The sequence below is a fragment of the Hydra viridissima genome, unplaced genomic scaffold (genome assembly GCF_058129835.1).
Source record: "Hydra viridissima isolate aposymbiotic clone 2 unplaced genomic scaffold, HvirCarnegie_v1 scaffold_1, whole genome shotgun sequence".
Taxonomy (NCBI): Eukaryota; Metazoa; Cnidaria; class Hydrozoa; order Anthoathecata; family Hydridae; genus Hydra; species Hydra viridissima.
The window spans coordinates 40,449,384-40,593,562 of record NW_028324300.1 but is presented as its reverse complement, the minus strand read 5'-3'; the positions used below and the strand labels follow the sequence as shown (position 1 = coordinate 40,593,562).

At 30.6% G+C, this 144,179-nt stretch overlaps 4 protein-coding genes, 2 long non-coding RNA genes and 12 pseudogenes across 12 annotated transcripts in view; 7 read left to right on the top strand and 11 right to left on the bottom strand.

The window, feature by feature from the left end:
* Window positions 1-3,296, top strand: part of LOC149894998 (uncharacterized) — a 3,356-nt gene extending 60 nt beyond the window's left edge. Inside the window, exon 1 of the mRNA XM_090074158.1 lies at window positions 1-3,296. This exon is cut by the window's left edge and continues 60 nt beyond it. Coding sequence (XP_089930284.1) covers window positions 1-2,037 — 2,037 coding nt within the window. The 3' untranslated portion in view covers window positions 2,038-3,296.
* Window positions 3,297-12,251: 8,955 nt separating this feature from the next.
* Window positions 12,252-12,826, top strand: LOC149894997 (uncharacterized). Its single transcript, XR_016448097.1, has 2 exons — window positions 12,252-12,410; window positions 12,482-12,826. It is a non-coding gene; the product is annotated as an uncharacterized LOC149894997 (long non-coding RNA).
* A 495-nt stretch (window positions 12,827-13,321) lies between these two features.
* Window positions 13,322-16,656, bottom strand: LOC149894996 (uncharacterized). Of its 2 annotated transcripts, none has more exons than XM_090074142.1 (3): window positions 16,020-16,656; window positions 15,801-15,864; window positions 13,322-15,710 (listed from the first exon to the last, which is right to left on the bottom strand). In XM_090074142.1, the coding sequence occupies exons 1-3, from the start codon at window positions 16,460-16,462 to the stop codon at window positions 13,875-13,877; spliced, it is 2,343 nt and encodes a 780-aa protein (XP_089930268.1). In that variant the 5' UTR covers window positions 16,463-16,656; the 3' UTR covers window positions 13,322-13,874. The 2 variants fall into 2 exon arrangements, with proteins under 2 accessions (XP_089930268.1, XP_089930276.1); XM_090074150.1 differs by having other exon boundaries at window positions 16,253-16,378.
* A 16,523-nt stretch (window positions 16,657-33,179) lies between these two features.
* LOC149894995 (uncharacterized) lies at window positions 33,180-37,406 on the bottom strand (annotated as a pseudogene). Its single transcript, XR_016447982.1, has one exon. The product of XR_016447982.1 is annotated as an uncharacterized LOC149894995 (transcript).
* On the bottom strand, window positions 35,982-37,316 carry LOC145187148 (uncharacterized). Its single transcript, XM_090074190.1, has one exon. The coding sequence runs from the start codon at window positions 37,314-37,316 to the stop codon at window positions 35,982-35,984; it is 1,335 nt and encodes a 444-aa protein (XP_089930316.1).
* A 10,453-nt stretch (window positions 37,407-47,859) lies between the features above and the next one.
* LOC149894994 (uncharacterized) lies at window positions 47,860-48,821 on the top strand (annotated as a pseudogene).
* Window positions 48,822-49,847: 1,026 nt separating this feature from the next.
* LOC149894987 (uncharacterized) lies at window positions 49,848-115,710 on the top strand (annotated as a pseudogene).
* On the bottom strand, window positions 51,606-53,809 carry LOC149894993 (uncharacterized; annotated as a pseudogene).
* Window positions 65,101-66,816, bottom strand: LOC149894992 (uncharacterized; annotated as a pseudogene).
* On the bottom strand, window positions 81,580-82,629 carry LOC149894991 (uncharacterized; annotated as a pseudogene).
* Window positions 88,829-90,093, bottom strand: LOC149894990 (uncharacterized; annotated as a pseudogene).
* On the bottom strand, window positions 91,158-92,592 carry LOC149894989 (uncharacterized; annotated as a pseudogene).
* On the top strand, window positions 97,615-98,151 carry LOC149894988 (uncharacterized). Its single transcript, XR_016448133.1, has 3 exons — window positions 97,615-97,752; window positions 97,911-97,930; window positions 98,033-98,151. It is a non-coding gene; the product is annotated as an uncharacterized LOC149894988 (long non-coding RNA).
* A 2,881-nt stretch (window positions 115,711-118,591) lies between the features above and the next one.
* On the top strand, window positions 118,592-120,434 carry LOC149894986 (uncharacterized; annotated as a pseudogene).
* A 2,991-nt stretch (window positions 120,435-123,425) lies between these two features.
* Window positions 123,426-124,516, top strand: LOC149894985 (uncharacterized; annotated as a pseudogene).
* Window positions 124,506-125,524, bottom strand: LOC145185133 (uncharacterized; annotated as a pseudogene). Its single transcript, XR_016448057.1, has 2 exons — window positions 125,483-125,524; window positions 124,506-125,317 (listed from the first exon to the last, which is right to left on the bottom strand). The product of XR_016448057.1 is annotated as an uncharacterized LOC145185133 (transcript).
* An 11,700-nt stretch (window positions 125,525-137,224) lies between these two features.
* Window positions 137,225-140,444, bottom strand: LOC145194026 (uncharacterized; annotated as a pseudogene). Its single transcript, XR_016448049.1, has 3 exons — window positions 139,527-140,444; window positions 138,660-138,887; window positions 137,225-138,412 (listed from the first exon to the last, which is right to left on the bottom strand). The product of XR_016448049.1 is annotated as an uncharacterized LOC145194026 (transcript).
* A 1,039-nt stretch (window positions 140,445-141,483) lies between these two features.
* LOC149894983 (NACHT, LRR and PYD domains-containing protein 12-like) overlaps window positions 141,484-144,179 on the bottom strand; it is a 23,401-nt gene continuing 20,705 nt past the window's right edge. For all 3 annotated transcript variants that reach the window (XR_016447981.1, XM_090074105.1, XM_090074095.1), the window contains exon 10: window positions 141,484-142,098. Coding sequence is in view for 2 of the 3 variants with exons in the window: in XM_090074105.1 (XP_089930231.1) it covers window positions 141,545-142,098 (554 nt within the window). In the remaining variant the exon portion in view is untranslated. The remainder of the gene's footprint in view (window positions 142,099-144,179) is intronic.

The following is a 144,179-nucleotide window of genomic DNA, read 5'->3' as shown; positions in this document are numbered from 1 at the left end:
TCAACCTGGACAAAAAGAAGGAAAGTTTTAGCTGAAATAAATATAGTGAAGAATGAAATACGCGAGCAGTTGAATCCCACAAATAATATAATGAAACAATTTATAGAAACAAATGAAAGTGAATTATGTTTAAATAACTTTCAGAATACTTCTTTGAGTTTGCCAGATGTTAGTTCACCATGCAACAATTTCTTCACAAGTGTACTTGATGATAAAAATAAAAAAGTAGAACATTTTTTCGAAACTGAATCAAATTTGCAATCTGATGAAGAAAGCAGCTATTGTGGTTCTTATCTGGATGACGAAGAAATGTTTTTTAAAAATGAATCAGCTATACCTGATATTATTTCAAGTCTCCGTGAGTGGCATACTCAATTTAGCATAACTGATGCTGCGACTTCTGATTTATTAAGTCGACTTAAATTATTTCATCCTGATTTACCTTTAAGCATTAATGGTCTACTTGGTAAAAAAGTTCCTTATTTTATAGACAATATTGGAAATGATAATTTGTATTACCATTTTCACATTAAAGATCATGTAGTTGAATTAATTAAAGCTGGACTGACAAATAATTTTTTATTGTTACAGCTAAGTTTTGATGGACTTCAACTATTTAAATCAAGTTCAGATGAGTTTTGGCCAATTTTAGGATTTTTTCATGAGGTTGAAACATCACCATTTCTTATTGGACTTGCTTATTGTAAAAATGGAAAACCTAATGTGAATAATTTTTTAGATAAGCTTGTTAAAGAGTGTAAAATGTTTGAAGACGGGCTTATAATTGAAAAGAGAAAGATAGTAATTAAAATTCATGCAGTTGTATGTGATACGCCAGCTAAAGCATTTATCAAGTGCACCAAAGGCCACAGTGGTTATTATTCATGTTTTATGTGTAACATCAAAGGAGAACATTTTAATAAAATGACTTTTTCTGGCAGTGATAATCAATTAAGGAGTGATTACTTATTTAGAAAAAAGGCTAATATTGAACATCACACAGGAAGTTCTCCCCTTTTAGAATTAAAAATAGATATGGTTAAGGATTTCCCTGCTGACTATATGCATTTAGTTTGTTTAGGTGTTGTCAGAAGACTCTTGAAGATGTGGAAAGATGGGTTTGGAGATCGACGGACAACCGTTGGATCAGTTTCAATATCTCTTATAACGGCTCGATTAGAAAGTATGTACAATTATATACCTAAAGTGTTTGCTAGAAAAACAAGATCTTTTTCTTTTTTAGATAGATTTAAGGCAACAGAGTTTAGGCTATTTCTGTTATATGTTGGCGCTGTTGCTATTGTTGATATAGTACCAGAAGAATACTACAAAAATTTTCTTCTTTTACAATGTGGAATGACCATTCTTTTGAGTCCTTCTTTGTTTAAAAACAATTTATTACAAGCTTCAAATTTGTTGAATGCTTTTGTTGATCACTACACATCATTATATGGTAAGAAAAATGTTGTTCATAATGTACATAGTTTACGTCATCTATCATATGATGCAGAGAGGTTTGGTTGCCTTGACAATGTTTCAGCATTTGTTTTTGAAAATTATTTAAAATCTTTACGCAGTATGGTAAGAAAACCAAAACAAGTACTTCAGCAAGTTGTCAATCGTTGGTATGAGTCTGAAAGTCATGTCACTTTTCAGTCTTTCAATGGGCCTCTTTTGCCAGAGTTAAAAACAAAAAAACAGTTTTCAATCATTATTAAAGATGGACTTACTGTTGCAACAAAAGAAAGAGATGCTTTTATTAAAATTTCTTCAGATGTTGCAAAAGTGTGTAATATTGTAGAGGAACATGATGGCAAAGTAACTGTTGTATATAAAAAATATAGAACAATTCAGGATTTTTTTAAGTATCCAATGCCATCATCTGATCTTAATATTTTTAGAGTTTCTAATCTTTCCTCTAACCTATACAAAGCAGATGTATCAGAAATATTATTGAAGTTTGTTCGGCTGCCATATAAAAAAGAATTCAATTTATATGCCATGAAATTCGGTTTCCGAATTTGCACATTACAGTAGCTAATGTAGAAATTAGGCAAATTTTATGAGATGCATAAACATTTTTTAAAAAATCAACAAGCGTTTTTTTTTAACGCTCAAGCTTCAATGTTCAACTGAAATCCACGTCTATTTTTTATTATAAACACTTTTGTTTTAGAAAACATTTCCAATTATTTGAAAGATGATAGTAAATATAGAATAAACATAACTTAAAAATGGTTTTCATTTATAACTAGGTAATCTCAACTTGGGTTACCTTTATTACTGTTCTAAGATTCTTGATATTAAGTTACAGTAATTTTGAAATACTCCTTATTATTTTGTTTTATCTCCGGTTTTAAATGTTGGGAGAAAATGAATTGTTTATTTTAGTTAGCAATAATAACTTTTAAAAAACGCTTTATTTTATACATTTTTTTCTAAATAATTTGCTTAAACAAATTATCTAAAGCATAAGTTTTTTGTTTTTTTTAAATTACAGCTAAAACTTTAAACAATTTTTACTTTAAGAAAAAATCAAAAACTTTCTCCCAACGTTTAAACTTGGAGATAGAACAAAATAATTCTAACCTCGCGAATTGTTTAACACAAAACTTTAAAAAATAAGAAATACCTTTCTATCACTTACTCTTCACAGTCTTCTTCGGTCACATATGCCTTATGATATCTCCTAAAGGCTATTTAAACGTTTTCAAGGAGTCAATTTCGCGTTTTTAAAATGAGAATTAAAGTAAATCGGAAACATTTTGAAAAGAATGAAGTCAAATTCCAGTGATGGATAGAAACCAACTTCTAAGTTTACCGACTTATTAAGCAGATGAATTATTAAATTAACGACTTTTAAACTTCATAACAACTTTTTAACAGTAAAAGGTTACTCGAAAGGTATTAGAATCTTTGTTTGCTTTTCTTTTGTTAACCCGTTCTTAATTTATTTACTTCTACTTAATTGTTCTTAAATCCAATTTCCACTCTCAATCTTAATTAGGCTAAAAATCTGATTTCACTTCCTCAAACTGTTATGCAAAATATCACTAGTTAAATTTAAGTTTTCTGGTTCGGAAACTAAGTGTTACTAACAACTGCCTCATTTTTAATATCGCGAATATTATTCCTTTGTGAGCTTTTTTAAAAGTGTTGTTAATCTTCAATTGTATCTTTGAGAAGTCATTTGATATCTCAATTTAAAATTCTTTCTTGAACTTTACTAGTTAGTTAACTGTTACAAGAATCAACAGTTTAGAAAATCTTGAAGCAAGTAATAAAAGATGATAATTTACCCACAACATTTTTACTACTCAAAAATATATAATACTGTATTCATTTCTTATAGATGACTTTAAGTCTGCGAAGTTCTTTACCTTTTAGTAAAATTGCGGAGCAGCCATAAATTAACTCTTCTTGTCATTCATAATTATGAGGCAGACTCTTATTTCAGTTTCTGAAATAAAAGCGTTTTATATTTTTTAATTACGAACAGCCTCCCTTTTAATTGCCGTATTTCGTGTTTTGATAATGTAAAAAATACCTCTGATAGATTTCGATGTTTGTTTTTGCACATATAATCTACTGTTTATTACTTCACTTTGAAAATATATTTTATTCCCCTTGAATTGAAATTGATTAGGAAAGTTTCATATTATTTTTTGCAAAAAAGTCAATTGAAGTCGTTCCCAGCTGTCTTTAGTTCGATGCCTTCTAACTAACTAGTCAATTAGATAGCTGTTCCTACTTCAAAAACATACCTTTTTAAAAACCTTAATAGTTGCATCTTTTTTAGTTCGTTGTAAATTATCTAGTCACAGTTATGTAAGTACAAATAGAAAAACGCACACAATATTTCAATTGTTTAACAGTTGATTTATACATAATCGTAACACTTTGCAACTTGTAATCTAATCATTGGTTACAGAAGTATAACAATTTCTCTCGCTGCGTATGTTTACGAGTGAACGCCGACTACTAAAACTCATAAGTTATTGTCAAAAAACTATTCTTCTTAAAACCCTTAGATATTTGTCGAATTGATTGGTCTTCGTTAATTCTACCGAAAATCGAAATAGGTTTTTTCCATAATTTGTAACAAGTTATTAGGTTTCATCAATAGTAACTCGTTCTTTCGAGAAATGTTTCTTATTAATCACAAGAATTACAGATGACGAATGAAATTTTTTGGCGTTTCTCTCCTTGTAAAAAAACTGCTGCTCAAGTTGAACTCGGCACTGATATTGGGTCACACTTTGAAACTATATTTTTAAACAAATGCAAATAAAAATCAAATAGCACGAGAAGTTTGGAAACCCATGGAAAATACTGAAGGTTGTAATTCACTGTTTTAAGTTTGGCAAATTAGCAAATTCGAGTTCACGTTGAGCACACGAACACTGAGAACAAACTTTTTTTGTAAAGGTTTTTAGTTCATTACAAAAGCTGTAAAAAGTTTCATTTTAGTAATTAAATTTATCTTTAATTTAATTTTTTAATATGAACTAGAAATATAAAAGTTCTTGGAATCTTTTCCATTTTACATTTTTAGTTTTAAAAAAAGATTGAAGGTATTGATATTCTATAGAAGGTATTGATATTCTACTGTAGAAGCGCGACACGAAAAGGCATAGTTGCTTATACAGAAGCAAATAAAATCCTGGAATTGATAGTAAGCTTTTTCTATACATAAATAAAAACTTCCGTAAGAGGAAATTAGCTTCCCGTAAAAATAAAAATTTAATAAATCTGGAAATCTCTATGTGCGAAAGCCGCTGTAATCAATTCTGATGGAATATTGATAAAAATTTAGCATAGTTAAATGTATAAAAGCGTTCACTTAAACTATTACGGCTACAAACAAAACAAAACTTAAGTTTTTTGTTGTGAAAAGTAAAACTTAAATATAAAAAACTCATTTATCATAAAAATGTGACCTATGGAAATTACTGAAGGTTACATTCACTGTTTTAAGTTTGGCAAATTAGCAAATTCAAATTCACGTTGAGTGCACGAGCACTGAGAACAAACTATTTTTGTAAAGATTTTTAGTTCATTATAAAAGCTGTAAAAAGTTTCATTTTAGTAATTAAATTTATCTGTAATTTAATTTTTTAATATGAATTAGGAATATAAAAGTTCTTGGAATGTTTTCCATTTTATATTTTTAGTTTTAAAAAAGTTAACTCGACTTAGATGTTTTTTTTATGACAGCGCTAAAAAAGTTGACGCAAGCGCCTTATAAGTATTGTTGTGGCTATTTTTGTTTAAGTTGTTCCTATTGTTAGTATTACTGTTTCTAAAATTTATTAATATTAATTTGTTATTATTATTTTTATTACTTTTATTGTTTTTATTATTATTAGTATTATTATTATTATTGGTATTATTATCATTATTATTATTATTATTATTATTATTATTATTATTATTATTATTATTATTATTATTATTATTATTATTATTACTATTATTATTATTTATTATTATTATTGTTATTATTATTATTATTATTATTATTATTATTATTATTATTATTATTACTACTATTATTATTATTATTGGTATTATTATTATTATTATTATTATTATTATTATTATTAATATTATTATTATTATTATTACATTTATTATCAGCGTTATAACATAGCATAATACTCATAACAAAACAACATTAATTTGTTAATGACGTTTTAGTGATTTAATTTACCTAAGAGTTTTGTTAAGTTTATTGTAAACTCTGGAAAACTTAAATTTTTTAGCTATAAGAAATATGGAAGCATTAAATTAAATTTTTTTCCTTCTTTTTTTGAAGCTTAGCATGGTTTTGAGTCCATTTTAGGGAGTGTATTACAGATACCGTTATTTTTTTCTCCCAATGTCTTTTCGAAAGATAATATTGAAGTTAGCATTCATAAGTAACAATTTCCAGGTAGCTGTTTCCCAATTCTTTTTCCTTGAACTTGACATTGTAACTATGGATTTTAATTAAACTTCTCTATTACGGAGATGTTTAATAACTACGTGATTTTCCATATATTCATAATTATTATTTTTCGTGTGAACTCTATATTTCGCGTGAACTCTATTTTCGTGTGAACTCTATGTTTCGCAATTCAGCTTATCATTTACACTCTAATTTTTTGATTGTTTTAAAACACGGGGGCAGGTTGGGAGAAAATGAAAGCATTACTTAAATAATAATACTCATAGAAGTTGGAGCGCGACAAGAAAAGACATAGTTGCTTATACAGAAGCAAATAAAATCCTGGAATTGATAGTTAGCTTTTTCTATATATAAGTAAAAACTTCTGTAAGAGGAAATTAGCTTCTCGTAAAAATAAAATTTTAATAAATCTGGAAATCTCCATGTGCGGAAGCCGCTGTAATCAATTCTGATGGAATATTGAAAAAAATTTAGCATAGCTAAATGTACAAAAGTATTCATTTAAACTATTACGGCTACAAACAAAACAAAACTTAGTTTTTTTTATTGTGAAAAGTAAAATTTAAATATAAAAAACTCATTTATCATAAATATGCGACGTTTCTGGGTTTGTTCATTTGAACACGCAATTTATTGTTTTTTCTTTATTAGAATAGATTTTTTTTTATAATGCAGCTGCTACTACATTGTAATTCAAATCTATTCAAAATGTATTCAACTAAAAAACTGAAATACTATCCCTTATGAAATAATTTCTGAAAATAAGTTTTCCATGCTTCACTAAATTGTCTAGAACGCTTTTTTTCTCTAGAATATTTTTTACCGAGGTATAATTCCAATATATATTTAGTAACATTTATGTATTGAATACTAAGTGCAACAGTTGCGCCCTAAGTATTGCAAATTTCTGAAACAGGTTGACCAACATCTTCATGATTAAGTTTAAAATTTTTTTTTCGCATTAAAGAATACTTTTGTGTAATTCTCGTCACTTGTTTTTGAAAATTATAAATTGTCCTTTCTTATTGGAAATTATAGATTTTTTAACTTGACTTATAAGAAAAGTTTTCGTTTGAAATTTGTCGGGATTTTGTTTCGTTATAGACTTTCTACATTTGGAGTCTAAAAACACTTTCTGCACATATTTGTACCAATTTAAATTAAATAATATTTGCAAACGGATATTATTTTTAAAAAAAGACGCCGTTTATAACTTGACATTCTCTATATAGTTCACCGAAATCACACTATTTTTTGTATATAATAATAAATTAACGAAATAGCCTTTTCTTTGTCATCTGTAATTGCATTACTGAAATTCAGTATCATCTTTAATTGCATCATTGTACATCAGTGCCCAGATTACTACTAAAAAAATAAACTATACTCTTCTAAAAAAATACAGATTAATAATGAAAATTGGAACATAAATATCTTATCGGAACAAATTATTACAAAAGTGTTTCAATAAAACTTCAGAAGATAATTTCATTCTTATAAAGTTTTTTTTTTTTTGAAATCTCATTATGATTAAGTTTCCTTCCTTTACAATAACAACGATATTTTTTTTATTAGTTATTTTTTTAAGTAGCTAGCTACTTTAGAGTGGAATTTTATAAAATGTTTCACAGTTTGAAAATTTTTAGAACACCATTAAAAAATAGAACAGTTAAATAAATCCCATCATCATTATAAATATAATTAACAGTAAAAAGTTTTCAAAAATTTAAATTGTGAGCATATTTCTAATACCATTATATTAGCTATACCATTATGTTACTTATTGCTATACTGTTTAAATAAAAACCAATGCAAGTTTTATTTTAATCACTATCCATTAATAATCCCATTCTGAACAACTTTTTAAAATGAAATTAAGGACATTGTTTGAATATAACTAGTAAGTCTGAATACATTTCGGATCCACCATTTATCTAATCAGATTAGCCTTAGCTCTGATTCAGTTTTCCACATAAAACCTAGCATATGAAAATGTCTTTGTTTTCGATGAGTTTTTCATGTAGTTTTGTTTCGTTTGTTAATATGCGTGATTCTTTAAATTTACATTGATTTTATCATTTCTTATTTAAAGTCAGCTAAGAAATTATTTCGATTATCGCTGTAGGATATTACAAACTCATTTGGTGTAGCCCTTATCTGCAACTTAAAACACTCAAAATATATATGCAATTTAAGGACGAGTCGCTTTAAAATTTTATTTATATTGTGTGACGTTAATCTCCAATTTCAATTGCTCAAAAGTGTATATGCCTTTGAAGACAACACCGTGTAAAAATTTACAAAATTCGTGTAGACCTTATCTCTATTTTTAAGTACTCGAAAGTATATATGCAGTTTTAGGCGACACGCTGTAAAATATTGTTAGTTCCGTGTAGATCTAATCTCCAATTTTAAACATTATTTTTTTATTGTATTATATTCGGATTGTATATCTTTATTTCATTAGTAATTATAATATATAGCATTTGGTATATTTATTTACATCTAACTTAATCCATAAAATATGCTTGCTTATATATATAGTATATTTATTATATATTTCTATATTAGATTTTTAATTGAGTTTTCCTTATACTTATTTATCATTTATTATATTTGCATTTATTATACTTTATTTATTACACATTATATAGGGTGGCCATCTGGGAGTATTGTGAGGTGGGGCTTTTTATAATTTACTTATGGGTATATTTCAGGGAATGGGGATGGGGTTTTGGTATTTCGCATAGGTTAGGAGGTTCGGGTTAAAAATGTGTGGGGGTATGGGGAAGCCTCCTGGTTCTATGTAGCATTCTGACTTATTCTTGTTAACACGCGTACTTTTCTTTACGTGCAAACTTTTGTTTTAACTCTAATAATAACAGTCCTTTTTCTTTAATATACCGTAATCGTTATTGAAATCTCTACACTTTAACATTATATAAATACTAATTCTTCTAAACTCCTTTTATAAAATCAATTCTCCGGTCTACTTATATTCCGAAGAACCTAAAACTTTGTACCATCTCTTTTCTTCGTAATTCTTGAAGTTGAATCTTGTATCCCCTCCTTTCGTATCTCTTAACTAACTCCTGACTGACCACTGACTGACTCTCATTTACCGACTAAATCCAACTAATTCTTCTCTGATTCCTACTCCAACTTATTCTTCTGTTTTGTATCTCCCTTTTTATATTGGTTCCAATGCTTCGGGTGTTGGCGTCTTTTCATTTTTTATTCGTTATTGTGTAAAATATTAATTAATGGCTATAGGTGGTTTTATTTTTATTAACGACATCTTGTTTTACTTAGAATTAGCTTCCTCACAGTATTTAGCCAGGACAGTCTCGTAATTTTACAAAATGTCCCGTGTCCTTTATTTGACCACATTTGTCCCGCATTTTTGAATTATTTAGTACAAACTTCACTTTTGATTTTTTAATGAAACTTTTAACGTTTTTTTTTTAAACAATTTGCAAATAATGATGTCGTCGAATATTTCTATTTGAAAAACTAAATTTGTCATTTTATTTTTAAATATTAAATCAAAATCTTGTTTTATAAATTAAACTTCTTTTGTCTTACTAAAAAAATGTTTTCATCAAATAAATTAGTCAAGGAACAGTTTTGATGTTGTATCAAAGTATCAAATGTAAAAATCGACTTGATATTAGACAATTGATTAATTGACAACAATTAATTACAAACCTAACTTAAAATGCTTACATTTTCATAATCTAATTAAGGAAAATGTTTCCTTCCTTAATAATGTTATTTCAAAAGAAAAATATTTAAAGTAAAAGTAAATTTATTTTTTAAAACTTGATTTATTTGAAAAAATATCTCACAGTTATTATTGAGTTTCTCAGCCATTAAATTAAATTTTGAATTAAACAAAAAAACATTTTTTGCAGCACAATAACGTTGTACTTGAGATTGCATTCTAAACTTTTTTTACTTAAACGCACTTTTGTCATTCATTAAGAAATAAATCATATCTGAAAATTATGAGGAACTTTTTAAAAATAACTACAAAATTTAAAACATTTTAAAAAACAAATCAAAAACTACTTTTTGCTTCAATATATTTACAATAAATTTTTTTTAGCCAATATCCCGTATTTTTAGCAAAAATCCCGTATTTTTGCCAATTTTCCCGTTTTTTTGAAAAAAATCGAAGGCCACCCTAACTTTATATATTGTTTATTGTATTTTATTTATACTTTATCTTTTATTTCTTTCGAATAATTACTTGAAAATATATAAGTTGTTCAATTGATTTCGTGTAGACCTAATCTGCAATATTAGATACTCGAAAGTATATATGCAGTTTAAGGCGACACGCTTTAAAATGTATAAAATTCGTGTAGACCTTATCTCCGTTTTTAAGTACTCGAAAGTATATATGCAGTTTAAGGCGACACGCTGTAAAATATTGTTAGTTCCGTGTAGACCTAATCTTCAATTTTAAACTTTTTTTTTTTAAATTGTTTTATGTTCGTAATATACTTTTTTATTTAACTTGTGTCTATAATATATAGCATATAGTATATTTATTTGCTTCTAATTTAATTCACAAAAATATACTTTTTTATATGGTACATTTATTGTATACTCCTATATAATACTATTTTTCTTTGAGTTTTTATCATATTTTTTTATCATTTACTTTATTTATCATTTGTTATATGTATTTATCATACTTTATTTATTACACTTTATTTATCGTTTATTGTATTTTATTTATACTTTTTCTTTTGTTTCTTTCAAATAATTACTTGAAAGTATGTAAGTTGTTCAAATGATTTCGTGTAGACCTAATCTGCAATATTAGATACTCAAAAGTATATATGCAGTTTAAGGCGACACGCTGTAAAATGTATAAAACTCGTGTAGACCTTATCTCCATTTTTAAGTACTCGAAAGTATATATGCAGTTTAAGGCGACACGCTGTAAAATATTGTTAGTTCCGTATAGACCTAATCTCCAATTTTAAACATTTTTTTTTTAATTGTTTTATATTCGTAATATATATTTATTTGATTTGTATTGACGATATACATCATGTATTCATTATGATTTGCATACATATATCGTATTTTATAAATTTATACTTCTTACCATTTTGCATACTGTGCATTTATTTTGATATAGTATATTCAATATATTTATTCTATATTTATTTTTTATTCCTATTGTAATTTATCTATTATTCATCATGTTTTATTTATGTATTACTTTTCATTCATCAAAAATTTCGACTATCTAATCGAATGTATATTAGTAGCCTATTCTCAAATTTGAAGTATTCGATATTATATGCAGTTTAAGGCGATATCATTGCAAAATATTATCGATATCGCAGCTTTATATTCCTATTGAAATACAATAGAACAAATATGTAGCATTGGATGAAGTTATTGCATTAGTTTGTTGAGAAATAACAGATTGGTGTTAACTTAAACACAGTTTTGTACGTATACAAGGAAGTGTCCGTTGCAAGCATCATTTCTTGTGAAGCGCGGTAAAAATTTAAAGAAACTATGATGATGTGGATAGATTTATATAGAAACCTTGATATTTATTAAATTAGTATAACTAATATTGTTTACATTGATATAACATAATATTGTTTAAAAAAACTAATTTAAAAAAGATTTTCATTACTTAAAAATCTACGCATTACTTTTAAATTATAAAATGACGTAACTTCGATTCCGTGCCAAATTGAATTTTTTTTGGCGTAAGAAAATGTATATCTTGTTTATTTCGATAAACACTCGTTTTCAAGACAAAACAAAATATTTTTTAAATAAGTATTCTAAAAGTCTTTATTAAACAGTTTTTATATTTTTGATATAGACTTAAATAACATAAATAATTGTTAAAAATATTCGTGTAGGCCTAATCTTCACTTTTACGGATTTGTACGATATACATGCTTAATAATAAAACACTGATTTTTAGCGAAATTTTAAATAAAAAACAAAAATGTTAAATGGAAACTCTATAAATTATCAAAGAAAACCACACGGGTTGTGAAAAAAGTATCAGCTAAAAAAAATTAGTCAGAAAAATTATGCTTGAATTAAGGTCTACACGAAATATGTCGCCCTTAGTTATATGTAGACCTAATATAGCAAACTTTCACATTTCGTGTAGACGTAAACTGCTCTTATATATATATATATATATATATATATATATATATATATATATATATATATATATATATATATATATATATATATATATATATATGTAATCATATAAATATTATAATTTTATATTAGTCAAGGGTGCTTGGTGTAATTGGTGGGAGCAATTTGAAATCAATAACATACAACGTTATGAGTCAACTAGTATGTCATGAACTACCACTAAAAATGAATTGGATGGATAAATATAAAAAAAAACATGCATTCGGAAAGTTAAAAAAAATTCCTGGCATAGTCAACAGTAAGGAAAATAATATTTATTTATTTGTGGTAATTAAGTGGATCACATATAACTTGTTTTAAATTTAATAGTTGCAGTTCAAAAGCATGAAAAAGGTGCTAGTAATGCAGATGTTGAGAAGTGCATTAAAAGATGGCTGATGCAAGCTCCTGATAGAAATGGTGGTCGTGCAAAGCGTGCATTAAAAACTTTAACTCAGAACTCTTGATGATTGTAAAAACTTTTTTTTATATTTTATATTTTACAATGGTTTTCTTTCATTACGGTATAATTTTTTTATAGTATAATACTCATTTTTATAGTTTACTATACCTGCCTACATACATACAATAGTAATATTTTCAGTGCCAGATTAAGGTTTAGACTTAATTTGTTTTGAAATTTTGAGTTTTGAAATTTATTTTTTTGGTTAATGCTTTATCAGGGATTTTAGTTAAAGGTTTTTCTTCATTTTAAATATTTTTCTTTGAAACCACTGGTTTAAGTTTTTGACCAGTGTATTTGTATGTATTTATGTTTTTTGTGTATGTATTTATATTTTATTTGTATGTATTTATATTTTAAACTATATCTAAAATATATATTTATTGAAATAAACTTTTTGTTAAATATTTTTTTGTTTTGCCATTTAGATTTTATATTAAAGCTACGTAATCATAAGATACTTTAGATAGAAAATAAGCGAAAGAGATAGTATATTCCAGTCATTTATAAAAGTTTAATACAATTTTTTCTAATTATTGTTAGTTCATAGTTAATGCTTACTTATTGTACTAAATAATTTATTTTTATTTTTAAGTGCAATACAAATGTTCAAAATTTGCCATGAAATCGTGGATGTAAACAATGACTTTTTCCTTTATATGTAAAAATATTTAGATTTGAATAGATAGTTGAACATTAAGCCACTACCAAAATGTACTTTTTTTCTCAGATCATATTGGCTCACTTTGGGATTTGTTGTACATATTATTCTAAGACAATCCTGAAAATTTAAGACCTATTGGATAAAGAGCAATTTTGGGAAATAGTTTTAAAGTTTTTAAGTATTCTCTTGTTTTCAATGAATTATTCATTTTTATGGCATTTTTAATATTTATTATACTTCAGTACAAACTTTGATACAAATATTCATTCCATTAGAATATTTGAATATTATGGAATGAATATTCACCACATAATCTTAAACACTGAGATAGAAACAGAGGGCTGAGGGGCAAGAGTCCCCCCCCCCCTCCTTAAAACTTTATTTTTTTATTTAAATTTTGTTTCTGGCTGCCTTAGCCCCCGCTTATTTCTGAAATTACTGCGTTCAACATGTTTTTTTGCACAGGGGTGATTTCAAAGTTAAGTTTAAGAGAGGTTTGCTATTTTTAAAAAAATTATTCTTGACAGTAGTCAAGTCAAGGATGCCCTCTGACTTTGGTATGTGATCTAAATTAAATTGAAAAAAAAAACATTTTCTCATGAAAAAGGTATAAAGTAATCAGTTTTAGATAAATTACATTTATTTTCTGCTCTGCTTTGGTTTTTAGTTAGAATAAAATTATGTCTCTTTACTTGACCATAAACTATCTTTGATGCCTCTGATACTAGCTTCACGGACCTTTCCACTGACTGTGAATTGTTGGGTAAATCTGTAAGAATAGGTTTTTTAGAAGTCTGCAAAGCGTTCTCTAATTCAAATGATGGAATTAGGATAGAAGTTGGAGGTTCAACCTCAATTAAAGAAACATCAACTAAACTACTCCATGTATAAGCGTTAAAGTTAATAGGCATAATTAATTTTGCTTTGATTTTTGGTTTGACTTCAGGACTTACTTCTCTTAATTGCCTTATGTGCAAAACTTGCTTAATAGCTTGAGCCCTTATATCTTTTTCATCATCTTGCAACATAGAATATAAAAAGTTTTCTTGAAGACAGCAATAAGAGTTTCCTTGAAGATTTTGAAAAACAATTTGCTGTATATTATCTGCCTGATTTTTAACAAGCTCTATTGTCTTATGAAGAAGTCTAGGAACATCTTTATAAAGTCCAGACCTTTTATGGGCAAACCACATGGGGCAATATACTTGGACTATATACTTTGTAATTGTACACAACTCATCTGTAGGATTCTTCGATCTTGCATAAACCATCATTATTCTTAAAGCTAGAGTTAACCATCTGGCATGGTAAACAGGTCCTGGTTTTTTTATTGAATATTTTGGAGATATAAAGCCTTTAGATATTCCAATACAGTACTCGTAAAGTTTACGTTGATCTGTACTAAGATCAGATAAAATATTAGAGCTTACATAGGAATCAATCTCTGAATGAATTGGAACAAAATCAATTATTGGTAAATCATGCAAATCACTTGCAGAAGCTTTTTGACCAATAGGGCCCTTATATTTCTTTGGATCGTTAGTTTTACCATCTACTTCAGCTATGACATGGCGAAGTGGTAACTCATTTTGGTGAAGTACACATCCTATTAAATGGATTCGTCGGTTTAAAAGCTTTTCTAATGTCACAACTAAGCCATTATCTGCACCAGTATTAGCAGAAGTATTATCAAGAACAATGGCTTCCAAACTACTAATGCTGTTGTATTTTTTGAGTATTTTTAGAGTCTCAGTTGCCATTGTAATTCCTGTTCCATTTTTTATTTCAATATGAGTTAAATATTTCTTAGAAAAAGGTCCACTTTCTGCAATAAAAGTTAAGTGATGTTCATCTTTTACTGTTCTTTTAATAATAGGTTCTGCATATTGATCATATCCTAATATATGTGCTAATGTATTTTTGTCTTTTTTACTATCTACTCCAATGACTTTTAAATGAAAAACTTCTGAACTATGTTTTTCACTAATCATGGTTGAAACACGCTTTTTAGTATCAAATATCTTTTTTTCAGTGATAATTTGTGATCTGTCATTTTGAGTTATAATTTGATAGTCTATCAAGGTAGCAGTTGCTATGGCAGATGTTGCAGCGTCACTAACTTCGAACCTGATAGCAGCTTTGGCAATGTTAGTTAAATCTGTGTAATTTTTTTTACACAGTGTTTTTGCAAAAAACTCATGGTTTTGATTTTTATAATCATCATTATTATCTATTTCTACATCATAAGTTTCACTGATACAATCATTATCTGAATGAAGTGCCATGTCACTTGTTAAATAAATTTTCTCCTTACTTTTTTTTCTTGCGATCTTGGCTGTCTCTTTCTTATCAATTTGGCCTATCTGCCAAGTTCCAAAGGGCCCTCGCTTAACTTTTTGATCCTTTAAATACTCTCGTTCTAGAACTGGAACCTTAAGTTAAAAAAAAAAATTTTATAGCTTAGAGAAAGTATTTAAATAATAAAAAGCATAAAAAATAATTATACAAAAAAAAAAAGTCACCTGTTTGCTTTCTTCACAGAGACATACATAGTGCTTGTTAGTGCAACCCTTGCATCGAACATTTCTAAAGGGTAATATGTATAATAAAATATAATGCCATAATTTGAGAAGAAATAAAAAAACTTTACAGCTGTAAAATTTGTTGACAGTTTAGTCACAAATTTGTGTGAACAAACATATTGTTTAATATTGTGGTTTTTTGAAAATGTAACTTCAAACCTGTCATCGCAATTTAAAAGAGGAAGTTCACATCTGCATGTTGATATATCAAACAACTTTAAAAGGTTATTTTCCAACCAACGAACACTGTTTTTATGTTTTGAAGCTTTAGATCGTTCAGCTGCAATTACTTTTTGAAATGTTCTTTGTAACTTATTTCTTAGAGGTTTTTCCTTCATAAGTGGAAGATTTGGATTCACTTTTTTCCAAATTTTTAAAATTTCTTCACTTACTTTTAAAACTATGGCAGGAGAATCAATTTTTTTAGTTGTAATCATTTCTTTTTCGACCTTATAAGCATATTGAATAGTCTGTTTATATGTTGGAAGGTCACTAACAGGTAGTTCGTTTGGTTGCCCAGCATATCTTTCACTTTCATGTCTAGTTATAATATTATGCGTTCTTTTTCTTGTTGGTTTCCCAGATCCACATTTTGCATTCATTTTTTAATATTTAAATTCAGTCTGAAAAAGATTTTTTATATACTTGTTGTGTAAGATAATATAATATGATAATACCATAAATACAAAAGCAAAATATATGGCTAATATAAATACTTTATCCGTATTAGATTTTAATTATTATTTTATATTATAAAACATCGCAAAAAGTATCCTTTTCCAAACACATTTAAAAATGGCAAACTTGTTGTTATTATACAAATTTAAGACGCGAAAATAACATTTTAAGCGAGGTTCTGTCCTATTTCGCAATACTTAAATGGAACCATGAAAATGTAATTGGTTTTATTTTTCCCAAAATAATGACTAAGTTTTAAAATTTTTTAAATTGCAAATAATTTTATTGAATATAAATAGTACATTTCCCAAAGTGAGCCAAGTGTTGACTTTAACTTGGTAGTGGCTTATTGAACATGCCTACCCATTTTAAGTATTTATGTAACCAAACTTTTTTAATTTAGGCTATCACAAGAAATATTGAGAAACATATGTACTCCAAATGTGTGTAGGTTTTTCGGGTTTTTTAAATAATGATTTGTTATTTTATGACTTTTTGAAATGTAACTTTTATTTTAATTGAATTTATTAATAAAATGATTTAAATGAATTAAAAAGCCCGATAAATAATTTAGATATGGCAACTTATTCAACTGGAAGTTATTTTCATTTACATAATGTGGCAAATTATTTTTTAGAAACTAGTCAAGTTTTTGATAATAATGATGTTGATGATGAACTGAAAAAAATAAATGTGGAATGACATGTATAAAACTAAACCTTTATTTGGAAAGTTCAAAGTTCCAGTCATCATCGACACTAAGTACAATTTTTTTGGTGACAATTAAGTGAATAGCTTTTAAATAAATTTTTTATCAATTTAACAGTCACACTTTGAAAGCATGAGAAAGGTGGATATGAAGCAAATGTCGAATGGCGCATCAAACGCTGGTTAACGCAAACTCTTGACAGATGGTAGTTTTACAAAACTTGTAGTTTTTGTCTTGAATTTGATTGAATTTGTTTTATTTGTTATTTTTATTATAGTTTGTTTTATGTGTTATTTTAAACTTTTTTTACTTAAAGACTACATTTCTTACATTTTATTACAGTTTTGAAGCTTATTTAACATTTTTTTCACTTTCAGCTGTTTAGCAGCTTTTGATTGTAATCATATGTAAAACAAAGTGTATCGTCATCGTCAAGTGTAGATGTAATTTTTTAGGTGTAAATGTCTTATATTACGAACGATCAATTGTTTTACTTTTGATTTATCAGGAGCAGTTTGACATGCGAGAAAGATTGCAGTAAAATGTGAAGTCGAAGAGTATCGATAGTTAGCACCATATGGTCGAATAAATGGCGGCCGAAGAAATGATGGCTAAGCTTTTGCTAATCTTACATGAAACCTTTACATGAATTTGAATTGAATTTTAACTAACTTTTATTGAAATGTAAAATATTTATCAATATAAAGCGTATTGCAAAAACGGTGGACTTAATTTTCTACATTCCATTTTATAATATTTTGAAATATTTCATCAATTATATGTTTTCGCGTATACCTTTTTTGAGTTAAGAAAACATTGAGTTATTTTCATATTTTTCCTCCAGCAATTTATTACGTCTTAGAACAAAGGAAGAACGAGGAATTCCTCTTAATTTAAATTCTCTTATGTGCTAAGTATTAGTTTTAAAAAAAAGTAACAAAATAATAATAAAGCAAAAATAACATAAAAATGAGCAATGACAAAGCAAAAGCAACGTATAAACGCCGGTTTAAAGTAGTTAAAAAAAAAACGAACTATAAATAACAAAAATAAGCATTGGTGAAGCAACGGCTAAACGCTGATCGAAAAACGGCTGCCATGCATGGACCATGCATTAAACGGTGAGCAACACTTGGCTTGGGCCATGCTTGTCGGCCGATGGTGGGCCAGTCATGGTACCGATGGTGGGCCATGCATGGAGCAAGCATGGCGAGTTTGCTGGGAAATCATTACTTGAAATAAATGCAATGGCTCAAAAGGCTGTTTCTTTTTTTGGCCTGTTAGGTTGTATTTTCGTGCAAGAGAGAATAAATACTTCATGTTTCTTCTTACAAAATCTGTTAGATATGCTCCGCCATTATTTACAAGAACCTGAACCTGATAACAAAAAGTATTACTAATTATCTATTTCTATAATATAATTGCTACAGAAATGTTTCATGTTTAACGTCGTTTCGTCATTAGTTACAAGGCTTTGAAAGAGCGAGTTCTCTAAATGCACGCAATAATTGCTGAAAGATCTCTTGAACGAGTTAAAACTTTTTTCCTTTTGGAATTTAATTATTAGTTTAGATATATTACATAAAGAATCATATTAAGATAAATAATCATCGTTAAGATCCTATTATAATTGAAGTAAGTATATGAAATAGTTATATATACATATTTATTAGATAAAGAAGAATGCATTTAAATTTTTATTAGATAAAGTAGAAAGGATTTAAAGTAGAAAGGATTTTAATTTTTTAAATCGTTTATAATTTGTTTGTTTTAGTTTTTCTTTCAGCAGTTTTATTTGACTTACTTTATTTTTTTAGAAGTAAAATAGGAGTATGTATGTTATTTACAGTTATACTAATGCTATTTCCATAAAATGGTTATTACTACTTCGAAATTTCTAAGATGCTATTAACTATTTTAGTTCTTTTTTAGAAAATTTAGAAAAATAAATTAAACTTTTGTGCCAACACTAACATGGCATGTCTCATGTTATTGTATGTAAAGGTTAAATTTTGTTATGAGGATTACAGTTCTTATGAAAAAAAAAGAAGAAAGTAAAGAGTATTGTTTGTGAATACATATTCTGTTTACTTTGAATCTTTTTAAATTTTCTCGTGTCATTTTTAAAATTTTTGTTTGCACACGTTTATTGTTTGCATTTATGCTTTTTTGATATGTATGTGTATTGGTAATAAGTACTTTATAGTTGTTTTATCAATGTGTTTTTATAATAATGTAAAGTGTTTTTTTATTCTTTGTGTATGTGTTAATATGTGTTAATGGAACATGAAGAATGGGGAAGGAAATTGTTTTAAAAAAGTGTTTAAATATGTATATAAGGTATATATTTAACCTTATATACTTATTTAAACTCATTTATTGTGTTTATAGTTGGTACACGTGTTTATATTATGTTCTTTCCGTGTTTTTAAAGTGCTGTGATTTGGTAAACGTGTAGAGCAAGATTTGTCAACTTTGCCAGCCAAGTGATGTACTTTTAAAAGAGGGTTACACGATATTGTTTAGTGTCAAATTGTTACTGCTTTAGGTCTTGCTGTTTTCGAGCTTTTATTATTAAAAATTATTCTAAAAATACATGATAATGAATTTTAATAACATTTTGCGTAATGTTGTTACTAATGTTTTGTTATATATGAATGTTATCTTACTTAAGTTATATTATATACATATTATATTAACTTATGGCGTGTGCTATTATTGTGTACTGTTGCTGTGATGTTTTTTTGTTATCTTTTGAGTTAATAGACATGTGGTTTATCTTCATGTTGGTGTCTATTGTTAAAAATGGTAAATAGGCAGTTTTGTTAAAAAAACTGCTTTTAATCATTCACTAAAAGCCAACACAAATTATTTTGCCATATATACAGTTTGTTTTATCTCAATTTATTTTTTTGTCTTTACCACTGTTTACTACATGATTTTGCTAAAAATATTTTGGAATTATGATGTTCCAGCATAAATTATTTTGTAAAAGCTAACATGAAATAATATTTTACAACTACTGCTCTGGTAAATCCCAACCGCTTTTCTCTATAAGGTACATTGATTTTCATTTTTGTTATATAATGTTTTTCTTATTTATTTACTTGTTAGTATAGTTAAATAAATGAAGCATTTATATCTGTGCCTCAAAAGTCCAAGGTCGGTTTTCGCATTTTAGAAATTGTCCAGGAGAGAGAAAATAGTAAAATAATTAGTCTTTATTGGCTTATTCTTGATGGTTAAATTTGTGTTATTTTTTTTTTTTTGTGTTTTATTTAATTTATCTTGAGACATATGAAATATAATTTTGACGAAAATAAAAAGTAAAAAGTTAAATAAAAAAAGTGAAAAGTCTTTTCTGGACAACATACGTTTTTCGTTTGAACATTGTGGGGACACCAGACCCTTTATAGTGACCTAATTTGGTTTCACATTGTCGTAGGATAACAGTCTTTATACCTCTGTAGATACTGAAAAACTAAAAAGGTCTCATAGATGACTCATTTTCACAAAAACTGGACAACCGACCTTTGTCTTCTGAGGTACAGATATTAAGATTTAAAGTTTATTTAAGTTTATAGTTAATCTTAGTTTACTTTTTGTTAGTTTTAGCTTCAGTTATCTTTTTTCTTACTTTAGACAACTTTTCGGAGGATATGAGGAAAATAGGTAAAAAAAAATTATAATTATGTATTTATTTATATGTAAATATTGTTTTATCAATTATTCTGAGGTACATCTTTTGTCTTTAGTGTCTGTTAGAAGCATAACTGGTAGGGCTGTGTTTTAAATTTGATATATTTTTTATGGAAAAATATGTGCAATAGGTGATTTTACTCATATTTTTATTGAAATTAAATTTTTCACATCTTCAACCCTTTTTAATTAATTCTCGTTTTTTTTTGTTTTTGTTTTTTTAATATTTCTAGCATCCTCTTCATCCTGTGAAAATGGTGAGGTTATGCTTTACATTTTGATTTATATTATGAAGTATATCAAGCTACTGATAATGGTTTCATGTGTATAGAACATGAAGAATAGAGAAGGAAATTGAAGACCGTATTTTTCAAAAGGGATATAAGTCACATTTAAAATATTTTGAGAAAACTAAAAAAAATCAATAATCTATTTAAATTTTCAACAAATATAAATTTTTATTTTTGTAAGCGGTAGTTTATTGTGACTTTCATTAAAAAAATTTCACTTTTAAAATATTTTCTTTTTTTGAAGAATACTTATAACGGGTTAAAATGTAAGATGTATTTCAAAAAGGGCTTAAGTCCACATTTGTTTATAGAAAATTAAGTTTTCGTGACAAAATTACGTTTCAAATTGTTTGCGAATTTGGATGAACTTATAAAATTGTAACATTTTGACCACCTCATCCTTGTTACATGATTAGTGAAGAACCTCTCTGTTATTTCTCTTTTTTTTGTAAAAATTTAAGATTCATACATACGCTGTTTAAAAAATTAAAAACTGTTGTTTGATGTCAGAAATCCATTTAATGGAGATGTGAAAGGCGAAAATATTTTAAACCTTTTTTCCATGGTTTTCAGCTATACCAGTTCAAAGCATGCTGCTGATCAAATTTTTTATTCTCATAAAAATGCTCAATTGAGTTAATAAAACATTGGTTAAAGAGTTTTTAAGGAATTAAAGATGCCTGTGATATAATTAAATTGTTTAATCAAAAATTTTTGTCTTCATTCAAAATTTTACCTATAATTAGCATCTGAATTAATTTACAGATACTCCTACCCCATTTAACAGAGACGTCATTAATGTATGACCCAATAATGTTTGGGACAAAAGTTTATTTGAATGGATTTAGTATTTAATTTTTTTAGTACATATTTTTAGACAATTGCATTTTAAGACAACTATAGAGAACATTTTATTATACCAAAAAAAGACAAAAGTTTAGTAGAATTTTTTAATTAAGTTTAAACAAATGGTTCATTTTCATCTAAAATCATCAACATCATTCTGCATTACTCTCTCAATACCATCAAGTTTTATTTTATAAGATTATGCAACCTTTTTATTCCCACACATGTTATGGAAAGAAATGTTTTTTTACAAACTGGAACTGTTTTACAACTCCAGTCAGCAATACTGTAGTTTATTGAATGTTTTCTTAAACAAAAATATTTATTCCTTGGCCTGTGTCTTTTGACTTGAGTTAATTTAACAAACTTTAGAAGAAAATCATCCTGTTTAACTTTTAGTTTTTCATAGTACAGCTTATGGATGAAACCTGAAAAAAATTTTGGTATGTCAAGATTGGTATCATAAAAAAGTATTTGTATTTTAAATTCATAGTATAGGCTGAAACTCATAGCTAAAAATAATAATTCTGAACAAACTAAAGTGGCTAGTGTAGTATAACTGAGCTCACCAATAATATCCAGGTTGCTAAGATTACCTGCTTTAAAACTTTTGTTGAGGTGCCTACAAGCTTTAACAGGTATTTTTCCGAGAGATGAATATCGCAGGCGTTTTTTCTCTTCTGTTTTGCTTATTTTCAATCTTATCCGACCATGTGCAGGGCTTAAAGAGTAAGAAAACATCTCCAGTTCTGAATCTATTATTTGTCTAGAAACCATTTTTAGATAAAATTTGTTACGAAAGTTGCTACTGCGCAAGCGTTAACTTAGGTTTTTGCTACACTTTTTTTAATACTGGGATTTATGCCTTCTTGAAAAAACTTGATGATTTATTTATTGAAAGTCAAGCGGATGAATAGTTTTCTATCCATGTTATTAAAGTTAGATTTGTGCCATTTACACTATAAAATCCAGAAGTAAAAAAAATTCAATATTGTCAAAAATGGACTTATATCCCTCTTGAAAAAACGCTCTTCAATTAGCAAACACTATCGTTACCAACATGTTTTTCAACAATGAGCAACAGTCATCATCAAAATCTAACTTATAATAGATTTGGCCATCTGGTCTATACTGAATGGCACGTAAATCCGTTACAGTTGGATCACCAACTTTATAGCCTGTACAAATTGATGTGAAATATCGGAAATTTGAAAAGTCTTTAAAGAAAACATATCCCAGATACTAAACTTCATAAGGTTTAGGTTATGTTCTCGCTCTTTTTAATGCAGACAAAAAGCAAGCAGGTATGTACATGTCCCTATTTCGAATGCTTCTTTCAATAGCCGGATGCATGCTGTCGCATTCCACTTGTGTGTGTCCGGATACCAAAAATTTTTGGGTGATACCAATGTTTTTTTTATCTGCGATAGATGCAATAGAGAATTTGCAAGCAGTGAATTACAAATTTGATAGTTGCATCCATCACTATATAAAATTACTTCTTCACCAGGGAACACATTTGCTTTGGTTTCAAGGAAACTATACAAAATAGAAGCAAATTCATTGGATGTAACTCCACCTTGCCAGCTAACACAAAACGTTCAAGTACGTTCAAAGAACGTTGGAAACGTACTCAGAACGTTCTTAGAACGTGCCCAACCGTTTCTAACGTTCTTAGAACGTTTCTTGAACGTTTTGTGTTAGTTGGGTTCTCTTTCGTGCCACAAATGACAATAGCCATCTTTGGTTTTTAAATCGAAGATAGTGTAATTATGAACTATTAGCTTTTTCTTATAATAAAGAGTCGATGCTTTCAGTATTGGACTAAGCAATATCGTTTTCAGATCTAGGATATATACATGTTCAGCGTGATTCTTGTCGACCTGTTTTTCTTCTCGTGCTCTTATTTTGCTTTGAATGTGTGAAGTATACGCTTCCTCGGAAGTATTGCCACACTTATATCGTATACACAAATCATACTGATCTTTCTTAGGGTGAAAAAGACTCAAATTATTGTTATCAAATTCTTCATAAAACACTTTGACAGATAATATATGTAGGTCACTGTCCTTGCGATACTTGGCATTTTCTTTGTGTAATGCCGATTAGTGATCGACCGAAACCGAAATTTGAGCCGAAACCGAAAGTACCGAAATTTCGGTTCAGTAAAGCCGTTGTTGCGTTAAAAAAGTTAGTCGTTAAAAAAGTTTATTAAATGTGAAATCTGCGCATGCGCGAAATAATTGCAACTTTTTTAACGCCTTACGGCGTTAAAAAAGTTTGCCCGTTATAAAAGTATTCAAAATGGTACCGTCAACCGGGTTAACTTTGGTCGCCGGGGTAACTTTGATCAATAGTTGATTTTTTTTTAAATTCCTAAAATTTAACATGTTTTATTTTTGTTAGAGATACAAACAATAAATATCGACTATTATATCAACAATTTTGGTACATCAACAATTTTTGTGAATATAGAACAGATACTTCGTAGACTACATTGAGTTTATTTTGGCATTTTTTGACACTTCTGATACATTTATTGTACCATTTGAGTTTTTAGCCGGTGAAAATGCCGAGGAAATATAAGCGAAAGCGTGGTTCAAGAGCATATGCAACTTCATACAGTCAAGAAACGTTGTCCAATGCTATGAAAGAATGTTTAACTGGAAGAATGAGCATAAGAAAGGCTAGTCGACAGTTCGGAATATACGCTTCCCATTTGCTTCAACCGCTGGACGTTGCTGTTTTCCGTCCGCTAAAGATAGAAACGTGCATCAAAGAATCAATACCAAAAAATCAGTTCCTCGGTCTTCTTGCTCTACTGCAACGTCAATTGAAAAGCGATAATTTGAGATCTGACTTCAAGGCTAGTGGAATATTTCCCTCCGATAAAGAAATGGTCATAAAGTGTTTGCCACAGGGTTACAAAGACATTGGAGGAGGTACCGGTGGTACTGTTAAGGAAGTATTCAATGAAGATATAGCAGGTCTATTAGTGAAACATTATGGACAGGATGGGAAAGCAAATCGCACCAGACGAAAAAAGATCACACCTGGCAAAGCGATAACACCGCAAGATCTGGTGAATAACACAACTCCTACCACATCAAAGAATAACAATAACACCAAGAATAACAAGAAAAGGGCAAGAGTTGAACAAGTGTCATCATCCTCAGATGACGATAATGACCTACTAGAAAATGACTTTTGCACAATAACAGGGAGCTAGTTGCAAAATTTTTGTCTATTTAAATGTTTTTTTCATGTTTCTCTAAGTGTTTAAGGACTGATGATTTTTTAAAACTCCAAAAAGTGACCAATGTTACCCCATAGCAGGGGTATTATTGATCAAACATGATAAAACCTGGGGGTAATATTGGTCATTTTTCGGCGTTTAAAAATATATACTTGTAATAGAAAAATTAAAAAAATTAATATAGAGGCCTATAGCGAAGACCTATAATGTTATTACCACAAGAGGAAACTGTAAAAAATTGATAAGACTCAGAGATGTTTAAGAAAAACTGTCAAAACTGACCAAAAATACCCCAGCTGACGATACTTTTATTTGCGCAACCCTCAAATCCACAACAGAATATGCTTTGAAATTTTGATTAAGGCATAGGGAGGCATTCTTTTTTAATTTTTGAGCAAAAGCTCTCAAAGAGAGTTTCAATTATTTTTTCCAATTTTTTTTTCCCCGTAATTTTCTAATTCTACAAAGTTATACAATTTTCATGACATTTTTTTTTTTCATCTGATTTCCTCAGAGTATCAAAGCTTTTAAACTCCTAAATAAATTATATTTCATGAAAAAATAGAACACAGATACTCCTAAAAGAATTATACTAATTATAATAATATATACAAAATCAAATATTTTTAGTTTCTGATATTATAGTTCAGAAATGTTAACATTTCACTATGAAGTCCTGTTAAGCTTTTTCTCTTTGCAGTATATACATTTCCACCAATACTAAAAAGTCTTTCACTCTCCAAAGAAGATGGTGGGCAGCTTAAATAATTTAAAGCAAGCTTTGCTAATAGTTGCATTATGGTTTTCTGTGATTTCCACCACAACAAAAGATTGCTTTCTTTGTCAATAAGGTGTTCATTTGAGTAGAGTTGAATTTTGTTTAATAAAGTTTCATTTGAAATTAAAGTTTGTGGTTGGCAGATTTGTTTAGAATTAAATCCTACAAGTTCTTAAAAGCAATTGTCAAAACCCATTTCTACTATATCTTTGTATTCATTTAGTACTGTACGATTATTTTCATATGCTGAGTCAATATTTTCAATATCACAAGCTGCAGACCAATCATTTTCAGTAACTTTGATTTTTTTTATATTTTCATGGGTTTTAATAAGTTGAATGGTTATGTTTTCACTACTTGTTTTGTTAGCTGAAAAGGCGTTTTCATTTTTGAACATTTTTAATTTGAATCTGGGATCAAGAAATGTTGACAAGATGATGTTATAGTTATCAGTATATTGTTTGAAACTATTCTCCATTGAATTAGTTATCAATTCTCCATTGAATTAGTCATCAATTAAAGCTTTATTAATGAAACTAGCAAAAAGCAACCCGTAATACGGGTTATGGTCGGTCTGTTACTTAATTTATAGTGGCTGTTTTCCACAATTTTTAAGTTGCAACACCTTAACTAATACCCTTTTAGGGTATTAGTTAAGGTTTTGCCCTTTAAATTGTAAAGATTAAACCATCTGTAAAAAGAAAATAAGTTTGCGGAGGTAAAATAATTTACCAATTATTTAACATTATTTTCGTAATTTACATGAGATGAGTCATATCAGAGTAGGGCAAAACCATTTTCCTCTACATTACTTAATTCAACATATTGCGTTTTTAGTTACTAACACAAAATAATAACGCATCAACATGCTTTAAATTGACGAAAAAATAAATCGGAAATATTGTTATATTTTTATATCATGTAGTTTATTTGATCACATTAACGTAAAACGAACGTAATTTATACTTGATTTATTAATTATTTAGTAGCTACTTGTTACATGTTTCTTTAACAAAGGAAATTGACTTTAAAACGTTAAATACACATTACTTAATAAATTTATAAAAAATAACTAAGCCATTGAGTACAAATACGTTTTAAACAAAAAAAAGTTAATTTACAATCAAACATGTGTATAAAAAATTTAAAAATATGTAAACTTTCATCTTTTATATTGCATTAATGCGTCATACGATAAGCCTAAATAAAAAATTGTAAAATATAAGTAGACATAAAATGAAGAGAGAGGGAGAGAAAGAAAAAAAAAACCAAACAAACTGAAAGACAATATACCTGAGTTTCGGTAACCTGTTGTTGTACTTAAGCTACTGTCATGCAGCTTGTCGGTGTTGTTTTATGACGTTATTTCATGTTGGCTTTTAGTAGTATTTAGTTTAATTTAAAAGACATTACAATAGATTTAAAATACTAACTAAAAAACAAAATAACTAATGCTTCAAATAACCTAACAATAAATCGATAAAAAAAGATAAAATTAAATTGAGATATAAATAAATTGCATTTATATAGCAAAACACATTGTCTTGGCTTATAGAAAATTTTAAAAGCAGAGAGTTCAATAAATTAAACTACCAATGAATTATTTTTAACAAAATATTGTTATATTATGAAAAATGTTACATTATAAAGAATGTGATTTTATGATATAATGTTATGCTGATTGAGTAATGGTTCAAGTTAACTATATCTAAGTTTAATTAATAAGTTTAATTGGTAAAAATAAAATTTTAATTAAAAAAGACAAAAACAAACCATATAAACAAAATATTTTATTAAAGAAAATTAATAAAAAATTACAATAATAAAAAAAAAGTGAAAAAAGCGGCAACAAAAAGGTTATAAATATCTTCGCTGATAGAAGACATTTACAACCTTTTGGTTGCTGTTTTTTCTTCGGTGTCTCCCAACACCCCGGTATGGATGGGCCCTCCATTTAAAGGATGGCTCATCTATACCGCCATTGGTACGCCACTTATTAAAGGACCTCTCCGAGAGAGGCCCTGGGTGTTGGGAGCGATATCTTTTGTATTGCTCAAAAGTTAACGGAACTAAAATTACAAATAGAAGGATATAATAAAAATTAAAAATATTTGCAATTTTATATAATCAAAATATAAAGCATATCCTCACCATTTTCACAGGATGAAGAGGATGCTAAAATGTTTAAAAAATAAAAAAGAATAAAAAAATAAAAGAGTTAAACTGGTAAAAAATTTAATCTTAATAAAAATGAGTAAAATGCGAAGTTTAAAGATGTCATATTTGAGTTTATCTTAATAATATTAATAAATTAAATAATTCTTTCCCCTATAACACATATTTCTCCAGAAAAAATACTTAAAATTTAAAACACAGTCCTACCAATTGTACTTTTACCAGACACTAATGATAAAAAATATACCTCAAAATAATTGATAAAATAATATTTACATTAATATATAATTTTTTTTACCTAATCCTTTCATTTCCTCCATAAAGTTGTCTAAAGTAAGAAAAAAGACAACTGAAGCTAAAACAAACAAAAACTGAACCAAAATTGACTATAAACTAAACCAAAAGTATAAACTAAAATAAACTTTAAATCTTAGTATCTGTACCTCAGAAGACAAAGGTTGATTGTTCCGAAATGGTTTTTCACTTTTTTTAATTTTTTATTTTTAATTTTTTTCAAAAATATATTTAATGTGCCTCAAGAAAAATTAAATAAAACACGAAAAAATAACAAATTTAACCATCAAGAATAAGGCAATAAAGACTAATTATTTTACTATTTTTTCTCTCCTGGACAATTTCTACAGTGTGAAAACTGATCTTGGCCTTTTGAGGTACAGATATAAATACTTCATTTACTTAACTATACTAATCATAATCATGTAATTTATACTTAGTTTTTTTTCCAACTCTCCTAAAAGAAAAAATAAAGCTTAAGTACTTGAAGTTTTAAAATTCCAGTTACAGTACAAATAAACAAATTCCTGTTAACAAATATCTAATAGCAAAAAACACTGACTTAATTCTTCCTTGACTTCGGTATCTAAATAATCAAAGCACTTAAATGTATAGACGGTAAAATATCTACTTAACTTTTTAAAAATAAACTAATTTAACTAATGCAATTAATACCATTATTAGCTCTTTCTTTATCAACTAAAGAAAATAAATCTTAATTAAACTTACTTGATATAATATAATAAAAAGCTTTCTTATTGAGAATTTTAAATTTCTTCTCTTTATTACTGACAATTTTAAGTAGGACCTAAGTTCTTGGGCTTATTGTAAAAATTATAAAAACCTACTATTTTACTTTAAAGTCAACAACGTTTTTTTAAAAAACATTTTAGTTACTTTTTAAAAAAATAAATCCTTTAAAACATACTTTCTCTCTCTACATTGTTGCCAACTAAACAGAAAAACAAACAATTGATAGTGAATTTTCACTATGGTAGTAGGTTAAGTAGATTAAATCGATCTTTGATCTATTCAATCTGCTCTAACTGTTTACAACCTTATCATTAAACTATAACAATTTTCTACAACCTGGTGTAATTTAACATAGATATTTTTTAATTATAAAATATTTAAGATTATAAGATTTTAAAAATTTAACATAGATATTTTTTAATTATAAAATATTTAAGAATATAAGATTTTAAAAACCTGAAATTTTAAACCTACTTCAAAAAAAAAAACACATTAAAAAGTTTTTTTTTTCCTTTTTAAAACTTACTTTCTTCAATTATACTGTTGTCATCTAAACAGAAAAGCAAACAAATATTGAATTCGATTCTTTCTTAAACCTCTTTAATTACTTCAATATTAAAATAATTATTTAATCTTTCTGGATTGAATTAATTTACATAGATTTTCGTCTAAACCAATTTATTATTGTAAAGTTAATTTAAATCAACAAACATAAAAGAACTGCAATTTGTAACATTTCATTATAACAAAAGGGAACAAAACTTACTTCTTAGTAATTCAGCGACTAAAAATAAACATATCTTTAAGAACTAACTACCTAACATGATACGAATCAGTAACATGACACACATCAAAATAAATACAAACCTTCATCGACGATTTGGGACATTCTATCAATTCGATATAAAAATAAAAAGAAGTATAAGAAACAAATTTAATATAAAAATAGACATATTAAGATATAAAAAAAAAATGTAAACGATTTAAGTGATAAAAGAGTATGTAAAATCAAGATGACCGTGTTGTCATAACAATAACAATTTATAAAATTCTCTCCTTTCTTCTCAGCTTTTACAATTTATATATGTTTTCCAAATTCATTGTGTACAATGAATATTCATTGTGTACAATGAAAACTCATTGTGTACAATGAATTTCTTTACAATAAATATATGACGCACGCACAACGCTCCTTCTGATGCGCGATACAATAATGCAATTTTTACGCTAATTACAACACAGAATATAACCTACTTGAAAGATATGATAAGATGTAATAGAACAGATATAATAGAAACGTGCTTTTTTAAATAACTGGAAATTCCAATCTCAAAATTCCAGAACAGAAGAAAAACTAACAGCGCACAAACAAAACCTGTCCTTCACTAAGCGTAACAAAACAACCAAGAGTAACTAAAAAGTAATAGCGCATTTAACTTTAGCATTACATTATTACAAATTACATTACGATTAGCATATTCAATTAATTACATTGTGTTTAGCAATTATAATCAATGCCTAAAAAACTCATGAATGCGTCTAACTCATTACGCAAATAATTAGTTTATTTACTAATATGTGCAGTAAACATATCTGGACATGAGAGCCAATTTGTCTTAACTCCATTTTTTGTGAATGAGTAAAATACAAATTTGATATTTATGTCGCATATTCCGTCTGGGCCATATTGCTTTCTAATCGCTGTTTATTGCGGTTTAATAGGAAACCACAATCGATTAAGTCTTAAATCCCTTTTATGAGCCAAAAAATCTTAAAATAGTATTTTTACTGTACTATCACATTTAGCTTCCAAAAATGTTTCAAATTGGCTTTAAAGGTTACGTAACGTAGCCTTTAAAGCCAATTTAAAACATTTTTGGAAGCTAAATGTGATAGAACAGTAAAAATAGTTTTTAACCTGACATACTTTCATGTCTGTTAACCAAGCTGACCGCACCCGGGTCTTGTTAAGTCTGTTCAACAGACCATTTTTATATTGTGGCCTCTTTGTTTCAATAGTTTTTGGTAAACGGTAATTTGCTACCATTTACTAAAAATTCCTTTTGTTACTCGAAATTTAATTCTCTTAAATATTTTGACACTAATAAAGGACCTCCCTTCCCCGTTTTTGCTTTAATGGTGACCAGGAGAATAGTTATTTTTATTAAGAGAAATCAAGTTTTTGATGAAGACCTTTTACCAAAATAATAAAATGTAAAACAATGATTTCCATGTAAAAGAGTTTTTCTTTTTAATATATATAAAAATTTAGTATATATAAGAATTTAACATATATAAGAATTTTTTCTTTCCTCAAAAGTGTTGCAAATGCAAACTAAGCTAATTAATTAGTTAAACAACTTATAAAATTTAAGTAACTCGATATTTGACAAATGCGCAAAACTACCATATTCATGTTTTTAAAGGTTTTTAGTTGCGACCCCCCGTTTAAAAGGATCCCCTGAATTAGGTACAACAAATTATTAGAGATAAAATAGAGAAAACTTTAAAATAATTGAACTTATTGCATATATTTATATCATTTTAACTGACAAAAGTTTACAATAAAAAGAAATCAGCGTCAATCGTAAATCTTAAAGAAAAAAAAAAAAAGGAATTATGATACCATAATTACACAAAAAAAAAAAACACCACATAAAAACTGAAAATCAATTTACCTATTTATAGCAACCTATTTTGAAATAACAGTTCATTTTAAACATGAAAATGTAACTATAAAATCTGTTTCGAAGTGCAAAGGATTAACAATACTAAAATAAATTTAAAAGAAAAAAAATCAAATTAAGATATAAACTGCATTTTTAGCATAATGCTGGCTTTTAGTAAATAAATAAAAGCAGTAAGTTCCAATAATGAAACTACCCATTATTCATTTTTAACAATAGACACCAACGTGAAGGTAAGCCAAGTAGTCTATCAACACAAAACAGCACAACAATAACACATAACAATAGAATATTTACACCCTTAATCCTAAAATCCAGCGAAAATAACAAACCAAATTAAAATATGAAAGGCAAAATTAGAAAACCAATTTAAAGTTAACTATATATTTATCTTTTTACTCAACATATAACTACATAAAAGTATATTTGTTTTTACGTTCAATATTAGTTATTCAATTACTTCAAATTTAGGACATTAAAACACCCTAGATTTAAAGATCAAGGTTGCATACTCTCTCATACACATTACGCTAAACATTAACAGACATTATTATGTGTTTCCAGAATAATTAAAAAAGGCTAGACAACACCTAGCTCTAAAGCAGTAACACCGCCTGGCACTAAATGCTGCCAAGTCACACCTCTGCTATAAGTACATCGCTTGGCTGGCAAGGTTATCAATCTTGCTCAACATAATGCCAAATGACACCACTTTGAAAACATGGAAACAACATAATTTAAACATATATACGACTATAAACAAATATGGTGGTATATAACACATATAAACACATTTTATAACAATATTAAATGACAGATATATTTATCAAAAACAATGAAAAAAAATATTAAAATAATAAATAAAGTTATACATACAAAATATGCTCACAACCTACAAACAGTAAATTTTCGAAATGAAAATCTAAAGACTATAAATTAAGAACATTAGAAAATATAACATTATTTGTGTAACACTTTTCACCTACCATACCTTGAATGAGATGTTTATCAATTTTGAAAAACAAATTATTAAATGCCCTAGAGTTCTTGAACATGCAGCATATAGTTGACCATGAGAGAAACACGGTTTTTTGAGATATACCCCAACTCTATCAAATGTTTGACCTTGACTTTTGAAAATTGTCATTGAATAAGCCAATCTGACAGGAAACTGACGACGTTTTAGAACAAAAGGTAAATTAGAATCTGATGGAGCCAATTGAATTCGAGGAACAAAAACCCGTTTACCACCAGAAACACCTGTCAAAACCTCTGCATCAATATAATTATTTTGAAGAGCACAAACGTTCATTCGAGTACCATTGCATAACCAAGCTTTGAGATCTAAATTTCTAAGTAGCATAATTACACAACCAATTTTCAATTTTAAACAATGAGGTGGCATACCTGAAGGAGTTAAGCTGTTCAAAAACTCAACAGGAAAGTTATTTCTTTCATTAGGGTCATCAGTATCAATTTGATCAGCACTTTAATAAATTTTGACCTCAACCGGCAGACATTCAAGCACTTCTTCATTGATTGATAATGAATCAAAATTGGTTGGTGTTAAAATCACGCGTTTAGAATAATCATTTTGATCAGCATCTCCAAAAATCTTTTCAACAATCGATTCATTTTCTCTAATAATGCACTGATTTGGTATTTCAATGCATCCTTTGAAAGGATCCTCTTCTTTGACAGGTATTGTTCCATTCCCAAGTTTTAATAGCCATTGGGAAAATTCACCTTCCCCATCTTGTACTCTCATATTTTCAGTTAATGCAAACTTCTGCACCCATTGCCAATGCAAAGAACATTTTATACACGATTCCACTATTTCAGCTGGTTGTCCTCTTTTCACAACAGGCAGAATTTGCCTAAAGTCACCACCAAAAAGAATGATTTTTCCTCCGAACGGATAGTTTTTGTTGCAAATATCTTTTAACAACCTATCAATTGCATTTAAGGCATGCTTAGGTATCATGGATGTTTCATTAAGCAAAAACAAACTAACTTGTCTTAAAAAATCCCCTTGCATAGAGTTAGGAGTTACATTACATGTGCTATTATCTAATATTGGAACAGGAAGTTTGAATAAGCCATGCAATGTAGATCCATTTGAAAGAAGAGTGCTGCTATGCCAGTCCATGCAGCTGTAGCAGATTTAAAGCCCCTACTTATGGTTTCAGCAATCAAATAATTATAAGTAAAGGTTTTTCCACTACCAGCTGGTCCATCCATGAAAAACAATCTAGAATGTTGATTTTCTACACTTGGTTGCTCATTCAGTGCAGCAAGAATAGCATTACATACATTTAATTGATTGACATTAAGCAACAGTCTCATTCGATTGGCTTCGTCAATAGATTTTTGAACATTTTCATTAAAATTTTCTAGATTTAAGCCTATAAACTCATCAATAACAGGCAGATTGTAATCAGCCAGCGTTTTACCACTTTGATTAATAATCTTCTCAATTTGATGAAGAGTAGCTTGTTCAGCTATTAGAAGTGGGACTGAGCGGTGAATGAAATCTTCCATCATAAAAGCTTTGTATGTATTCCAGAGATGTAAAGGATTGTCAGGTTCACAAAAGGTCAAATTAATTGAAAACAACTGTCTAATTTGCTTTGGCATATGTGTTAAAACCGCCTCAGAAAGAGTATTCTGCCATTCAGTGTCATCTTGCAACAAACCTTTCAAAACACATGCTTCACGAAACGTTTCAAGGACAATACCATTAACAGTACGCACATCCTCCCAAGATGTTGCTCCTTTTACTTGCAAAAGTAACAGTCTAAGAAAAAACAATTCTCCAGTTGGATTAACTTTATACATTCTTACTATCACCTTATTACCACCCCTTTGTCTAATCTTCCATTTACAATGTTTATCATCAAATATAAAGTGATAAGGAATGTCTACATACGAATAGCAATGTGCTCTTTCATTTTCAGTATTTAACTTAAACCATGCTGTTAGGTGCGTATCACGTTGAGCTGCACGATCTAAAGCTATTTGTTCTGCTCCTTCTCTAAAATACACTAACTGATTTTCAGGTAGATGAACTTTAAGGCGTATAATAGTGTGTGACATATGACTTATTGGATACTCAAAAATTCGCCACAATGCTTCAGGTGCACTAGCATAACGACAATCTGAAAAAGTGTTTACTTCATCATGATTAATTTGTTCACTTATTAAAATATTGGCACAGTCGTGACCCTTGTATATGTATTTGTACAAATATTTAACAGCCTTAACAGACATGCAAGCTTCAACATTAATGTGAGCTTGATATTTCTTTGATAACCATGGATTGTAAGGTACCACCCAGCGGTTATCTACATTGTTACCTTTAATATTTATAACCAAACCATTATCACAACGTCTATATCGCGGATAACCATTATGAACTGCTACTGTGTTAGCATTAAATTCTTTAGGATATTTTTTGCTGCACACCCCATCTTTCATGCAGGGAGAATTTGGATTCAGTATGCCACGTGGACCGTGAATCATGCAAGTTTTAACAACGTCATAAAGGTCTCGATTAACAATCGGATCTGGAATTTCAGCAGATATTAAATTATTGATATCATGCGCTGTTTCAAGCTTATCATCATTTGCAAAGTGAAATAAAATATGAACATGTGGCAAACCACGCTTTTGAAACTCAATAACCTGAACATGTGTTACAACCTTCCCTAATACACCATGCTTAAAAATGTCATTAAGAAGGTTATTTAATTTGAGTTTAAATACTCGAATAACCAAGTCAGGTCTATCATTTGCTGTCTGACCTGGATATAAATTTTCAGTTATCTCGCGCCATTTTGGGTTGCAAGTGAAAGTAATAAAAAGATCTGGTTTACCATACTTTTTAATTATAGCCATAGCATCTTTAAAGTTTTCTTTTAAAGCTCTAGGACTTCCTACATAAGTTGATGGCAAAACTACAACACGCCCTGGTCTAACATTATGATCATGTTTTGGTTATTTCTGATGAAAGTAAGGCGCTTGCCTTCATATTTAACATACGCATCAACAGCATATTGCTGAAACAGTTTTTTGCCATAAAAGAGTGAAGAAAAAAATTGTCTAACTGAAAGTTTATAATTGTAATACTGAGATAATGTAACATGATTTCTAACCAATGTAGCACGCTCAGGGTTGTGAACCAATTGATTATGCCAACCAGCATCACCCCTCGGAAAAAATAGAGGATAAACCATAGGATCTAAGTTGCCAGACAAACTTGATATAGTTTTAAGAGGATGACCTCTTGGGTAAATAACAACTTCCCTGGAAGCAGGTGGTGCACCATCTTCACCAACAAATAAAACTGAAACTTCGTTATGTGAAGGGAGATTATAGCGACGTCTATCTTGCCCTTCAAGTAAAGACATTTTTACAACTGACACTGAGCGCCCTTCTAGAGCTGCTCGACGAACTTCTTCATCTTCCACTTCAGCCATGTTTTTAAATGCAAGAGCAAATGGGTTCTCTTCACTAATAATAGTTTGCAATCGCAACATTAAATCATTTAAGCAAAGATCATTACCACGTTGTTGCATTCTAAAATTTACTGCTGCAAGTGGATCATAGATGTATAGTTGACAATATGTTGGCAGAACATCTTGATTTGGTCTTAGATTACCTATACGATGAAAAACTTGACCACATATTCTAAAACATGGCGGCCCATGGTTCATGGGTTGAACTACATTAGCTTCAAATGAAGCAAAAAAAAGACAGGCATTATAATTTCTAATATATTTTAAAAAATTCAGATTGGCATTTCTATCTGCATAGTTTCCTTTAAATAAATCTTCTAAATCTTGTGGAAATGATGAAGGTTGCGACAAAACTACCTTTCCATTATGGCAACATAAAAAATGTGTTTCATCAGGAAGTTTCTTAGCACCACAATGCTGACAAACATAATTCATTTCTCCTAAATAATTATAATCTGGAATAGTATTGCTTCTTGCTATACAATACATTCTTTCGTATCTAGCAGCATTTCTAGCATTTTGTCGATTATTAATTTCATCTCGCCTAAGCCTATTTCTTTCATTTCTGTGACGATTATTTTCAATTTGCCTAATTAAGCTCTCCTCATTTGGGTTTGAATTATTTGCTGCTTGCCGAGCAGCATTTCTAGCATTTTGTCGATTATTAATTTCATCTCGCCTGAGCCTATCTCTTTCATTTCTGCGACAATTAACTTGCCTATTAACATTTCCATTTTCTAAACTAATATCTGCTTCTAGCCTAATATCATCCATTTAAACTTCACTTTCAATTGAAAGTTATACGAATCAGAAAAGAAACGAATCCTGAAGATCGCGATCTTTCCTATATAATTTCCTTTCTACTTTAAATAGCACACACAAATAATTTTTAAATATAACAGACTGTCATTTAAATTAAATTATACAATAATCTTATGACTATAAAAAAATATATATCAGCTGGGAGATGTTTGAAAAAAATTAGCTTAGCAAATAATTAAAAAAATTATTAAAAACATGCAATTCTCATAATAAACATACTGCTAACAAAGAAAAATTAAAAAAAACAAAAAAAACATTGTAAACCCTTTTTTGCAAATTTAAACATTATTTCTTCAAAAAAAATTATTAGCAAACATTTTTTAAAAATTCACAAAACTCTACAATATTTTGTTCTTCTATACCACATAAATACATCATCTGATAAATCTAAAATAAAAAAAATGTAATGAATAAGTAAATAAATAAGAAAAACATTACATACAAAAAATGAAAATCCATGAACCTTATAGAGAAAAGCTGTAATGATTTACCAGAGGAATTGTAAAATATTAATATTTTATGTTAGCTTTAACAAAATAATTCATGCTGGAACATCATGATTCCAGAATATTTATAGCAAAATCATGTAGTAAACAGCGCTAAAGACAAAAAATCAAATTGAGATAAATCAAATTGTATATATGGCAAAATAGTTTGTATTGACTTTTACATTATTGATTTTTAATAAAACTACCTATCCATTTTTAACAATAGACACCAACATGAAGATAAGCCAAATGTCTACTAACTCAAAAGATAACAAAAAAACATCACAGCAACAGCACACAACAATAGCACACACCATAAGTTAATATAATATATGTAGATAATAACTTAAGTATGATAACATTCATATAAAACAAAACATAAGTAACAACATTACGCAAAATGTTATTAAAATACATTATTATGTATTTTTAGAATAATCTTTAATAATAAAGGCTTGAAAACAGCTAGACCTAAAGCAGTAACAGTTTGACACTAAACACCATTGTGTAACCCTCTGTTAAATGTACATCACTTGGCTGGCAAAGTTGACAAATCTTGCTCTACACGTTTACCAAGTAACAGCACTTTGAAAACACGGAAACAACATAATATAAACATATGTACCAACTATAAACACAATAAATATGTTTAGATATGTATATAAGGTTAAATATATATATACCTCATATACATATTTAAACACATTTTTAAAACAATCATATAACACATATCAACACATACACAAACAATAAAAAAAACACTTTACATTATTATAAAAACACATTGATAAAACAGCTATAAGTGTGCAAATAAAAATTTTAAAAATGATGCCAGAAAATTTAAAAAGATACAAAATATATATTTACAAACAATACTCTTTACCTTCTTTTTTTTTCATAAGAACTGTAATCCTCACAACAAAATTTAACCTTTACATACAGTAACATGTGACATGCCATGTCAGTGTTGGCACAAAATTTTAATTTACTTTTCTAAATTTTCTAAAAAAGAACAATAATAGTTAATAGCATCACAGAAATTTCAAAGTAGTAATGATTTCAAAGTAGTAATAACCATTTTATGGAAATAGCATTAGTATGACTTTAAATAACATCCATACCCTTATTTTCCTTCTAAAAAATAAAATATCAAAAATAAAACTGCTAAAAGAAAAGCTAAAACAAACAAAATACAAACGATTTAAAAGATTAAAATCCTTTCTACTTTTTCTGATAAAAATTTAAATCCTTTCTACTTTATCTAATAAAAATGTATATATAACTATTTTATATACTTACTTCAATTATAATATGATCTTAACGATTATCATTTATCTTAATATGATTCTTTATGTAATATATCTAAACTAATAATTAAATTCCAAAAGGAAAAAAGTTTCAACTCGCTTAAGATATCTTTCTCCGATGGCCGCGTGCATTTAGAGAACGCGCTTTTTCAAAGCCTAGTAACTAATGACAAAACGACGTTAAACATTAAACGTTTCTGTGCTAATTATATTAAGATGTTTCAAAATCTGTATCTGTGGTATAATATCCGAGACAATAGAATTTCTTTCACTCAAGCAAACTCTTGTTTTGTGGAAATCTTTTAGCAAAACACAAAACTGTCCAATAATCATCCATTTGTTTAATAAAGGAAGCTTACCATTTTCAAGTGCATATATGGTTAGAGGTTTCCTTTGTTCATAAATTCGTTCTAACATATGACAGGTACTATTCCACCTTGTTGGAACATTTTGAATAACTTTGTGCTTAGGAACATTGTTTGCTTCTTGAAGAGCTTTAAGTTTAGGGCAAGCTTGGGGAGAATGGCTGAAATGCCCAACAATTGAATGGTAGTTTTCAATGACATTCTTGACAACTGTTTGTTCAAAAATACACTCATTAATTACTAGTTGCAGTGTGTGTAAAAACAAGCCATACTATTATATGGGCTATCTTAATAATAGCCTTAACAATATTTGTACCATTATCTCTAGCTATTAAATGAATTTTTTAAGGTGATATTTTAAATTCAGCCATAATATCTTCAATCAATTCAGCAATATTCCCTGCTGAATGCCTCTCATGAAATGGAGCTACTCTATGTACAACAGTTTTCTGATTAAATGTATTATCTAAACAGTGACCTGTCAGGCTCATGAAGCTTTCATTTGAACTACTGGTCCATATATCAAAAGTAAAGCTTATGAATTTAGCAACTGAGTAAACATGGACAGCCCTTTTTAATATAAAGTATAAAATAATTTCATTAACTGAGTAAACATGACAGCCATTTTTAATTTAAAGTATAAACTAATTTTTAATATTTTACATACCCTAATGAAACGATGCAACTTTTTTAACGCCAAATTTCATTCCCTAACGAACGCTTTTTAACCATACTGCGCACGCGTAACGCATGCGCAGAACTATTTATTAACTTTTTTAACGACTAACTTTTTTAACGCAACACCGTAATCGAAGCCGAAACTGAAATTTCAGCCGAAATTTCGGCCGAAGCCGAAACCGAAACAGCCGAAATTTGAAAAAAAAAATGTTAAAAATCCCTGAACCTTTTATGATCACCAAGTTTAAGCAAAAAAACTATTTTACGTATATCTAAGCCATCACCTTGTAACATAATTTAATAAAAACTATAATATGTCAAAAAAAAAGTAGAATATGTCTAGACATTTTCATAATTAAAGTTAACAATTGAAATATTTTTTCTACAGAATAAAATTTTTTCCATGTTTTATGGCAAAAGTCTGTTTCTTTCATTTGAAAGAATGTCTCCAGCAGTTGAAAACAACCTTTCAACTTCGGTAGATGTTGGTGGAGGTGTAAGGAATCTCTTTGCCACTTTTACCAAACCAAACTTTGCTTTTAATGTTGTTTTCTCTTCATACTCTTTCCAAAACTCTAAACAGCATGAAGATGTTGGGCTTTCTAAGTACTCGTTTAATACTTCCTTTGCCAATTTGGAAGTTGGATTTTTGGACGTTGTATTTTGTGACTCTGCAATGATATTTTGCATCATTGAAGAAAACCCAATGTTCTCAATAGACTTTGTTTTCATCACAGGAGTAATTTCATTTTGGCTCAAAATGAAACTGTCTAATTCCAAAAAAACTTTTTTTTTTTAGTAACTTGAAAGGCTTTTTGGGATCTAAAGAAGTGGTGCTTGAGTCTGGGATCAAGAAATGTTGCTATTGCAAAATGATCAATAATTTCTAAGTCAAAAAGACGTGCCTCCATTGCTTTCTTTAAAGTATTTTTCATGCCCATCACTTCTTCGTCATCAGAGGGAACTTTAAATGATTTCAGGATAGTTGTCACAGTTGGAATACATGCACTGATGCAAGCATCCTTTCCAGAGAGCAATTTGGTGGCTTCTTCAAAAATTGGTAAGATGTTTACCAGCTTTTCACACAGGTTCTAATCATGTAGAGTGAACTGAATGCCGCTGGAAGGACGGATCAGCAGTGTGGTTGCAATTGCTAATTTCAAGCACAGAATTCTTTTAAACATGTAGTAAGTTGAATTCCAGCGTGTTTATATATCATTTTTGAGCCCGAGCCTGTCAAAATTGTTCATTTGAAGCTCTTGATGTTTGTAAAGCTCAGCAAAGAAGGAGTTTGAAAAAGAAGCATAGGTGCAAAGCTTTCGACAATATTCTATCAAGTTTACACCACTCTGGAGTGAAAAAAGTTCTTTTTTAATCACTAGTTGAAGTGAATGATTTAGACACCCAGCAGACTTGTAAACACTATGTGGTTCTTTGAAAGCTGCTTTTATATTTGCTGCATTGTCTCTTAAGCAGACTTTGATCTTGTCCTTTAGCTCCCACTCTTTCACTTAAATGTTAATTTACTTAAAGAATGATTTGAGAATAGTAACTTGAATCAATTATGTAAACGTGATTTCAATTAAAATTTCTACAATTGTTATAATTAAAAATTGATTTACCAACAAACGATTACAATTAGGAAATCGTCATGATCCCACTCTAAATTAAAAAAAATTATCTAGACTTTAAAAATAATCTTATAAAAGTTTCGGTTCATTTCGGTTGTGGTTTGAACCGAAATTTCGGCCGAAACAGAAAAAGTAAAAAAATTGTTGAAGCAGAAATTTCGGTTTCGGTCTAAATTTCGGCCGAAGCCGAAAGTTTCCGTTCACTAATGCCGATTAAGATTACCAGATAGGCTCTAGATATACTTTACTTGAAGATGCTCGAAAATAGTGGGACTCCATTTTTGGAAAAAAGGAAAAAAATTGTTCTAAACTTTTTTTTTTCATTGCATTTTTTTTTTCATTTGTTATTAATACTTTTGTCTGGCTTTGTTGGTCTTACGTCTGCTTTATGCATAGCCCAGTTATGTAAGGTCCATGTAGTGTCCAAGGTTATGTAGTGTCCATGTAATGTCCAAGGTTATGTAGTGTTTACTTATACATAGCATACTTATAAACATTTTTGTACACACTCGAACTCAAACGGCGTCTCTTTTAAGGAAACAAAAGAACGTATTAGAACAGCGTGGTGTTTCATAAACTTGACTCTTTATGTTTTTTGGGGCAACACTATCGACTAAATTAGCTACGTAAGTTCTTCTCCGAGACCAGTTAAATTCTTTCCAGAAATGGTTAAAAATTTTTAATCTATCGTCTTCTGTAATTTTTCAGCACTTTTTTTTTGGAGTTTTTGCACTTTGCTTACAGTTGCTAAAGGGTTTTAACTTTCTTGCTTCTCTTTTCTAATAAATTACCCAATCTCCTTCTGCGTTTTTTTTAATCCATATTATTCCTGACCCTTTTCTCTTTTACTTTTGTTTTTTTCTTTTCCCTAATCTTTCTTATCTATCCTACGTTTTCTTTTCCTTGCGTTATTTAGTCTTTCTTTATCAACTTGTCCTTCATCTTTTTCTTCAGTACACTCCTTGTTAGTATCACTAGGAATAACACTACTACTCGGCAAGTCATTTTCATTATCTGGTCTATAATAACCGTTATCAACAAAATTTTCTGTATCCACAGTATTTGTTTTATTTAAACAAATTTCAGTGGTAATTTCAGCACAGGAAACCACCTGAATTTTATCAACAGAATCAAGACTTTCTGCTGGTACAAAAGAACTACAGTTGTCCTAATCCAAATTTTCCTTGTCTTGAAAGTACTGTGATAGAGATTCATTTACACTAAAATCTTCAGTGTTCGAAAAAGTATTTTCTGCACAGTCTACAGCTGCGGAACGGAAAAAATTATCATTGTCATTTATATCTGAATTTTTTGAATTTCTTAAAGTAATAACAGCTAATTCTATTTTGTTATTAAGGTTTTCTATACAGTCAGTCTCATGATTTAGTCTATCAGTTACGATATTGTTGCTATTAATATCAATTATCGACAAAATACGACGAGATCTGGAGTTGGGATAGATAAACTGAAAATTAAAATGGAATGTGTAAGCAATTTTTTAATAGAAAATGAATTATCAAACTAATTTAGTACTTTAAGTAATTCAAAACATAATTCTGATTAAAACTTCTGTCTCTTTTAAAATAAATAAATTAATACTCAAAAGCTTCTATATCTCGTTTAAGTTATATAAAGATTAATATTGCAATTAATAACTATAACTAGTTTAAAAATTTAATAAAAATACATACTTACGTCCATTTTGGTAGAGTTATCCATTTTGTACTTTAAAATCACAGCCAACACACTCAAAATACAATAAATTTGCATGAGCTAACTTTCTAATCTATGATTTTGACATATATTTTAGACAGGAGCTTATAAGTAAAACAACTGTGTCTGTGGGTAAGAAGGTTTCTACCATAAACAATAGGTGGCAGTTTAATATATTTCCGAGGCAATTAGATTTATGCGGTTTTGCATAGAGCTGCGCATAAAGAAAACTAACCAATTTAAGTCAAAACCTCAAAAATGAAAAAATCGGATTTAAGTGGTTTTGATAGTAAGCCGACGAATTGTTATGGAAAGCATTTGTAAAATGAATTTCTTGGAATCACTGTTTAACTATTTAAAAAATAAAATAAATTATCTAAAAAATCCAATTCAAAGATGCTTGCTGTTATAGTCAACGACACATTTCAGTAACTGGCCTCTATATCAATGTGATCAGGGTTTCTTTTGTACCTAGCCCATATAGCACTGAAGATCGAATGCAGGGCTTCAGTTAATTGCTCGTTAAAAATTCCCGATTCTGTATCCTTTACACCAATAAACTCAGGAACCTGTTAAAACACTACATGGGCTTTTGTGGTGGCTGAAATTGGGAGTTGAAGATGTGAGTTCCTAAACTCTTTAATATGTTGAACATACGCAGCCTTTAATGTCATTCCAAAACACGAGCTAATAACGCTCTTAAAATATTGGAATGTTTTCACTAAAGCAAGCATATGGTCTTCCTTTTCTCTTTTAAGAATTCTTTGTGAAGCATCCATATTCTTCAAATGCTTATATCAATTATATCTAACAAACCCTCCTGGGGTCACTACTATAAAACTCATTCCGATCGGAATTCACGACCATTTCATCTGAAACCCGCTGAAATGAGCGGATTGTTTCTATAAACATATTTTTTCGTAATTTCCGCTAATTTCAGCGTAAAAACCCAATTAAATTTTACGCAACCTTTGTGTAGCGGATATCGTAAATCCGATAATTTGAGCTAGCTTTTTTTTTTTTTTTTTTAACCAGTTTCTTGTTTTGAAAACAAAAACAGAAATCAAACTCAATTTCTAACATTTCTCATTGACAAAATTAGAATAATAAGTTCTACATTTCATTTTTCACTGTCCACCTCGACAACAGATAATCAACAATGGGTAAGAAATATAAAATATGATTTTGGGCACGAATAAATTTCATACTTTTTTCAGACCAAACTCTATTTTCATATGAATTTCTCCACAAATATCAAACACCAAGGTTATCATTAAATATTATTTGCAAGAAAAGAGACTATTAAGGTTAGTGTCACTAATAATGAAAGAAACTGCTTTGCCAATTACAAATACTTTTATCTAGATTTCTTTATATTACAGTAGAACACACTGAATTTGAATGTAAAAACTCAGAACTTATTTGACTCCACATACTACTTTTGTTACAATCTGTCACCTTCTTTGTAGTCACTTATTTGATGTTGTCCCAGAAGCCCTACATAGTTAAATAACATAATTTTAAGTTTGTAATATTTTACAACAATGATTACATCCTATACTATGATATTGCATTATTGCAGTATTTTGCACCGTCTAGGAACCATTTACACCTTGGGCAACAGGTCACTTTTACTATATTAAAATATTGTCAGGTAACTAAAACTGATGCCTGGCAATTTTTATTTTAGTAAAAATGATACAAATTTTCCAACATACAAAATATGTAAATGGCATCTAAGGGTCAGCATAGGCAGGTGATACTAAAGCAATACTTTTTATTAAGTAAAATTATCAAGGATTTGATAACCACTGACTTTCACTAAATAATTAAAAAGAGAATTAAACTTTTCAGGAGAAAACAAATAAAGTTTTCGATTGGTCAGAGCAACCTTGATTATTACTTTAATTTCTCCTAAAAAAAATTTTAAATAAATGGAATCGAATTGTTCAATTTTAGTTTGCTAGAACAACTTTTAGGATATCTTTTTATGCTTTTTAAAGGTATTTATTGTTATTTATAGTGTAGTAGAAGTGGCGAAGGCTTCCTTTTAAGGGCTTATAATAAGTTGCATTTAGGACCAATACATTTTGTCTGGTCAAAATGGATCCTGCTTCTAACAAACCAAACTAACATCTAATGTGAATAAAACTTGGTAATCTAATTTTAAACTAGGTTTAGAATACTTTTGGAAATGTAAGAAATTATTAAATGTCTTAGGTAGTAGATGTTAGGAATGGGGAGTCCATTTCCTACTGCTTTAGAATAGATAACCTCAGATGCCCAGTTTTTTTTCAAGATTGGTAACCTTTGGTGTTTTTGAACCATCTGTGACTTTTCACCAAATTTTCTAATTAAAACATCTTAGAATTGTTTAATCCTGTCTGCAAAATTTTTGTGACAAACTCAATGACACTCGAGCTATGTAGGCGTCTTTTTTCTGTCCCCTTGGATAAAAAACATTAAAGCACATTAAATATAATGAACTAAGTGTAAGAATAGTATTATGTATAGAGTCAACACAAACAGGCAACAATAACAATAAAGAATAACTTTGATGTAATGTGATGAAAATTATTTAACATGACATAATAATTTCACTAATCTTCATCACAGTGGTGAGCTTCGAACATTTGGCTCCATTCGTTCTGATTTTGAAGGCTTCCAAGCAGCCGGTGCCCAAACAAAAAAGGCAAGGGACTTTCAAAATGTTGTTCACCAGCCAATAATAAGACTTTCTGATGATACTCTTGTCCTAGATTTTATTCCTCCTATGGAACTTCACCTTCTTATTGGTGTTGTGAACCACCTCTTTAAGAACCTCTGTCAGGTTTGGCAAAATGCAGATGAGTGGCCAAAGATGATCAACATTCAACAACAACCTTTTCATGGAGGACAATTTGCTGGCAATGAGTGTAGAAAGCTTTTGAGAAATGTTGACTCACCTCAAAAACTTGCAGAGAAGCATGCTTGCTTTTTGGCATTTCCATTTATTGAAACCCTCAGAAAATTTGATGCTGTTGTTCATGCCTGCTTTGGGAATACACTCCAACAGAACTACTGTGAGCTTATTGAAGAGTTTAAAGCTTCCTATCTCAACCTTCCAAACACAAGTGTTACCCCCAAAGCACATGCTGCTTTCTTCCATGTGACACAGTTTATTGATCGCCACAACCACTCTCTGGGCATCTTTTCTGAGCAACCCACAGAGTCACTTCACCACAACTTCAGTCTTCATTGGCAACGTTTCAAGAGGCCAGCCATCCATCGGGATTATCCCAGGAATCTTCGAAACTGTTTGATCGAGTATATTAGTAAACATTTATTTTGATTTCTATTTGTGGAAGAGACATTTACAGTTATTAATTACATATGCTATGTAAGAGTTTAATAAAGGCTTGCTTCTTAATCAATTGAGTAGAATAATTTTGTATAAGTATCTAGAATCATTAATATTTTTTACAGCTTGAATTTCAAAGCTGAAAGTAGAAAACTGTTTGTCTTTCAAGAATAGTTTGTATGTATTTTTTTTTTGTTTTTGCTTTGTTTAGAGTTGCAAACACATTATATGTTGAAGAAATTTATATGTTATAATAGAGAACAAGATTTTTTTAAAGAAATTATTTTTTTGTAAAATTTTTATTCTGAGCAATAAAATTAAAAACTTTAAACTGATTTTTCTTTCTCGGACGATGATGAAAGATTTCAAAACCAACTCTAGTGTTATTCTACACATGTGTACTCTCAAACCTCCAAAGGGTTTTCTCGGGAGAAGAGGTTTGAATTAAAAGTCATTTCGTGACACAGTGATTGGCGTAATGCACATTAATGACCAAGAAGAACATTATTTTGAATAGTGTTAAGTAAATTTCTGTATGAGTCTATTAAGCAATAGCGTGATTGATGTACAGCTTGCAAAGGATCCTTATGCCTTGTATCTGCACCAATGGCTTTTACATTTAAAGTATTCTACCAAACATTAATTTTATTAATAAATGCAGCGGCATCTTTAACTTTGCTTAGAATTATGTCCGGTATTGGAGCAATAGAATTTTTATTCAGATCAGATAACTTGAGAAGACTTCTAGATTCTGCATTCTAAAGCTGCTTCAAATGAGTCCTTTTTGCAATTCTGGTCACTCCGTTACCACCAAACATTATATATTGAATTTTTTCAGTTAATCAAAGATTAAGGGAATATTTTTTGATATGTACTTTTTGCTTATCTAGAAGAGAATTAAATATTGAATATATAAATTTGCTTTCATTAATATTTGCAATTTTTGAAGTAATGCGAGTGAGTGTTGAAACAGATGGCAGTTGATAATCATTTCTTAAATGCTCTTGATGTTGAAAAATATACAAAAGAGCTTATAGCTTTGTCTGGAGTATAATTTTCATCACCAATTATTTTTGAAATACGTTGCACGACTTTTTCTTTTTTATTGTCCGCTTTCATGAAGCTTAAAAATTGAAGTATCTAATCAATCATAGACCAGGTGTCATCAGTTATCTTCGATTCATTGCTAAACTAGAAACATTGCACTTAACTTCATTATGAAATGTTTCAAAGCGAAGATTTTCTAAAACAAAGATATCTGATTTTAAAAAATTCAAGATTGTGTAATAATATATATCTTTGAGTTAGACCGACGGTTCGAATCTGAGATAAAGTACTCTCAACCAAACAAATGGAGCATTTTTAGGTCGTCGTTTTCCTCTTTGCAATGTAACTGTTTCAAAACTAGGCAGAAGTGAATAATTTATATATCTGTGTTAGTGAGTTAGTAAACTGTGAACATAGAGATATTGAAATTACTCCGTTTAGTTCTAAATCTGAAGAAATGGTAAAAAAAGATAAAAGTTTTTGCTTTAAAAAATTCATAAAGAAAAAATCAAGAGGTGATGTAATGTTTGAACAAATACATGCTACTGTTAACATATTTATGATCTCTCAGGCTGATATAGATCGTAAAACTTTAGAAAGTCTTCTAGAAAATATCAAACAAGAAAAATCATATGTTATATTAAAAAATTGTCAAGTTGAAGATTTATATTATATTGAAATAAAACTTTCATTGTCAGATTTGACAACAGAAAAACTTACTTGCGCAATAAAAGAGGTGATGCATCTTTCATGATTACCATGTTACCAAATGCACTAGTTCAAAATGATAAGCACGTTAAACGTCTTAAAAGCGGGACTGAGATAGAGTTTTTAATTACGATTTACAAAATGCGAAGTAATTTTTTTGTTTTGTTATATTTTCCATAAAATAATATAAACTATACCTTTTAAAACAATGTTTGAAAAAAATCATTTACAACTAAACAGTTGTAAAGTAATGTTTTTTTATGAAAATTCTTTTAAACTCCGCTTTACTCTCAAGTTCAATGCAACTGCAGTTTAGTATAGGGTTTGCTAAGTCAAGTTCTGTTTGTTCAATCCATTTATTTAAATAGTTTTGATTTGTCAAAGTACAGAAACTATGTAGTATACAATATTTTGTAACAATATTGAAATTTTGTTCAACTGTTGTATCTAATCTTTTTAAAAGACAGTCAAATCAACTTTTTGCTCTTCCAAATGTATTCTCCACCACCACACGATATTTACTAAGAGAAAAGTTTAACTTTGCTTCTATTATACTAAGATTTTCATAATCTGAGTAAGGTATCATAAGCCAATTTTCACTGGAATATACTGAATCACGAAGAGTAAGAGGACCAATTTCACTGTTGTCGAAAATAGGGATATTGACCTTCAAGCTGACCCGAGAATGAGACCCATATGGGATGATAGTGGACCACTCCCAGAGTCCAGAAATTCAAACTTTGAAATCTGGTTACAATATCCGCCAGAGAAAATTGAATTTTCATATTTTGGGTAAAAATTGACCAGCGCCCAAAGCTAATACCCACATAAGTCTAAAACCAATAAAGCTGGAGAGCTGAAATTTGGTACAAAGTTAGCAGTGGTATATTTCTGTACTCACACAAAAAATCAATAAATTTCTATGATTGGTTCAAATTTTATTAAGATTTGAATTATAAGAAAATCTTTATACCAAAATTTCTCACAAAAAAGCTTACACAAAAGGTGTCATAAGAAGTGATATTCAATTAAAAACCTATCAGTTTATATATACTAGATTTTAAAATCCATTTTATTGTAAACTTTGATGTACATAGATATTTTAAAGGTTTATCAATTATCCATAAAATTTATATATTTGCATATGTGTGTAAACAATGCAAGGCAAATATTTTTGATATCACATGTTTTCATCAGTGCAAGAAAACTATCTCATTTTTTCGGGAAAACTCATTATTTTAGCTCAAGCTACAAGTGAAAAAGCATTAAAACTTTGAAGGTAAGCTAAAATTCTTTGTTAGTAAAAATAAAATTAAGTTAAAGCTTAACAATCAATAATTTGAACCCATACTTCACATAAAACGTTTTTGACAGGTTATCTATCACAATGCCATATAAAGCTAGAAACCATGAAGAAAACCGGAAAGTGGTCTGTTTGACATGCATGAAAAAGGCAACTCGTCAAATCAGTGCCTACCAAGCTGATAGAATTTCAAAAATATATCAAACCATCTTTGATTTTTCTGATGGACGAGTCCCTCAAGGCCTTTGTGAAGCCCGTCGCACAACATTCAAGAGGAAAGATGAGGGGAAAGATGTTGCTCTGCCACAAGTGTTTGACTTCAAAAGTATTGAAATCAAACCAGAAACTCGTGGGCAAGAGTGCACATGTCTTATTTGCAGAATAGCTCGGTTGAAGAATAATGAGAAGAGCCCTCTTGCAGAAGCGGGTAAGATTTTTATTTAAATCACTGATTGCAACTATAACAAGTACTATTACAATTTAATCTTATTTATTGTTATCCCTTAAAAATAACATAACATTACATGACTATGTTTAAATAAAAAATTCTTTGCACTTAAATGTTTTTAGAAGAATAAAAAGAAGGAAATTCTCAGGCTGTTCGATGTTTAACCTGCTTAAGCCCACTTGGACGGGGTTTGCCCCACAAATGCACTCAGTCCACGTTCAGAGAAAGCATGAGGAGCCTTGCAGCACAAGATCCTCAGGTTGCAGAGCATATAGCTTCCAATGTTGTCTCCAATAAAGACTCTTCACCTCATGGGACCATTCGGCTTTCAAGAGAAACTGGTGGACATCCAGTTCCAGTTACCCCAGGTAAAAGATCTACTTGTTAATTCCATCCAAGTGGTTTATGAGTCTCTATTGAAAGTTAGTCAAACAAGATTTAGGTGATAAATAATTAAAAGCCCTAAAGCCAATATATAGATAATAAAGAAGCAATTTTTTGGTCAATGAGCCTACTATTCTATAATGAGGCAATGATGTTGATGCAACATCAATTATTTTTTATTTTTCTACAGGTCCAAGTGACAAGTCACAATCTTTTGTGCCAGCTCTGAAGACAAACGATCTTGTCAACCTACAACAAAATGCAGGACTCTCAAACTTGGGAATGAAGAAGCTTGTCCAAACTGTGAACCAGGTGAAATAATGATTAATTAAATGGGCAAAAATTTCCTACTTAATATAGTTAACAAACAAACCTAATATAGCTAGTTATTCAAAGGTGGTCTTACCGGGAAGTTAGTATTTTGGTGCAATTGAAATGTTTTGCGTGCATGCATTTACTTTTACGCTTTAAATATTGTCCAAACTTTGAAGTTATACATTTTTAAGAAATAACTAAACTAAATAAAAAGTAAATAACTTTAATCTAAATTATTAATATGTATGATTTAATGACTGATGAAATTAATACTCTCCGTATAACAACAACATCAACAACAGATAATCATTTTCATTTACAATCATTACATTAAATAAGATATTTAAAATATATGTAAGATATTTTTGCAAATGTTAAAAAAACATAAACACCCAAACAAAAATTAACATATTAATAGTCTAGGGAGTTAGTGGGGTAGGTTGGGAATGAATGTTAAATTAAATAGTTTGGTTGAATTTTAAATATGTATTTATATTTAATATTGTAAAGTATTTTAAATTTTAACCACACTGTTGTGCAAAAATATCATATTTTCACCATTTACGTTATATGAACTAAGTGGCTGATAATTAATAATAGCTCCTGGTGTATAAACAATCCATTCATCACTCTTTTCATTAATGTAAGCATCAAGATGTGGGTTATAAGTCAAAGAAAAATGGAGAATACAACATATAACCCATAGGCCATGCAAATATAAAATGAATTCAATTTCGGCAAACAGTGGAACGCATTCTTCATCAATTACATTATAGACAACAAAGGTTTTTACACGTGATAACGTTCCATTACATTGCAAGCGATTGACAGACAGTATATTCTTTTGATTACTACTTATCTCAATTCCATATATTTGTTTAATTTTTATGCAAAGACTGGTTGGAAAAATTGAATAAGGAAGAAATTGCTGTAAACCGAGAATAACTGGAGAGCTCTTAATCCGTTCATTTGCTGGTGACAAAAGACCACACTTAGCCATATGGTGTCTCTCAGCAAGAGTTTTAGTAATGTTTCTAAAATTTTTCACACGAAGAGCAATTTGTTTAAAATATTGATGTTTTGCTTCAAATCTTAGGCACCAAAGTAATCTAAGAGGACCAAATTGGGAAATCATTCGTGGATAATGAACAAGAAAATGTATCTTGGGTGTAAATGATTTTGGATTTAATCGTGCTAATAACTCATGGCGCCTTGCTATAAGGTGGGTGAGTACAGGAATCCACTCTATATCAATAACTGGTGAAAGAATAATTTGGCATATTTTTCTGCATAACAAATGTAGCAACCAATATTCGTTTTCATATGGTACAACTTTTCCAATATATAACGGAAGATGATAAAATAATGACCACCTCTCCACAGCCTTTCCACTGATATGCTTGTTACTTGATACTAAATTAAGTGGAACGTTTGAAGGCAATGGTTTATTACAGCGTTCAGTAATCCCATATTTAAAATTTTTTAGTATATTTCTGAGCTCACAGACTGTCAAAAACTTATCTTTAACAAGGCCTTTTATAACAACACTAAAATTAACACTCATCAGTCCTTCCAATATGTCATGTAATATGTCCTGGGGCATGGAATAAATTGGGTGAAAATAATTAAGATAGAAAATGGGCATTCTTTTTTAACTCCATACACAGGCATCAGAGTTGGATCAATTAACACAGAGTTAACATGATAATCATGACTGGTTTTAGTTCTTAAAATAAATTGACTTTCAGTTTTAATATTACGAATGTTAATATGTGGTACCATGCAATTTCGACAAATACGGCCAGACGAGAAACATGCAGAGAACCCACCAATTGTATGTGCAGACAAATTATCACCAGATAATGTAACAATGGAGCCTTTAAGATTGTGTGTTATACCTTCAACATTAATGTTAATACCTTCATTTTGAAGTATCATTAAATCATTCAACAAAGGTTGTAGAATTAGTGCGTAGCCGTGTTCTTTAATTATTCTATACTTTGAAATCAGTGCTAAATGAATGTGGTTCAATGATGACCAATATTTACTCTCAATATTGCCAACAATAAAGTAAAAAACACTTATTTTATGAGTTCCTTTTCGACTTCCTAGCGGGTTGCATATTTCAAGTTCATCACTATAGAAATGTAGTCTGATAAAAGAGTCACAGCAAAAATTTTTTATTCGTGACTGCCATACCAAACCATCGGTATAGTCATGTAGATAATCACTAACCTGTTTTTTATGCTGAAAACTACTCCAAACATCTTCACGTTTTAGATAACTTTTCAAAGTTGCCAATAAAGGAACATAGTGAAATTTAGTATTAGCTTGATTTTTATTTTCTAACGTAACAATAAATCTATTGTCAATTGGTGAGATATTATATTCAATTGGAGGAACATAGTCAAGGTTTAACTTCATATATGATTCCTTTAGATGGTCGGTGGATGTTGATTTTGAAATACGTTCATAGAAAGAATCTTCTTCAAGAATTTGTCTATACACATAATCTAGTTTCCAATCAATTCCACAATGTTTAAGTTTAGCCCGAATTATTGAAGAAATACTGTTTTGATACAAGTCAAACAATGTTTGAACTTGCTCGAAAATTTGCTTTGTTACTGATTTTGGAAGCATAAATTTTTCTCTACAATATAGTTTAGTGTGACACAATTGTCTAGAGAAGCATTCACTAAAATCCATAAAATCATGCATTAAGGACTCGTCAATATTTAAAAACAGATTTTCTTGACTCTCCCTTCACTCATCATATTCCTCTGTTTTCTGACTGTCCAATATTTCGGAGTCTGTATTTTTGAGTAAAGATTCATCAACAGCTATTTTATGGCATTTATTAATGTGCCATTTAAAAGTATTAGCTGTATTATACAAGTATTTACATTCACCAATGCCACAATCTAAATTCATGAATTTATCTTCAGAATGCGAAAGAAGCATATGATTAACTAGATTACGACATGAGAAAAAGTGTTTTCGACAATAAATGACTTTACACATATATATAGACATCTGAATTATTTTTTGACTAAAATTACAAAAGAATAAAAGTATATATATATATATATATATATATATATATATATATATATATATATATATATATATATATATATATATATATATATATATATATATATATATTTTATTGAACCCAGTTTTAAGCCAAAACGTCAGTTAAAAAAATGTACATTTTTTGTTTATGTTAATACATTGAGTTTAATATCAAAGCTATAGCAGTTATACATGAAAACAATTTAGTGATATGTTGCCAAATAAAAAAGTTTTTTCATAAAATGTTTAAAAAATAGTATATTTAGTGGTTTAAATAAAAAAGAGAGATACAATAAAAATATTACTTGAAAAAGAGTATAATAATTTAAAAAAGAGTACGTCTGGTCACCCTAATATATATAATATATAGCATACTTCTTTCCTTGCCACCTAAGAATCCTACCATTTTGTCGTGCTTTTTTGCTTTGCAAGGGTAGAAAATGTTAAGGTAGATATTTTCTCTAGCCGAGGTAGAATTTTCTACCTTAGTTTGCTAATAAAAGGTTTGCCGTTTATTTTTAGATTTGCGTTTAGGGTGTTTTTTCAAAACCCTATTACAAAGTAGCGAAATTCATACCCTTAGGCAGAAAAATCTACCTCAATTTCAATATTAGGATTAAGCAGCGGTAAATATACCTTAGGGTATATAAAAACACCCCGTTTTACCTTTATTTCTTAGTGTGTAGCAACTTGATTTTCCAAGTTCGAACACAAACAAAACAAAACGGTGAAACTTAGCCTTGTCATCTTTATGATTCCTGGATTACGATTCAATTATATTGAAACAAAACTTTATTGTTAATAACACTTATCAAAAAATTAAATTCTCTTTCAGTAGCCAACTTTTTTTCAAAAGCATCGAACTTTTCAAGCGAATGACACTTGCTAATAAAAAGCGAAGAACTTTCTGGGTCAGTTCTCCGTCCTAACATTTCCAGCGCAGCAAGAGTTTCTTCTTGGATTGACTTAACTTCTGCCATCTCCATAAAAAATGCATATTGCGAACCTAAAAGTAACAACGAAATTCGTGATGCCAGCTACTTTTTATTAGTTTACATACCAAATGTTAAATGGACGGTAGTGGCAATTGCAGTGCATTTAACATTACAAGTCCTAACCCCAAAATATTGATATGAACTTAGTAAGTGCAAAAAAAAAAAAAAGATGTAGTTTTCACGCCGCCCATGACAGCGACTATGATTAACGCCCTTATTTGTAAACTTACCTATATTATATTTGTAAAGGATTTTTTATTTTAAGGTGCATTATTGTTTATTATTATTTAAAGTATAAAAAAAAAAATTCAATTCTCCCAGCCTAAATATTGATAAAAATAAATATTTCTAAAACAATGCTGTAATTTGGAGTCTAGAAATAGTAGACACAATCGCTATTCAGTATTGACAAGTATAGCAATTTTTTCATCGTTTGACTAGTCGGTGCTAAGACATCAATAAATGTATCGTTATTAATTCTCGGAAGAAAGTCTTTTTCACAAGACATCAGCATGAATGACTATGAACTTGACTGGCTCATCAAATTTCTTAGTCTGTTCCAAATTTATTTCAATTTCGAAAATGACCTTTCACAAGCAACTTGTGATGAGGATAATGTCAGCACAAATTTGCATGTCAGCAATAAATTTGAATACGCAAGACTATGCAAGTTAAACTTCTGGAGGACAAAGTAACAACAAACAATACATTTTGTGCAAGATTTGCATTTATTTCTGTGGCTGTCACTGTTTTCCACTTCTGGGATTGTAAAGACAGTTTCAGATTCTTCGGATTTATATTGTTGCATGTTGTCCGAGACAGAGTCAGATACTTCCGTGTCAAATATCAAATTATATTCATCTTCTAGAGTTATTTCGAAACTTTCCCATTTCCTTGCAAAGTCCGATAATTTCGTTTGAAGCTGATCTTTTGTTACACAAGCATCAAACTTTCTGAGCAACCCACTCAGATGCTGCAATGCAGCACTAGGCATTTTTTTCAAAATTTCTGCAAAATTTCTTGGATTTAAACAAGATAAGTCAGCATATAGAATAATATGCTCTGAGAATCTCTGTTTTAAACTACTGGTTACTCGATCCATTACCATGTTGTGAACATTGATACGAAATTTATCTTTTGCACTTTCAAACAGTTGATTTGCTCTAATTCTTTTCTCTTTCAAACCAGTCCGAACTTCAATGTCGAGATTCCTTTTCCCCAGTTCACTGTTCGCAAGTTCTAAAAAATGTGTAGCTGCTTGAAAAGTGGAATCAAAATTTCTATCTACTTTTCTTAACTCATTAATACTGTCTTGAACCATATTATAGGCTCGTCGTATATCCATTCCAGTTGTTTGTAAATATTCAGATAATGGCGTTGTGTGCTCAAATACTTTTAAAAACAATTGTGTCATCAAAATAAATTCAAAACTTGTCAATGAATCTAAAAGAGCTTTCGCCCTGTAACGGACGTCATTATTGGATTTGATTGATGTAGAAATATCATAAAATGTTTGTAATATGTCAATGTACAAAAAATCAATAATTTGTGTTTCTTGATCGGAGGTTTTGAAGAAGAAATTTCCGAATACCTTAGTAAGAGCTTTGTCTTTCCCCCACCAACGAGTTTCACCGATTACAGATATATATTTCAATTTGCTAAATTCACGCCAAACATTGAAGCGTAAATATGATTCCCGTAAAAATACTGCACGTGTTCAAAACACCAAATAAGGTAGCAGCTTCAACAGCTTTTTTAGTAACATCACCCATTACCAAATTTTAAACATGGGCATAACACCAAATATTAATCTGACCTGGGGAAACTGTATTTAACCAGATATTGAATCCATTGCACAGTGGGCGGAATTTCAAAAAACCTGGCCAAAAGTCAAAAAATGATTATTATTAATGGAAAATTTCTGTAAAGCATTTTTTTGAATCCCCAACTTTGAATTTGACATAAGTGTACCAAAATTCAATAATGGTAGATCCAAAATGGCGGTGTTTTAAAAACATTAATCATTAGAAATGCCTTTGGGCTTTCGTATTTAACCAATTAGTTCTAATTCGACATTTAAGTTCAATAGACTAATGTATTATTTACATTACATATATAAACATTATATATAATACCGATATATAATGTATTATGACTGTATTATTATGCCGCAATGTTAAAAAAAATAAATTGAAAAATTCATTATTTATTCTACTTATTTATTTGTTCAAGGAAAACAAGGAAAACTTTTATTTGCATCATTTATCATAATTGTTTCATTTATATTACTTTAAAATAAATCACCACTGTCATCTGAATCATTTATTGTTGAAATATTGTTGATAAACTCAATCACAGACGAATGAGTTTCAGAGTTTTCGTTAATCTCCGGACCTGAACCTATTCAGAATTTTTGACCACAATTGAACTAGGATACCTGTTTCATGATGACTCATTATATCTTTCAATCCTGCGGCTTCAAGTCGTGTTTCTGGCTTTTGGGACATATCTTGACACATGATATCCAGTGTAGACTTCACTTGCGTATAGCCAACCTGGAGGGAGTGTACAGCATCATAATGTGCTGACCATCTGGTATCAGATAACCTTTTTAAGGTAGGCATATTAAGTGGCTTTAAAACTGCCATCAAACGATTCCAACGAGAGGTGGAGGCAGAAAAAAATACAAACAGCTTATTTACAAAGTCAAAAAACGTAACAGCCTCAGAACAACATCCTACAGCACAACATCCTACAGCACATTGACCAACAAGGTTAAGCGAATGAGCACAACATGGTATGTATTCAGCTAAGTTATTATGTTCTTTTATTTTTGCTTGCATGCCATTGAAACGGCCACTCATGTTGGCAGCATTATCGTAGGATTAACCTCGGCAGTCTTTAATTGAAATGCCAGTATTTTCCATAAAATCAAGTAACTTTGTTGCTAATCCTTCCCCAGTGTGCTCTTCTATAGGGATAAATGTCACAAAACGTTCAACTGGTCCTTTAGAAGTCATGTAACGGAATATAATGGTAAGCTGATCTACATGTGAAATATCTGGTGTTGAGTCAACACTAACTGCAAAGTATTTTGCTTCTTTAATCTCAGTTAAAATGTGGTCCAAAACGTCACGACTTAACACATGAATAAATTCATCACATATAGTTGATGACAGATATGACACATGACCTCGGCCTTTGTTCGCTCTTTTCTGAATATGTTCTGCAAGCAATGGGTCAAACTCAGCCACTAGCTCTAAGCAACCTAAATAATTGCTATTGTGGACAGAACCCACAATTTCGTTACTGCCACGGAATGGCAACCCACGCGATGCTAACATTTTGATTACGGTAAGAATACGCAACAGTATGTCATTCCAGTACTTTTTCTCTGATTCAAATTGCTCTGTGAGCCTCTTACTAATGTGCTCTCCAGCTTTCCTACGTGTTAAAAGGGCTTCAATTGATTGAATGTGGGTTTCACTTGTTTCATGGCGAGCTAAGTCTCTTGCAGCGTGTTTCCAATCATCATATCCTGATGACATCAAAGCAGATGTACTTACCTTGATTGAAAAAAAAGTCCCTGGCTGTTCTTTAAATCTCTTAAGATCTGTGTAACATATGCCCTTCCTCAATATTTCATTCCAACTGTGTTCCAATTTCTCAAACAGTGGTTCAGTTGGACCTAATGTTTTTGTCCTTTCAGTAATAGAATTGCAAAAATGCTAAAAAATTTAAAATAAAGTTGACAAATCTTGATTTTAATACTTTTTAATTTTGTTTTGGCTCTTGCATAAAATATCAATAAAAAAAAATTATACCATCCCATAGCTTTTCCCCTGCATTTCTCTAGTTGGGTAAAAACACCATTTAACCATCTAGTGTTTGTGGCAGTTCTATCAAATAACAGAAATTCAACCATGTCAAATAAATCCCATTCTTCAAGGATTTTTTGAATTGATTTTGCTTGCGTGCTTGCTTTACCATTGTCAGCAGGAACAATGTCAATAAGTTGAGCATCAGGAATACCTGAACAGGTTATGATAACAGCTACTCTCTCAAATTTTTTAGACATTATCTTTGAATCAAAATGTAGAGTAAGATATTTATTTTTAACAAGATTTTTAAACTGTTTTTTGATTTTTTGAGCATTTTCGTTACCTTTTTGCTTTTTCTGCCTCTGCAAACTGCCTCTGCAAACTGTGATATTGAGAAATCATCAATACGACCTCCGATATTATTTATGATAATAGCCTGTGTTGCTACTGCTGCAGTTGAAGAGATTCCAAACCTTGACAAAATAACTCCTATGTCCTTCCCAATTACTTTTGGAATAAGAAGCGGCATAAAATCAGATCTTTTGCTTTTTTTCTCCAGGAATAGCAAAATCTTGATTTGTTTCCTCAATCAGATTAGCATATTCAAAATTGTTATCAGCATTAATACAGCTTATTTTCTCCAACTTCTCATTTTTTTCTGGACCTCCTCTTTTCTCTTTCCTTCTTCTTCTAATTCCATACTTTTTTGAAGCCAATTATATTTTGCTTTGAACTTAGTGTCTTTGCAAAAAATTGTTTGGATTCTTGATCCTCTTTGATCTTGAAGAAAAACTAGATCTTCTTGTCGTACTTTTATATCCTTGCTGCTATCTTTCAAAATTTGCTCATCAAAATCCTTACGAGCATTATCAAATAATTCATTTAACTTGTTTGTAAACTCCTCCCTCTTTTTAATTACTTTTGCACCAATGTGATGCTTTGATTTTTCCAGTTTCTTTCCTTCAGCTTCTAAAACCACTATTTTTGTCCTAAACAAATGATACTATATATCTAAATGGTTTACTAAGTTCGTTATATATTCACACAGCACAAGTTTCTTAAACCATATATAAGCTGTTTGTATGTATCATTTTATATTCATTATGAAAATATTAATTAGGTACCTAGTTGCTTGATCTTGGATAAGGAAAGGATTTCCTGCTCTCAACCAGATTTTCTTCACTTATGAGAAGCCTGTAATGGTAATACTTTAAAACACTTCTATTAGTTGGAAGTTTAATGTAAGCTAACACCTCTGTTCTTCCTCCTACAAGAAACACCTCTCTTTTCGACATTTTTTAAATTAAAACTTCAAGCTAAAAATAACAAGTTATAAAAAATGACAAGCATACTAAACACAACCGTCATCAGCAGCACCCGCCAAGCCGGCAAAAAACTTTATCGAAAAGTTGCGTAAAGGTTGCGCGCGCTAACGTTACAATTCAACGTTTTAAAAACGTTGATACATTTTTAGTTTACTAACCATAGTTAGTTTTTAAAAAAATTACAGTAGCTGCTGAAATTACAGCAGATCTATTGAATCATTTATGATTCAATTATCATATATGATTGCTTTAAAGCATGATATCTCCATAGAATAAATGCATTTTATTTTTTTTAGCTTTTTTACTTTTCTGTATTATAAATATTATTAATTGGATAATAAGTTTATAAATGGGTTATGAAATTATAAATGGAAGTTTTTTTGCCATAAGTTTACATAAATGTAAACAAGTCTGTATACAAGTTTACAAAATTCAACTATTTGATACTATTTTTTGAATGTTGTTCTCAGAAGCCCCACTTATTACAAGTACCCCCTGTTGGCGGTATATGTATGTTATCTTTTTGCATTAGATGTCTCGACGAAATTATTTCAAAACTTATCGCAGAATAAGCAAACAAGTGAAAAGGCTTATAAATGAAACAGAAAGTGATCATGATCACAATAAAGTGTTAATTAAAGACCACTCAACTACATTAAGCCTCAGTGATGTAGCTGATTTAAGTTCAGAGTTTGATATTGACACAGACATTAGTACAGAAAATGAGCTTGAGCTTGAAAACAATATTGATGTCCTAAAAAGAAATGAAAACCTGCAGACTGAGTTAGCTAGTTGGCTTGTAGATATTCAATTTAGCAGAGAGCATGCAGATAGTTTGCTCAGTATTTTAAAAAAGCATGGTTTAAATTTGCCAAAAGATAGTCGCACTCTTCGTCAAGTGACTCCTTCAAGTATACCATGTTTAAACAAATGTGGAGGAAGTTACTATTACTTTGGTCTAAAAAATACAATAGTGCAGTTTCTAAAAAAAAATCCAGCATTTGCTAATGACCAACATGTAATTGAACTAAAGATTAAATTTGATGGGTTACCATTAATAAAGTCATCAGCTGATAATTTCTAGCCAATTTTGTGCTGTGTTAAAAACTTTAGGCCTTTTGTGGTATGTGTATTTTAGGGAAAAGGTAAACCATATTCTGTTCAAGAATTTTTATCAGATTTTATTTCTGAATACAAAAAGCTGAAGTCAGATAACATTTGCTATATTAATAAGATATTTTCTGTGTAGATACTAGCATTTATTTGTGACGCACCAGCTCAGTCTTATTTAAAATGTATAAAGGGCCATAGTGGTTTCACTGTCTATAGAAAACGAACAGATGAAAAATTTATAAAATACGTTTATAAGGATATTCACCAGAATAATATTTCACCCTTAATGGAACTGTCATTTCCCTGTGTGACAGGTTTTATTTCAGACTAAATGCATACTGTTTGCCTTGGTGTGCTAAAAAGAATGTTAAAGTTTTGGAAAGAGGGTCCTGCATGCTGCAAAATTTCTAATATTCAGCTGAATCAGATATCTGAACTACTGATCAACATGAGATGCTATATACCGTCAGAATTTGCACGAAAGCCAAGGTCATTAGCAGAAGTTAACAGAGGGAAAGCCACGGAACTAAGACAATACCTTCTATATACTGGTCCAGTTATTTTAAAAGATGTAATTAATCGAAATATTTACCATCATTTTCTTGCATTGTCTATTTCAATGACTATATATTTAACTGATAATATAGAAAAGAGAGTGCCTCTTTAACAGTATGCAGAGGAACTTATGCATAGTTTTGTTAGTAAGTCAGGTCAGTTATATGGACAATCTGTTAGATCTTGGTGATGATGTTTGACACTTTCAACGTAGTTTAAACCAATTGTCTTCTTTCCATTTGAAAATTTCTAACAATCATTAAAAAGGCTAGTTCGCAGTAGATCTAACCCGCCAGTAGGGGAACCCGGGGTAAGACGGGATTATTAAGCAAATCAGTCAGATTAGGACTCGAAGATACCTATATGTTTCCCCCTATTTTACTGATCAAAAAGCCATACGTATATCCTGTATGATTTCTTAGTAAACATAGTAATATATCATCCACCATGATGGCTAGCTTCAATATGGCAAAGGTTCTGAAAATCCCATCTTGTCCCAGGTATAGGGGTTAGATGGGATACCCATCCCATATTAGCCCAATCACCAGGGCACAATTGAGTGACACAGAAATCCCATGAATTGCATGCTTTCTAACAACACTAAACATTTGAACACCAATAAACAGTTATGACTCATGTATATTATTCAACCTGAATATCAAAAGCTTTTACAAAGTTTTTTCGTAATGGAATTAACGCAAATTTACATACCCTGATAAATCAACGGGGAAAGTTTTATGTTCAGCAGCTCTTACTGTTCTACCATGCGATGCTGGAACTGGTAATTTTCTAACAACATCATCTAACTCTAACTCATATTCACTGTCACTGTCATTCTGGAATCTGAACTGAAAACTGCTCATTTTTTCTCGCTTCATATGTCTGATGGAACCAGTTGCATGTTCTGAAGGAACCACGGAAAGTTGACCAACATAGTAGACTATTGATTTCTTGCTGGAACACTGAATCAAGACAAAATCATTTTCCTTTAATGGTGACGATACTAGGTCTACTTGTTGATTTTCTGTTGATGAATTGTATTCAACTTTACCTTCATTTGTCTTCAATTTCCTCATTTTCTTCATTTTTCGCAGTTCTAACTCAATTTCAGAATCATCATCAGAAGAAGAAATAGCCAAGGATCTTTTAACTTTCTTCCTTTTTATAGGAACCTTCTTGATATTACAATTTTTATTCTTTGACCTTCGTTTCTAACCTATTGTACAATCTGCCTTGCCTTTCTTTCTGTTAATTTTGTTTGTCAGCAATTCACTTTCGTAAGGGCTACAAGTGATGATAGCAGCTTTCCCCACACTGTGACGTCGCTTTCTTGCTTGCATTGGAGCTTTCGGTGGCGGTGTTATCTGAAATGGACCAACCATTTCTGCACACTTTTTGGTTGACTGTGGAACGACGATTTCTTACTGAACATTACTGATAACTTCATTGATGACGACTTCCATTTGAACATTATTGACAACTTGATCGGCAATGACTTCCGACTGAACCAGTCCCTGTTTGTGTAGTAACATGGATGACCCTGAAGTTGATGCCTGGTGATCAATATTCACTGGAAAAAAATAAATAACAAAAAATCTATTTAGAAGAATAACAGAATAACTGCAGATTATCTGAATCAAGGTATCTACACAATTAAAATAAAATTCAAAATAAAATCTAAACAATATTTAATTATTTATTAGTCAACCTGCTTCTGATTCTGCAACATTTTTATCCTGATTTGTCACTGCACTTGGTGCAAAGTCATGATCCTCAAAGATGTTCCGACTACATGGGAATATTCCAGTTTTTAGAAATCCATTCAATGCTGTTGTTGGAGTTGAAGCTCTTAGAAAGGCATCTCCTAACAACTTTCCCAGTTGGAACATTGTGATGACCCTTCCTGGGTGGTGTCGTAAAAAATTTTCACAGGCTTGATTGTAGTAAGTACTCAACGGTTTCATGTAAGATACATCCAAAGGTTGCAGTCTATGCGTACAATGCGGAGGGAATACAAGTAAAGTTATCCCATTTTAACGAGCCAAATCAATTACCTCGATGCTTTTGGTATGAGTAGCATGACCGTCTAACAGCAGCAAACACTGGTTTGTTTTGGATGCTCCACTGTACTTGATGAAATGCTTCATCCACTTAGTGAATATATCCATCTGCATCCAGCCACTGGGATGGCATTCATATGTAGAACAAGGTGGGGTTCCATCCATGAGCTCTATTTTCATGCGTTTACGCGGAAACAAACATATGAGGGATGTACTGTCCAGCTGCCTACATGCATATTTCAACAGTACACAGCTGACCTCGTTCAGTCGAAATAAGCGTCCTGACTTGTTTACGTCCTCGCATTGCAACAATTTTACTTGATTTGCCCTGGACTGTAGTCATGCCTGTCTCTTCAACGTTGAAGATTCTGTCAGGCGTGAAATGTTTTTCATCTTGAATGGATTCTAGTAGATCAAAGAATTTTCCAACACTGACTTTATCAAAAGCTCGAGCTCGAGCAGCTGATATGGCTTCTGGTGTTCTAATGGACAGTGTTGGATGGTGACCTAGAAAGCCCTTAACCCAATCAGAACCTGCTTCTCTTTTTTCTATGTTTAAGGTATGTTTCAGTCCATTACTTTCGGCAATTTGAAAAGCCATTTTTTGTAAATCTCGCAATATTAAGGGAGAAACCCCCTCTAATTTTAAAATCAATTTTTAGAAAAAAAAAATTTGTCAGATCAATAGCATATATAAAAAAATAAGAAAAAAATACCAAAAAAAAAAAAAAAAAGGTAACATGTTGCTATGGAAACCATAAAAAATTACCAAAAAACAGCAAAAACAGGTTTCACGCCGGCCAATATTGAGGGCAGGAAGCAAAATAACCCAAGTTGAAATTTTTATATGGTGTTTATATAGAGTAAAAGAGTGTTTTAAGTTGAACAGAATTTTTTTTTACAAATATAAAATTAGGTATTTTGAAGTCAAAGTCCAATATTCAATAATATGGTACTAAAACAGCATAAACAGCAGGTGTACAAAAAAAAAGCAAAAAAAAACTATTAACTTAAAACACTCTATACCAGTTAATAAACAACCACTGAAAATTTTAGAAACGGCTCTTGAATGGTTAGCGAGCAATGTTGGCCGGCGTCTTAAATACTTCATACTGAGAAAAAAGCAAATTAACAATTTTTTTATTAAATAACACGAAAAAATGTATAAAAAAGCAATCATTAACCTCATTAAATCTAAAAAACAGTATTTAAAATCCTCCTGGTTCATAAGTTATGCCGTCTTTTTCCAAATTATTGTCATTTTTTAAAATTTTTTTTGCTCTATTTAACTGTCGCCTCAACTTATTCTTTTCATTCATTCTATAATTAGATTGTTTTATTCTTTTATTGTTTATTTTATTGGAACCTTTAACCATGAAAGCACCTGGTAACATATTTGATTGTTCAAAAACACTGAAGCTTTCATACCAATAATAAAATTTGCTACCGCATCATATACACCAAATTTCAAATTAGCGAGTGACACATATCTGGTCTTCGGTAATCGGTCCCAAATCATACTGTTGAACGATTCATTTGCGTTTTGAGTTTTCCCATGTAAACATTTTTTTAGTTCTGAATCTTTGCTAAGATCCTCAAAAATAGGTCTAATTTTCAAAATTATATTCATTGGAAGATCTGGACCCGGTTTGTAAGTGTTGGTTTTATTTGCTTTATCAAAGTTGAACTTGCACCAACTATTGATGCCGGTAGGACAGTGAGGAAAGTGCAAGTTATTTGTTTTGGAAGATGCAACATGAAATAATGTAGCCAATACGCTTGCCTTCATACCTGCTAAGTTTCCAGCATTTTGCCTAATAGCAACGCCAAAGAAATTTTGCAGACGATCGATTACTGCATCTGTAAGACAACCACGCCCACCGAGACCTTTTTCTCTTTTTTTAAAATTTCGTAGTCGTGTACCAACACGTTTTTGATAGTGTCCCACACATTCTAACTTATTAACTTGAATGCCAGGGTAAGTATCTATGACATTAATGAAACTTTTACTCTCCCCGTCTCCTAAAAAATTCACATATCGCAGTTTGTACTTGTCAATAGATCTTGAAAACACACGTTTTGCACCAGTGGTCTCCATACTGCTTGCAGATCCTTTGTAATTGTTTTTACAAATGTGAGAGTTCCTCCATTGGGCATAGGCTGTAGGGTTTGTTTTTAAAAGATCTTTCTTTAAAAAGCAACCTTTGCAGAACCTGCACATTGGTTCGACATCCAAAACCTTTCCAGTGTCCATTGATAATGCAGAAAAGACACTGTTTAATAATGAAAAGCCTCTTCTCTGCCAAGTACCATCACACGACACACCAATATCAAAAACATCATCATTAGCAACATGTTTACGCAATTCTGCTACTGCATCAAACATGGTATCTTCAGCAACTTTTTGTGTGACAGCACCTATTTTCACAGCTAACTTATCATAATTATTTTGAGTCATTGGTTGTGGCATATTCATTAAAGTGGTGAATGTTTTTATACCAGAATATCCCTGTCCAAGTGCACGCATTGCGTATACTGTTCTACAATTAATATTACATCCTCTGTTACATTGTTTTGAAGTATAAAACTCATTTTCATATTTGCAGTTAAAGCACTTGATAAGCAACTTAGAGGCAAGTCCTTTTTTGTCTTGCATTTTTTCGGACAATGACAAGGATGAACACTCGCCACATCGAGGGCATGCTAAAGCACTAAATATATCAGATAATATAGAGCAATCTATAATCCTATATCCAGATATTTTCATTCTTGTAAAAGCTCTGGAACATTCAATTGGCTTTAGCTTCTTCGCAGATACAGATGTAGAAAATAAATTTAATCCAGATTCGTTATTTACAGAGTTATTATTGACAGTTGTATTATTTGAATCAATCAAAATTGTTACAGAAGGATTATCATTTAACTCCATTTCAATATTTTCTTTTTCAAGACTGTTAAATTTCTTCCCTAAGAAACCTCTCCTCCTTTTTTTAATTATTGTTCTTGATTTTATTCTACACGCTTTACCCATTTTTTAAAAAAATTAAGAAAATTGACAACTTTAAAAGCTTCAGAATAACAGAAAACTGTAATCTGACTTGATAAACCAGACTTTTTTTGCTAGGTGGATAAGTAAAGAAACCAAACCAAGCATTTTACTGCAGCTATTTAAAAATACACATAAGTTATTAGGATTTTTAATGAGGTGCTACATCGTTGCTATGGGCGTTGCTATGGTATAAATTTTAAGGTACCTTAAAAAAATGCTAAACTTAAAGGATTTTATAATTAAAATCAGTAAATAAACAAATAATTTTGAATTCTGCATACATTAAAATGAATAAATAAATAAAAATATTTTTTATAAAATTTGGGTAAATTTAGAGGGGATTTCCCCCTTAGGCCGAATAATATTTCTTCCATTTGTAATATATAAGTCAACAGTTCATCTTCCATAGTAAAAGGCAGTACAGTTTTTTTGCCTCCGACACTTGACTGCATCCGTAGCTTCTGTATTCTTTCCCTTGACTCGTCTTTCAAGCGTGGTCTTTGGAACCCCAAATGTCATGCTGGCCAACTTATATCCCATTTCGTTTTCTTTGACCGCTTTAACTGCTGTTAACATGGCTTCTTGTTGCCACGATTGTCTCTCTGTTTTCCTTACGTATCTGCGCATCATTCTAAAATAAATTGAAATAAAATAAGTTAAATAAAAATGATGCTAAATTACATTAAATTAATAAAAGTGAAAAAAATTGAAATGAGTGCCAAATTTAATCTCTAATGGCATATAAAAGTATGCTACATATGGGCATATTGCTTTAACCTTTTGCCCAGAAGGCAGAAAGTATTTATTTATTTAGCATATGCAAATGAAAAAAGCACAGAAAGTGAATTTCAGAAAGTGGTAAACTATGTATATATGTAGTGCATGGGGTAAGTTGGGATACACTTATACCATCTTGCCCCAAAGACCTTATACCATCTTGCCCCAACTGGTGCGATGATAAGTTAGCAATGTTTTCAGTAACAAATGCCGTGTAAGCTCGATTAATTTATCACAAAATCAGTCATCAAAAATATCACAAAATAAGTCAGCATTAAAGTAACGAGTTGCAGGTTCAGCGAAAACTTACTTCTTCATATTTTATATATTTTTATCAGTTTCATCGCATTTTACATCAAACATCTAAAAATTAAACTTTTTCTAATATTTTTTCAATGCGTTTAAAACTTTCATTCTCGTTGTAGTCAAAACATCACGTGATCAAAATTTCATAGTCTACTACCTTGTCTTTTCCAAAACATGCAGCTGATGTAGCGCGAATTCATAATCCCGTCTTGCCCCAGTATCCCGTCTTACCCCGGGTTCCTCACAAGTTGTAAAAAGACAAGAAGAAACAAAGTTAAAAAGGAAGAAAAAAAGAAAGTAATCAAAATGAAATAAAAATAACAGCAAAATTGCATTTATCAAGTGATTCATGTATTTTACTTAAGCATGGTAACTTTGCTGTTGTACAAGAAGTTGTTGAAGATGGCTTTATTTGTAATATTTATGCAATAGGCCGAAGAAAAGAGTTTTATTCTAGGCCATGTAGCTCAACATTACTAAATGTTTTACATTTTAAAGCAGCAGATACTCTAATTGGAATTTTTGTCAGAAAGTGTGATGTCAAATGTAAGGCTATTTGTACGCCAATAGCTGATGGATATGTTATGATGCCAGTCAGAAATGGAAGAGAAAGTTGTCTTTAATCATTCAAGATTTGTTAAAAGTTCAACTACAATAGTTTTTTCATCAATATGTATTAAATTGCTTCAAAGTTAAATATTCACTAAGTGCTGTTTTGGAACTGGGGTAACTTGGTTTTTGAATTAATATGTTTTTTAATTAATATAATTAACAGTTATAATGCTTTTTAATTATTACTCCTTTACTCTATTCAAAAATTTTGTTATACAGAGTTTTTGTTTATTTTTTCTAAAATTTAGGGTTGTTTAATCAATCTTGTTTTACTTATGAGATTATTGAGTTGTGCCTGAAAAAATTTTTTTAGTATAATTTACTAAAATTTTATTTTTTAATTTCTTGATAGATTGCTACTTGATATAATGGTTGCGTTGTTTGCTTTTTGAATTTTTTTTAATAGCATGCTTTTTTATCTCTCTCTAAGAGTTTTTGTTTATCAAAGCATTTTGTTGTCAAAGAATTATTTGAATAGCAATTTATAGATATAGTGTTAAACAAAATAAAAAGTGTAATATAAAATTATTCTCTTTCTCTAGTAGGTAAATTAACAATATGTTGAGGCTTTTACAAGTATCACATTATTTATTCCTTTATAAACATGCATGTAATAGAGGCATGGTAGATACAATAGTGGTATTTTTTCCCTTCCTAAAAATGTTTAGGCGCAACTTAATTGTGCCAAAACATTTTGCTTTTATGTATTATTTAACTAATTTAGTGTTTATATCTCAACAGAAAAATAAAAACTAATTTTTTAGAATGAGTCAATCATATGTTAATAAATACTTACGGTTAGTATGGTTAGAAAATGGTGAAGAATAAGATGGTACTGTACCTGTTAACTGGATTTCTGAAGACTATAAATATATGTTTTGGCCATCAAGAAGCAATGTTCAACAGCAGATAAAGAATGGTACTAAACCAAATGAACAGTGAAAGAAGTTTCAAATTAAGAAAATAATGTTATGGAATGGTTTGTTTTTCTTAAAGTATTTATCATACAGTTATCATAGTGCTCGTTATAGTTATTACTTTATCATTTATATTATTTATATTTTTTGTGTTTATTATTGTATTTTAAAAATCTTCTTAAAAGTAAACTTATTTACTGTTGTGGTTTTATCAACAAAAAATTCAGTTTTTAGATAATTAAAAATATTTAAGCATTTAAGATAAAAAACTACATAGGACTTTAGTCTACATGCAATTCGTTGTTTTAGACAGTTATAAGGCTTGCAATGAATATGAAGCCACAACCACCCCGAGGTTAGTGATCATCTTGATTGGCCGACTCCAACACTTAGCAAAAAATTTAGGGTAAATGTTTACTAAAAGTTTAACAAGGATGCATAAAAAATGTCGTTATATAAATAAAATATAAAGCAATGATAATTTCAATATATATGGTCATGCCTGTATAAGAGTAAACTGTTAGATTTTGTAAGTTTATAAAGTATAACTGGTTATTAAAATTTATAAGAGTACTTCAGTTAGTCACAGCCAGAATGAACATCCAGAACCATCCACATTTAAAAGACAAGCTGGATATGATGAAGAGCCTGATGAAGAAAGAGAAAGTGTTATGATGATGAAGTCTTGGCTTCTACATCTCAGGCAAACATAAATCAATCATTTTTATTGGCACAAGAGAGTGAGCGTATTGTTCTCTTTTTATGAATATTAGCAAAAAGCAACCCGTAATACGGGTTATGGTCGGTCTGTTAATTTATGGTGGCTGTTTTCCACAATTTAAAGTTGCGAAACCATTACTAATACCCTTTTAGAAAAACACCTTCAAATTTAAAAAATTAAACCATTTTTAAAATTAAAATAAAAAGTATGGAGGTAAAATAATTTACCAATTATTTAATATTATTTGAGAACTTTAAAACTGACATATGTCATATCAGTGTAAGGCAGAACCATTTTCCTCAACATTACTAAGTTCAAAACAATACGTTTTTAGTTACTGACAGAAAATAATAGCACTTCATCATGCTTTAAATTGACGAAAAAAGCTAAATTTTTGTTATATTTTTTATAACATGAACTTTATTTAATAAGAGTAATATTAAGCGAATGTTAATTATACATTAACTACTAATTTTTTGGTATCCCCTTGATACATGTTTCTTTATAAAAGGAAATTGTCTTTAAAACGTTAAATGCACACAACTAAATAAATTAAAATTAACTGAACATTTGACCATTACTATTTATGGCACTAATCTGACCATTTTTATAAATGGCCTCTTTGTTTCAACAGTTTTTAAGAAACGGTAGTTTGCTGCCATTTACTAAAAATACCTTTTGTTACTCGAAAATTAATTCTCTTAAATATTTTGACACTAATAAAGGACCTCCCTTCCCCGTTTTTGCCTTAATGGTGGTCAGGAGAATAGAGTTATTTTTACTAAGAGTTATCAAGTTTTTGATGAAGACCTTTTACCAGAATAATAAAATGTGAAACAATGATTTAAGAATTTAAGATATATAAGAATTTTTCTTTCCTCAAAGTTAAGCTAATTAATTAGTTAAACACCTTATAAAAATTAAGTAACTCGATATTTGACAAATGCGCAAAACTACAATATTCACCCCCCGTTTAAAAAGATCCCTTACAATATTCCCCCCCCCCCCCCCCCCCGTTTAAAAAGATCCCGTACAACAAATATTATTAAGCATAAAATAGAGAAAATAAAAAAAAATTGAACTAATTGAATATATTTATATCATTTTAACTGACAAAAATTTACAATAAAAGGTAATCAGGTTTTCTGTTTATAAATCGTATAAATGCGTCAATCGTAAATCTTAAAGAAAAAAAAAGAAAAAAACCACATAAAAACTGAAAATCGATTTACCTATTTATAATAACCTATTTTGAAATGGCAGTTAAAATAAACATTTATCGAAAATGTAACTATAAAATCTATTTCGAAGCGCAAAGGATTACCAATACTAAAATAAATTTAAAAAAAAAAAAAAAATCAAGTTAAGATATAAATTGCATTTTTAGCATAATGTTGGCTTTTAGTAAATAAATAAAAGCACTAAGTTCCAATAATGAAACTACCTATTACTCATTTTTAACAATAGACACCAACGTGAAGGTAAGCCAAGCAGTCTATCAATACAAAACATCACAACAGTAACACATAACAATAGAATATTTATACCCTTGATCCTAAAATCCAGCGAAAATAACAAACCAAATTAAAATATGAAAGGCAAAATTAGAAAACCAATTTAATGTTCACTATATATTTATCTTTTTACTAAACATATAACTACATAAAAGTATATTTGTTTTTATATTCAATATTAGTTATTCAATTACTTCAAATTTAGGACATTAAAACACCCTAGATTTAAAGATCAAGGTTGCATACTCTCCCATACACATTACGCTAAACATTAACAGACATTGTGTTTCCAGAATAACCAACAAAGGCTAGACAACACAACCTAGCTCTAAAGCAGTAAAACCGCCTGACACTAAATGCTGCCAAGTCACACCTCTGCTATAAGTACACCGCTTGGCTGGCAAGGTTATCAATCTTGCTCAATATAATGCCAACTCACACCACTTTGAAAACATGGAAATAACATAATTTAAACATATATACAGCTATAAACAAATATGGTTTCATATAACACATATAAACATATTAAATGACAGGTATATTTATCAAAAACTATGAAAAAAATATTAAAGTAATAAAAAAAATATAACATTATTTGTGTAATACTTTTCATCTACAATACCTTGATTGAGATGTTTATCAATTTTGAAAAACAAACTATTAAATGCCCTAGAGTTCTTGAACATGCAGCATATAGTTGACCATGAGAGAAACACGGTTTTTTGAGATATACCCCAACTCTATCAAATGTTTGACCTTGACTTTTGAAAATTGTCATTGAATAAGCCAATCTGACAGGAAACTGACGACGTTTCAGAACAAAAGGTAAATTAGAATCTGATGGAGCCAACTGAATTCGAGGAACAAAAACCCATTTACCACCAGAAACACCTGTCAAAACCTCTGCATCAATATAATTATTTTGAAGAGCACAAACTTTCATTCGAGCACCATTACATAACCCAGCTTTGAGATCTAAATTTCTAAGTAGCAAAAATACACAACCAATTTTCAATTTTTAACAATGAGGTAGAGTACCTGAAGGAGTAAAGCTGTTCAAAAACTCAACAGGAAAATTATTTCTTTCATTAAGGTCATCAGTATCAATTTGATCAGCACTTAAATAAATTTTGACCTCACCCGGCAGACATTCAAGCACTTCTTCAATAATAGTGAATCAACATTAGTTGGTGTTAAAATCACGCGTTTAGAATAATCATTTTGATCAGCATCTCCAAAAATCTTTTCAACAATCGATTCATTTTCTCTAATAATGCACTGATTTGGTATTTTAATGCATCCTTTAAAAGGATCCTCCTCTTTGACAGGTATTGTTCCATTCCCAAGTTTTAGTAGCCATTGGGAAAATTCACCTTCCCCATCTTGTACTCTCATATTTTCAGTTAATGCAAACTTCTGCACCCATTGCCAATTCAAAGAACATTTTATACACAATTCTACTATTTCAGCTGGTTGTGTTTATACACATTTCTACTATTTCAGTTGTTGAACATTTTCATCAAATTTTTCTAGATTTAAGCCAATAAACTTATCAATAACAGGCAGATTGTAATCAGTCTGCATTTTACCACTTTGATTAATTATCTTTTCAATTTGATGAAGAGTAGCTTGTTCAGCTATTAGAAGTGGGATTGAGCGGTGAATGAAATCTTCCATCATAAAAGCTTTGCATGTATTCCAGAGATGTAAAGGATTGTCAGATTCACAAAAGGTCAAAATAATTGAAAACAACTGTCTAATTTGCTTTGGCGCACTTGTTAAAATCGCCTCAGAATGAGTATTCTGCCATTCAGTGTCATCTTACAACAATTCTTTCAAAACACATGCTTCACGAAACGTTTCAAGGACAATACCATTCACAGTACGCTCATCCTCCCAAGATGTTGCTCCTTTTGCTTGCAAAAGTAAGAGTTTAAGAAAAAACAATTCTCCAGTTGGATTAACTTTATACATTCTTACTATCACTTTATTACCACCCCTTTGTCTAACCTTTCATTTACCATGTTTATCATCAAATATAAAGTGATAAGGAATGTCTACATAAGAATAGCAATGTGCTCTTTTGTTTTCAGTATTTAACTTAAACCATGCCGTTAGGTGCGTATCACGTTGAGCTGCACAATATAAAGCCATTTGTTCTGCTCCTTCTCTAAAATACAATAATTGATTTTCAGGTAGATGTTTACCAACTCACAGCACTTTGAAAACATAGAAACAACATAATATAAACATATGTACCAACTATAAACACAATAAATGTGTTTAAATATGTATATAAGGTTAAATATATTCTTTATATACATATTTAAACACACTTATAAAACAATTATATAACACATATAATACATACACAAACAATAAAAACACTTTACATTATTATAAAAACACATTGATAAAACAACTATAAAGCACTTATTACCACATACACATACATATCAAAAAAGCATATATGCAAACAATACTCTTTACCTTCTTTTTTTCTTCATAAGAACTGTAATCCTCATTACAAAATTTAACCTTTTCATACAATAACATGTGACATGCCATGTCAGTGTTGGCATAAAAGTTTAATTTACTTTTCTAAATTTTCTAAAAAAGAACAAAAATAGTTAATAGCATCACAGAAATTTCAATGTAGTAATAACCATTTTATGGAAATAGCATTAGTATAACTTTAAATAACATACATACCCCTATTTTCCTTCTAAAAAATAAGAACTGCAAAATGAAAAACTAAAACAAACAAAATATAAACGATTTAAAAAATTAAAATCCTTTCTACTTTATCTGATAAATCCTTTCTAATTTATCTAATAAAAATTTAAATCCTTTCTACTTTATCTAATAAAAATGTATATATAACTATTTTATATACTTACTTCAATTATAAGATGATCTTAACGATTATTATTTATCTTCATATGATTCCTTATGTAATATATCTAAACTAATAATTAAATTCCAAAAGGAAGAAAGTTTTAACTCGCTTCATGGATCTTTCTCCAATGGCCGCATGGATTTTAAGAACGCGCTCTTTCAAAGCCTAGTTACTAATGACGAAACGACGACATTAAACATTAAATATTAAACATTAATTTCTGTAGGAATTATATTATGATGATTCTTTATGTAATATATCTAAACTAATAATTAAATTCCAAAAGGAAGAAAGTTTCAACTCGCTTCATGGATCTTTCTCCAATGGCCGCGTGCATTTTAAGAACGCGCTTTTTCAAAGCCTAGTAACTAATGACGAAACGACGACATTAAACATTAAACATTAAGCATTAATTTCTGTAGGAAAGGAATTATATTATAATGCATTAGACCTAGTGGTATGCTGAAAATTGTTGATTACTTAATTGAATGCTGTAATAATACGTACAGTATCGGACAAAACATGGTGGACAAACTCAAATTTAGAACAAAAGTTGATCAAAAACTAAAAAAAACTAGTAAAACAATTGTACATATTACTTTTTATGTAGTTTATTATGTTCTTAACAAAATTTAAAACGTTTGAATCATACTAAGAATCACAAAAAAAATTTATAACACATTTTTTTCAACAAACTACATTTTTCCTTGGACAAAACAAGGTGGACAAATCAAAACGAAGCTTTTTTTATAAGATTTCATTGTCTTTATTCAATTTACCGCATTCTTTTGTTTTCACTTTTATCCTAACATTACTCTAAAATAATAAAATAGATTTTGGAACGTCTGGCCAATTATTTTTTCAATTAAACTAAAAATAGATTTAACTCGTGATATATGGGGTAAATTGCAACTTAAAATGGCTTACGACAAATTAGGAAGTGTTTTACGTGAAAATATTATTAAAGATTTTAAAAGCGGAAAACGTCAAGCTGAAATTTGTAGAAAATATAATATAGCTAAATCGACTGTAAGCAAAACTGTCAAATCATTTGGATCTTGTGACTGCTATAAAACAAACCATCGGGGCGGACGTCCAAGAAAAACAACACAAAGACTAGATCGAATAATTGTTAAACAGCTTAAAAAAGATCCATTTTTGTCATCCACAAAATTAACCGAAAAACTTGAACTACAAATCTCTAATTGCACTGTGCGACGAAGAGCTAACGAAGCAAAATTGTTTTCTCGAATGCCTGCCAAGAAACCGCTAACTTCCTTTAAAAATAGAAAGCTAAGAGTTGCGTTTGCCAGAGCACACCAAAATTGGACTGTAGACCAGTGGAAAAACATACTTTTTAGTGATGAATCAAAATATAACGTTTTTGGAAGCGACGGCAAGAAGCGAGTCTGGAGACCAAAGAACACCAGATTCAATACTAAATATACCAAGAAGAGTGTTAAGCACGGAACGTCTACTATAGTTTGGGGTTGTTTCTCAGCACTAGGAACTGGTCCTATTCACAAAATTAATGGAATTACGGACCGCTTTGTTTACAAAGATACAATGAAAGATATTATGTTACCACATGCTGAATGGGAGATGCCCCTAAAATGGATTTTTCAACAGGATAATGATCCCAAATATACGTCAAAAATTATAAAACAATGGTTCAAGGACAAGAATATCACCATAATGGTGTGGCCTGCACAAAGCCCTGACTTGAATCCCATAGAAAATTTGTGGGAAATAATTGACAATAAGATTGAGCGTGCAAATGTGAAGACCAGTGAGGAATTATTTGAACAAATCGAGAAGGCCTGGCGAGAGATTGATATGAGAATTGTTGACTCAATAATTGCGTCTATGCCCCGAAGAATGAAAGAAGTAATTAAAAGTAAAGGAGGTCCTACCAAATATTAAGTTAACTTTTGAAGTTTTTTGAAAAATAATAAGTTAATTTTTGAATTTTTTTGAATTTTCAGTCGATTTTTTGAATGTCCACCTTGTTTTGTCCAAAGAAAAATGTAGTTTGTTAGGGAAAATGTGTTTTAAAACTTTTTTAGTGATTTTTAGTATGATTCAAAACTTTTAAGTTTTGTTAACAACATAATAAACTACATAAAAAATAATATGTTCAATTGTTTTACTAGTTTTTTTTAGTTTTTGATCAACTTTTGTTCTAAATTTGAGTTTGTCCACCATGTTTTGTCCGATACTGTAGAATTTCAAAAGCGGGTTTTACACCTGCTGATGGAAATAAAAGAACTTCTAAAAAGATCCCATAATCCTAAGGAAGTAACTTTGGTGCAATCAACACAATTAGAGGAATTTTATGCCTTTGATAAGACCTGAAGTGAAAAGGCTGTTCGATTTAAAGTGGTTAGTAATAATATTGAACATATAATCATTTTATTAGTTATTGATTGCAGCTTAAGTTGAGTATATGATGTTTCAATGGTACTTTTAGGGGCCGTCCATAAAGTACGTACGCTAGGGGGGAGGGGGGATCTTCAAAAAGCATACGAAAGTGTATGGGGGGAGGGGGAGGGGTTGAATATAAAATTACGTACGCACTAATTTAAAATTAATTTTTCTTAGTTAATTCTTATATTTATACCTTATCACCACCAACAAATACTTATCTATAACTAGATGTTTTTGAATAAATTACTAGATATTTTGGAATAAATTACTAGATATTTTTGAATAAATTACTAGATATTTTTGAATGTAATAACAAATGTATAACTTTTTCTAAATAATAAAACCATGACCGTCACTATGAAATGACAGTTGGGGAGGGAGGGAAGTATACTTTCCCTTAAAGAAGATCTAATTACAATTTTTTTTTGGAAACTTTAGAGTTCTTTTTACTAAAGGAACTTAAAAATCAGTAAGAGAAACTTACATTTAACAATACAAACGTATTAAGTTTTTATGGGGTTGGTTAAAATGTTGTGGGTTTTTAGTTTAAAATAAACGGGCAGGAACGTTTATTTGGCACCTTATAGTTATTGTTTGAAGCGTTTTATAAATGTAACACCTCACATGCTTGGTTACGTTTATTAGTAATTAAGGAATAGGCAAAGTTTTAATGATAATGCACAATTATTGTATTTTCATGCAATATTCAAAAGGATTTGCTTGCGATTGTTTTGACCATCGCAAGCCTAGAAATATTTTTTCAAAATTTTGATATTTTTAGATACCCTTCGCCTATGTTGCTTTATCGCAATTAAAGTAGGAAATTAATTACCGCGAGGAAAACACATTTGTGCTCAATCTTATATAAATACAAAAATTCTTTGTGTATGAAAACATAGTTATTATTTCTTAAATATAAAAAATGTCATGTAACAAAATTGCATCATCTTATCTCGGGTAATTTTTTTTATAAATATAATAAACTAAGAAGCTTGAGAAAATTGGAAGTTATAAATTTTGAAAAGTATTTCAGCTAAAAAAATGCAAGCAATCAATTTAGTGTTAGAAAATTTTTAACTCTGAACACCAAGGTGGCAGTAAAGTATATTACTTTGTCATCACTTAAAAGATCATTTTCACAAAGTAAAACAATAAAGACTTGTTGAAAGATTTACGTAGTTGATCTTTAAGCTGGGAAACAGGAAACTTTTAAAATCAACAAACTGGTGTGAATGTTTGTTTGGTACCTTTAAAGTATAGGTTGTGTTTAAAGGCAGGGTAATAATTTTTTTTTAAGTAATCACAAATTTAAAAAAACTGTTGTCTTTATAGGTTTCAAAACATCATTTTAATATTTTATTAACAAAATTGTTAATATAGTATTCATTAATCAACTAATTTAAATTGTTGGGGATCTATCTAAATCAAAGAGTGATTTCATCCAATCAAATATGTTTTCGATGGCATGAATTTGATCAGAATTACTTTCATTTACTGTTAAACGAGTATCATTGTATTCATCGTCATTTTTATTTTTCTCAGAGGTAGTGTTGATTATGTTTCCAAACACGCATTGTGACGCTTAATACTTGCTTTAGAAGCGTGATAAATTTTGCAGGTTTTGCAAGTTCTTTGATCAAATTTTTGTTGTGAAATTGATGAGCAGTACAAGTCAAAGGAAGCTTCCATCAAAATTTTTGAACCTATGTATCCCAAGCGCTGCGCTAAAGAAGAAAAATAAGGTTTAGGAATATTTCGTGCTACCTTTGGCACAGGAATAAAAATTCCTTCAGCACCATAAGACATTATAACTGGACCTGGTAAAAAACGTCGAGGAAAATATTTTTTTCCAGGAACTTTGCTAAAGTTTACAGCAATTCGGAACATCACACCTAACAATCATTAAAAAATATTGAGTTTGTCTTACGTGATTTTCAATTCATTTTGAATCTTGCTCAGGTATTGGTGACAGTTGGGAAGGTTCAACATATTCAGCATAAACAGAATAGTTATCAATTATTATATCCGACCATACCTCAGCTAGAGTTTCTGCAGCTTTAGCAAATTTTTTTTTCCTAAATCAACGTCGATTATTTTTCCAGATTTCAGAGGAATTGTCTTAATGTGACGTATTCCCTCAAGTACGTTTGATCGCTTAGGCATCAGCCTTAAATATGTTGCAGATCGCGATAAACAATAACCCAGTGTTAGTAGGCTTTTATTTAAGTCATCAAGTGTCTTACTTGAACGTAACTCCAACGATCTTCGTCGATCGCTAGCAGCGGCTCCTATTGATGCAATATTAACGATGGCATTAAGAAGATCTGGCTGATCTTCAATTACAGTTGGTCTAAAAATTTTTTTTTTTTTGAATTTAGAAAGTTTTGATTTTAAGTAGGGCATGTCATTAACAAAATCATTAAGTGTTCGTTTCAAACTTGCTCTGCGTTGTCTTTGACGGATTGCCCCGCGTTTCATTTTTTTAAGACGAGGTTCTATTTTTATTTGCTTTTCTACAAAAATCGATTTTATTTTAAGTTCGTCAGTTATCAATCCTGCACGGCGCACATTTACCAATATTAAAAGCTGCTCTTTTAACTGCAAAATTTCAGTTTGAATTTTCTGTGGAGTATGAGATTTTGTCGGCTGATCAATTGGTACTTTCGTTTGTGATTTTTGACTTTTTTGAATATCAAATTTAGAAGAACTAGCTTGTGTTTTATCGATTACAAAATCTATTTTGACTGCTTCATCGGATGTTAACAAAGCTTCTGGTCCCTCATCTGATACTTCGTTTATGAGAGGAAGTTTCACTGCAATAGATTGATTATTTGATGTTTTAACATTAGACCAAAAAGACATCAACTGACCTTTACTTCCCATCGTTTTTCGTGTGAGTTCTTTTAAAACTGATTCATACGTCAATTCTTTATGATTAACTTTATACCAAAACTTATCAGCTTCTTTCTGTTGCTCCTGTTTACTTTTTTGTGGCATAGCTTTTGGTACTTGTTGGTAAATAATTTTGTACTTTTCACTATTATCCATTTTAATAATTCCGCCTTCAAAATAACTTTTAACTTACTATTTTAAAGCACAACTAAAATTTACAATAAATGCAAACGGGGGTTGTTTGTTTAGTTTTGAAATAACTTACAGTATCTTATTTTTATTAAAAAACATTTTTTACAAAATGAATTTTAAAAAATTGTAAAAAAATAAGATTTACATAACAATTTTAAAAATTTATATTTAAAGTTTAACAGTTCTTTAAAACTTTAACTTTTAAACTTGTTACCCTTCGCAAGACTGTTATCGCGCTAATTTATTAAAAATTGAAATATCAAGAAATTCCAAAATTCTTTTTATATTTCATATTAAAAAGTATTGAGCAATTATTTTAATCAAATGGAACGTTTTGAAATATAAAGAATATCACCCTTTTTGATGACTTACTATTTTTACTCATGCCCAGCGTACGTTATGGACGATCCCTAATATTTAAATTTCTTAAATAATATTTTTTTTTTATAAAAATTAACTTTTCAACTCATGAAGAGAAAAGAGAAGGGAGGGGGGTACTTCAAAAGCGTACGTACTTTTCAAAGGGGAGAGGAGACTAAAAAGTACGCGTGGCAACAGGGGGGAGGGTGGTCAATATTTCAAAATTTTTGGCGTACGTAATTTATGGACAACCCCTTAATGCATTACTAATTATAAAAATTACTTTTATTAAAGTGTTTATTTGTATGCAAATGTATTTGCATATAATAGTTATAGCAGCTTTCACGTGTTCGTGGTAATGATGCAGATGCAATGGTATTTGCAATGATGAAGCGGTATGGATATTAAATTCAGGAAGTTATTACTATGTTATTGTGTTTATTATTGTACAAAATGTTATTACATTAACTATCATATCATAATTCTTTAAAGTTTGATAAATTATAATTTCTAGATTATTGAGTAATTGGGTAATGAGCTAGCTGTGTGTCAAAGGAAAAACAAAGAATAAAATCACTTTCCAAGAAATGGCAGTCTTTCCTGTTCTTATTAGACACCAGATAATCGGTATCGTGTAAGTCGATACCGAGAAGGAAGGTCTCGCATCGTGTGGGATCGCTTATGTTCCAATGTCGATACTATCAGTATCGCTTCGATACCAAACGATACCGATAATAAAAAGAATCGTATAGTATCGCATGGTCTCGAATCGAGACTCTCAATAAAACAAAAAAACAAAAAATTAAAACATGACTTATTGAATTTTTTATTGACAAAATACAAGTACAATTGCTTTTTAGTGATTTATTTATAGTTTTTTAATAATCTACAATACTTTGGCTATCGTCCATTCGTTGTTTTTTCCTTTGCCGTACTTTCGTTGGTATTTTAGGGTTTTCTTCTATTAATATTGACAAATATAAGTCTGATTCATGTCCTATATCACTATCATTTTCTTGTTCGATGGGCCATTTTTTAATGTAATTTTCAAGAGCGGAATAGTTCTGCATTATAAATACAAGCTTATCTGCCTTGTCACTATCGAGATTGTATCTACGATCAGTGATGACAAGGCCAGAAGCAGAAAATGCTCTTTCAGATGATGCAGAGGTTGGTGGAGTTGCCGACCAAGATCTTGCATCACCCGAAAGGATAGGATGTTACGCTGCATGCTGGTTCCACCATGCTAAGGTGTCAGTTTTTCCTGCATTTTTGGATCTTATTGTTTTTTGGTATTTTTCCATTTCAAGTTTAATAGGATGGTTTTCGTGTAAATGGTTTGAATTAGTATCTTCCTTATACTTTGCTAAAATAATATTGTACTCATTTTCCTCCCAACCTTGTGCATTATCAGCAACGGAATCGTTACTGCCGTTGTTATTACTGGAGCTTGAGACAGACAATGAAGAATTCTCAAAGTATTCTTTGGTTATGGGATGGTTTTCAACCAGTTTTTGAATATTTCCATCGTCAACATCAAGAAGATGTCCATGAAAAAATGGATGAAGGTAATGTCCTAGTGCAAATGCGGGTAATTTACGACCTTTGTCTGGGAATCTCTTATTTAGTTCTAATAATAAGTCCTCCAAGACCTTTTCTGCTAATTTGTTGTTTCCTTGAGTAACATAATTATTTTTTTCTCGATGAAGTTGATGAGTGCTGTTACTTTCCACAGTGACATTTTAATTCGGATCTCCTGTGTCAGAAGATAAAAAAAACTGATATTCTTTAACAGATTTAAGCACTGGAACAATAGCTTCAAAGAGTAGGAACTGCTCATCTGTAGATACGGTTTTCTTCCAATCATCACCTTCTGTATCGCGAAAGTATTTGAGTGGAACCTTCAGTCGAAGCATGACATGCAGCATATCGTAATGGCTGTTCCATCTCGTGGTTACTGTGGAGGGTATTTTGAGATAACTCACATCTAACCTAGAACCAGCATCTTTCAACGAAGCATTGAAGGCTGTCGGTTTATGAAGCCTGGTAGTAAGTGAACTGGCTTTAAGAAAAACATCTTTCAGTTCCGGGAGACCCTCAACTGTTCTTTGCAGTGCAGTGTTGAGTTTGTGATCACTGCATGTAACAGAACCTTCTTCTTTAGTTAAGTTATTATATGTAACAATAATACGGCCGGTAATTAATTTTAGAATTATTTCCCGACAATTACCTTTTGAGATAAAGTATAATGTGCCGGCAATTACCTTTTGAGATAAAGTATAAAAAATACTTAGTAAGTAGTGCTTAGCTATATTTTTTTGAATGGTTATAAATTTTTTTAATTTTTTCTTATTTTTTAATTTTGTCAATAATATTTTGAAGTTTGACGTTTCTTAGGTAGGGGAAGGGGGTAGTTACCCCGAATACCACCTCCTCTCCCTTACCTTCTTGTCCGCCCTTACACATCGTTTAACATAATTTAATAATTTGTAAAAATATAATCCAGAAATAAATGTTGAAAAAATTTTTTCTTTCCTTTTAATCACAGTAGAAAAAATTGTAATAAGGATAACAGATGAGAAATTGAAATACAGAAGTGGTACCACACAATTATTTAAATTAAAACAAAGATACCAGATGCGTAATTAAATGATAAACATGATGTCATACCATCAGCTTGGAGAACTTTTTTTTTTTTATAATAAATGAGCCATATATATCTGATTAACTATACGAATTTGCTATTTCAAATTACAAATTGTTTATAAAAACAACATGAAAGTTCTCATGATGACCCGAGTTGCAATACCAAATGATAATATCCGTACCAAACAGTACCAACATAACCGATAACTTTTGATACTAGTATCGATATCGATACCGTAAGGTATCGCACCGAGACCAAACGATACCAACATAAACGATACTTTCGATACCGGTATCGCATGATCTCGATACCGATACTGTATGGTATCGCAGCGATACCAAACGATACCAACATAACCGATACTTTTGATACCAGTATCGCGTGATTCCGAAGTCGATACTGTAAAGTATCGCATCGAGACCAAACGATACCGAACGGTACCAACATTAACGATACTTTCGATACCAGTATTGCGTGATTTCGATACCGATACTGTAAGGTATCACACCGATACCAGACGAGAAATCGAGACTCGAGACCAATTATCTAGTGTTTAGTTTTTATAGGTATAATAATGTTTTGTTTGCATATAAAGAAGTTTGTTATTACTTAAATTTCCAAATTAACTAATATGTGTATTTTTTATTTTACACTGTTTTTAAATGAGACTATTTGCTATGTGCACAATTTTAAAAAGTTGTTTGTTTTATGTTTCTGTTACAGAGTTTACTCTTTTTTTTAAAATAATAGTTTATCTTTTGATAAGTATAAGTACTTTATATATGTTTTCAGCCGCTGTTCAAAACACTTTTAAAGAGACTAACGAAAATCAAATAAGAAATGCAATGGAGAGGTGTCTAAAACATGCTCCGTATAGACCAGGTGAGCCTAAATGTTAAACTGTCCAAACAACATCATCATCTAACTCTAACAAATCGATATAGCAAACCAAATCATTTTGTGAAGATAACTTTTCATAGCAATAATTTTCTAAAATAAATCTTTCTTATGTGCGAGTTTAAATTTTAATTGGTTAATGTAGCTAAATGCACCCTAGTTTATGCGTTCGTCTTTTAAAGCAAGACAATTTAAGAGGCTAAGAAGCTCGAAAACTTTCTATATTTACAAATGTATGTGTGTGTGTGTACATACATACATAAATACATACATACAGACAGACAGACAGACAGACAGACAGACAGACAGACAGACAGACAGACAGACAGACACACACACACATACATACATACATACATATACATACATACATACAAATACATGCATACATACATATCGTATTCATAATATAAAAGTAAAAAATGTTTCCGAATACGACCTTAAATAAAATTGAGGTTTCATCGCAACAAATTCGTTGTTGAAAAACGTTTTTAGATGTAACCTATGCAACCAATCCATAACGTTTTCGCAACGTTTTTGATTGGTTGCATAGGTTACACCTATGCAACCAATCCATAAAGTTGCGAAAATTTTTTTTGGATATAAAAAACCAATTTGAGGAAAGTTTTTTTTAGTAGATGGGGTTTCTATAAGTCCGAAGTGGAGGGCCCAGTAGTGTACCTAAGAGTCTGAGATTTTTCATAGGTCTTACCATGGCCTACTGTAATTACACGGCCTGATTTGTTGCATTTTCCGGAAAAAATTAAGAGGCCAGTTTTCTTACGGCTTATTTTAAATTTTCAACTATGTATGAAAGGTTTTATTAACAACAACAACAATAACAATATATTTACCAGTGAATATTATACAAAGGTGTTGAATAAAATATTGAATTATAATATTTTAACAATTACTATATAAATATTTGTTTGCATGCATCGGTTTATGCTTTTATAGTTATTTAATATGTAATATATTCTGAACTGATTAATATGTGAATGTATTCTGACTGATTGCCTGTTTCATTCTATTCCATTAGAGAGTGGAATAATGAAATAGACACACAGACAGTCTATTATTATTACTGTATATAGTCGAACTGCTTTTTTATGCGATGTTGTTTAAGTGGAGATAATTCCAATAATAAATGTAAGTGAACTTTATATTTAAAAATAACTGTTACACTTTTTTGATTCGTTTTAGTAATAAAATGGTTAATAAATGTGTTGTTACAAACTGCAAAACTGGTTACTCTAATGGTCCGAAAAAGTCAACATTTCATTTTCCTGAAGAATCTGATTTGCGAAAACGATGGATATACTTTGTTAATAGAAAAGATTGGGTTCCATCAAAATATTCAGCTATTTGTGTTAATCATTTTGATGACAAATTTATTAATTATGGAAAAAGATGCACCTTAAAATGGAATCTTCTTCCAGTTCCAACTATTCAAACTGATGAAATAAGTGGATCATCAACTCTAAGGGTTCCAAAGTTGCCCCGAAAAAAACCAACTTTGAGATATTTAGGAAAAGATGAGTTTGAAGATTTTCAAAGTGTTGATAAAGTAATTAATCTTGATTCTTTGACAGAACAACATTCTCCACCAGGCTTTACATTTAAAAAAATGCATGATAGTGTTGTTTATTATAAACTATGTTTTGATGAAAAATCAGGCATACCAATTGTTTTTGAGTCAATAACTGTAAATAAAGATCTTTATGTTTCATTGTCATATAAAGGCTATCATATTTCTTTACCTGAATGGTTTCGTAGTGGTCATAATTGCAAATTAACAAACTGTAGTATGTTAGAAAATTTTCCTGTCTATATTAGAAATAAAGCCAATGATATGAATTCAATTTTGACAGAGTTAAATGAAATTAGATACTATTCAAGGCAGACCTCCATATTCTGCATCCATTATACGCTATGCACTAATTTTACGTCACACTTCAGCACAGTCTTATAAGTTATTGTTAGAACAACTACCTTTACCATCTTTTAGTTTACTTAGAAAAATCCAAAGTGGTGATATAAATGCGTATAAAGCTATAACAGTTTAGTTACAAAAAGATTGTGTATCAAGTGATTGTGTGCTTCTTGTGGATGAAATGTATCTGCAGAAAGCAGCCCAATATCAAAGTGGGAAATATATTGGTGAAGATTCAGAAAGTAATCTTTATAAAGGTGTTGTTGTTTTTATGATTGTAGGGCTTCAAAAAGCTATTCCTTATGTTGTGAGATCATCACCTGAAGTTTGCACAACAGGACCATGGTTGAAAAAAAAAATTGATGAGTGCATTACCTCATTGCACCAATCAGGTTTTAAAGTAAGAGCTATTGTTACAGATAATCATTCTACCAACGTTAATGCATTTTCAGAGTTACAGAAATCTTATACTGGAGATGGAAAACTATTTATTTATCATCCAGCTTATAATGGAGTTTTAAAAACATATCTATTATATGATATAATCCATTTAATAAAAAATGTTAGGAATAACTTGTTGAATAGAAAAAAATTTGTTTTTCCTTCTTTTTCGTTTGATTTCTTCCGAGACAAAGTTGAAGTTCCAGCTGGTTTTATTACTTGGGATTTATTTCATAAAGTTTATGAAAAAGACCAATTATTAAATGGAAACTTGAAAAAAGCGAGGAAAATCAATTATCAGGTCACTCATCCTGGAAACAATAAACAAGATGTTAACCTTGCATTAGCAATTCTTGATGAAACAACTACAGCTGCAATACTAAGTTATTTTCCTGAAAGAAATGATGCAGCACAATTTTTGTCATTGTTTCATAAGTTATTTATCACACTTAATTCAAAGCAGGTGTTTAATACATCCAATCAGCTCGGCAATGCTGCTGTAAAAGGAGATAAAAAACCCACATTTTATAGAGAAATTGCAAATTGGATTGAAATTTGGTCAACATGTGAATATTTTACTTTAACCAAACAAACTTCTCATGCTCTTATCACAACATTACGTGCAACTGCATCTCTTATTGATGATTTGCTTGAAGAAAGCTACACATTTGTTCTTACTTCCAGGTTACAAAGTGATCCTTTGGAGCCACGCTTTAGTAAGTATAGACAAATGAGCGGTGGTCGATTTCTTGTAAGTCTTTTAGAAGTTTGCAACAGTGAAAAAATTTTGGCAGTAAGAAGTCTTCTAAAGGAAGATATTAATTTCTGGGATGAAAATATTTATCAAACATTTGAATACTCTACTTTAGAAAAGATTATGCAAGATATTGCATTGTTGTCTTCAGAGATATTAGAGTGTCAGCTTTCTGAAGATAGCATGGAAGTTGCTGTTACTATAGCAGGCTACATTGCTAAAAAATTGAAAAAAAGATTTAAATGTCTATCTTGTGGTCAAAAAATGGTTTCTACAGACCAAGATGTTCTTAATAACGAATATCTGAAAATATTATCCAGAGGTGGACTTATATGTCCAAGTCAATCCTTGTCTGATTTTATTTGTCATCTTTTTAGTATTCTAGATATTATTTCTCCTATTCTAATCAAACATTGCAGTTATTCTTTATCAATTAAAAGTTTTGCAGAACAAATTTTTAAGATTTATTATAGCAGTGTTGATTTTACATGCGAGAAACACCAAGAATGGGGAATTAAATATGGATCTCGAATTGTCATTAATATTTTTTATAATAATTTACAAAAAGAAACTACAGATTCTGTAAGAAAAGATCAAGTAAAAGAGTTTAAAAAAAGACAAAGAACTGATAGCTAGTGCTAATAAGATTTTTTCTCAAATCCTTAATATATATAAAATTACAAACCTTTGTTTTTATTTCCTCATAAGAGTTGTAAGTAGTCTTTGCAATATGTAAGTTTAATTTAGTAGCATTTTGATACATAGCTATTTGAAAGCCTATTTCAGTATTTCATATGTTATCGGAATATACTGAAACAGGGAATCAGTTAGCGAAAAATATTGTATAGCATATTGTAATTACATGATGATAATCTTAAGTTTTCCTCGACCATTTTAATAAAATAAACATTTGCCGTAAAAAAACTGGCCTCTTAATTTTTTCCGGAAAATGCAACAAATCAGGCCGTATAATTACAGTAGGCCATGGTCTTACTAACACCTAAATATATCATTTAAAATACCATGCTATTTTTGCAACAGGTTTCGGACCTTTTTTTCGAACCCCTGATCACAACGCCACCATATCTTATATAAAAATGTGACTTTCAAACCTAAAGTGCAGGGCTTAGCAGTGCACCTATGAGTGTGAAATTTTCCAGGGGTCTTACTAATACTTAAATTCATAATAAAAGAAACCATGGTATGTTCAAAGATGACTTTCGTTTTTTTTTGACGGACCCTATTGTGCGCTCTGTCATGCCTTATTAATTCTCGTTTTATAATTGAAAACTCACGGTCACAGGGCAAAAAGTTGTGCCCTCTGATTGGGAAAAATTGATTGACCTTTTTAATCCACTTATAGTCAGTAAGGGCCATAAATAGCTTTGAAAAGTGATGTTTTTTCTTTTGTCCCTCCCCTCTCCCCCTCCCCCCCCACGCTAGTGAAGAAAAAAATTAAATGTTTTGCCCCCCGGCTAGGGGCAAAACATTTAATTTTTTTCTTCCCTAGCGTCTTGTACATCTTCTTTTATCGCTTGGTAAAATTTCCTTGCTCCTCTGTCATGTACTGCCGAGTCAGTTACTGCTGCTTGCTTAGCAACTTCATTGAGGTGAGGTGACTTTATCTTTAGCTTTAACTCTTCGCATATGCAACATGTGCCGACTTGATGTTGCCGGAAACGTAAATGAAATTGTTCATTGCAGTAGTTATAATAGGACTTGTAACCGAACTATACCCCTTCATTTTTTTTTAAGAATAGTTCATACATTTATTTCATATTCAAATCTTCACTCAAAAAATTCCTTTTTTGGAAAGGAGTCTATGTGAGCGTATACCATAGCTGGTATATCATGACTGGTAATGTTAGTCCTATATACTCCTCTCAAATTTTTAACTGCTTTTCCATACATTTTTAAACCCCCTACTCTCCGAACCCTATTTTCTGACACAGAAAATGTTGATAAGAATGCCACAACACATACCTGTACTCATTCATCTCCGATCAAAACATGGTATTTAAATTCCTTTTTATTTCCACCGTTACTTTTTCTTTTTTGTACAGTATCTTCATTGGCATCACGACTATTTCCTTTGCTATCTCATGAACCAGGCCTCTTCCTCACAATATCTGTAATGTCAATCAAGCCGTGTAATAATGAATCCTGCTCATTTTTTGTATGGAACTGGCTGTAGAGATTTATAAATGCATCATCGAGGTTGTCTTTGCCAATAGATTCAAAACACTTTCTTGAACAACTGAAAAAAAAACATTATGATGTAATTTTACTTTATAAAAAAAGTTATAGTTTTCTATTCTAGGAAACAAAATAGAATTTAAGCCTAGTCTAGGAAACAAAATAGAATTTAATGTCATTCTATTGTCTTCGGCCTGCAAATATTTACGACCTAAATAAGCAATCAACAATCTAGGTCTATAGGCCAACTATTAATTACAGAGCCTGAATCTGACTAACTTTTAGACGAATTAAATTTGAAATACAATATGGCATAAACCTGTCATGATATTAAAAATTATTGTATATTATCTCTTACCTGCGTGAATCTCCGATTGACTTTGCATCAACTTTTGTTCCCTGTGGTTTTCATATGCAACACCAGTAAGCCTAGATTTCTTAATCTTGTTCCTTTTATAGTCATCTGGGTTTCCTATTTTTTTTTTGTAACTTGTATGAACGGACTCACTACCAATATCACCAATTTAAAAAAGCAGTTAATCAATTTAAGTCACTATTAAAATGATCAAACGTAATAAATCAACTTTATTTACCACGCTGTTGTACAATCAAAACAACAAAGTGAGGTTACGTTTGGTCTGCTTTCTTCAACGCAAAGTTTCTTGTTTTTCGTATAAAGGGGTGAAATCAACAAAAAACCTAAACTTTTAGAGGCTAGAGAAAACTTTTGAAAGACACCTTTTTAACACAAAATGATGGAGTTATTCTTTGAATATACAACTTTGCAAAAAGGTAAATTTTGTAAAACATGTGACTTCCGCCCTTCTAAGATTCACCGATTCAATCGTTCTAATTTTACAATTAAGAAAAGAAATTTTTGAAAGTGATACAACATTGATTTTTATGACTTTTAACAAAAAAGTCATCCTGTCCCATTTTTTTTTTTGAGGACACTGTAGATTTATGTTAAAACATGTTTATTTAAAACAGAGTTTAGAGTGAACTGGGTGAAGGTTAGAGTTAAGAATATCTTTTATCCACTTTTCACGCTTAACGTTATTACTTGAAAATCCATATACTGATACTTTACCAGCTTAAGTCAATATATTTTTTTCACTTTGAGAATTAATTTGACAAGCATACATACAACATTTTTGTGGCATGATACATAGATTTAATCTGAAATTAAAAAATACATTATTTGCTTTAATTTAGTTCTCAAATTCCACCTTTAAATCATAAGTGTACGTCATCGCATATAACAATAGTTTGGAATATAAGATATACGACATTACATTTTCTCATTTTAAAACTAATTTGAACATGAAGAAATAATTCCCTCTAGCCGTACAAAAATAGGCCCCCTCAAAAAAATCCGGTTGCGCGATGAATAGGACTGTAACAGATAACGCCATTAATTTAACACTTAAAAAAATTCAAACCTTAAAAGAAATCAATGGTTCGAAACTGAATACATACGAAATATCGATTTATACAATAGATAAGACCATGCGTAAGACTAAAATACGCTCATAATGATTACTACACTTGGAAATGTAAAGTTACATTACACCTTGAGTTCAAAGGACTAAGAAATGTGGAATATGGAATGTATTTTTGGAATGCATTCTAAAAAATATTTCTTTATATCTTCCCATTGTTAGAGGACTTTTTTAAGTGTAGTAGAAGCCATCTAGTACTGATAAAGCGAAGAAACAAACTTTCATCTGTAATAAAAATGGGCTTTGCTAACATTTTGAAGTCTTCAATTTTGTCAGGTGCATTCTTAAATTAATAAGATAGTCATACTAATATTTATAGATTTTAACCAGGGACGGAAAGTCCCAAGAAATACTCTAGGGTTTAAAGTCAATAATTCCCTAATTTTACCTTGACTCTAGAGTAAGAGTGTAAAAAAATGGCTCCGAAAATGATAGGAACTTTTGAACTCCATAGAGAAAAAAAAAAGTTTTTATCTGTCCCGGAATCTATCATTTTTGAACCTCGAGTTCCTAGTTACAATAAGACATAAAAGTTATGATTGTATAAAAAGGGAAATAAAATTATTATTAACAATAAAATCCTTACCTTAAACCAAGCATGTAGATCGAATAGTATCTGCTCTACATCCTCACCTAAAACCATAATTGCTTTTCGAAATGAATTGTGCACTTAGTGCCAAGTACGACTTACAAATTGTAACAAACCATTTAAATAATTGTTACAAAGCTCCTCCTTCAACAATTTCCAAAAAGCTTTGTTGAAGTTAGGACCATCTGTTAAAATATCAAAAAAACGATCCCATGATAAGTTTTATTTTTTAATGCGGCATAAAGATGCCAGCATTTTTATTATATCTTCAGCTGTTGCTCTCCCAAAGAGAAATAAGGTTAAATATATTGTGACAACTTGGTTTTCCTCTTCTAACCAAAAGCGACCAAAATATCAATTTGTTTTCAGCGGTATGTGGTAGTTGCTTCATCAAATATCAATGTAAAAGTTTAAGCAAACATCAAGTAAGTTTGAGGTTAAACTGGCACAAAGTCATTTTTCTAATAATGGTCCAAGACCATATTGAAAATATGAAGCTTTTTGGAAACTCATGGTAAAATCCTGACAAATCTTACCATCTGAAAATATCCTTTGAAATACTACTGATGCATTATCACATTGCCTTCAGGCAAGGTCATTCTTAGCAACAATTAACAGCCACATGCCTTCTGCAGCTGAACTTTATCCTTAGTAGAATTTTCTAACTACGATTTTTTTCCTCCAACAGAGTTTGTTTTTTAATCTAGTTTTAAATGGCGAGCTGTGTTTAAAAACTAATATCAGACACTGATTTATGTTTTGGTTTAGAAGAATGCTAAAAAAAGAGCTTGGAAACCAACTGAGCTGTATTTTAATTCACTTGAACATAGTTAACAAACAGTATTTTTTGAGTTCTTTTTCGCAGCCCATAATATGATTTTGACTTAATTCATATTTTAGTTTTCCAGCCACACATCAGCCCATTTAACCATTATTTATGAGTTTTATACAAAAAATTACAGTTTTAAATCAGTAACTTTACTAAAACTTTGCACCTACTGCTTTCTGGTTTACTTAAAAAACCTTTTTTTCACTTTTATTTCTAGACAAATAAACTTAATATTAACATGAAAGTAGAATTTCAGAAAACAAAGAACACAATCGTAATATCTAAAAGAATATCATGCCACCTAATGATATTGATTATCTAACACAAAAAAAATTTTTTAAATTAGGGTCATGGCACCCCCTACCGCGACTTTAAGAAAACTTTTAACTTCAAAACTTCTGAACTCCAAAGCCATAACAGATTTTTATTTAGGATTTTCGAATTGATATTTTATACCCAATTCAATTAGCTAAATTATATAGTTCGAATTTGAGTAAATGTTATTTTTAATTTTTTGTATGAGCCAGTACGTTTCTTCACCTACCGTGATAAAGCACCACCTACCTTAATCGATTTTTCACCTACCGTGTATGAAAAAAATCGTATATTTTAATTTTAGTTTTATATTGAAATCAAGAAATAAATACATAAATTTAACATGGTTACAAAACAAAGAAGACATTGATTTTAAAATTATCCACCAAAGCTTTTTTCTGAATTTAAACTTTTTTTCTTTTTAAATTCTTTTTTTAAATGTTTTTTTTTTGCCTTTTATTTTCATTTTCTTTTGTTACAGCTTGTTTTCTTCTTGTTTTTCTTTTTCTTTCAAGTCTTTTTTTTCAGTAGCTTTATTTTTATGTTCAATTTCTTTGATATCTTCTTCTTCCTTTGCATTTTCTTTAGTTATTTGAATCTCTGACAATTTGGATGAAGTTACAACGCTCGGTAATCGTTTAACTTGTTTAAGCCTTTTTTTCATGATTGGTTGTTTTGGTCATAAAAGAAAATCGTGTAATAGATTTACATCTTTCATTATTTGTTTATTTGAATCTGTTGGATCTGTTGCTGATTTACTTTCGCCTCATTCATTAATATTTATGCTTTTTCCGAATTCGCTAACATTACTAGATACGATTTCATTTTGCCTACTGCTAATATCTAAATACAATTCTTTATCGATTTCATTATTCGATACATTATAATTGGTTTCTATTAAAATTATGGTTTGTTTGGAGCTATCGCTAAATTTAAGATTTTTTCTAAAAATTTAAATGATTCTCTGGAGTCAGTTTTTCCTCCCCATTCTTTATTTCCAATTTTTTCAAACTGGAGCAATACTTCAAGTGCAACGTTTTTTTCAAATATGTTTCCCATAATATTATGGCTTGAAAGATTCGTTTCATTTCTATCAATTGTAGAATTTAATTTAACATGTTGAATTAAATTTTTATAATGAACATTGTTCGCATTAAATGGGAATATTCCTATCGACCTAAATCCGTTAATAATACTTTTTTTCATATTTGGATCTATAACAAAATTATTCAACAACATTGGTACATTTTCTCTGCAAATTTCATTAAAATCGTTATCCAATTCAAATTGCTGACAAATGTTCTGCCATTTTTTTTTCATTGGTCCGAAAACTGACACATCTAAAGGTTGTAAGATGTGTGTAGATTTAGGAAATAACGAAATCAAATAAATTCTTTCCGAAGAACAATACATCCTTAGCTCTTTAGACATATGCAAGCGATGTCCATCCATGAACATATATATTGGTAATTGTGTATTAATAGATTTCAAATAAGGTACTAACACATTTATGAAGGACTCATAAAAGAATTCGGCAGTCATCCAGCCGTTGTCACTTTTACCGAGACCCCAACCTAGTGGTGCAGTAGCAGCAATAGTTTTTGGCATTAGAGCATATTTGCACAATGTTAATGATGGTGCAAATTCACCATTTGCATTTAATTAAGAGTTTTTTTTAAATAGAGTTGCAAGGTTATCGCTGTTGTTGCATTCTTCATAAACATTTCTTCCTCTAATACCAATTACTTTTCCAGTTTTTGGTGCTAAGTCAAAACCAGTTTCGTCTAAGTTAAAAACACGAGTTGGATCATTAAGGTATTGCGCATCATCGCCTAATAATTCATGCACCTCATTAAACCATTTTCTTATCGATGCTTCAGTTATAAGACCTCTAGCTCTACTAATATGCTCTGCTCTTTTTTTTTATTGATAGATATTATTACATTAGTAAAAAAACACGATAATTCCTAATGACGGCGCAATAATTTGTAAAACCAGTTTTTGCTTTGGATATCATCTTTACATGGTGTTTTTATACCTCGCCCTTTAACTATTTTTTGTACTGCCTTAATTAACAACTTTTTTGTTATCGCAAATCTCATGTTAGCGCACTGCATAATATAGCAACCAATTCATTCTCTATTTCTTCTCCAAGATGATTTAATGCCAGAGTTTTGCCGTTTGGGTTGGCTTTTACCAGATAACTTGTCGCGTAAGGTACTTTCAGGAACATTAAACTTTTTGCTGAAACATAAAATTATATCAAATAAATACTCCCTAGGGTTAAATTATCTTTAACTGGTAATTTAGTTTAACTTAATGGTTTTTTAGAGAGAAAACTTCACAAAACAAAGCACGTCCGAAAAAATATTTTTATGAAAGGTAAGTGCTAACTATTATAATTTTCGTAATCACCTACCGTGTAAATGATTAAACGATGTTATAAAAAAATACTAATATTTTCTGATAAGATTTAACATATTCAATGTTTTTACAACTATTTTAAACTTTTATCGAAAATATTATATAAATTTTAAGCCATAACAAAACTACACAAACTTTTTTTTACTGTTAAAGATTTTCTTAAGAAAGCAATAGAAAATCATTTGCGGTTTAAAAAACATCTCAAATCTTTAAAAATATATCTTTTTAAAAACATATTGTTAGTGAAATAAGTTAGTTTTGTATAAAACAATACTAAAAAAATAGATTTAAAAAAAAAAATTTACTGATTTTTTCAAAAACCATGGTTGGTGCTTCTTCATGGTAGGGAGTGCCATGACCTTAGTAAACAAAGTACGCAATTCCGTAATTTATTATATTTAAATGAAATACATCTTTATTAGAAATTCTAATACTGAACTCTTTTTGAAAATTATCTCAAAAATCAGGAAAGCTAAAACTCTTAAAGGTATTAAATAAATGTTAAAAATAATATTAAGTTAAATTGAAAAAATTGAAAAAAATGAAAAAAAAAAAAAAAAAAAATGACATAACAAAAAAAATGACAACTTGACAGCCTGTAAACCTCATACAGTCAGTACCAAGCTTAAAAGAGTATTCTTTAGACAAAACCTGAGGTGCGCGCCTAGATTTTTTTAAGCTGGTCTTTATGAGTCACTGGGTTCCAATTGAAGTCGTTTTTTATCGGTAATAATAGCTATATTTTTGCATATAGCTATGCATGGTTGCTTTCAAGATGTCTACCTTCGCACCTGGCTATACGAAAAGTGTCGCTGACGTTGTTTATCACAGCGGAGTGGTTGAGGTTGGAGTCCGGCCCTTCTCAAACGGATTGTAGAAAACTATGCTAGCGTCAAGGAGTGAGCTGCGGTTTGACATGCGAGACGCTGGGAAGTTGATCGGCTACTTGATGTTCGGTAAGTTTGCTTGGCAGATAATAGTCAATGAGAAATAGGTCCTTGTCAACCTAGCTAGAAGCTAGGCAATTGAAAAATCGATGCGAGACTCACAGCGCTTGCGAGCATGGTGGCAGCTATTGGGATGGCTATATTCAGCGTCATTGCCAGCGCGGCAGCTTTCACTGGCACCCAAGGCGCAGTACAAAAACACGGTATCAGCGACACAATAAATCCATGGAGGCTCTCAGTAATGCGCAGCAAGACTACGAAAAGAAGGTCGCCGAGAACCTCGATAAAATCAAAGCTCGCCTCGCAGCATCCAAGTCTCGACTCGACGACTATGTGATGGCGAGCTATCTCTATCGCGAGGTGGTGAGTGCCAGAAGAGAGGAGCCCGACCAAAACATTTTCAGTCTTCCTAAAAAGAGCCGATTTTTCAGATTATTGCAAGGGTGGAGTTTTTAATTATCTCTATTAACTATTTAATTTACTTTTTTTTTGTTATTTAGTTAATGAAAGTAAGCGGTAGGGGAAGGAGAAGGTTTAGGGTTGTTGGATTAGGTAAATGGATGTTGGGATCAAGAGTAACGCAATAAGGACATTAAAAACTTTAGATTACATCATTCAAGAAAATGCTTAAGAGAATCGAATATGAGAGACATTTTTAAAAGGTTCTTATGAACATCAGATCCATTTCTCTCGACCATCTGGAAATTGCCCTAGAGACCGGCAAAGTCTTTACATCAAGAAGCTATAAAACTGTTAAAACAACCTGAAGTCACCAGACAAGAGACAAGGAACGATTCCGATTTAGATAAAAGTTGTTCAACATCAGATTCCTAATCGAATGATTCGAATATTGATGAATATGACATACGTGATTTTTGTTACTAGAAATAATATGACATACGTGATTTTTGTTACTAATAATAATAATGTTATTATTATTATTATTATTATTTATTATTTTTATTATTATTATTATTATTATTATTATTATTATTATTATTATTATTATTATTATTATTATTATTATTATTATTATTATTATTATTATTAGTATTATTATTATTATTATTATTTATTATTATTATTATTATTATTATTATTATTATAATTATTATTTTTATTATTATTACTAGTATTATTATTATTATTATTAGTATTATTATCATTATTATTAGTATTATTATTATTACTATTATTATTATTATTATTATTATTTTTATTATTTTTATTATTATTATTATTATTATTATTATTAGTATTATTATTATTATTATTATTATTATTATTATTATTATTATTATTATTATTATTATTATTATTATTATTATTATTATTATTATTATCTATAATATAATTACTACAGAAATGATTAACGTTTAACGTCGTTTCGTCATTAGTTACTAGGCTTTGAATTAGTTACTAGGCTTTGAAAGAGCGCGTTTTTCAAATGCACGCGGCCATTGGAGAAAGATCTTTTGAGCAAGTTAAAACTTTTTTCCTTTTGGAATTTAATTATTAGTTTAGATATATTACATAAAGAATCATCTTAATCAATTATATATCATATTATAATTGAAGTAAGTATATGAAATAGTTATATACACATTTTTATTAGATAAAGTAGAAAGGATTTAAATTTTTATTAGATAAAGTAGAAAGGATTTTAATTTTTTAAATCGTGTATATTTTGTTTGTTTTAGTTTTTTTTTTAGTAGTTTTGTTTTTATTATTTTAGTTATCAGAAGGAAAATAGGGGTATGGATGTTATTTAAAGTTATACTAATGCTGTTTCCATAAAATTATTAATTTTACTTTGAAATTTCTGTGATGCTATTAACTATTTTTGTTATTTTTAAGAAAATTTAGAAAAAAAAAATTAAAATTTTGTGCCAACACTGACAACGCATGTCACATGTTTTGTATGTAAAGGTTAAATGTTGTTATGAAGATTACAGTTCTTATGAGAAATAAAAAAGGTAAAGAGAATTGTTTGTAAATATATATTTTGAATCTTTTTAAATTTTCTTGCGTCATTTTTAGAATTTTTGTTTGCACACGTTTATTGTTTGCATATATGCTTTTTTGATATGTATGTGTGTGTGGTAATAAGTGCTTTATAGTTGTTTTATCAATGTGTTTTTATAATAATGTAAAGTGTTTTTTTACTATTTGTGTATGTGATAATATGTGTTACATAATTGTTTTAAAAATGTGTTTAAATATGTATATAAGGTATTTATTTATTTTAGTATATATTTAACTTTATATACATATTTAAACACATTTATTTTGCTTATAGTTTGTACATATGTTTATATTATGTTCTTTCTGTGTTTTTAAAGTGCTCTGACTTGGTAAACATCTACCTGAAAATCAATTATTGTATTTTAGAAAAGGAGCAGAACAAATGGCTTAAGATCATGCAGCTCAACGTGATACACACCTAACGGCATAGTTTAAGTTAAATACTGAAAATAAAAGAGCACATTGCATTTCTTATGTAGACATTCCTTATCACTTTATATTTGATGATAAACATTGTAAATGGAAGGTTAGACAAAGGGGTGGTAATAAGGTGATAATAAGAATGTATAAAGTTAATCCAACTGGAGAATTGTTTTTTCTTAGACTGTTACTTTTGCAAGCAAAAGGAGCAACATCTTGGGAGGATGTGCATACTGTTAATGGTATTGTCCTTGAAACGTTTCGTGAAGCATGTGTTTTGAAAGGTCTGTTGCAAGATGACACTGAATGGCAGAATACTCTTTCTAAGGCGGTTTTAACACATATGCCAAAGAAAATTAGACAGTTGTTTTCAATTATTTTTACCTTTTGTGAACCTGACAATCCTTTACATCTCTGGAATACATACAAATTTTTTATGATGGAAGATTTCATTCACCACTCAGTCCCACTTCTAATTGCTGAACAAGCTATTCTTCATCAAATTGAAAAGATTATTAATCAAATGTGTTATATAAAACCATATTTGTTTATAGTTGTATATATGTTTAAATTATATTGTTTCCATGTTTTCAAAGTGGTGTGATTTGGCATTATGTTGAGCAAGATTGATAACCTTGCTAGCCAAGCGATGTACTTATAGCAGAGTTGTGACTTGGCAGCATTTAGTGCCAGGCGGAGTTACTGCTTTGGAGCTAGGTTGTGTTGTCTAGCCTTTTTTAATTATTCTCAAAATAAAAATATAATAATGTCCGTTAATGTTTAGCGTAATGTGTATGAGAGGATGCAACCTTGATCTTTAAATGTAGGGTGTTTTCATGTCCTAAATTTGAAGTAATTGAATAACTAATATTGAACATAAAAACAAATCTAATTTTATGTGTTAATATGTTTAGTAAAAAGATAAATATAGTTAACTTTAAATTGGTTTTCTAATTTTGCCTTTCATATTTTAATTTGGTTTGTTATCTTCACTGGATTTTAGGATCAAGGATGTAAATTTTCTATTGTTATGTGTTATTGTTGTGATGTTTTGTGTTGGTATTCATTTTTAACAATAGACACCTTCATGTGGGTGACTATTGTAAAAAATGAATAATAGGTGGTTTCATTATTGGTACTTACTGCTTTTATTTATTTACTGAAAGCCAAGACAACATTAAGCTAAAAATGCAATTTATATCTTAAATTGGTTTATATATATATATATATATATATATATATATATATATATATATATATATATATATATATATATATATATATATATATATATATATATATATATGTATATGTATATAGTATTGTTAATCCTTTTGTACTTCGAAACAGATCTTATTGTTACATTTTCGATAAATGTTTATATTAACTGCCATGTCAAAATGGGTTACTATAAATAGGTAAATCGATTTTCAGTTTTTGTGTGGTGTTTTATTTATTTATTTATTTATTTTTGTTGTAATTATAGTATCATAATTCCATTTTTTTTCTTTAGGATTTACGATTGACGCATTTATACGATTTATAAAAAAAAACCTGATTACCTTTTATTGTAAATTTTGGTCAGTTAAAATGATATAAATGTATGCAATTAGTTCAATTTTTTTTAAATTTTCTCTATTTTAAGCCAAATAATTCGCTGTACGTAATTTAGGGAATCTTTTTAAATGGGTGGTGAATATTGTAGTTTAGCGCATTTTTCAAATATCGAGTTTTTTAAATTTTATAAGGTCTTTAACTAATTAATTAGCTTAGTTTGCATTTGCAACACTTTTGAGGAAAGAAAAAATTCTTATATATGTTAAATTCTTATAAATATTGAAAAGAAAAAATTCTTATACACGTAAATCATTGTTTTACATTTCATTATTCTGGTAAAAGGTCTTCATCAAAAACTTGATTTCTCTTAATAAAAATAACTATTCTCCTGACCACCATTAAGGTAAAAACGGGGAAGGGAGGTCCTTTATTAGTGTCAAAATATTTAAGAGAATTAAATTTCGAGTAACAAATGGAATTTTAAGTAAATGGTAGTAAATTACCGTTTACTAAAAGCTATTGAAACAGAGGACATATACTCAAGTGTACTAAGGCGGGAAACCAGGTTTTTTTCAGCAAAAACTGCATTTATGCTTTAGTTGATATTTCGTTCAAAAGCCAAAAAAAAAAGCAACATATTTGGTATCGTTGGAAAGGTTTTTCAATGCACTTTTTGATGCAATTAAAATATATATTTTATAAGCACCCTCCAGGACAGAGTTGGGGTTAGAACAAACCCAATATTTTCTGCAAAACATGTTCGCGCACAAAGGCTCGGACTCATTTTTGCCTAAAATAAACTTCAGAAAATCGGTTGAGCTTTGATACATATAACCTCATCGTGACAAAGTCTTTCAAGTTACCATGCAACTCACAAATTAAAAAAAACCCAATTTTTTCTGTTTTGCAATAAGAAAACTTTGCCTTTTTTTTATAACAAACGCTAAAGTGAAAAGGTTTGTCACGTACTTTATGTGAACATTTTGGAATCGTATTCACTAAAAAGTAATAAAAATTTATAAATAAGTTATGGTTCGGTTGCGCCAAAGACAAATGTAATAAAAATGAGTCTCGGTTGTATTTTACTCGGTCATATTTCCTCAATATTCTCGGCTGTAGTTTTCGGTAAATTTATTATATAAATTATCTTACGCGTCATTTGCAACAGAACTTTTTTTTAAAAATTGCTTATATACACAAAAGAAATTATTGACGCCAAATACGGTATGCATAATCTTAAACTGTAAAGTTCTCGGCACCGAAGCTTACCGCGGTATGTATAAGTTATTAACGAAACAACCAATCGAATTTAACTAAAACTATCGGCTTTTTTTTTTTTAGAAAAAAACTGGTTTCCTGCCTTAGTACACTTGAGTATATAAAAGTGGTCAGATTAGTGCCGTATATAGTAATGGTCAGTTATTTTTAATAAATTTATTTGGTTGTGTGCATTTAACGTTTTAAAGACAATTTCCTGTTTTAAAGAAAAATGTATCAAGGGAATACCAAAAAATTAATAAATCATGTATAATTTACGTTCGCTTAATATTAATCTTATTAATTAAAGTTCATGTTATAAAAAATATAACAAGAATATAGCCTTACTTTTTCGTCTATTTAAAGCATGATAAAGTGTTATTATTTTGTGTTAGTAACTAAAAACATATTGTGTTGAACTTAGTATCGAGCAAAATGGTTCTGCCTTACACTGATATGATCTATGTCAGTTGTAAATTTCTCAATGTTAAATAATTGGTGAATCATTTTACCTCCGCATACTTTTTATTTTAATTTTACAGATGGTTCAATTTTTTCAATTTGAATGCGTTTTTCTGAAAGGGTATCAGTTAAGGTTTCGCAACTTTAAATAGTGGAAAACAGGCACTATAAATTAAGTGACAGACCGACCATAACCCGTGTTACGGGTTGCTTTTTGCTAGTTATTATTATTATTGTTATTATTATTATTATTATTATTATTATTATTATTATTATTATTATTATTATTATTATTATTATTATTATTATTATTATTATTATTATTATTATTATTATTATTATTATTATTATTATTATTATTATTATTATTATTATTATTATTATTATTATTATTATTATTATTATTATTATTATTATTATTATTATTAATATTATTAAAACTGAGAAGCGGTTAACTATATGCAAGAATCTATTGGAAAAAAAAAGCAATTACAAGTCATAAACTAAGAAGTTTTCAAAAAATGCACCAATAATATCATGTAACATACAAATGATGCAAATCGCAATAATCCATCACTTCAAGTCATAACTGATTGAAAATATACCAAGAAATACACATCAATGCTTACAAGTAATAACAATTAGTTAACTAAATTTTCAACGATCATAACTGAATTAAACAAATAAGAGGATGTGAAATCAGATCCTGTGTGCTATAAGGCAAAATATATTTACAGGCTGGACAAACCAGTAAAATGTATACAGTGCTTGAAAAACAGATCACATTGTGTACTATTTTCAATAAATCATAACTTAGACCATGGCAAACAGTTTGTAAACTCTTAGCTGATGCTAGATCAAAAAACATTGTTCACTGTTTAACATTTGTAACTGCATCATCAGAAACTTGTATTACATTATTGACTTCTGTTGCATTCTTCCCTTTCGGTTTTCGGCTTCCTTCCCCACGATCCCGTGAATTTCCAAACCACGTAGAAAGTTACTTCTCAAGCATCTCCTTGGTTGTGTCCTTAGTGGCAAAGTTCTGTTTAGCAGCACCTAAATACATATACAACAATTATATTGATGCCGCAGTATACATGTCAAATTATTATTATTATTATTACACCATTTAGCAAGTATTACTTTTCTGGGCTAAATGTTGTGATCTAAATAAATAACTCAAGATTAATACGTTGATGTTAAATGAGGGCATACAAATTTGAAGTGAATACTTACTAAACAAAATCTGAAAGTGTTGCAGTGCTCAAAATTTGATTTTGCTTCGTTGGCCAATCAAGCTAGACTGTTGCGCTTGCTTAGATGTCATTAAATAGGCCATGTTTTACTTGATAAATTGTGTTACCTTTAAGTTCTACAATCGAACCAAGAATTAGCTGAGAGAAACATTTGGGGTGTTAAATAAAGGAATACCGTCAATATTTCTGTGAATTGTAAGCTGTGTAATATCAGATGAAATTGAAGATTTATTTAGGAGCAAAGATAACCAGTTTTTTATTCCTATATAAAAATATTCACCACCAGCTTCAGAAGCAGTAATAATGTTTCGATCAGTTCTAAGAAGTGTTCTAGCATCTTTAGGCAAACCTAAATTTGATTTTTGCAAATTCTGAAGCAAATTATTTATAGCACTATGCTTTCCATTCGATGTTATCAATAGATTCTTCAAAACTAATGATAGAGTTAGTAAAAGGTAAAATTACATTGTCATCCGACCAGCATTAATTTTTGGGATTTTTAGGAGAAGACTCGGGTAAAAAAGTATTTTTGATAATTGGATTTAGAAGAGTTAAACACTAAAATAATGTTCAACAACTCGGATTCATTGCATAATACTTCTTTCACATTTCTTGCTATTTCAGCAGCAGTTTTTCTACGTTTTGTTCTGTCTGAACTCATAATAAGGTTACTTATGTCTTTGTAATTTTACAAAATGTTTTTCTGTTATTCAACAAAATTAATTAATTAACAAACAATAAATAGATAATAATATAATAACAAATAATATAAAAAAAGTATAAGGGTAATAAAATCTTTTTAGGTTATAAATATTCCCCAATTACCAAAATAGTTTTTTTATAAATTAAATGTTATAAATTATATGCGGTAAAAATTATTAACAACGTATATGTTGCTTTCTCGCGGCGAACGCAACGTTTCAACTCTACATTTTCTCTTCTAATAAAAAACTTCCATCCACAAAAAATTCGCCTTCAATTTACACTTTACAAAACAACTCAAATATGTCCATAAGAATACCGCTCAAAGTATGTTTATAGGATTTTAAGGGAACTGCGCTATGTCCACTCTTTGTAATTGCTTTCGCGCGTAGTTTAATTACAGTATCTCAGACAACTAAAAACCAGTCTTTTCAACTTAATGTTTCAATCAATTTGCAAAAATCAACATAGAATTATCTATAAATAGTTATTGTAAACATAAAGAAAGCATAATGAACTTAAAATACCGAAAATACTGTTAGCAAAAAAATTATCCTCAAATATATTTTACTATAATCAAACAGTAAAAAAATTGTTCTTATCCGACAATAGTAATTTGAAAACGAATAACTTTATGGAAATATTTGGAAAATATATGCAAGAAAATATATACCACTATTTGAAAAAGAAACAACATTAAAGCGTAAAAGAAATATTATATTAACAAAATATCGCAAAAATTTTCACACAACAAAATGGCAATTTCAAACTTCATCCCTGAGATAAATTCTAAAACAGTCGATATGTGGTGTTAACCCCCTGCAAAACCGTACGGTTCCCGTCTGACTCCCGGTGCCATAACCCGGATAAAAACCATACCAGATCCCCGGTACAATACCGTACGGGACCCGTCTGACTCCCGGTACCATAACCCGGATAAAAACCATACCAGATCCCCGGTTCAATACCGTACGGGACCCATCTGTATAGGCTAGCTGGGTGAGGAGCTCGAGCTCAACTCGACTTTTTAAGCACAGCGTCCCATGACATCCCCGGTGAGGTAGTGGGCTGGGTCAAGACCATAGTTGCTTATCGATGTCTTCCTGAATTTCTCAAATACATCTGCCAGCAGCTTCGCATCAATCTCGATGTAGACGACATGATAGTCGCCCATGTTCTTACATTTGAGGGCTCTCCATACATTTTGTGCGTGGATATCCCAGCTAACACAAAACGTTCAAGAAACGTTCGTAGAACGTTAGAAACGGTTGGGCACGTTCTAAGAACGTTCTAAGAACGTTTCTAACGTTCTACGAACGTTCTTGAACGTTTTGTGTTAGCTGGGATAGTCTTTATACTTTATCCAATTCACGGTAAGTCTGGAGTATAATGCCTCCTTGGGCGGTAGACAAGTCTCGTCGAACCTGTCAAAGTTGTTAACATGCTCATAGGCATAGACCCCATTGCGCCGCAGAAGACCCTAGATTGGCTTTTGTTAAGCCTTTCCTCATGATCCTTAGTTCCCTCAGCCCCAGATTCTTCGATAGAGAATCGAGCAAGGAAATCATGAACTGCATAGAGTCGATAAAGGTCAGCTAGCCATTTGAGAAGGTCCTTTTTCCATGTTGTTTGGGATGCAGGTAAATTTACCGCGGAACATATCTTTACCAAGAGCCTGCATGATGAGATGCCCGTTGTTGCCCCGCAGATTGTGGAAGACAACCTTTGTTTTTCTTGATAGGATAGGCAGCTTTCTTTGTTTTTCTTGATTGGATAAGCAGCTATGTTTTTCTTAATTGGATAGGGAGCATTTTTTGTGAGCGGCGCTTCGGTACTTTCCCGTAACGTGACAGTGATCGTAAACTGTGTCATCGCCCAATGGTGAACTGCAGATATAAAAGTCTACAACTCTTGCGAATGAGACTTTACTTTCTTTGTTCATTATATTTTTTTTCTGGGTTAGAGAAGATCTCGTTTATCTCAACCAGCTTAGTTCTGAGGTCATCAAAGAAGTGCTCCACCGCGTCCTCACCATGGAACAGGAAAGGGCCCTTTTTTCCCCCAGCGTTCCACACTCTCACATAGCAATAGCTGCAAAGGACCTGCTTCACAATCAAGCGGGTCGAGTTCTTTTTTAGATTAGCTTATGCACCTTCTACTGGCACGTTAAGGCACTCAAAGTCGACTTGGATTTTGAATGGCACCTGCCTTTGCTCATTCACAAATCTCAGCGTAATTTTACCGATCTCTAGCATCACAGTCCTCTGGGGTTTTTCATATATTATGGATCCATATGGATCCATAAGATATGAAAACTTCCAACTTGACCATGATCTTTTCCCTGGATCTCACTTGCATATCAGTGATATCATTTTTGTTAAGGATCAGTTCAGTTGGATCATAGCCATCAACATAGACATTGGCAATTTCAAAGCCTCCCTTTATCATTTCAACTTCAAGGACAATCAAGACTTTCAGCCCTTCCTCCTCAACTACTTTTTCTAAAAATACAGTTATGGGGGGGGGGGGGGGGAGGTCATATTAAGCAGCTCGAGCACATCAGACTCTAGCTACTAACTAGTGGGATTGTGTCTATATAGTTCTTCATTAGGTTAGTATTGCTGTTAAGCTCTAATGAAGGTAGCCCTCTGGGTTGTTCTCCAGTTGCCTCTCTCACAGAATCATCCCACTCAAATCCTGACTCTCTGAAGAACTTGATCACATCTTCATCGCTATTCGTCTTAGCCGAAGCCTCAAATATCTAATCAGAGATTGTCTCAGGATGGGGTATTGATGTAGGTGGTAGGGTAAATTTTTGTGTGGCTGGTTGTGGTGGTGGGCCCGAATCGGGTGCCATTATTGCTTTGGGTGCTGGTGGTCTTCGTAGTTTGACCGTTTTGGATACTAGCGATGATTTCGATTTGGGTGTGCTGGTTTCTCTGGGTGCAGTTGGTCTTTATTGTTTTGTTATATTGGTTATGGGTGGTCTTGGTGGTAGAGCCAATATGGGTGTACTTGTTGTTTAGGGTGGTGGCGGTCTTGGTGGTGAGCTCAATTTTGGTGTGGATAGTCTTAGTGCAATGAATTAGAGAGTTGGGGCATCTTGTTGAATTCACAAAGCTACCTGTTTCTTGAATGCTTCCACATATTCGTCTAAAGTTATTAATTTTTCTCTGAGCATACTCTTGAGTTCTTGCAATTAGGTGTGGTCCATGAACTAGAAGATTTGCTCAGTCGCTGGTCTCAGCCCCTAATCACTGGGCCTCGAATGATAAACACTCCCACATAAGGCGGAAGCGTAGGTGCGGCCACTAACATATGAGTGAAAGAGATGGCGTTGTAGGTAGGGTTTTGGGTGATTAAAAGAGAAGGGGCTTCACCCCCATTCCGAGGGGCAGTCCCGTGTAACAACATTCATCTGCATTTGATTGTCTGCACGCGCAGTTCAGGTCTACTCCTTTTTTTACACACGCCCACGCACTTGCTTGCCCCTCGGTAGCTTGCTCGCTACCCCCTGCCACTCACTTACTCGCTGCCTTGGTGACAATTTCTGAGTGCTCTATTCTGAGCTATGGCAAGCTCTATAAATAGTGGATTTCTTTTTTATTTTCAATCAGTCCTATTTGCAAATCGAAGAATTGGAATGAAAACCTCAAATGTCACAAACGATCTTTTTTTCAGGAGAGCATTTAAACTGAATTTCATGGTTCCACTAATATATATGACTATCTTTTAAATGTCAAATCACAGAACCACATTTTGCGCACTGAATAAGTATAACTAATATCATCATTTAAGTATGCATAATTAAATATTGATTAAAAAGTTAATGAGACATTTGAGGTTTTTCCAAAAGATATGGATTTTTGCTGTTTTTGCTTTAAAATACATAGAAATTTCACTATAAAAGGAGAAATAAAAATAACAAAATTGATAATTTTTTTTTTTTCTTTTAGTTTAAAAAGTGGAAGAAAAAGATCTTATATATATTTTTTACTTTTTGAAGTAACAAGAAAAAAAAAAAAAAAATAATTAAAAGATAAAAGCATGAAATACAAAACATAATTAAACTGAAATATTATATCGAAAATATTATCTCATTTAAATATGAATTTTAATCTATATCAGTTAATCCCTCGCCATCTTCCTCGTCAGCATCAACCATATCATTGTCACAAGGCAAATTTTCATAGAAGTTGGCATTTTTAGGATTTTGTAAATATTTACATAGTTTTATAAAACCCTTTCGTTTGGCCCCCTTTAACACTAGGACTACTGGACTCGTGACCCCGCCTAGAACTACTGAAAGGAGTGATTTTGACTTCTTGCTTGTTTTCGTTTATTTTTAGAGTTTCATTTGTGGTTATTTATTAATAATTATGTTTTTTTGTAATGTATTATTATTGTGAGATCCAACAGTAACGCTTTTGATTGTTTTTTTTCTGCTTTTCTTATTTTTCTACAGAAAATAACAATTATTATAATAGACATTTTTCAAACATTTTTTTTTATTCAAGTGCACACATATAAACAACAACTGAAGAACATAAAGCAGAGAAAATGTAGGTGGAGGAGCATAAAAATAAAGATTTGGCGCAGAATTCACCTTCTAAACATTTGGTGTTTCGTATTTTAGGCATTGCCTTTGATTTATGATAGTACATTGCCCAAACAAAGACTTACCACAAATCTTACAATTGCCGACAGATCTATTTTTCTTGGACTTTTCGTTGATCTGGCAAAATTTTGTTTGAACCATCACTTCTGAGCATGTAAAAACTTGGGGCGTGGAACCCTTTTCCCTATCTGTGAAATAAGGACCAATCAACTCTCTCACAAGCGTTTAAAAAAATGCCTTGCGTGACATTTTTTTGTGGGTAATCTCCTTGAATATTATCCATGCATTTATACCCGCAAAGTCTAAGGCATTTTCAAATGCATGAACAGGCCACCTCCTTGTGCATGTTTGTGTGGTATATTTTCGTGCCATCTGATCCACTACATCTACTCCATATTTTACTTCATTGTAAAACTTTACCGTTTCTGGAGTGTTTTTAGCGGAATCAGACGCAACAACAACATCTGGATGGACGGAACTCAAAATGACAACATTTTTGTTGACCTTTCCTTGATATACTGTAAGTGTAAAATTGTCTTCATTTCTAAACACTTTAGTGTTGTACAATTCCTCTTTCATGGATTTTATTTCTTTAGGCACTTCTCGCCTTATCTTCTTTAGTGTTCCCACGATGGTTTTTCATTTGCTTTTTAGCTGTTTAGCTAATTTTACTGAAGTAAAATAATTATCGGTTGTAAGATTGCGACCTTTTTTCAAAAATGGGTCCAATGACTTCATTACCACATGGTCAGCTAAACGGTCCTCAGCATGGCGTGTGTCATCTTTGCCTAAATAAGGGAAGCCATTTACCAGATATTTGCTATCCTTATCAACAGCTAGCCAACATTTGTGGCCATATTTATCTGGTTTGGAACGCATGTACTGCGTGAATGGACACCTAGTTTTGCTTGGGAAAAGTTGCTCACCCACTGCTATGTATGGGCCAGGTTTGTAACACGCAATACAATTTTCAATAAACCTGTCTCACACAGTAGAAAATAGAGCAAACTTGTCCGTTTGCAGTCTCTCCGATCGAGTAGATTTCTCATCAAATCTGAGAAATCTCATAATTTCAACAAAGCGGTCCCTAGACATTGTCGATTTGCAGAACGGTATTCCCCAGTCATTACACCAAATACTGCTAATCGAGTGACGGTTCGTGCCAGATATTCGACGAGCATAGAATATCGCAATGAATGCATCTAGTTCCTCATCAGATAGAGTAAACTGTAAATTATTGTTCCTGCATGCTTCTGCAAGCCTACATTTCTTTATATGTGTCAATATATATGAATCAAAAAATAAACGCCATGCGCTCAAATGACTATTGATAATGATATTTCTTCTGGCGTATCCTGTAGGGCCAGATGCTTCTCGAAGAACATTTTGACTGTCACGCCTACCAGGCAAGTGTTCTCCAATTTAAACAGGTTTCCATTGAATACCATCCGCTGAAACTAGTATTCCTTCGGATTTGCCTTCTCTGGTGTTTGTTGTTGCATTACCTTCGCCGCCATCGTTATCTGTTGTTCTTTCATTTCTGGGACGTTTTGCTGATTTTTTCTGTCCACGACCAGGAGGATGGTCACGAGGCAACATAACTGCATGAGCCCGATCCCCAGTTGATGTGCTTGGAATATCTGGAAAAAAGTTGATGAATATTTAGAACTTTTTGTTTTGTAAGGGTCCATGCACACTGGCTGAATTAGCGGCGGAATATCCGACCGGATATTCTCACCACAATCCGGCCCGTACCTGCCCGCTCAGGTACAGAGCGGAGTTTCATATCTGAAGCTCCGCTCCGAATCCCGGGCTGGAGCCGCTGTCTGGGACGGAGCCGTGCTTGCGCATAAGCAAGCGCTGCTCTGTCCCTGACAGCGGCTCGAGCCCGGGATTCGGAGCGGAGCTTTAGGCATGAGCGGGCAAGTACGGCCTGTATTGCGGGAAGAATATCCAGATGGCTATTCAGCCAGAATTCTGCTAGTGTGCACAGGCCCTAACTCAGTGTGTGGAAGAACAAATAAATACACATAACTACTTACCTTCTAGATTTGTTCTTTCTGATTCTTCAGATTCACTTTATATGTTCTGAGGAATGAAATCTTCATCACTGTCAGAATCAAATACATGTTCCTGCAATTCGGATTCCGATTCATCCTCCGGTATGGATTGCAAAGTAGCCAGAATATCCTGAGGCTTTATCAAAGGTCTTCTCTCCATATTTCTCACAAATTCCATAATTCTATATAGTTCCCTGCTGAAAAATACAAATGAAATGAAAACTAAAAGAAATAATAACTGTTCTGCCACCTTCAAAAGTAGGTGGGCTGAATCAGTTGACAGACAGCTAAACTATTTCATAACAATTCATACCTGTATGAGTCTTTAGAGCTCGTATGTCTGCGTGTGTTCTCTTTGTCTCTTCAGCTGAACTCAAAGTAAAGTTACTATCCAGAATACTGTCTCCTGCTAGAACCTTAGAAAAATACTACCCTTCATTAGCATAAGATAAGAGCCTAGAGTAAACAAGCTATTTTGTTCAGTATTACACAGTAATAAAAGCAGTTAAAACAGAAGGAAAATGTGAAAAGTTGATATATAAATTGAACTACATCTATATGAACATCAGGGTAAATAAGACAGAGTGAAAAAATTATGCACAAAACTTTATAGCAACATTTAGTAACAAAAGGACCTCAAAATATAGTAGGGAGTCAAAATGACTCCCTTCAGTAATTCTTGGTAAATTTTGAAAAAAACGTGCAAATTTTTCACCAAAGTTATTTATTCTCACAAAGTCTTTTTTTTCACATCATAATTGAGGAAAAGTCACCGAGTTTCAAGCCGGAATTCTGAAAAATGTAGTCACAGAAGAGAATTAAAAAACGAAAGGAGTCAAAATGACTCCATCAGTAGTTCTAGTGTTAATGGAATCAAACCATTTTACGATAGTTTGTAGGAAAGTGTTGTAGGTATACTGTTGTTTTTTTAGTATTTTAAATCTTTCCAAGATCCAAAGAAACTACTTTATTTAGCTGTAACTTCGCCAATATTATCTCTGTCTATTTTATACATTCTGAATTGTCTTAGTTTGAAGTTTTTTCCATAATTTGCCCTAAAGTAAAGCTTAAGCATGTCTTTTATATCAAAAAAGTCTTCCTGTTTTGGTTTTTCAAGAATGAAAGGTTTTGATGTTTTCCTTACTTCAAGAACAACCTTGTCCCAATCCTCAGAGATATCTGCAAAGATTGTTTTTCTAGCATTGCTAAACAGATGAAAATCTACATCATTTGGCAAAAAGGAGCGACCTCTTATAGGAAAAATATCATTTACACAATCAACTTTTTTAAGTACATGTACTACCATATACCAAAACCAAATCATGATAAAGTTTTTATTTTGTCCAGAACATCCGTCACTCAAAATATTTAAGGTTTTTGTACCCTGTGGTAAATGTTTATTTAACCAGTGGAGCAACATTGATGTTACATCATTTTGCCTACGTTTTGCCACTCCTTCATAATAAGAATACATGAATACATCATGTCGAGCTAAATCATGTATCCCAAATACATAATACCACAACTGCCTAGAATAGAATACAGCATTTTTAACCATATTTGGCAAAGGCAAATTTTGCATGAAGTCAAATAATATGACAGTAATATCAGTAGAAGAGCTCGCTAGTAGTTTTAAACGTCGTTTTTTATTTGTAAACTCTTGCGCTCTTGCCAAATGAAGCGATACCTCTGGAAGGTATCTTACATATTTATTTTTGGTAAAAGAATAATGGCTTTGACGGCCTTTGAAGGATTGAATATGAGAGCGAATGAGCTGTATTAGTCATCAGGTACAGCATGTGGGCGAGTTTAAAGTTTTCCTCTTTTATCTTTCGGGGCTAATCCTGTACTTGTGATATGATTTTGAATACGTCTCAGTCGAGGATGAGAAATACCATGAATTGATAAAAATGCTTTGATGGTGGTGATGATGATGATGATGATGATGATGATGATGATGATGATGATGATGATGATGATGATGATGATGATGATGATGATGATGATGATGATGATGATGATGATGATGATGATGATGATGATGATGATGATGATGATGATGATGATGATGATGATGATGATGATGATGATGATTATAATGATATATCATCAATAAAATTTTTATAAAAATTTTATTTATATAAAATAAATCTTTGAATTATAATATTGCTGACTAATATACCATATATCATATATATATATATATATACAGTGGTGGCCAAAAGTCTTGGAACAACATATTTTATGTTATGATAAACTTTTATACTAAAAATAATAAACGATAACAGTAAAAGAAATAAAAAAATAAATAAGTTCTAAGTATTTTTTTAAACAACATTCTCTTTAAAAATATACCTCAAACCTTCAAAATTTATACTTTAGATCAAAAATAAATTTTTTTGGTCGTAAATATTTTGTTCCAAGACTTTTGGCCACCGCTGTATATATATATGATATATGGTATATTAGTTAATAATATTATAATTCAATGATTTATTTTATACCTGCAATCTTTGCCAACAGTTTTAGCAGTAAGATACTTTCCTATATGATTAACATGACCAGCTCCCTTTACTTTTGCAATTTTGATTAAGTTCTGCTTGCTGTGTTTAATTTTCTTTTCCTGGGTTTTTCAGACAATTGTATATTCGAGCTTTCCATTATAAACCCTGCAAATGCTTATAAATGAACAGAAAACGACACAAGAAGCACTATTCATTAATGTCAAAATGCAACTGATTTATACCGTCGTGCATTGGTAAAAAATACGGACATATTCTGTTTTTAAACAAACCGGTTCACGGTTTGTAGATTTGGGGTCCTAATATCAATTAAATACCCTATGAAAATCCTTTTAAGGGGTGAAAGTGCATGCCTATGGGAGCCCAAAATAAAGGGTTTTGAAATCCCTCATTAACATCCAAAGCATAATTTTGGTCAAGAAGTTTATAAGCTTTTGCATACGATAATGCGAAAATTCTTCAACTGATTCAAACAGACATAGATTTTAGTGATGAAAGAGTGCCTTTGGCTACTTGTTGTTTAATGCAAATCTCAAATTGGAAAAAGTTTTTGACTTCAAGTCAATTTCTATCAAACCTACAACCAGAGTTTTGTCAGTTTGTGAGTGCCTTTTATGCCAAATTGCCAAGATCAAAGGAAAGGAGAAGCATCCGTTTGACAAAGTCAAAAAATCAGAGGAAAAAATTCCAAAGCAAACTTCTTAGAGTTCTGAAAAGCGCTGCACAAAGTGCTTGTCAATTGTTGGCCGAGGACTTCCTCACAACTGCACCATTAGAACTCGCCATGAAAACCTGAGAAGAATGGTCACAGATGATCCCGTAGGTGCAGAGCAAGTGGCTGCAGCAGTCTTAGCATCCAAAAGCGCATCTCCAAATGGCACCATTAGACTCAGTCAGCCTTGTGGAAAACTTTTTGCCATTGAGGAGAGGTAATTACTTCTATTGTCTAGTTAATTATCATAGTATTATTATGCTAAATTAAAGGCACTCAAAATGTTGATTCACAAACATTTAATCTATGACCTGTAATAATTAATTATGAGAAAAAGAAACCAGAATGCTTTTATATTTGTTAAAATGCTAATTGCAACTGCTTTTGTTGAAAATTCATCTCTTAATTAATTACCCTGCTTCAATTTTATTTCATCAACCTAATTTTACTTTAAATCATTCTCATTGCAAGAATTAATTTTTTTTTTCCTAATGGATATTATTTTATTGTTTTTAAAGGTCTGTCATCGGCTCAGCAGCTATTCAAAGAACCACTCACAACAGAAAATATGGTTCAAATTCAGCAAAGTACAGGACTTTCAAACAATGGCATGCGAAAACTAGGTTCAGCACTAAATCAAATCAGCCCAATTAGATTGGTGGAGCCAAGTTTTCCTTTGAAGTTTGCTCAAGCCGGCCAGAAACTTAATGATCAGTTCATGGTCAGCAACATTAGATTGGCAGAGAATGGTCAAGCTTGTCAAGTTGTGCTTTGCCAGAGCCTCAGCAATCTCAGTGATGTTTTCAGAGCATCACAAAAACTATCAGAATCTTCCATTTTAAAACTCAGGATTGATGTTGGTGGATCATTTCTGAAAGTGAGCTTCACTCACATTGTGTTGGAGGAAGATGAGACTCCTCCACACAGTCCAGTACAGAAAACAATCAAGCTGATGGCACCAGCATCAACCAAAAAAACAAGTGTTAAGCAGCAGATGCTGATAGCACTGTCACAAAACACTCCTGAGAGTTACCAGAATGTGAAGGCCGTTTTTGACCTCAAAGAAAAATGCCAAACAGGTTCTTTGGTTGTCTCTTGTGACCTAAAGCTGGCCAACATTCTTTGTGGCATTCAGTCTCACAGTAGCAAACACCACTGTTGTTGGTGTGATGCTACATCTCCAGGTCTTGAAAATTGTGGACAACTTCGGACTTTTGGCCAGATCAGAAGATAGCATTCTGAATACATCCAGACAGGAGGAGATTCAAGAAAGTCGAAGGAATTCAAAAATGTCATTCATGTGCCTTTGATTGAATTTCAAGATGACAAGTTTGTCCTTGAGGCTATTCCACCAATGGAGCTCCACTTATTACTTGGAGTTGTGAACCACATCTTTAAAAATCTTTGCGACCTGTGGCCAAGGGCCAAGGAATGGCCTCCATCACTTCATATCCCTATCCAGCCTTACCATGGGGGGCATTTCAATGGGAACGATTGGATGAAGCTTCTAAGAGGTCTGGATACGCTTCAACAGCTTTCAGAAAATGAAGGTTTCAGTCCAGCTCTTGGCTTCATTCAAACACTCACACTATTCAAGACAGTGGTCACTTCGTGCTTTGGAAAAAGCCTGGACCCTGACTATGAATCCAAGATTGAACAGTTCAAACTTAGCTACACCAACCTTCCTATTTCTGTGACTCCAAAAGTGCATGCAGTGTTTTACCACGTGCCACAGTTCATCAAGATGAAACAAATTGGACTCGGCCTCTTCAGTGAGCAGGCAACAGAAGCTCTACATTCCAACTTCAAATCTCACTGGGAGAGATTTAAGAGAGATCCATTGCACCCAAATTATGCAAGTCACCTTTTAAAATGTGTCATTGACTACAACAGCAAGAGAATTTAATTTTTTTTAGAAAAGAAAATTTTCTTCAGAACATGCCTTTTCTCAGTAATCCATTAATGTAAATCCAAGGTTGTAACAGAACTTGAAAACAAACTCACTTAGAAAATAAATTAGTTAAAGAATATTGGTTTGAATTTTACAGGCTAATATGTTGTGTTTTGTAAAAAAAAATGCAAAAAAATTTTTTTTCAACAAACTTTTTGGGCTACTCATAGCCTAAATGTATGGGTTTTTCGTAGTAAAACATTCAAAGCTAAATAAGTCTGTTGGATTTTAATCCAGGATTTTCAAATCACTCATTTTGTGTTCCATATGACATGCACTATCACTCTTTAAAAGGGTTTCCATAGGGTATTTCATTGATATTAGGACACCAAATCTACAAACCGTGGGTTGTGACTATTGATGTTTTTATGAAAAATACCTTTTTTTTGACATTCAATTTGAAGGACATATAATTTTAAAATATTTAACTAGAGTCATTACATGGACTCATATATAGGCAACCTAAAAATAATATAAACCCAATTTGCATAAAAGTGGAGATTTGAGGTTTTTATTCCAAGGTCTTCAATCTTAACCTACAACAATTCGTTCAACAGATCAAGTCTAGTATTCTTCACCTACATTTATTACGGTAAGCCATTGTTATATTATTTTGATTTAAAAGTTAAGAATATTTCAAACTGAGTTTTCGTGGGTTTTTTTTTTGTGTGAATCGAATTCCTTTGCGAATTATTTCGCATTGCGGATTGCTTCAATTAGTGGATTGGTCCGATAAAATTTATATTGCTATATTTCTTCAACTTAAATATAAAAAGAAATGAAAATAGAAACAGAGATAAAAACTAACTTGAAAAATTGCTACGTTCATTTCAATAATTAAGGCAAATAATTAGTTCTTTTATTGAAAACTTTATGCATGCCTCTAAAATATAATTGATTGTTAAGACGAATGTTAAGGAAAATTTTCAAATAACTTAATAAATAATTGGCTCTTTTTCGGAAACTGTTTGTATGCATCAAAAACAATCACGTTTTATTAAGGCAGATGTTAAGGAAATATTGAGGCAAATATTTCAATAAAAAGTCCGTAAACCGAAAATGTGATTTGATCAGTGTTTTCGAATTTTTAATCCGAAAAGTAATCCTTATTAATAATCTGATCCATTTTTGTGGATTTTAAATTCAATAAATAATCCGAAATATTTGTCCGATCCAATTTGGCAAACTTAATCCGATTCGTTTCTTTTTTTTTTTTTATTTCACTTCGTTTTTCTTTTCAGATGGCTAAGATATCTAATATTTGGGAATTCTTCAAAAATGTGGAGGAAAACAAGGCAAAATGCAAGGCCTGTGGTAAAATATACTTAATCAATAAAAGCCCCACAAGTCGTTTAAGGAACCATCTGAAAAGAGTCCACTTGAATTTCTATAAACAATTAGAAAGGAAAGACAAGCAAAAATCAACAATACCAGACATTTTTGATAAACTTGCCTCTGAAGACGCAGATTTTGAACAAATACAAAAAAGAGGAAAAAAGAGGAGATGTCCACAGACACAAAAAGATACACCAGCATCGCCACAGCCTGGACCAAGTGGAACTTGTGGCACTTCCAACACACAAACACGGTAAGACAGAAAACAGGCTACCAAACCTGAATGGGAAGTTACTGACATCAATCAAATAAGAGCTGTTGTTGACATTACTAAATGGGTGATTGAGGACACTCAACCATTTTCTATTGTAGAAACTGATGCATTCACCCGGATGATGAAAACTGCAACCAACGGTCAATTCAGAGCGATTACAGCAAAGAATATATGTACAAAATACATTCCTCTCCTTTTTAAATTCATCAAGGAACAAGTAAAAAACATTTTCAATACAGACAAGTCACATCTTGATGGAGTGGCCTTTACATCCGACGTGTGGACCACTGATCACACCAAATTGTCTTTCATGAGTCTTACACTCCACTATATAGATTCAAAGTTCCAATTAAAGCGCTTCTTGGTGGAAATGTCCTATTTCCCCGAACAACATACTGGCGACAATATTGCCAAGAAGCTCAATGAATCTATCAACAAACTTGAACTTGATTTTGGAGTCAAAACCTGGATAACAATAAGGCCACGCGGTTAACCGAACCGAACCGTTCTTTCGGTTAAAACCGAACTAAGAAAACCGAATCGAACCGAACCGATAAAAATATTTTAAATAATCAACCGAACTGAACCGAAACCGAAAAAAGCTGAAAAACCTATATAAAAATTTTAAAAATTATAAAACTTAATTTTATATTTTTTTAATAAACTTTATTATGAAAGTTTAGTATTATTAAACCACAGAAAAAAAATAAGTCAAAAAGATGAGATTGTAAACTTAACTCCAAAATAGTCGTAAACAGTTGCCGCAAAACTATATCAAATGCTGCGGACCAAGGAGAATATTGGCTATTAACAGTTTTTGATACCATTGTACTGTAACATGTGAGTAAATTGAACTTTTTTTCTAAACTGTTGTAATTTTTTATTTTACTTAAAAATTCAAATATATGGTATAGTATTTTTATTATAAGAACGTTGCTTTTTAATTTAGATAAATAATAAAACAAATAAGTTTTACTGTTTAACATATATTTATTTTTCATAATAGCTTGACAAACATACAAACAATTGTAAACTTTAAATTTGAATAAGCCTTTAATTAAATTTATTTGTGAATATACTTTAAATATAATTTGTGATTTACTTTGTCTTTAATCTAACTTTAACAATTTCTAATCTTATACTACTTGTTATCAACTTAGTTATCTATTACTTGACCAAAACAAATATGTATATATGTTTATTTTATTTAATTTTTTTTTAGTCCGGTCATACAACCAATTTATACTTTATTGAAATTGAAGATGCCAAAAGAAAGTGGTATTTGGCAATTCTTTGAAAGGCTGAATAAATTTGAAGCTAAATGTAAAATTTGCTTTAAATCTTACAAAATAAACTGTGGCAGTACTTCAACAATAACCAGCCATGTTAAAACCAAACATGAAACATCTTGGAAGGAACATCTTTTAAAAACCATAGAGGCACCTAATAAACGAAAGTTTGATATAAAAAAGACGACAAAACAACAACAATTGAAAGTAGTATATTAAAAAATCAAAAATATGGGTTAAATGATCCAAAGCAATTAAAGTTTGACTTAGATTTAACAAAGTTTGTCTGCACTCTAGGTCTACCTTTTGAAGTTTTGGATAATAAAGGAGCTCAAGAATTTATCGATGAAGTAAATAATAAATTTACTGTCAAATCTGCATCAACATTTAGACGTCATAAACTTCCAATGTTGTATGACAAAGTTAAGGAAGGGTTACAACTAGAATTTGTCAAAGATTTTCCAAATGTGACTGGAGTTAGTTTTACAACAGATCTCTGGACAAATCGAAACAATGATTCCTTCATGAGTCTTAAAATTCACTAAATTAATTCAGATTTTTAATTTATTGAGTTTTCTCATTGCTTGCACACCATTTACTGTTAGACACACTGGGGTAGCAATCGCAGTAAACCTGGATACTTTTATTGCTAATTTGAACTTAAATGAAGAAGTGCACAGAGCCTACGTTAATGACAATGGCAGCAACATTGTTTTAGCTGCTAAAGAAAGTGATGAAATTAACTCAGAGTTGCGCTGCAACGATCACACAATCCAGCTAGTTATTCTTAAAGCAATTAAAAATTCAATTGAACTTTCAAAAGCAATTAAAAACTGCACAGATTTAGCATCACACGCACATAGAAGTTATCTCTCTACTGCTAAGCTTCAAGGTGCATGCGAAGAACTTGGAATTAAGGCCAAGAAATTCATTGTTCCGTGTACAACACGATGGGATTCTGAGTACATATGCATAAAGTCAGTCCTTCAACTCAAAGAAGCAATCAAAACACTTGCAAAATCAAATGAAGAATTTGAAAGGTCATGCCCCTCAGATGATCAATGGAAGAGATTAGAATGCAGCATGCCGTTTCTTGAAAAAATTTACATTTCAGTAGGTTTATCAGCTGATAAAAGACCAACAATTCAAGATGTAATACCTGAATTATACTCCTTGCACCAAGAACTACTTGCCCAGCAAAATCACAAAGACAAAGCAACAAGAATTTTTATAAAAATGCTGATAAGTGAACTACAGGAAAGATATCCTCTCAATGGTGCTGAGCAGCTGATTAATTGTTATGCTAACTTTTTAGATCCGCGTTACAAAGGCCTGCATTTAATTGAATATAAAAAAATTGATGATATAAAAGAAGCATTATTGACGCAGGAAAAAGCAAAAAAAAAAAGAAAAACTTCCAATCACAAGTAGTAAAATAGACAATGAAAGCAATCCAAATACTAAAGTTAATCACCACGAGTTGCTTAAAAAAAGACTAAAACAAGATATTTCAGCACGCAGCGCTTCGACGACAACTAAATTGAGTTTAGAAAATGAGCATTATTTAGGAGCCGAAACGGCTGACGAAAAAACAAATGTTTTAGAATGGTGGAAAATAATGAAGTTACAGTACCCAATTCTATCTGATTATGCACGAAAATACCTATGTATAACATCAACTTCTCCAACATCAGAGAGAGTTTTTTCAACTGCCGGTAATGTCGTAACCGCCAGAAGAACCACATTGGCCATTGAAAATGTCGAGAAAATTGTTTACATAAAAGAAAACATTAAAAAAATAAAAATTAATTTATAATTGGGTATTTTTAAAAAAATTATATTTTAAAGTTGTAAAATATATATATAAATAATTATCTTTAAAACCATATTTTGTTTTTAATCGAACCTAACCAAACCGAACCGAATTTTGTTTTAAACCGAACCGGAAAAAAACCGAACCGATGGGTTTAAGTTTAAAATCGAATCGAAAAAAACCGAACCGAAAAAAACCTTAACCGCGTGGCCTTAGCTAACAGTCGACGGTGCAGCTAATGTCCAAGCAGGTGTTAGGAAATCATTTGGGGTTCAAAGTGAAATTTGGTGTGTTGACAACCATCTAAATCTAGTTGTCAGTGGTGCTGTCGATGATAAAAGATTTCCGAAATGGTCAATTCTCAACCACAAAATAACAAAATTAGTAGGTCACTTCAACCAGTCCTCTCAAAAAGCTATAACTTTAGTTAATGCTTCCAAAGCCTTAAATAACTCTAGAACGAAGTTAGTACAGAGATGCCCCACAAGATAGAACTTTGACCTCCATCAAATGGAGTCTGTGGTGGATCTTTTTCCGGCGATGCATTCTTTAAAGAATCCGAACCCTACTGTTTCTGGAGGTTTTAAGTTGACAGATCTTTTACTAACAGATGATGAAGTGGAATCTATTCAATCTGTCATCCGGCTTCTGAGAGGCTTCTCAGAATTCTCTGAGAAATGCAGCAGCGAAAAGAATGTTAGCATCTGTTCCGTTATTAATTGCCTATACAACATCAGAGGAAGACTAGCAAGGGAGATGATCAAGCCAAAAATAGACGTGTCATCAGAGCTTGCTCACTACTTCAATGATCTAAACAAAAGATTCGAAGGGGAGTTGATGAATATTGAATTCTCTATAGCTTATTTTTTAAATCCAAACAGCAAATGCATGTGCTTTGTGGATGAGGGGGAAAAATTTGAAGTAGTCAAAACTGCAGTAAAGAAAGCTATGGAAGAACTGTTAAAAAAAGAAATTTTGGCTAGCCAAAGCACTCCTTCCCCTTTAATGTTGAGTGATGAAGATGATGACGACTTTGATTTCACTGAACAACTGAGGAAGAAAGTGTTTGGTGCAGGTTACATTAATCCTGGAGGTGAAACAAGCACCAAGAAAGCCATTTCTGCTGAAATTGAGAGGTATTTGAATTCAAAACCATTTCTAGCAAATACAAATGTACTGGAATTCTGGAAACAAAACCAGTATATTTATGAATTCGGAAAAAGGTTAACTTTCAGTGTGATTTGGACTTTTTTTATTTCTTAACAAGGAAATCATTTCATTTCATTGTATATTTAAATATTATAAATAAATTAAAATGAATCATATTTCAAAAGCATTTTTTATTCTGAATCCGTATAAATCCGTAAAAATAATATCGGTTCGGATTCCAATTCGAAAATAATTTTTCAAATTGTAATCCAATCCGAAAGTATCGAATTGGATTGCAATCCCAAAAAATAATCCGAAAAAATTTTAACGAACTTTTTTCCGATACATTATCTTCGGATCAAATTAATCCGTAAGTAATTTAAACCGTTTAGCATAGATAATTCGGTGCACAAACCGCAAACCGATAAACAGTAACGAATCGGCGGTCTCTACAAATTTATAATTTTTATTAGCTGAATTACATATCAAGCTTATTTGAAAGAGTCTCATTTATTTATTACATTTCAAGGATAATAGACTCAACTGGATGAACTGTATACAATTTAAAAATATATGTTACATAAAATAACACTTCTTACTGTGAAAAAGTTCATATATTATCTGTGTATGTGTATATATATATATATATATATATATATATATATATATATATATATAACATTATTATTACATAGTTAATCATTTACGAACAAAAATGACATAATATTATTCGTTATGTTAACGCTATTTTATTAACTCATTGCCCTAATATTTGGTGTAGTGGAGCAAACTTTTTGGTGCACTCTTATTCTCAGACTCCAATCACTTCTTTAAACTTGCAAATCAATCTCATTTGACATAAACATGAACATACTTAACACTTTCCTGACGCGCGACCCACACCACGGTGCATAAAATCTAATTGATGTTGAACCGCCCGGCGATTTATTAATAATTTTAAGTTTTTCTGAACATCTATATGGGCTTGAGAAAACATTAAATATATATCTAAAATAGGAATAATTTCTTAAGTTGTTAGTTCAAACCGTTTGTTATTTACATTTATAGATCGATCAAAAATTAATTTTGAAAACTGGCTGAGAAGCGAACAAGTTTTACGCGCAGTCATATAGATGTTTTAAACTCAGTCGCGAAAGGGTTAAGCTTATATGCCTAAAAGTGTCATCTAAAATAAAATATCCAGCGGGCACCCATTCAACATTTTAACAATATATCATCACCTTCGATTTGCAAACATTTAGTTTTTGATTTATGTTCTTCTTAAAGTACCAAGTCGATATTGGTTGGTTTGATTTAATTCAGAATGAAGGCCATGTACATCATCTTCACCATTGTCCTCAAAGTTAATGTCATCTGGAATTTCTAATCCAAAGGAAATGCAAAGGTTTTCCACTAAATTGCAAGTAAAAAATATTTTTCAGCAAGTTGTATGGGTGTACTGAAAAGTTCCACCACTTTTGTGTAGACGCCCACTGGCTTGCTCCACATCATTACCTGCCTGATGGTGAACTTTATGTATATATATACATATATATATATATATATATATATATATATATATATATATATATATATATATATATATATATATATATATATATATATATATATATATATATATATATATATTCTTAAAGTGCAGCTTGCGACTCATGTCGATAATTAATAATCCTTTTACATAAAAAAACGTTTTAATCTTAATAAGCAGATTTAGCAACGAGACGCGGGCATTATTTGACAACGGCGTTGCGCTATCAGCGCGTCGTGTAACTTCCACGATTTAGCATTTGTTGTGAAACGCGCGCTCAAAAATCGTAAACAAATATGGCGGCCAACTACAGTTTGTAATCCGTACGAGAATTAGTTCTTTTAAGTTATGCTGACGATTTAATTGATGACGAAGAGTATATAATTTTAAATGAGTTAAACGAGTCTCGTGAATCATATCCATATTGGAAATATGACAGGTTTGATATTAACAATTTTGATGATGCACAGTGTCAAGTTGATTTTCGTTTCAAGAAGAACGATCTAGCCACCCTAGTTGCTGTTTTTGGATTACCAGAAAAAGTTATAACCTCGCAGAGAACAGTATGCAGTGGTCTAGAAGGACTTTATGTTTTACTAAAACGACTTGCTTTTCCGTGTAGATACACGGATATGGCATCCTTATTTGGAAGAAACCCTACTGAGATATGGCTTATTTTTAATACAGTAATTGATTTTATGTATGAAACCCACTGTCATAGACTTAAAAATTGGAATCAACCTATCCTCCAACCTCAAAAATTGAAAGAATACTGCGATGCCATTTACCAAAAAGGATCCCCATTAAATAATTGTTTTGGATTTATCGATGGAACAGTCCGAGGAATAGCTAGACCTGAAGTTGATTAAAGAGTTGTTTATAACGGCCATAAAAAAAAGCATGCTCTCAAATATCAAAGTTTAGTATTGCCTAACGGTTTGGTGGGCAATTTTGCAGGGCCATACGAAGGAAGGAAACACGATGCTACTATGCTGTATGAGTCTGGGTTGTTAGTTCAACTGGAAAACCATGCTTGGTTCAACAGACAACCTTTGTGCATATATGGAGACCCAGCTTATCCATTAAGTGTACATTTGCAAGCACCATTTCGGAATGCAAACATAACACCAGACCAGCATGCTTATAATAAGACCATGAGTGCAGTTCGTGTTTCAGTTGAATGGTTATTTGGACTTATTTCTAACTACTTTAAACTTGTGGATTTTCAAAAAATGCAGAAAGTTGGCTTAAGCGCAGTTGGGAAAATATGTTACATGTGCATTGTTACAAAATGCTTATACATGTCTGTATGGAAATATAGTATCCAAATATTTTGATTGTCAACCTCCAATATTACAACAATACTTTGCTTAGTAAAACAGTTATTGTATTTTTTTTAACAAAATAACAAAAAGATTTAATATGTATTAGAATAATAACAGCAGCTACAACATAAAACTAATCTTTAAGCAGTGTATTTTATGTTTTCAAAACACGTTTATTATTTATTCAAAAACGCATTGAGTATAGTGTTCTGTTGAGCCATCATGGCAATCATCTGTTGCAACATAGCATTGTGTTGCTGCTGTTGGATTTCAAATTGTTGTCTTGAAAGTTCTTGAGCATGAGCAACTTGCTCTCTCTTCAGTCTTTTATTTTCCTTATCATATTCTAACTTTTCTTTTAGAAAAATAAGTGTGTCTGAACTGCTTCTTCGATTTACCAATTTTTTTTTCACTTACATTGTCCTCGTCTTTTCGTTTTCGAGTCTCACCAAATCTTTCCATGGCTTTTGTTCGCATTTCTACTGCTTTATTTTTTTCAGTTTCATTTACTAGTTTCTTCTGTTGAGACTCATTGTCATTTTTTTTTTTCAGTGTCTGTAAAAATATTATACAATTCTTCTATTAAGCCTTCTGATTCGGTAGGAATGTCACCTCCAAGTCCTGATGCTAGTTTAGCTTTGCTAGCTTTTGCTTTATACTTTCTTAACAAAATCATAAATCTTTCACGTACACCTCGAGGCGTGGCAACACATGGAAAAATATCAAGAGTGTTAATCACATCTGCAACAGCTGACCACCCTTGTCCGCGCTCTCTACTTCCTTGTTTGTGTAAAAGAATTCCATTTCCAGCTATTTCTCTTAACATGAGAATGTCTTTTTCATCATCCAATTGCATGGATAACCTAAAAATATTTACTAAAAACTTTAACTTGGTAGAAAAAACGTTAAAAAATAAATATAAATAAAAATATTAATAAATATAATATACTCAGCTTATATTTTAAAAAGTAGAATACTTTAAAACGATAACCATTGTTTTTTTTTAATGTTTGAATTATACAACTTACTTTTTGTCCGCAAAATATTCTGCCATTTTTAACGTACTGTAAACAACGTGAAAACTGAAGGTTTGAAGTTGAGAACGGGACGTATAAATTTAATACGCGTCAAATTACTTGTCACCAGGCTACTTTTAGAGTTTTCACTGAGAAAATATACGTACGCGTCGCATTTGCTAAATCTCCTTAATATAATTAGCACAGAAACGTTTAATGTTTAATGCTCAACGTCGTTTCGTCATTAGTTACTAGGCTTTGAACAAGCGCGTTCTCTAAATGCACGCGGCCATCGGAGAAAGATCTCTTAAGCGAGTTGAAACTTTTTTCCTTTTGGAATTTAATTATTAGTTTAAATATATTACATAAAGAATCATATTAAGAGAAACGATAATCGTTAAGATCATATTATAATTGAAGTAAGTATATAAAATAGTTATATATACATTTTTATTAGCTAAAGAAGAAAGGATTTAAATTTTTATCAGAAAAAGTAGAAAGGATTTTAGTCTTTCAAATCGTTTGTATTTTCTTTGTTTTAGCTTTTCTTTCAGCATTTTTATTTTTGTTATTTTAATTTTTAGAAAGAAAATAAGGGTATGGATGTTATTTAAAGTTACACTAATGCTATTTCCATAAAATGGTTATTACTACTTTGAAATTTCTGTGATGCTTTTAATTATTTTTGTTCTTTTTTAGAAAATTTAGAAAAATAAATTAAACTTTTGTACCAACACTGACATGGCATGTCACATGTTATTGTATGTAAAGATTAAATTTTGTTATGAGAATTACAGTTCTTATGAAAAAATAAAAAAGAAGGTAAAGAGTATTGTTTGTAAAAATATATTTTGTTTACTTTGAATTTTTGTTTGCACACGTTTATTGTTTGCATATATGCTTTTTTGATAAGTATGTATATTATGAAATAAGTGCCTTTTAGTTGTTCTATCAATATGTTTTTACAACAATGTAATGTGTTTTTTTATTGTTTGTGTATGTGTTAATATGTGTTATATAATTTTTTTTTTAAATTGTGTTGAAATATGTATATAAGGTATATATTTAACCTTATAAACACATTTAAACACATTTATTGTGTTTATAGTTGGTACATATGTTAATATTATGTTGTTTCTGTGTTTTCAAAGTGCTGTGACTTGGTAAACATCTACCTTAAAATCAATTATTGTATTTTAGAGAAGGAGCAGAACAAATGGCTTAAGATTGTGCAGCTCAACGTGATACGCACCTGCTCGCTTGAGATGTTGGTATATATGAAAGAAAACACTAAGCAACTCAGTAAATTCAAGACATTGTGTGGCCAGGAAATGAATTTAGAAAATGATTAACTTTCAGTGTGATTTTGACTTTTTTTATTTCTTAACATGGAAATCATTTCTTTTCATTGTATATTTGAATATTATAAATAAATAAAAATGAATCTTATTTCATAAGCATTCCTTATTCTTAATCCGTATAAATCCGTAAAAAATAATATCGGATTGGATTCCGTTTGAAAAAAAATTTTCGAATTGCAATCCGATCCGAAAGTATCGAATCGGATTGGAATTCGAAAGAATAACCCGAAAAAATTTTAACAAACTATTTTCCGATACATTATTTTCGGATCAAATCAATCCGTAAGTAATTTGAACCGTTTAGCATAGATAATTCGGTGAACAATCCGCAATCCGATAAACAGTAACGGATCGGCGGTCTCTAACCAATTCCATAAAATTTAACCCAAAAATTAACAAATTTTGTGAAAGTGGAAACTTTAGGACTCATTATCATGTTGTTACCATTGTATTTTTACAATACCATTTATAAAGTTAAGATGTAATGGTTTTTATATCTGAAAAGATCACAAGTCAGTGGTGCGAGCACTCTAAAATAAGTTAGATTTTTATTGGTTCATTTTTAATAAATTTTATTAACAAAGAACATAAACACTGATAAGCATTTTAACGGAACTATTTGATCACAAGATACTAGTTTAGCAAGACAAATGTCACTTGACTTCATGATAAATAAAGTCTTCTTTCACAAAAACACTCTTTTTCAAACAATAGTAGCAAATTTTTTCAATTTACTCAAATATATACATACAATTATTTACTAACCACAAACAATGTCCTTAAGCTGCAGGACAGAAAAAGCATGCTTATTTCCATGGCTCATGAAATTAAAGCTGTTTGCCAAATCATCAGTCATGAGCATTTTCATTATTCGTCTGACAGTCTGTTTCAAGGTAACACCTCCTTGAAGACCAAGATACTGTGTCTAAACATAATGTATAACTTAAACTTAAAGAAAAAATAGTTTAAGTTTGTCATTAAAACAAAAAACTCACTGTCTGCAACTTGTCCAGCGTTGACTGTCGCAATTTCTTTTCAAAATTTTGCACCTGTTCAGTGAATCGTTAACTAACCTTATACCTGCAATACTTTCTTTAAAACCACAAAGTAAAAGTCTCAGTAATTGGTCAGCTTTACGTGAATAAAAACTTCAACAACTTTTCTTAATTTTTTATTCACGTAAAATTGAGCAATTACTGAGTAAATTGCTTACCTTTACGTAAATAAAAATATGAGACAAACTGCTGAAGTTTTTGTTCACGTAAAGCTGACCAATTACTGAGTAAAAGCAATTGCTCATTTTTATTCACCCGGCCTTATATACTTCTTTTCAGTTTTGTTAAAATCGAAAATCATGGTAAAAAAAAAAAAAAGAAAACCACGGAAAAAGTACAGCAACGTATTAAGAATTCTAAAAAGAATGACGTATTTTGTTGCTCTGCTTTTTCTGTGGTTTTCTTTTTTTTTGTTTTTTACCGTGATTTTGGTCTGTCCCTACACAAGCTGAAAAGAAAAAATGATTGTGAATTTGTTTAGCACTTTAAATAATTTGTTTCTATCTGCCGATTGGTTAGAAAGCTCATTAAACGTAAGACATTCTAAACATTTCTTATATATTGCAAGAGATTTTGTTTTCCTTTGCACCCTTGATGTATTAAGTAAAAAACTGAAACACTAGAAATGTAATGTTAAAATCCAATTATTTTTGAATTCTTGCGTTTTATGTTAACTAAAATTGGAAATATGTCAACTCAAAAAACAGGCCAATATTGATGTAGATGACAAGTAAAAGTCAGCATCTATTGAGCTCCTTTGCTCTACTTGTTGTGCTTTAAAAAAAGTTTTTTTCATCACCTGTAAATAACAGGATTTTTGAAAACAAAAGTTTTTAGTTTAACTGTCCTTTTACAAGAAATGCTTCATTGTTAGTTCCCAGCTTCCTGTTAGCAATGTTCGACAACGATCTCTTTTTTTGTAACCAAAACTTTATGTAATCTTACCATTTCAAACTTATTAGATTCGTTAGAAACATTTGTATAAGTTTCTTTTTCTGATAATTTACTTAAACAAATGTTTGCTATAGGATAAGTCCTTTAGTGAAATTTGGTAAAAATGCAGTCATAGAAGCTGTTATTTAAAAATTTGAACAGTTAAGAAGGGTTAGATAAGTAAAAATATGTAAAGCAATATTTTTCCTATATATTGTGACAGGTATTTCCTGAAAATTTTAAACTTTCCTATTAAAAGCCAAAGGAAGTGTCTGATTTTTTTTTGGAAAACATCACAAGAGTAAAAATCTTAAGTATTTTTTCCTAATCACTTTCGTTCTCTAAATTGACTTCCCATCGATCCCAAGACACTTAGCATCTCAAGGAAAGATTCCATTTTATATTTGTTCATCTTCGTTATCTTGGTAAATATGTTCAACAATAGTTTCAATTAAATATTGATTAAATGAGTCTCCTGTGCAAATATCTTTCATTCAGTTGATAAATATATGATCAAGAACTTTTGCAAATTTTTCTAAATACAAGAAAAATGTAATGAAAGTGAAGATAGCCTAAAAAAGATAAAACCCATAAAAATTCAATATTCAAAATACGAATACCATGGTCTAAATCAAATTAGAAAAACTTGTTAATAGAAATCAAAGAAATTGGGTAACATTAAAAAAAAAAAAACAGCCCCTATTTTTAAATTAAAAACCTGCTTATTGAACATATTGCAGTGTACAGTTCATAAAATACAGAGAACAAACTCAGCAAAATGCTTATCAACCATAAACAAAGTTCGTCCTTCAGAAGACCTTAAATGCCACGCTAATTTTCTATCTGACAATAATAATATGTGATTCCATAGTCTATACTGTGTGACAGCAACACCACAGGGTACTGCATGCCTCAACTTGCTGCCAATATATACAAAAGACAATAGAATTTTTTTTGGCAGCAGGAAAAATTTTATTAATGCACTATAATTCAATACATTGTAGTAAATCATGTAATATTATATTATAATCATATCATTATATAACATATCATAATACAGTTTATATTATTTTTTTATATTATAATATATTATGTTTTATTTTATAATGTATTATGTTATTGTATATTACATTGTAACGTATTAAATTATATCATTATTTATTGTATTTAGTTTTATATTATTTTATCAACCGAGTAAAGCTTAATGTTTGAAAACACTCTTAACGTGATACACAATGAAATAAAAATTTTCATGGCAGGTTTAATGTGTCTCCGTGTGTACTTTTTTGTACGTCTTTAATATTTCTATTTTTTTAATATTTTATTTTTATTTCTACGTTTGTAAGTCGTTTTTATAAGTAATGGTCACATTTTGCGAAGTTTTTCAGAAACTACTTGCAAGTTGGTATAAAACACAATCTGAAGGATGACAATGCACAGAAAACTTAAAAAATGTTAACATCCAGAAGTATAACAAGTTTGAGACAATGATAACCCAATGACTAGTATAGAGACAAGTTCCATTACTTCTATAACAGCGCATGACCTTAATCTTAATTACTAAGATTTGGTCATCTGGTTTTGCCGAGATCTATTCTTTGAAGCTAATGCAAAGGAAAGTATGATTGGATTTTTTCAAAAAATGTTCCCAACAACATCACTGCCAAATGCTGCAACACAAAGACAAGACAAACCACTATATGGGTGTCAGAGCTAGCTTTATCAAGAACTGGAGTTTCAACATTGTTACGTTAGGCTGCCATGATTTAACAGAAAAAACTGGTTGTGGTATTGCTGATTATGTGCAGAAACTAGAGGGAGAGTTTCTACCCGATATGCAATATGTGTCATACACAGCTCTGAACAACGTTGTTTCTGATCTCTACTTGCCAAATGCGCCAAATATGAAGTAACGCTCGAGCCTGCTCAAACTTGAAAGTGTGCAGCACCGTACAGCAAATGCTTTACGCTTACTTCTGACTGTAGACAGCCTAAGTACAGAGCTTGAAGTGGATGGTCTGTCAATTAAATGTCGAGATATTGTGTCAGCACTGCATTTCAAGGATGAGCTGGTGGATGAAGGGCAAGCATGCTCCAAAGATAAAACTTCTTTGGAAAATTTAAAAGCAAAGCTCAAACGCGCAAGTTGATGGAGTTAGAAGATCATTTCCGGTAATGACGAGAAAGATGCAGAAACATCAACAAACGACATACAGTCACAATGACAAGGTTTAAATTGACCTATTGCGTGAAGTACAGGTTGCACTAAAAAGAATTGGGAAAGCCGTGTTGTCTCTTGACGTAGACAAAGTCACCCTGCTTGATGAACTGGCAAATTTTCTTGAGCTTTTTTTTCTAAAGCTTTCTGAACACCAATTTTCATCAGTAGTACAATTAGTAGTGAAATGTCATCGCCATCTGCATTAGTAGAATGTTTTCTACCACTGACATAATTCTAAATTCGAAAAGGTGCATGATATGTTGCATCGAGTTTTGTTTATACATTTTTTACATGTTTATACATGTTTATACAATTCCCAAAGATTAAACTTTGATCTTTTCTATGTTATTTCAGTTGCAGTCAATAAAGGCGTGGTCTGTTTTAATATGAACTAATGACTTTGATATTTACTTAATTCTGATTAATGATTATGTACAAAGCTTTTAATTGCAGCTGTAGGTGGAATAATATTAGGTGACACGAACGTATAGCGCAAGCTGGGGTCTACATTTTTGTTTTGGAAAAGCAACACTTTAATTAGTGTTGATTTTACGCTAAAGATTCAAAAATGAATTATTGCACTTTTCCATAAATAAGCTTAAGAGCATAAGAGAACATTTAGCCGTAAATTTAGTTGCACATTAAAAACATTTGCCGTAAATCAGTGCGAAAAAGAAATTCAGCCGAAAAACCATCGATACATTTGATGAGTTAGAAATATTTGGCTCATGAGTCTGGTGAGAACAGTTGAAAATATACATGCACGTGGCCTGTTTTCTGGGGTGTTATTGGTTATTATAAAATAGCATAAAAATTCGCCCCTGCCAGAATTGTGGTTTATTTCTCTAACAAGATGGCCGGCCAGCTCTCTAACAATCTAAATATGTGAAATGTATCTATCTACGTTAGCACGCTTTGAAAAAAAAGACATAAAAAGGATTTTATGATAAAATTTTTAAAATCTACGAATATAAAGAGTAAACTGATTTTTGTTTCGTTTTTGAGAGTTTTATTTTTAGCTATTTTACATACTTTCGGACGCCACTGTAGTTACTTTAGCAAGCTTGAATGACAGGGGACAACATCTTTTTTAGATGTGCTGGTTTTACTTTGCCAAATTTATGCAGTTATATAAATTTTTAAAGTTTTTCAGCTTCAAGTAATCAACTGTTGTATTTAAGTGGTTATCAGACTGGGGTATCCCTCTTTGAAGTTAAGGTGCATCTCTGATCAATGACATTGTTTTAGGTTACATGCAACTAGTTTTTATCAGAGCAACGAAAATAATTTTGAATAAAAGTGACCCAACGCCGACCATTTACAATCGATACTGAGTAAAATGTGTTGATCTCCTCGAAATAAAAATTCTTTTTATTTAACTAGCAAAGTATGTGCAACACCACCCCACTCGTTGCGCTGTTTTTTCGATTTTATCTTTCGATCTCGCCAGTTTGTTTACTGAGTCTTCTAGAGGGTCTCGAAGCTTTCGCGCAGAGGGAAATAAACAAGAAATGTTATTGACAAAAATAAAAGAAAAATTACAAGAAAGTGATATGCTTCAAACAGTTTTCAAAGACAAGTTTGTGAAGTTAAGAGTATTTCTTTTCGATTATCCTTCAGTTAGGCGGCGTAAAATAAAAATACCCTTACGCTTTTTCAGTAGGGTCCTCCTACTTACAGAGGAGTTTTTTTTATAACATGAAACAAAAGAAAGAAAAACTTTACATAATTACATAATTACCATGGCATAATTAACATTATTTTTATAAACTGAAATCTTTACAAACATTACAAATTTCATCGAAGGTAAAAAAATTATTATTTTTGTTGTTTTAATTTTATTAACAAAAAAAGTTTTAAAAGTAAAAAAATCAAGTTTTTGATTATTTTTAATGAACTAAAAAAAAACTTTTTTAAGTTTAATTTTTAAAGTTTTATGAATGAATTTTGATTTTGTCAAAAGAATGCCACGAGGAAGGCTAAGCGCACCAACATTCGTAGTGGAAGAACACGAAATCTTAGGTCAAGACAATGATATATATTAACTAGGTATCTAACTCGCGCTTCCGCAGTTAGATATCTAGTTAATATATATCATTGTCTTGACCTAAGATTTCAATTATTGTCAATTAAAATAAAACGGGTACCGGCATTAAAAACTTAAAAAACATGCTTCACTTTTTCTTACGGAAATTTTGTGAAGTTAGACATCTAGTTAATATATATCATTGGATCAAGACGACACATTTTACGAGAAAACTGAAACTTTTATGATGTATGCAATATTGTAAGAGAAACAATGGCCGCTCTTAAAAGGCTTTCAATAAAGACACTTGCTGAATCATTTTTTATTGTGAAACATGGCGACTTCCTTTTGGATTAAATGCATTAAAAAATGCAATTAATGTTTATCAATGGATTTGTAAAAACTGCAAAAAGTGGCAAAGCTTTCGTGATGGTTCATTTTTTAGTTCTAGAGTAGACTGCCGCCTAGACAACTTCTATTTTATACTTATAGCTTGATTCATAATGTACCACTGGCAGATATCCAGCATGAAACAGGCATCCAATGTAGTACAACACATAATACCGATTATACATTATAAATTATATTTTGAAGATCAACACCTTTTACATTTGTTACTTTTAAGCCAACACATATAATAAATTTTCTACTCTGTATAACAGAGTTAAAGCCGCTAAAATAAATATATTTAGTTTAATAGTCGCCATAATTGTGCTATATATAGAACAATTATAGTAATTAGGCACATAAAAACACTTCAATACTACAACCACCCATAATTATTGGATTGCAGGCCCTTTCAGACGCCAAATTACAACAAAATGGTTTTAGCGTAAATTTCTTCCGATCACATTTTTTAAAATTTCGGCAATAGTTTTACTAATTTTCATTCCCATTTTAAAAAGTCGAAATTATCCACTGCGGAGTGGAGTCAGGGGGATTTTTTAAAACAGCCTCTGAATCTGAGGTTTAAAACTTATAACTAAATAATTGGTCAAAACCATTTAAATAACAAACAAGTGAAGTCATTTATGCCTATCCTTCCATATACATTTTTTTCGAATCAACACTTTATACCTAGTTTAACACACTAAAACATCAAGTATGCAGGTATGTATGTATGTATGTATGTATGTATGTATGTATGTATGTATGTATGTATGTATGTATGTATGTATGTATGTATGTATGTATGTATGTATGTATGTATGTATGTATGTATGTATGTATGTATGTATGTATGTATGTATGTATGTATGTATGTATGTATGTATGTATGTATGTATGTATGTATGTATGTATGTATGTATGTATGTATGTATGTATGTATGTATGTATGTATGTATGTATGTATGTATGTATGTATGTATGTATGTATGTATGTATGTATGTATGTATGTATGTATGTATGTATGTATGTATGTATGTATGTATGTATGTATGTATGTATGTATGTATGTATGTATGTATGTATGTATGTATGTATGTATGTATGTATGTATGTATGTATGTATGTATGTATGTATGTATGTATGTATGTATGTATGTATGTATGTATGTATGTATGTATGTATGTATGTATGTATGTATGTATGTATGTATGTATGTATGTATGTATGTATGTATGTATGTATGTATGTATGTATGTATGTATGTATGTATGTATGTATGTATGTATGTATGTATGTTTGTATGTAAAACATCAAGTATGGGAATTTCTTTAATGAAAAAAGAAAAGTTTCTGATTTTATTTTTCCTGAAAAAAAAAATCAATGATGAGGTTCATTCAACAAATATAATTATTTTAATACAACGCAGTTGTATGTCATTATCTCTTCGTTTGTCATGCATTTAATGATTGTGGCTGATAATGGACCAAAAACGAACAGCGTAAACAACGCTTAACACGTTCGCTGCCGGGCTATTTTAAACTATGCGTTATTGCTTTGCTGAGCCATAATGTCTACAATCATTAATTTTTGCCGAGGCTATTTCACGTGGTTTCATTCTCATTGCCAAGGCTAGATATCAACATTTCAATAAAAAAAATATTTTTAATCTGAAATAATTCTATAGTATTTTTTCTTCTTAATATAACTGACAAAAAAAGAGTATTACGAGTATACTCGTAGTTTGGTAAAGAAATTTTTTTCTCCAGTGCCGAAGTACTCGTAACACCGTAATGAGTATAACTCATTGCGGTGACTACATCTTTTCAAGATGTAATTGAGAACTTGAAAGTTGTAATTAAGAAACGTAAGATGTAATTTAGAAATATAACATGTAATTAAGAAATTTTAAAATGTGACTGAGAAACCCAACATGTAAATAAGAAATCGCAATATGTAATTTGAAACATATATCATAAGCTTTTCTCAATTATAACTTTCATCTTCTCAGTTAAATCTTACGTTTCTTAATTACAACTTTCGTCTTCTAAATTACATCTTTCGTTTGTTAATTACATCTTTCATGTTCTAAATTACATATTACGACTTTTAAATTACATTTTGTATTTCTCAATTACATCTTACGATTTTTAATTACAACTTTCAAGTTCTCACTTACATCTTGAAAAGGTGTAGTAATGTAGCTTATTTTATGCATTTTTATTATAAATAGTGTTTCAATTTTTTTGCACATGCACATTGACAGTTATCATGAGTAAAAAAGGTAATTTATATTTTGTTTTCTTAATTCTAAATTGTGGTGTTTTTTAGACTAGAAGCTAAAATATATTTGATATCTACATTATACTGTATGTTATTAAAAATGTGAAAAAAAATTTGAAGTACACAATAAGATGTTTTTTAATACATTAAAAAACATTTTAGTGTGCACTTTGAATTTTTTACACAGTGTACTAATTAATGTGTTTTATAGTAGACGATAGTTCGTCTGACTTTTTTTTCCCGTGAACTTTGGGAAATTAGACGAGAAAACTTTGGTTACTTAAAAAAATGAATAACGGCGAAATATAATTACGTTTTGCAGGTTTAAGGAAGGGGGTAATATGCCATTGCTGAGAGCTTTTAAAGCTTCTTTTTCGTAATCGTTCAAAAGTTTAATAAGAAATAAATCACAAACTTTTTTAAAAGCATACTTTAAATTATCTTTTTTTTTGTTATACTGCTGCTGAATAGCATTGATAATTTAACTAACTAAATTTTGGCGCAATTAAAGATTAACCCCCCGAAACTTTACGATATTTCATTAAGATCAAAGAAAAGCCGCAGGAACATATTTGTTCCGGTAGATGAAAAATTGCATTAGCGCAAAAACCTCTGACTTCCCAAAGTTCTGACTTCCCAAAGTTCACGGGAAAAAATAGTCAGACGAATTATCGTCTAGTTTTATAGATGTTTTATTTTATGATTTGCCAACTACGAGTATTCTCGTAGTTGGCAAATAAATGACGCCAACTTACCACGAGTCAATGATATATTATATATACTAGATGTCTAACTTGCGGGATTCTATTGGACGAAAAGTGAAGCCGTTTCTTTTGTTTACAAATTGAATCCGCCATTTGTAATAAGGGCAAAAACTATATCCGCCATTTGTAATAAGGGCAAAAACTATATCCGACGTGCGAAATAAAAGTTAAAAATGCACGTTTTTGCCCGAATTAGAAATGGCTCCCACGGCTTCACATTTGAAGAGCACAATGGAAAAAACAGCAGAGTCACATTTTTCACATTTTAAGAAAACCTAAATTAAAGGTTTGAAACCTTTTTATTACAAATTATGTGAGAAACTGTCAATTCTTTTAATTTTTAAGGGAAGGTCATCCATTTAAGCATCAAATTTTAACAAATAAATATTCTGAAAATCATGTTAGCTCATGGAAAATTTTGTTTTTTCAAAATGTGTTCAGATTGGACTCTGCTGTTTTTTCCGTTGATTAGGACTTTGCCTGTTTTTCTATTGTAACACATAAGAAATAACTATATGAAACCATTAAATTTTAAAATTTTTTTATTTTAAACAAATAAAAAAATAAAAAATGCATGAACATTCACTGGTCTTGACCCTCATCTTCAACTTTATCGTCATACGGCAGAGCATCATAGAATGCCTCATTGGTGGTAAATTTTTTGAGAACTTGGAGGTCTTTGCACTTTGCAGCTGATATAGCCAGTCTGTCTTCATACAAAGCTACTGGCACTGCTGTGCATACTGAAAAATTGTTTTTTCTCGTTGGAACAATGATGTTTGTTTTCAAGAAAATACCGTTCCATGAGTCTCTGTGACAAACGGTCCCTGGACCTTCATCCTTGTTAAAAACCATTTCCCGAATGGGGCGCGTGGGGAACGGGCAGCCTTTCTTATACAATGGCCTTAGAAAGCCGGAGAAGTTTTTGACCAGATCCTGTTTAACATTAGTCACGTTAAATGGTGTAGGATGTTTTCGTGCTTCACTAAATATTTTTATCCAGTCTTCTGGAACACTAGCACTAGACTTTGTATTTACTGGACCCATGTCCCTGCCACACTCCATATAAGAATGTCCGCGCTCAGGGAATGTCACTGTCACTGAGGTAAACCTTTTTCTATGGTGCACCATATAATCTAAAAACCGAATCAGGGTAAAGTTCTTATTCTGTCCTGAGCAGGAATTGCAGAATAGTTCAAGGTGAGTAACCTCTTCGCTGACCTTGGTTGTGATGTGGTCATACAGGAAAGAAGCCACCTCATCTGAACCTTTCCTAGCGACAGTCTCATCATAGCAGTAAAGAAAAACATCATCAGTTGATAGTTGGTGAATGTTAAATGATTGGTATGTGAGCTTTCTGTTGTAGTAAAAGTCATTGGTGGACTTGTTGGGTAGGTTGACATTTTTTTGGTAGTCAAACGTAAAGGCCTCAAGATGAGGTGTAATCTTGGCCCTTCGCTTAGCGTCTCTTTTTCTCCGGTAGAATGTGTCAGCCTTTCGCTGGTGGAGATCTTTTTGAAATTTTAACTGCTTCAGGTCCCTTATGAGGACTTCATTTGTTGGGTCTGATTCAAGAGTCTTTGTAGCAATTTCTATTTTTGCCAAGAACTGGTCGCAGGCTGAGCAAGTGTCGGTTCTTGGGTACCCAAAACCAATGTTAAAATCGTTGTTGAATATAAGCCTGTATGACTCATACACTAAATTGTCTCCTGACCACTTCTCTTGATATAAATCAAACATCTTGGAGATGCTGAGTTCTTCTGGCAGGTACAGCCGTCTCGTCTTCTCTTGTGAGTAATGAGACTGCCGACCCCTAAACGAAGAGATGTGGTCTCTTATTCTCTGCCGCAGTTCATCAGATATTTTGTGATGACTGCCATGCTTTCCTCGTCCATCAACAGGAGGCAGGCCTGGGGTGAGTAAAAAAAATTAAAAAAAAATTAAAAAAAAGTTATAAAAATACATGTAAAATACAGAGAATAACAGCACTCTTTATGAATTTCAACATTTCTTTTTAAATATTGAAAAATATTAATATATAGACAAGAAAGGATTATAGAAAAATGTGCATTTTTTTTACATTAACTATGATAAGAAAAAATAGCTTTTTTATTCCACAAACTGAAACAAAAAACTATTGCTAATAGTATAAATTACCTGTAGTAGCAAGACTTCTCTTGATAGTCTCAAGTCTTTCTTAATTCCAAAGATGGAGATGAAGGCTTGAAAGCAAACATAGGCAAAGGAATCTGGGTCAACATCATCTGTACTCTTCAGGAATACTTTATAGTGATAGCTGTGACTGTTTGCACTTTTAGGCTCTTCCTTTCGAGGTCTTTTTCGGCTAATCTCCGCGACTGTGATCAGTGAAGCAAGATAGGAATCCTGTAAAAAGAAGCAATATAAGATTATTAACGCAACCGGTCACACATCTTTGGAAACACAAGCATTTTTATAAAATTTAAAAATATATAAGCCTACCTACTTTGTTAGAATTAATAAATTTCACTGCTTTGTGCTAGGACCTACTCAGAAAGTTGAACATAATAGAATGATCGATTTTATCAAGAATTGTCTATAGATAGTTGAACATAATGGAATTATCGATTTTATAAAGAAGTTTTTTTTTATTAGATAGACGTCTAGGCTTGTTGGTATGCTGCGTTCAAATAGAACAATGAACTGTGATATTGGGTCCACCCCACTAAAAAACTAAGTTAAAAATGCCTATAAAACATACAATACCAGCCTTGGGTATCATAACACAGTAATACAACCAGATGTCTACCATGGTTATGATTCAGATGTACAGGTCTAGCTATTCTAGACCTAACTAAATTTGAATGAAAATGAGAATGAGAAACTCTTTGTCTTATTTAATCAACATGTTCATGGTGGAATAACAGGTGCATTAAAATTATGAATCTAGGTCTAGACCTAAATCTAGAGCTAGTATTATAAATAAAAAAATAGTCTAGAACTATATTTAAAGAGTTTAATTTAAAACTTAAAAGAAGAACTCACCTGAGCATCCTTTGTTGGTAATGCATTGAATGACTCGAGGAGCAAGGCTCTATTCTCTTCTTTGACTGTTTGAAAGCATTTAAGTCTTATACATTTACAGTCAGGGCCAGTTACATGAGATGACAACCTCTGTTTCTTTGCTATGTCTTTCTTACTGCCATTTTTCTTTCTCTTTTTTGGCTTGTCTGTAACAATAGGTGTAGCATCGTAGTCAGCCATTTTGTTTTAGTATAGATTCTTTGTGTACTGGTTACTCAAATGAGCTTGTGTACTGGAACTCAAATGAGCTTAATAAAAACACCCTATTTTGATCCTTATGAATTTAAAATCAAAAAAGATTTAAATTTACTTTCTATATTACACTTAAACATAAGAAGCATGCGGCAAAATTTTGAAAAGTTTAAAGAATTTCTATCTATTATAAATTACACGTTCGACGTCATATCTCTGTCAGAGACTTGGCATGATTCAGAATGTCCTCTAGAGTTGAATTCTAATTATAGTTTGGCAAATTACAAACTAATTAGCCAACCACGAGGAAGCAATAAAAAAGGCGGAGGCATAGGTGTTTACGTGCTCAAAAAGTATTAATTTAAAATAAAAAAGCCATTAAGTGTAGCAAATAATAATTATGAAATAATTAAATATATGAAGATCACAATGGAAATCAAAACGGCAGAGTCACATATAACGTTATTATATGGACCCTGCCTTTTCTTTCCTTGTCACTGGTGGACACTGCTGTTTTTTTCATTGTATACCATATTTTCTTATTCCATTTTACCATAGACTATGTCGGTTTTTTCATTTGAAACTTGGCTTAAAAGAAGTATTTTTCAATGCTTTATTACCCAAGGGCCATAACTGAAAAATTATAAAAATGTGACTCTGCCGTTTTTTCCATTGTGGTCTTCATTTCGGATCGAAGTTAGACATCTAGTATATATAATATATGATTGCCACGAGTATACTCGTAGTTGGCAGCGAAAGTGTTAAAATGTCAACTGGACATTTTAAGCATTCATCACTTTTTGAACAAAATTGTAATTCACTTAAACAGCATTTGTTTCTTTACTGCTTTGCCATTTGAAAGATAATTGTAAAGTAAGTGAAGAGCTTTATCCCAATTCGGACATTAATCACCATTTTATTTTCTCTGAAGGTTATTTTGATTGCTATGGAAACAGCAGGAATTATATGACCCAATTTATACGAAATCAATCAAAATGATTGGGCTTGAAAAAAACCTTGATTTGAAAACAACCGAAAATTTCTAGAAACAAAACATTAGCTGATTATCTGCAGTAAAAGTCATTTTTTTTAAAAAAAAAAAAAAAAAAAAAAAAAAAAAATCTGTTGCCCTCCTTCGAGAGAAAAAAAATGTCCACCGTTCGAAGCTTTTAAAAAATTCGTAAAGATTTTGTTTTTCGATTTTCTGAGTTCCAATTTTTTTTTTTCATTGACATTAAAAAAAACTTTCCGTTCTAAAAAATGATTGAATCTCATCTTAAAAACTCGAATATTTTTTTTCATAACAGTTACCATTGACGACAACAAAAAAACAATCTATTTCTTAAAATATTTCCATTATTATAATATGAATACATAAAATTACAATGTATTATCATAATTCCGTGATTTTTTGAAGTATATTAAAACATCAAATTATCATATTGTTACAGTTTTTGAAGTAAAAAAGTTTCAGTTTTAATATACAACAAATATTCGCAACAAAAACTCCAAATAAAAATGAAATTCTTTCCATTTTTTTTCCACCTTTCATGTTTTAAAAGAAAATTGTTTTTTTCTTTCTAAAATTGTTTTATATTTCATTTCATAAATAATTCTCACATTATTTATACATTTTACATTTTTATTTAACAAATTAAAAATATTTAAACAATCAAAAGTAATTCTTATCACTTCAACTTTTTCAACTCTTCGATGTTAAAAAAACTTTCTTGTATTACATATACTTTTTACATATTTACATTTGTATTTATTTTTTATTTAACATATTAAACATTTTTCGTGTTTCTTATTTTAAACTCTTCGATGTTATAAAACCATTCTCTACGGTACCAGATCATCAACCACTTGAAGTTCAAACCACGAAGCCATTCACAAATGTCGTCGATGAAGTTTGTGTCAAAGTGAAGGGAAAGAATTAATCCTTCAGCGAGTCGAATCCATGGAAGGACAAAACGTTCAAACTCGTTAATTGATACGAAATCGAAGCTTATTTGCAACTGCTCAATCTTATGTGTCGGTGTCCATCCATCGATCTTCACTGGATAATTTAAAATGACAAAACGAACGTTGGTCGAACATAAAGTGATAAGTTTTTTCTCATCCTCAGATAAAATGTTTTTCCGAACACTTAAACTATTCAACTTGCATCCTGCGGCAGATAATTTCTCCATGAAATATTTAAAATGTGAAACTTCATGAGCAGTTGTTCTATCGTTTATTTCAATCCACCACTTTTGTTCATCGATTGATTTTTTCAAGTCCTCGGTAATTGACGCCTGCGCTTCAAAGAAGCACTTGATGAATATCTCTCGAGTGTCATCTGAAGAAGAAGAAGAATAACAACATATTAATATTATTATTAATATTTATTTGCAACAACAATTACTCAAGACAATCAACTTTAAACATTTTGAAAACACGATGTCGTGTTTAATAAAAGTAAAACGGATATGATTTTGTATATCGAACAGATTAAAACAATCCGAAAGATCACAAATCAATTCCAAAAATACTTTTTATTTCATAAATATTTACTAAACAAATAAATAAGTTACGAAATACAGAACTAAAATATTTTATGAAACTTGTCGTACGCCGTTTTCAAACTTTGGTCGCGTTACAACCAATAGAAATACGAATAACAAATAAGCCAATCAGATGCTTACTCAAAAGCATTGAAAGAGCGCGCAAATTGATTTTAAAGTCGCGTGAGATTTTTGATGCAAAATGATTTACTTTTGAAATGAGATAAAAAGATTTCGCTTTCTATTTCTTTGCTTTAGCAACGAAAAATATTAAAAACTAAACGAAAGCACGTCAATTAGAAGCGGTAAAAGTCGATTAAAATTGTCAAAACGGTTAGAAAATACATTTTTAAAATTTTCAAACGAAAAGTATCGCATAAAAATTTCATGGTCATCTACTTTTAAACTTTCAAACTAGTTTTGAAGAGAAAAAATATCAAATAATCTTTTTAACAAAACCAAAAAAACACAATTTTACAACTTTAATCAAAGAAATACTCCGTCATTGTTTTAGCTGAACTTTTTATCGCTTTTTACCTAAAATCTCAACTTAAACAAATATATTATTATAATAAATTATTCTGCTCAAAATTAATTCTAACATTATACATAAGAATAAAATCATGAACACTTACTTTTTTCACACCGCTCGTTCAGAAATAATTGTTTACAAGAAAATAAATAAAGTTTTAAGCGATTTTCATCCGTGAAACAACTCAACTCCTGCGGCGATGCTCTCGTTTGAAAAACGTTCGTTCGCTCACAAAGTTTTTTGAAAATTCACCAGAGCGTGAAAGTTTCAGTTGTAATTGAAAATTCGAATCAACGCTCGAATTTTCTAATACAACTTAAAACCTCATTCTGGTTTAATTTTGTGGAAGCGTTTAAAGTTCTGTTAAAATGCAGTTAGAAATCGTTCTCTTCACTCTAACTGTCATGATTAGAGTTTCTCAAACGGGATCCCGGCGGTAAAAAACCATCCCGTTATCCCGGAATTTCAATGAAATTTCCCAGGAATCCCGGTAATTTTTTAAAACATATTTTAAACATTTATAAAGATTTTACAAATATTATTATTTGTAAAATCTTTATAAATGTTTTTAAGCTTTATATGCTGTAAGTTACAACTTTATATGTTGCAACTTACAGCATATAAAGCTTAAATAAACAAACCAAAACCATTTATAAATCAAATTCAATAATAATATTTTATCTATTTTAGACACAAACCAAAACTGCAAAATATTGGTGACTAATCTAATAAATAATCACAATTGCAAGAAATTACAATGAATAAAGGGGAGTCCCTGATATGTTAAATATAAAATAACTACGGACAAGTTACAAATACTTGTACGTGCAAAAAAAGTAATTAGTCACGCATAAAAGTTGTTAGTTAGAAAGTAAAGTAATTAGTTACGTTAAGAAAGAAATTTGTATGTAAAAAGTAAAATAAGTGAAAAACCAAGTAAGTGAAGTTTAAAATATATATTTAGTAATTACAACTAATTTGAAATAATTTATCTACAATCAGCACACTAATTCAGGATTTTTATTGTAAGTAATATATTTTTATATTTTTATCTATTTAATTAATAGGATAATAAACATACCGCATCATGCCAAGTTGATCTAGGGCAAGGTAAAATTTTACCAAAGAAAAAAACACAGAATCTGCCACTTGTAATATATGTAAAACAACAATGTTTAAAGGATTTTCAACAAGTGGTCTTCTTCGTCATTTAAAAAATCTTCACATGGAAGCATAGCCGCCGAGAGGGGGGAGGGGGTGGACGGAGAAGATTCCCGTGGCCCCGCGTGTGCACAAACAATTTTTTAAAGTAATTTTTAAAATATTTAAATAGTTTTGACTTTA

What these genes read in the sequence shown, in the direction of transcription:
- LOC145187148 (XM_090074190.1), bottom strand. Translation starts at nt 37,316, where the DNA reads ATGGATGATATTAGGCTAGAAGCAGATATTAGTTTAGAAAATGGAAAT.
- LOC149894996 (XM_090074142.1), bottom strand. Translation starts at nt 16,462, where the DNA reads ATGAATGCAAAATGTGGATCTGGGAAACCAACAAGAAAAAGAACGCAT. An exon ending in CTTTTAAATTGCGATGACAG is followed by an intron (nt 15,865 to 16,019) that starts GTTTGAAGTTAC and finishes ATTACCCTTTAG; the next exon opens with AAATGTTCGATGCAAGGGTT. An exon ending in TCTGTGAAGAAAGCAAACAG is followed by an intron (nt 15,711 to 15,800) that starts GTGACTTTTTTT and finishes TTTTAACTTAAG; the next exon opens with GTTCCAGTTCTAGAACGAGA.